Here is a 142,780-nt window from a genome sequence, read left to right as displayed (position 1 = left end):
GATCAAGAAAATGAAAGTCAAGGAAATCAAGCTAAGAATTAAATGCACCGTTTGCTATTTTGGCAATTTTCTGAACTCCTTCTTCTATATAAGCAGTAGTCATCAAGTGAAAGGGGAGGAGGAACAAAAACAAAAAACAGGATATTGAGAGAAAAAATCAGAGTAGAGTACAGAAATAGAGTGTTGAGGAAAGGAGCTTTGGTCACAGATCCAGTGGAAAGAAAACAATTGCAAACTGGTTCTATCATCAAGTAATTGTTGTCTTTCTTCATTCTTTTATCTCATCTTTTGCACAAATTAATGTAATTTTGCATATTCATTCATATACCTCTGCAATTCTAATCTCAGCCTCTGTTATGATCAAATTTGGTAATCAAATGGTTGAGTACAAATCAAAAAAATCAGATACAGTTTTGTCACAATCTCAAATCAAAAGAATAGATGTCATAGTACAGAGTAAAGATAGAATAAAGATGTAGCAATTATTCTAATTTTCAATCACTCAGGATCCAACCCTCTTCTTCTTCCTCCTCTTCTCTTATTCTATCGTTTCTGTTTGTATGAGTGCTCCCCTTTTATTAATTCAGATTTCTTTTCTTTATTCTAGATATTGCTATAGGATGTTAACGAGAAAGATATTGCTATAGGATAGCTTCAGTTTTTCTTTTATATTTTTTGATAGCTTTTAGTTGTTATATCTTATTAGAAGAAAAGTAAAAAAAGGGAACAAAGTGAGCCAGGTAAAGTGACTTACACGGAAGTGATTTGTTTCCTAGTCCTAAATTTGTTTTTTTCCCTTATCATGTTTTCAAACAAAAAAGCACTTAATTAGTAAATTAGTAAATTAGTTAATTCGTATATTACTTAAATAATAAAAATGAAAAAAATGTTTGGGGGTGAAACAAATATTTTCAAAGCTATAATATTTTGCACAATTAACTAGAGGTACCGTTTTATAAACGGACGCTGTGGGGTGCTAATACCTTCCCCTCGCGTAATCGACTCCCGGATCTGGATTTGGTTTCAAAGACCATTTCTCTTTCATGGGTTTTCCAATGTTTTCCATGTTAATAAATATTGGTGGCGACTCTTCTGATTTCAAAACTCTTATTCGTCGTCCCGCCGCGACCCCGGTTGCGACAGATGGCGACTCTGCTGGGGATTATTTCAAGAGTCAAGCCTAACTAATTGATTGTGCAAAATTGCTAGCTTTCTCTATATTTGTTTCACCCCTCTCTTTTCGCTTCATATTTATTTACTCTTCTGTATATAGTCACTATTTTACTGTAAATATTTAATGTGGCATGAGGCACTAGGGTAGATGACTAATGAGATGAATTGCCTGTTGTGTATATGTATTTGTTCTTTTTTTATTGCAGATGGGGTAGTTTCTTTTTTTTAGTTTTTAGAATGATTCTTAAAGGTTTGTATGCTCCTTACACACACTTCCACTAATACATGCTTCGCACACACTTTAGGCTCTATACCCGAGTCTTGAAAAACCTTAGGATTAGAGGGGTCTCGATGTTGTCTTGTGGAGTTCCTATATGGGGCTTCCCTGATAGTCATTGATTCTCCACTCAGATTGTTACTGGCATTATGATACTGCTATCTTGTGACCATTTCTCAATGGTTCCTGTGGTGGGTCCTGATGTTAGGCTCTTATCTTCTAAGATAGGGGCAATCTGGGGACCTTTATAGGGAGTCTAGACCTATCCTTTAATTCACTATTGTAGTACAACCTTAGCTTGCCACCTATATTAGGGTTTATGGCCTTAGAAAGTACTCAACCGTAGGGGTATCACCCTGTTTAGGTACAAAAGAAGCATAACTCTATTCCTTGATGTCTCCGATTATCATCTATTCATGCATTTCACTCATATACCATAACCTTTCATCTTTAAACTTTCTATTACTCTTTAAAGAAAATGATCATTACCCCGTGGTTGAATATTTCACACTTGCATCTTATGCAAAAAAAAAAAAAAAACAAAAAACAAAAAAAAGGAGGAAGAAACACGACCAGAATATTGAGAGAAAAAATCAGAACAGAGTGTTGAGATAGATAGTGCTGAGGAGGAGAGCAGCAGTGGAAAGGAAATTAATTGCAACTGGTTCTATCACCAAGTAATTGTTGTCTTTCTTCATTTTCTTATCTCACCTTTGCACAAATTATTGTAACACTGCAAACTCACATGTATCTCTGTGATTTTTAACCTCAATATATGTTCATAGTGATCAAACTTTGTAATCAAATTGTTGAGCATGGATGATAAAATCAAATACAATCCGAATGAAAAACCGAATTTTACAGTACTATAGATAGAGAAAGGAAGAACAAAATGATTAAGTGTGTATGAACCACTCCAATTGAATTCAAATTTTTGTCAAATTAAGTTCGCACCTCTTCCCCTGTTTTCATTGTCTCCGCCGTTGCACTTCGCCACTACTCTTTCAGTCAGTTTCTTTTTTTCTTTCTTAGGATAAGTTTTTTTTTTTTAATTGTTAACTTCGTTAGATGTTGTTATTATTATTATATTATATATTATTAGAAGTAAAACAAAATCCCAATAAGTAGGCATTTTGTTTTTTTTAAGCTACAATCTTCATTTTTCAAAATGATAATAAAATAATTAAAACAATAAAAAAGGTATTCAGTTGGTGAAATAGTTAATTAGAATATTACTTAAATAATAAAAGGAAATTTCATTTTGGGGTGAAACAAATATTTTTAAAGCTAAAATATCTTGCACAATTAATTAGAGGTGCCGTTTTATAAATGGGCGTTGTGGGATGCTAATACCTTCCCCTCACGTAATCGACTCCCGGATCTGGATTTGGTTTCAAAAACCATTTTCTATGGATTTTCCAATGTTTTCCATGTTAATAAATATTGGTGGCGACTCTTCTGATTTCAAAACTGTTATTCGCCGTCTCGCCGCGACCCCGGTTGCGACACACTCTTGTAAAGTCAATGTACCATAGCATATATATATATATATATATATATATATATATACTTAATTGTTCTTGTTACTATTATATTATATTCATTAGCAACTAAAGGTGACTATTACAAAAATATAGCATCATCGGGAATGGGATCGGTCAAGCAAATGCAATTAGATGGTATTGAGATTATAAAGGTCACTTTTGGCATTTTATTATCTGTTGGGAATAAAAGTGCTAATGATTACCTCTTTCTCTCACTGACATATATTCCCTCCAGTATCTTTTCCCCCTTATGTCTCTCTGCCACGTGTGATCATTCATAATAGAATGATAATTGTTCCCCAATCCAAAAAAACCAAAAGTGATTATCATTTGAATTAATTGCTTAATCTGAGAGTGCATGGAAGGGTTTGTGAAATTGAAATTGAGGAAATCATAGGAAACAACCTATGCAGGGAAGAAAATACTCCATCACTGCAATTAATTAATAAAATGTTAAGAATTGAGTCTAGTTATATTCGAAGAAACTTAACTACGGTTAGAAAAGGATAGTGGAAATAAAAATATCTCCAACTCCAATTCCACCGAGTAACAACCTGCATGTGAATGAGAGAGATTGTTAGCATCACATTTCTCATAACCTTCACGCACAAAGCATCGTTTCTTCTCTCATCCTTCTCATAAGCTTCTCCTCCCATCATACTCAGCATAAATGGAGAAGAAGAACCACAAGGAGCAAGAGCAAGAGAAGAAAAACCGCAAGCAGCAAAAGCAAGAGAAGAAGATGATAAACCACAAGTAGAAAGAGCAAGAGAAGAAGAACCAAGATCAAGAGAAGAAGATGATGAATCTGAAGGAGCAAGAGCAAGAGAAGATAAAAGTGTAGATATTGCTTAGTTCATATATCTTCTAAAGTGATTCTTCACTCAAGTCTAAACGATCTTAAATTCAAAAAAAAAAAAATTATCATTCCTACCGTATGTATTCAGAAAATATACGAATACATGACGCTCTCTACGATCCAAATTCGCGTAGGCAAAATACAGAACAAAACACTATAGTGCCATATATAAGATAGTATTTCTTCCTTCTAAACTGTATAAAATTCAACAAAGAAAACCCTCTAGCCAATAGACAAATGGATATAAACCAATTTTATTATATAAAAATGGTAAAATGGAAGAGAAAGCAATACAGAATCTAGAACCACTCTTGTAAAGTCAATGTACCATAGCATATATATATATATACTTAATTGTTCTTGTCACTATTATATTATATTCCTTAGCAACTGAAGGTGACTATTACAAAAATATAGCATCATCGGGAATGGGATCGGTCAAGCAAATGCAATTAGATGGTATTGAGATTATAAAGGTCACTTTTGGCATTTTATTATCTGTTGGGAATAAAAGTGCTAATGATTACCTCTTTCTCTCACTGACAGATATTCCCTCCAGTATCTTTTCCCCCCTATGTCTCTCTACCACGTGTGATCATTCCTTACAGAATGATAATTGTTCTCCAATCCAAAAAAACCAAAAGTGATTATCATTTGAATTAATTGCTTAATCTGAGAGTGCATGGAAGGGTTTATGAATTTGAAATTGAGGAAATCATAGGAAACAACCTATGCAGGGAAGAAAATACTCCATCACTGCAATTAATTAATAAAATGTTAAGAATTGAGTCTAGTTATATTCGAAGAAACTTAACTACGGTTAGAAAAGGATAGTGGAAATAAAAATATCTCCAACTCCAATTCCACCGAGTAACAACCTGCATGTGAATGAGAGAGATTGTTAGCATCACATTTCTCATAACCTTCACGCACAAAGCATCGTTTCTTCTCTCATCCTTCTCATAAGCTTCTCCTCCCATCATACTCAGCAGAAATGGAGAAGAAGAACCACAAGGAGCAAGAGTAAGAGAAGAAAAACCGCAAGTAGCAAAAGCAAGAGAAGAAGATGATAAACCACAAGTAGCAAGAGCAAGAGAAGAAGAACCACAAGGACCAAGATCAAGAGAAGAAGATGATGAATCTGAAGGAGCAAGAGCAAGAGAAGATAAAAGTGTAGATATTGCTTAGTTCATATATCTTCTAAAGTGATTCTTCACTCAAGTCTAAACGATCTTAAATTCAAAAAAAAAAAATTATCATTCCTACCGTATGTATTCAGAAAATATACGAATACATGACGCTCTCTACTATCCAAATTCGCGTAGGCAAAATACATAACAAAACACTATAGTGCCCTATATAAGATAGTATTTCTTCCTTCTAAACTGTATAAAATTCAACAAAGAAAACTCTCTAGCTAATAGACAAATGGATATAAACCAATTTTATTATATAAAAATGGTAAAATGGAAGAGAAAGCAATACAGAATCTAGAACCACTCTTGTAAAGTCAATGTACCATAGCATATATATATATACTTAATTGTTCTTGTCACTATTATATTATATTCCTTAGCAACTGAACGTGACTATTACAAAAATATAGCATCATCGGGAATGGGATCGGTTAAGCAAATGCAATTAGATGGTATTGAGATTATAAAGGTCACTTTTGGCATTTTATTATCTGTTGGGAATAAAAGTGCTAATGATTACCTCTTTCTCTCACTGACATATATTCCCTCCAGTATCTTTTCCCCCTTATGTCTCTCTTCCACGTGTGATCATTCCTAATAGAATGATAATTGTTCCCCAATCCAAAAAAACCAAAAGTGATTATCATTTGAATTAATTGCTTAATCTGAGAGTGCATGGAAGGGTTTGGAAATTGAAATTGAGGAAATCATAGGAAACAACCTATGCAGGGAAGAAAATACTCCATCACTGCAATTAATTAATAAAATGTTAAGAATTGAGTCTAGTTATATTCGAAGAAACTTAACTACGGTTAGAAAAGAATAGTGGAAATAAAAATATCTCTAACTCCAATTCCACCGAGTAACAACCTGCATGTGCATGAGAGAAATTGTTAGCATCACATTTCTCATCACCTTCACGCACAAAGCATCGTTTCTTCTCTCATCATTCTCATAAGCTTCTCCTCCTATCATACTCAGCAAAAATGGAGAAGAAGAACCACAAGGAGCAAGAGCAAGAGAAGAAGAACCGCAAGTAGCAAAAACAAGAGAAGAAGATGATAAACCACAAGGAGCAAGAGCAAGAGAAGAAGAACCACAAGGAGCAAGAGCAAGAGAAGAAGATGATTAACCAGAAGGACCAAGAGCAAGAGAAGATAGAAGTGTAGATATTGCTTAGTTCATATATCATCTAAAGTGATTCTTCACTCTAGTCTAAACGATCTAAAATTGAATTTTTTTTTATTATTTCTACTGTATGCATTCAGAAAATATACGAACACATGGCGCTCTTTAGTATCCAAATTCGCGTAGGCAAAATACAGAACAAAACACTATAGTGCCGTATATAAGATAATATTTCTTCTTACTAAACTGTATAAAATTCAACAAAAAAAACCCTCTAGCCAATAGTCAAATGGATATAAACCAATTTTATTATATAGAAATGGTAAAATGGAAGAGAAAGCAATAGAGAATCCAGAACCACTCTTGTAAAGTCAATGTACCATAGCATATATATATACTTAATTGTTCTTGTCACTAATATATTATAATCCTTAGCAACTAAAGGTGTTATTACAAAAATATAGCATCATCGGGAATGGGATCGGTCAATCAAATGCAATATGGTGGTATTGAGATTATAAAGGTCACTTTTGACATTTTAGGATCTGTTGGGAATAAAAGTGCTAATGATTACCCCTCTCTCTCACAGATATTCCCTCCAGTATCTTTTCCCCCCTATGTCTCTCTACCACGTGTGATCATTCCTTACAAAATGATAATTGTTCCCCAATCCAAAAAAACCAAAAGTGATTATCATTTGAATTAATTGCTTAATCTGAAAGTGCATGAAAGAGTTTGTGAAATTGAAATTGAGGAAATAATAGGAAACACCCTGTGCAGGGAAGAAAATACTCTATCGCTGCAATTAATTAATAAAATGCTAAGAATTGAGTCTAGTTATATTAGAAGAAACTTAACTACGATTAGAAAATGATAGTGGAAATAAAAATATCTCCAATTCCAATTCCACCGAGTAACAACCTGCATGTGCAAGAGAGAGATTGTTAGCATCGCATTTCTCATCACCTTCACGCACAAAGCATCGTTTTTTCTCTCATCATTCTCATCAGCTTCTCCTCTCATCATACTCAGCAGAAATGGAGAAGAAGAACCACAAGGAGCAGATGATGAACCACAAGGAGCAAGAGCAAGTGTAACACCCCGATTTCGGTAGCGTCACTTAGTAACTTGAAAACAAAATAAAGCGGAAAAGCAGGTATTTTTTTTTCGTTTCCTTTTAGAATAAAGAACATTTTAAACTAAAGACTCAACCCCAAAATGCGATAAAAATAAACTAATGTACAATACTATTACAGTCCTGTTGTAACTAAAAGCATCGTCACGGGTATCCTCTAGTGACGGCAAGGTTTACAAGTTTTTAGAAAGCATAATTAGTTCGAAATATTATACAAGTGACAGAAGGGAATAGTCAGCCCCAGATGGCCTCCTCTAGACCTCTACAACCGACTACTCCAAGGGATTCCCAACTACGGAGAACCACACAAAAGTAACGTGTCGGAGACCTACCCTGCCCCAAAATATGAATGACGAATCAGAGCTATTACAGTAACAACCAACTCAAAAGACTCTAACCACCCATATCCCACACTACTATCATCGACCCTCCCTCGATCAGGTATGAAGTCCGGGTCCTCGTCGAAAGCTTTAGTAATAGTCATTTCGCTCCGGGTCTTTCCCGCACAACGAATCATCACGAACCGGCTGACGGACGCCTGACAGCAGCCGACCGCCCAAACACAAACATACAAACAAAGCCAAGGCGCTAGGGTCAACTTACAGAATACAATAGATATACAATCAACATGCGATAAAGGGGGTATATATATGTTGTATATATATTCATATAAGTTATGTATTGCCTACCCTAAGGTATATACATAGCATGTTATCGAATCTCTTACACAATTCAATCATCAAAACACATAACGATGTTTATCAACATCAAATCGTCAAATCTCAACAACTATAGTTAAAGTGCATGATATGTCATGCAACGTTAGTCATAATAAGATGCATGGTGTGCCAATGCAGGATATGCTGACATAAACCCGAATAACGTCACTCTGCTTGGCGACGGAACAAACCAACAACGTCACTCTGCTTGGCGACGAAACAAATCAACGACGTCACTCTGCTTGGCGACGGGACAAAACAACGACGTCACTCTGCTTGGTGACGGGACAAACCAACGGTATTGCCACTTATAGGCTGGGCACCTCGAGACGGTCGTAACACTGGCCTCGTGTTTAACCATTTCTGCTCGGGCGTCGCTTATCACCTTTGGCTATAGTCAAGACGGTACAAACTCTACATGGTTTGACCATTTATGCTTGCTATGCCGAACATCAACAGGCACGATACAACTCTACATGTATGATCGTTACCTCCTGTTGTGCTAGGTATAGTCAGGACCGATTCAACTCTGCATGGCTGATCGTTACTTCCTGCTATACCGAAGTACTCTGCTTGGCACTTCATCGCGTATATGCATGTGTGCAATATGATTATCAAAACCACGACTCGTCCTCACAGGTAAAGATTGGTTCATTGACCAGAGGCATCTACAACGAGAAACCTAGGCTATAGTCAAGTCGGTTGTGACCCCACGGGTTTAACCATCCTGCTTGCTACGCCAGACATCAACAGGCACGATACAATTCTACACGGCTGACCGTCACTACCTGTTGTGCCAAGTGTACTCTACTAGGTACCTTACTAACGCCCAGACCCTTGGCTAAAGCCCGTCTTCAAATTCTTTTCCATAAAAATGAGTTCCCTTAAAACAATATTTCTTTTATTAGGTAAAGTGTTCCATCGTAAGTTAGTGCATTATGTCGTTAATTCCAAAGTTCAGTTTTCATTTCCAACACCTTTCAAAATAAAGTTCCCAAAGCTAGGATCACCGACCCATTCCCGTTTTCCAAAATCACTTTCATTCCTAAGTCTTTTCCGTTGAATCATCGTCATTAATTAAAAGCATTATATCCTTAATAAATATATTATGGATTTATTTACATAAAACAAATTATGATTATTTTTGGTCCAAAACTCTATAAGTTCAAAGTTCCCAATAAACCCAAGTAATTCCCCGGAAAGGTCTCGATTCCTAAAACAATAAAGGCTCGAACCTTGGTTCGACCTATCAAACATTCCCAATACGAACCCGTCATTGCCATGACAAAGATAAGTGTATTCTACACTCCAAAAGTGGCATCAAAATGCACGAATATAGTCAGCACAATTTAATCATAAACTCAAATACATCAAGCTCTAACGAGCGATGAATCAATATGGCAGTGCTGTAAACATAACCTTGTCATATCCACTAGAAAGCGATAAGACAGAAACCAGTAAACGGCCGAAGCCTCTCAGAAAATGGAGACACACGTCTCATATAAGTTCACTCGGCCGAAGCCTCCAGAAAACATTTTCCAGTTCAAAGCGATAAACAATATCCAAGCAATATTCAATATCAAGCAATATTCAAGTCGAATTTATCGACGCCTACAATACAAATAGCTAGTAAGTAAGTTGCCCTAACCTCGAGTTGTTCCAGTCTCGCGGTGTAGGTCTCGCTCACAAGCTTGTTCAGTCAATTCCAAAGTTTCCACAATTGAACCTTTGAGCAAACAAAGCAATAATAAATCAAAACAAGTCGATACAGTCGAAACAATCCTAACTAATGTTCAACAAAGCTCAAGAAGCTTCAGAGTACAACATTTAGGCACGTATGAAAGGGCTTTCCCCGAATGGATGAGTTTTGACTCGATTCAAGTTTTGTACAAAAACACTTTATTCGCTAAAACGTGCATAACTCGAGCTACAGAACTCGGAATGACACGAAACCGGCGCCAAAATTTCGACAATTGAAAGAGCTACGCAATGACTCAGGTCATAGAGACCCCAAAATTATTTTTGGACACGGTACCCAAACAAATAGGTTTCGGCCACTATGGAAAATAGGGTTTTCGAACTTTTTCTTCGATCTAAATCAATTCCTAGGTATTCTTAGGCGATATCTAGGCCAGGGAAACTCTCAGAAAAATTATCGGGTCGAAAATTGTCGCAGGGGTATTTTGGTCAATACTTTTAGCTCGGAAACTCAAAATCAGAATTTCGAAAAACAAATTAGATGGGGTCGATCCTAACGACATTTATAACAACTAATCCTACTAAAGCTAAGCTCAGTCGAGAGTTTTTGATCCAAAAAGCGGAACCTCAGCATAAAAATGGGTTTTTGAGCAGAATTGAAACTCGGCGGCAATTCGGCGAGATTCAACAGAAAACAACCGGATATTCATGCTCTAGAGCACGTAGGCAATAAGTTTAGACACTGAAATCAGGTTATTTGGACATTTTTACAAAAAGCTCAAAACTTTGAGCCCAGAAAGACGAAAAGCGACAGAATTTACGATCAGAGGTAGGGAAAAGCACCAGTACCTCGAGGTCTACGCGTAGCAACGAACGGAACGAGGATCGGTCAAGAATTGGAAAAATCACTTTTCTCCTCCTTTCCTCCAAGAAGCTCTCGGCCGTGTGTGTGGGTTTGTGATTTTTTTGTTTTTTTTTTTCATTTTTCATACTATATATAGGAAATGGAAAATGCGGAAAAATGAGAATTTCGCGATTCCGATTTTTCCTACTGATTCCAACGTATTTTAGACACGATATTCTTCCCGCTGAATCTTCTAATTCTTCAAAGAAATATCAGTATGATTTTTGGTTTTCGAGGCTTGTTTTTAATGTTTACCGGCTTAAAATGCACTTTATGGTCTTGACCTCGGATGCAGAAACTTCCTTCTGAAGAAAGATTTGGAACGTCAATTAGAGTGGGCGTATGCGGATGAAATCTTTATTTGAAGCTCCGAACAAAAAAAGTCTTCATCGTCCGTAGATTTTAGGGTTTCTGAACTATCAGGGTTTCGGTTTCGGCAAACTTCCGAGTATTGGAATTTGACGTTTGTACAACCCAGGGTTTCGTATCGAAACGCTCGTTTATAGACGAATAAGAGAAGTTCTAACATTTCTCTGAAGATTTTTGGAATTAGTTTCCATCATGTCTTAAAATATAAATTAGCTATTTACTAGCGTTTTTGACCTAGGTTTAAGCGAATACTAATCGTGCTATAACTTTTATCGACTTTGTTACAATCCTTATCTTTTCCTGAACTTTCTCCTTCACAAATTTATTCCATTCAATAAACACTTGTTCAGGTTTTCCTTCACGTTACATCAAATTAATCGTGAAAAGGAAGGTTATTCGGTTTATTCTAAACTTAAAAACTTGGGTCTGACAGCAAGAAAAGAAGATGATGAACCACAAGGAACAGGAGCAAGAGAAGAAGAACCACAAGGAGCAAGAGCCAGAGAAGAAGATGATGAACCACAAGGACCAAGAGGAAGAGAAGAAGATGATGAACCACAAGGAGCAAGAGCAAGAGAAGATAGAAGTGTAGATATTGCTTAGTTCATATATCATCTAAAGTGATTCTTCACTCTAGTCTAAACGATCCAAAATCCAAAAAAAAAAATTATCATTCCTACTGTATGCATTCAGAAAATATACGAACACATGGCGCTCTTTACTATCCAAATTCGCGTAGGCAAAATACAGAACAAAACACTATAGTGCCTTATATAAGATAGTATTTCTTCCTACTAAACTGTATAAAATTCAACAAAAAAAAAACCCTCTAGCCAATAGACAAATGGATATAAACCAATTTTATTATATAGAAATGGTAGAATGGAAGAGAAAGCAATAGAGAATCTAGAACCACTCTTGTAAAGTCAATGTACCATAACATATATATATACTTAATTGTTCTTGTCACTATTATATTATAATCCTTAGCCACTAAAGGTGTTATTACAAAAATATAGCATCATCGGGAATGGGATCGGTCAATCAAATGCAATATGGTGGTATTGAGATTATAAAAGTCACTTTTGGCATTTTAGGATCTGTTAGGGAATAAAAGTGCTAATGATTACCCCTCTCTCACTGACAGATATTCCCTACAGTATCTTTTCCCCCCTATGTCTCTCTGCCACGCGTGATCATTCCTAACAGAATGATAATTGTTCCCCAATCCAAAAAAATCAAAAGTGATTATTATTTGAATTAATTGCTTAATCTGAGAGTGCATGGAAGGGTTTGTGAAATTGAAATTGAGGAAATCATAGGAAACAACCTATGCAGGGAAGAAAATACTCTATCACTGCAATTAATTAATAAAATGTTAAGAATTGAGTCTAGTTATATTAGAAGAAACTTAACTACGGTTAGAAAAGGATAGTGGAAATAAAAATATCTCCAATTCCAATTCCACCGTGTAACAACCTGCATGTGCAAGAGAGATTGTTAGCATCACATTTCTCATCACCTTCACGCACAAAGCATCGTTTCTTCTCTCATCATTCTCATCGACTTCTCCTCTCATCATACTCAGCAGAAATGGAGAAGAAGAACCACAAGGAGCAAGAGCAAGAGAAGCAAGAGAAGAAGAACCAGAAGGTTCAAGTGAAGAAGATGAACCTAGGTGAGAAATGAACAATTTCATGCATCAGATTAATTGTGTTTACATGTATGGATAGTCTGATCTATATTATCATCATGTATTAAATTCACAATTAGAAACTGAAAAGAAAATGTGAATAATCATCATTAACTTATCTGTAATTGAAAACAAAATGCAGATAATGCAGCTGATGGTCTACTGCTCTTGGGAGATCTGAAGCAGCAGCAGAAGAAGATTGGGAATGAGAAGACACTGAACAAGAAACTGGAGAAATGGAAGAAAACTGCTCTGGAGAAGGGAGGGAATGAGAAGACACTGGACAAGAAACTGGAGAAAGGAAAACAACCTGCCCTGGATAAGGAGAAGAAAACTGCTCTGGAGAAGGGAAAAGGAATGTAGAACATGGAGAAAAAGAATGTTGTGGTGAAGACAAGTATAATTATTAATTTCATATATAATAACTGGTCAGTGTAAGTGTATGCTATTTCATGTATGCAATTGTCTTGAAGAAATCCAGTTCAATGTGGTTGATTGAATGTTTGAATTGCATTGTAATACTCTGCATTATAATAACTGGTCAGTGTTTACCAGTTCATGTATGCTGCTATTTGTCTTGAAGAAATCCATTTCAATGTGGTTGATTGAATGTTTGAATTGCATTGTAATACTCTGCATTATAATAACTGGTCAGTGTAAGTGTATGCTATTTACTTACCAGTTCATGTATGCTGCTATTTGTCTTGGTGTGGTTGATTGAATGTTTGAATTGCATTGTAATACTCTGCATTATAATAGGGAAAAGAGGGGAAACCTTAGAGGTAAATTTTTTTTGAGATGAATTTCATATAATAGGGAAAAGATATGGAATACTCATGTTTGAACTGATTGATACTCTAAATTTGATTTATGCAAGGGGAGGAAGATAGCAATTGTAGTTGATCTTGATGATGTAGAGATATGGATGTTCATGTATACATATGTCTTGGTTGCTTGCAGGAGAAGGCTCCAACAGCAAGAATGGAGATGGAGTTCTAGCTGGAGTACTGAAGGGGAATGGTGGTGCAGAGAAGGAGCAAGGTGCAGACAAGCCTCTGAAGAAGAGGGGAAACCTTAGAGGTAAATTTTTTTTTGAGATTAATTTCATATAATAGGGAAAAGATCTGGAATACTCATGTTTGAACTGATTGATACTCTAATTTTGATTTATGCAAGGGGGGGGGGGAGATAGCAATTGTAGTTGATCTTGATGATGTAGAGATATGGATGTTCATGTATACATATGTCTTGGTTGCTTGTAGGAGAAGGCTCCAACAGCTAGAATGGAGATGGAGCTCTAGCTGGAGTACTGAAGGGGAATGGTGGTGCAGAGAAGGAGCAAGGTGCAGACAAGCCTCTGAAGAAGAGGGGAAACCTTAGAGGTAAATTTTTTTTTGAGATGAATTTCATATAATAGGGAAAAGATATGGAATACTCATGTTTGAACTGATTGATACTCTAAATTTGATTTATGCAAGGGGAGGAAGATAGCAATTGTAGTTGATCTTGATGATGTAGAGATATGGATGTTCATGTATACATATGTCAAATTTTCAATTGGTTGCTTGCAGGAGAAGGTTCCAACGACAAGAATGGAGATGGAGGTGGAGTACTGAAGGGGAATGGTGGTGCAGAGAAGGAGCAAGGTGCAGAGGATGTTGCTTTACAACTTCTGAAGAAGGCCTTGACGGCAAAAGGACTTGCCCTGAACAACACTGAGAAACCTCTGAAGAAGAGGGCAAACCTTGGAGGTATAATTATTTAAGATGAATTTCATATAATAGGGAAAGGATTTGGAATTCTAGTGGCTGATAATACTCTAGTAATGTTTGAACTGACTCTTAATAATGTTTCTGCAGTGATATTGAGGGAGAAAGGAGAAGATGTGCAGAAGAAACTACCTGCACCTGCACCTAAACTGAAGAAGATGAACAAGGAGAAGCTTGAATCTAAGGGAAAACTTGCAGGAGAAGGCTCCAACAGCAAGAATGGAGATGTAGGTGGAGTACTGTGCTCCAAAAAAAGTAAAGGGTGGCAGTGTCCAGGGAAAGCTGCTGCTAATTCAACCCTTTGTGAAAATCACATTAAAATGGGTAGAAGGAGCCGGATCAGAGCCAGAATCAAGAACTCAACCATTGATGACATAGTAAAGTATTTGATTGATGTGGCTGTTCAGGAAAAAGCAAATGACAAATTAGCACAGGCCTATGAGAAGATTGCAGAAGGAGTAAAGGAAGCCAAAGAGGTGGAAGTGAGAATAATGGCAGGTGAGAATGCTGAAGATGGTGAGGAAGGGGAAGAAGGTGGTGGTGAGCCAGGGGAAGAAGACCTAGACTAGGGTTCTGTATTTGATGTTTTGATACAATGTTAAAGTTGGTCCTTATAATTAGGATGTTAATGAAATCCCTCTCCATAACCCCTAACAACTTCACCTTCCCCTTCCTCTTATATAGGTTCTGCTTTGATTAGTATGTATGGTAAATGTGGTGACTTGGTTTCGGCTAGAAGGATCAATGAATTGTCAAATTAGTTCTTTAGGATTGTAGCGTAAATCATTCTAGTCTCAAGTGCCTGAAAGTATATTTATTTGGTCAAAGCAGTTTTAATGTCATGAACTAGTTTGTCAGATGAAGACTATGTTTGACATGCCTAGCTGAAAGTTGAAAAGCTAGCTGATAGCTGAAAAGCTACGTAATTGGAACAAAAGTGTTTGGTAAAACTAGCTGTTGAACAAGCTGAAATTGGAAAATAACATAAAAGGACATACTTGTATAATTATTTTTATATTTAACATTACTTTATTTTCACAACAATACCTATATGATATTAATATTAAAATTATTATAAATATTTTAATTTCACTCAAGTTATTTATCATCTTAAAAATATAATATTACTTTTTACTTATTTAATTTTTTATACTTTTATTAAATTAAATAGAATAAAACAAATTTATAGTAATTTGTAATATAAAATTATTTGTTTTATTCAAAAGTAGTAATTATTTGTGTGCGGGAACGGTGTGCATATGAGTCAAGTGTGATAACTCATAAGTAAATATGTTTAATAAAAAACATATAAGACTAAGGGTGGAATTTTAATAAAATAATAAGGATAAAAATGAGAGTATATTTAATAAGCTATAAGCTTTAAGCTACCTGACATAGCTTATAGCTTAAAGCTTTAAGCTACTGAAATAAGCTCCTTGACCAAACACTTTTATAGAGCTTTTAAGCTAGTCAAATAAGTTTTAAGCTAGTCAAATAAGCTTTAAACTAGCTGAAATGACATGCTAAACATAGCCGAAATCTAGATTTAATGACCTGTATTACTACTGGATCATAGACACAATTTCCATCAAAGAAGTCCAGGGCTTAATATATTCACAATGTAATTTCAGGACTTGCATGTCATGGGCATCATCGTACATGGTATTTATGAGTTAGACAGTAGATTTTAAAATGCTTTCTTCATGTCTTAATCACGTTTTCTAATTGTCAGTTCATCTTAAATTAGTTTTCCAACGGTCTAAGTTTTTTACTCTCTTTATTTTTTTAAGTGTATAAACAAAAGTCTATGAAACCATAAATCAATAAACTAGAGTCTACTAGACGCATTTAAATTGAAAGATTAAATGACGACACCATGTGGCTTGCTTGCATTCTTGATATGCAATACAACACTACCACAGTGAATCTTACATAAGCCAAAGATTGCAAGTTGATTAATTATTTGAAATAATTTATATAAATATTGCTAGAGAACTTGAGGATGACGTACAAAGAAGAGAATGGGAAGATAAAAAAGTATTGACGTTGAGACAAAAAGTGGAAGGCTAAATAAGAAATGTGATTATCCTTCAATTATTGAAGTAACATATGGTTAAAGTTTAGCTGAAGCCATTGATTAAATATTATTTAGTGGATATCTGATCTAATCCTTGTGCTTTTGTCATCACAGTGTGCTCATTTTTTTCTTTGCACGAAAGCAGGGAAAAAAGAATTGCTTATCTCTATTGAGCTGTTGTTGAACAGAATGACTAATTGGAAGTGAAACTACAAGAATTTGGCAATGGAGAAATAAAACATTTAAATGCTATTTAATTACTAATGACCATCTCATTTTTAATGTATTTAGTGACTAATCTAAAATTAAAGTTAATTGTATGAGGAAAAACTTCTTTGAGTAACTTCTAAGCGTGAGAATGACTAATCTAAACATGCTACTAGTTCTGTCTCTGCTGACCAAGTAGCAACTTTTAATTTCCCACCATTTCCTGTTTTTGTGTAGCTACTTGTAATTAAATTAAAGTATGATGCGTGTTTGGATTTTTTAGGTATCAAAATTGATGTCATGCTATCACTATGGTTAAAACAATGGTTACGTGACCTGAAGTTAGTGGCTGCCTGAACTTTGTTCCTTTATATGTTGTACTATTGCTGAATACTCTAAGCAATGAATCATTTGCTTTATTCAACAAAAGCAGGGGAAAAAAGAATTACATATCTCTATTGAGCTAGGGGAACAAATTCATACATCTAAAGTTTATCAGTCACAAAACTAATTTTAGCTGAGATAGTAGGATAGTCACTTTTTTTTGGTCTTTACCTAAAAACAATAGTAAGGAAAGTATGGTTTAATAATCAAAGTTAAAGGCAATTAAGAAAAAAGTAAAAGTTAAGATTTAAGAACATTAACAAGGATTTGAGGTTAAATGATTTATCAACAATAGATTTTGGTTGCTATCGAAATTGGTATGATTATAATGCATGTTTGGAAATTCTTCTAGAATTAATTATGAAGATAAAATCAATTTAGAAAAGAAGCGTTCGTAGCCACTAGATGTTAGAATTGATTTCGAGAGAAGCTAACCAAACATGCTAATAAATCATGAGTTAACTGATCCTACCGCAATAGACAAAGCTGAAACAAGTTGAATTGTAATGAATTGAGGAAAGGGAGGAGAAATGATGGCCCTTATTCTTTTTACAGTACTCATATAATCATAAATTCAATCATGGAATATATTAGAAGCAATAAGTTAAATGTGAAATTTATATGTACAAACACACAGACTCCTAGCTAGCTAATTTGTTTGGTGGTATCTAACTTATTATCTTGCTGCAGCACCCAACAAGGCAAGAGGATTTCAACTCAGATAATATTTGTGATGATGATCACAGTGAAAACTCAACAAATAATGAATTCCCTAATCTATCTTTGCATAGTTTATAATTTCATAAACAAATCATCAGCATGTTTAGATCCGCTTCCCTTTCCTAGAATCGACTCTGACACACGCCGGAAGCTGCTCACAGAAGCTTCTCTGCGGAACACGCGCGACTAGCTAACATGGAAGCAGATCATCCCCAAAGAGATAGAGAAGTCTCTCCACAGCCCAGCTAGGTTGAGGAGGAGGCACACAGCTTGAGCTCTCTGATGAAAGACAACAAGAACTCAGTAGAGGGGCTCTGCAGAGAGGGCAAGTGGCGTTGTGGTTTTCACTCTCATGGTCATGCTCCAACCATCTATCTATGCATTCCTTGTGGAAAACATGGTAGCAATTCATGAGCTCCCTAACCTCATCTTCAATTTTCAGCTGGTTCAAGCACACAGCACATGTGTCCTCAGTTTCTGGCAGCCTCTCCATGATCTCACCAAAAGTGGTCAAAGGTAGAGGGTTGAAACTGGAAGATTCCCATGATGAAGAAGAAGAAGAAGGTTCAGGTGGGGCGTTAAGAGATTGTGTCCTAGATTTCATAACTCTGAAAGCCAAGCACAGAACCCATCTCAGAACTGCTATGAGTAGAGCTGCTTCATATATAGCTTGCCCTATTGTGAAACCAGAGATAGAGTCTTCAATATTGTAGAAGCTCATTGTGGAGATGTATTATCAGCAATGGAGTAATTGAGAGAGAAGAAAGAGGAAAGGGGGAAGTTCAAAGAAGCTCCATGCCTTCTTTATAAAGCCATGTGTGGGTGGGGTGGTGGTGGCTACTCTGCTTTTTTCTCCTTTTTTTTTCCTCTTTCTCTTTTGGCTTCTTTCCTTTTACTTTCACACTATTCTACGTTCTTTCTTTGTTTTCCTTTTTCAAATGAACAATGTTATTTATACACATTCAATTCAATTTAGTATATGAAAATGTAAGTGTAAGGAATAAAGGGTAGCCGACTAGTCTTTGAGACTCTTCCGCGTGTGATTAGCCAGACAATATCACAGGCCAATGTATTCAAAGTTTAATCAAATGGCTCTTCACAACTAATACAATTGGAGCACCAGATTTTATATTCAAAGGATCTGTAGATTCTATTCTTGAGGTCATTTTTTTTTCTCTCCCTCTCTCTAAATAATTAAGAGAACTATTATATAGCACCATAGACTTTTGTATTAAAAGTAAGGAGAGAATATTCAGCCAATAAGAGTGAGAATACATGAATGATTTAGCAGAAAATATGATGGGAAAATATTAGTTATACTAGAAAGCTTCCTGCGCGAGGTTCAGAGAGGAGTTAGATTTATTTTGTGGTCACATGCTAAGCTATTTTACCATCGCATCGATATACAAGGTAAAATTTATATTGCAATGTATCTTTTAATTTTTATATTAGTTGAATGCAACGTGAACAAACTTTTATCCCTAATTTTTTGGTTTTCACAGTACCCCATCCGACAATTGTGATACCAATTCATCGCCAATGAGTTTTTCCATTTACAACAGTTCAGAATCAAACTCATAACTTCTTGCCTAACGGATAATGTGCTGAATCATTACGTCAACTCTCTTAGTTACTTTCATCCCAATTCATAAAAAAAATTCAATATCTTTCTCAAAGTGAGTACTAAATTTGTGGATCGGTATCCAAACATGAAAAAAATAAATAACATGGAGCATTTGTGAATTAATTATGATGAACACATCAGTTTTTTAACAAGACATGGACATGTTCATGCAGTACCAACTATCAAGTGGAGTGCAGGAGAAAATTAACTAAAGAAAGCATGTATTTAAATATTTTATTGTAGCAAATAAACGCTAGGCTACTTGCAAGGCATTTGAAACATTTTGTGCACTCTAACGCAATTGAGCTGTATGATTGACCAATTTAGCTTTAATAAAACTCCTGCTCCATAAAATATTGGGTGACATCAATAACAACAGGCTTTATTATGATACAGTTGTTAGAGTGATGAGATTTGTTAGGTGAAAAATAAAAGGCTCATTCTTTCTTGGTTTCATAATGTATCTCACGACTAACAATTATTAGACTAATTCTCTCAAGACTTGGAGATCACATTAAGTAGGTATGACTCTCCCAACAAATATTTCTCCATGCATACCGCCTATGAATTAAACCTTAAACTAAATGCTTAAAAAACTAAATTATTTGTCAGTTGTGCTAGACCTTATTAGTATAAAGGATCATTCTAGTCATGCTACCGGATCAGTTCTGCTTTTTCACAGTATCAAGAAACGACCCCATTGCATGTGTTGATTTCAAACATCCTAGTCAGATCCAACCTATGCATTGCATACTACCATATCATCAACACAATTTGGGTAAGATGTACGTTGAACATGACAGAGGAATGGGAGTGTATGAGTGGTGGGGCGTATGAGTGACGGAAAACAACACAAAGAAAAGGATCACAGTCAACTATGACTCATTCCTTGCAACAGAAGAAAAAAAGTGACCCTCCCATGAAACAGGACTTTTGCATGATATCATTCAAAAGTCCATTTTACTTAAAAAAAATTACTGGTGTAAGTTTGAAATTCCTTCTACAACTAATTTAAAACTAGAATTAATGAGGTGAAACTTCTGTGAGTAGTTAGTTTTTGAATTTCAGAATTGATTCTAAGTAAAGAGAAGTTGATCCGATCATGTTACTAGTAAAGAGAAGTTTGTAGTTGAAAAAAGTAAGATAGGTCAGGGCAACAACAGAGATGCATGCTAAAAAAAAAGCTCTTATGTCATACACCAAATAAATGTACATTATGGATAAGGCCTAACTTGTGTAGCTGAAAAGTGACAAAGATGTGTCTTACATAGGTCAGCATGCTAAGTCTAAAGTTTCATACAAAGTGATGAATTTAAACCTAGTTCTTCAACATAATGTAGTAGTACTAGTGTATCAGAAAGTTTAATTCTGCTAAGAGAGACCTTCCAGAAATTAGACTCTGGTAATGTTTGAAGCTCTCTTTGGGGCACCTCAATTCCAGATTATTCAAATGGTTTGGTCCATTGCTCCACATTCTTCCACCTTCTTTCACATTTTGTATTGCAACAGTAGCAGGAGCACAATCTAAAGGTGTTTCTCCTGAATAAAAATGATAGAACTCAACCAAGAACTGATATTATTTCAATGATGTAAATCCTAATTCCCAATTTGGGACAATACAAGAGACCAAACACTCTCTAAACCAAGAGAGAGACCCAACACTCTTTCTAGACCCCAAACCCAAATGATATCCAATATGATTAATGATCTCTAACCCCCTCCTATAATATTAACACTATAATCTGCACCCTCAAAATCATTGCTTCTATAGCTGCTATACCAAATGAATTTCCAGAAGCATTCATGTCACGTAATCAAGCTTGGTCTCAGCTTCTATACATAGTCTCCACCCTCAAAATCATTGCTTCTATAGCTACTATGTAAAATTTGCAGTTGATGATGGTTCCATCAATGTCTTAACTCTTAATCATAACAAAATCACCCACTTTCAAATCTATCAAGTATTGTACGTGTAACTCTTCTAATTTGTGTTTCTGCTTTGCTCTCATAGTAACTTTGTTGGTTTATGAGTATAAATGCTTCATTTGATTAAAAGCATTGTTAAATGTTTAAGATTAACACATGTTTATCAATATATATTTCTTTTGCTTATCACCGCCTGGATACAATTTAAATCTAGGATTTTTTTGGATCTAATCCTGGATACAATTTAAATTAAGAGAAAATAAAATAAGTTTAGAAATTTAAAAAGCTTATAGAAGTATTTTTTTTGAAAGGATATAAAAGCATAATTTGAGTCTTTACTTTTATGGTATAATTTTAAGCATAAAATTTTAAAGTCCAAATAATTTTATTTTTATTTTAAACTTTCATTATATTAGTCTAAAATTCATATATTTTAGATTAAGCGGCAAATGTTGTATTAATTACTTTTGCTTTAATTTTCCAGCTTTTGATTTACTTAAGATAATGATTTAATTTTGGATATTTAATAAATGGTTTTGTTCTTTACTAAATTCTACTTTTTGACTTCCTCATTTATAAAAATATTGCAGTGGAAGAAAATAAGATAGCTCAGGGCAACAACAGAGATGTATGCTCAAAAATGCTCTCTTATGTCATACACCAAATAAATTTACATTATGGATAGTGCCTCACTTTTGTAGCTGACAAGTCACAAAGATGTGTCTTACATAGTTCTTTCACCTTTTAGAATTTAGCCTATGGAAGTGTTTGAAGCTCTCTTTGGGGCACCCCAGTTCTAGATTATTCAAGTGTTTTTGTCCATTACTCCACCTTCTTCCATCTTCTTTCGCATTTTGTATTGCAGTGTAGCTGGAGCACAATCTAAAGGTGTTTCTCCTGAATAAGAAGCAGTAAGTTAGGAACTGAACACACAAATTTTGCATCTTATTTTTATTTTTTGGGTCTCTACTGCACTTAAGAACAGGAATAATAATATTGTAACTGGCTGAATTCTAGGAAGGAAAAGGATTAATTGCCTTGTGCATTTTTGTACTTCAGGCTTGCCCCTGAATCCATGAGGATGAAAACTATATCAGTTTGATTGAACACTGCAGCCTGCAGAGAATACTAAAATCAGTGTCCACTGTATAATTAAGAAAAACTGAATTAGATTCATGATTGAGCGCGCCTGAGCACAAACAGCCACAGGTGTGAGAAAGGTACCAAATGCAATAAAGACAGTCCTTGCTTGTCCCTGTAATTTGCATCCACACCCTGCACATTTAGAATCCATGAACAGTGAACACTACTTGCGGAAAAATAAACTACGAAGGTAAATGTCTTGTTTCAAATAAACAAACCTCATTAAGAAGTTTCTTGACAGCAGCAATGTCACCATTTTTTATTGCTTCTCGTAGACCCTGAGAACATCACAACCAATTCAATATGACTTTCAACACCCAAGATCTTTTCGCAAAATGCCATATCAGAAACGGTAAAAATCTCAACAATGAAAAACATCTACCTCTCCACTAACTTCATAATCAGTCTGGGGTCTGGCTGAGGCAACATTAGTTACATGACCAAGGTTAAATGGAGAACTGCAAATTTTGCATTTTAAACAATCAAATAATCATGTCATAAAGCAATCAAGAGAAAAACTAAGCAATGAATTATCAATGATCAGTTTATAACCTTCCGTATAATGGTACTCTTAGTTGCTTTATAAATGTTCAATATTATAAAGAAATTTCAGTATATTAAATAAACTAAACTCCATGGTGAAGATCCAGCATCAATTCACTTCTCTTGCACACAAGGGATATAAATAAATATAATACAATAAACCATCAAGTTATTTTTGGCTGTAGCACAATTACAGAAAATTTATATAGAAAATCCCCTCCTGATTTTTGCGGGAAATGCTTGTTTTCTCAAATTACAGGTTTCAGCAGATGGGGGCAGGGAAATGCTAAACCTTCCCCATTAGCATCTCAGCCAAGGAATGCATAACACACAACGACAAATACTTCTAGTCAATTTCACTTCAAAGAAAGGACTCTTATGCTGTGGTTCTAAGACCAATGAGCTTCTAAAACTTTCTGCCAGCATAGGAACTTAACAATCAAGGAAAAAAGAATGTGATTTCATGCTTGCCACACCATTTTTCTTTTACTTTATGTGATCAGTTTTTAATCCATATAAGGTGGGGAATGATCATTAATCTCTAGATAGAAACAACTATACACTGAAACTATGTACCAGAACTGGTTCTAAACAAACAAACATATTTACACCAAGATAGATATTTGTTAATCAGTCCCAACCTGAACTTGTTAGTGGAGCTGGAGCTTCTATTTTTTGAAACAGTATCTGTCTTCCTAGGTTTAGGATTTGATGAAGCTGTCATGGCTGGAGAGATTTTCTTCTGTCATGAAGTATCAAAAAGACAAAAGTCATGAGTTTGCAGGTAGCACCAAAAAAGGTACCTGAAAAAAAAATCAAATAATTACCTGCTGAGGGAGTGCATCAGAAGAAGGGGCAGGAGCTTCACAAATGCAAAGAGGCATTCCACACTTACACTCTTTAATGCCTGACACAGGGTTATTATCTGCACTTGGTAGTGTTTTTGAATCAACATTGCCATCAATGTCTAATTTAGAAATTGTGTCTGTTATGTTGTTTACTCCATCCGAAGAAGCATGTGGTACCTCCTGAGATCTGTGTCAACAATGTACGGTATAAATTATTTCAATATAATATTGATCTGAAGTATTCATGTAGAAAATAATGATATTATTACAAGAAGAAAGGGAAAAAAACACTAGCATATCATTTATTTTTCTAAAAAAAGATAATGCTGGTAAATGAGTTATGCTTTGCGTTGCAAAAAAAAGGGGGACTTATTTGAAAGTTTTTCAAGAAACGCGTATTTATGCTAAATTATTAATAAATATAGTATCAACCATATAACTTTTGTATGATAAGCGTGTGGCTTCTACTTGGTATAAAGCTCAGGCTCGATTTAAAGGACTAACCATTTTCCACAATAAATATGTTGAGAGATTGAGTAGCTTTGCTTATTTGATATGGTCTTTGTCCTGTCTTGGTTTTATTTTATTACTTTCTTTTATTTTAAGGACAGCCTCTTTTCATCCTAACTCATTGTAATCCTCTTTCATTTGTCAGGAATTTCTTATTTTATGATAACATGATCAGAACAGAATATATTATAGAGATAATGATACAACTCTGGTTTTTCGAGAGCTAGCCTCTCCTAATTCTGGAATTCGAGAGTCCAGTCTCTCCCCATAAAACACACAACTTCTGAATAATCTTAACGAAGATACAACTCCTATTTATAACCTACCCCTGATCAGTTCTAATTCAAACTTACTGCATAACTGATAAATTTAAATATAAATAACTAATCCAAACTGACCCTTCTACTAACTACCCATAACTGATCCAACTACTAACTGTCCACAACTGCTACAGCAGTTAGGCGCCCTTCCTGCCTGAATTGCCTTGGCTGGCGGCTCTTTCAGTGGCAGGAGTAGGTGTCGCACCGCTTGTGGTGATGGCTGGCCATGTTTTCTTCCTTTTTTGGCGGTAGACATGAACCAGTGCAGGTTTCTCCCTATCATAACACTTGCACTGAACATTTTTCCATATAACTTAAAATATTAATATTTTTATACTATCAAGAAAGTAACTTACCATGTTCTAGGAAATCTTTAAATGAGTAGAGTACATTGAAACTACATCTTAAAATAATCACTATAAAAGGCTTTACCTCACAATTCCTCACTATTTTTTCCTCCTCTAAGCGGAGTTCGAAATTTCTTTTATAGGAAAATTTGTTAAACACTGAGAAATAGTAATTTGAATTGAATAATAAAAATTCCAGCCTTTTATGTTACTGATATACCATGTATCATCATAGTTTAACATGATCTTCTTCATGAGGTTATTTTTTATCTCAGCCAGTGTTGTTAATTGCGGATGGCGGGTCATGGTGGAAAGCCAAAATCCCACCATACGTGACAAATAATGGCAGAGTATGGCAGCCATATGGCGGGATATCGGCCATGATGGAAATCATGAGGTTATTCTTTATCTTAGCTAGGACTTTTGTCTAATGTTCTTAGCAAGATGAAGTTGGTCCAGTAAGTAAATCAATTTTACATTGACTACTATTTCATAATCATTAGATCAAGCATTCATAACAAGTATGTACTGATTCCTATACAATGTAGCCTAGAAAGAATCTTCACAACATAGTTTTTACATTTATGCTCAAATACACAAGTCACAAGTTCCACCAAACAAGGTGGAGAAACAAAATTAAATTTTCAGGTAATCATAAGATGTTAAGCAGGTATAAAGAATTCTGAACACATCTTAGCTTAATTAGCATGCTTTTAGCACAAGCAGAAAAAATCTAGTTTTATAATCAAATGATAACTGAAAATTCATAACATGATATGAAGTTTATGAGGAAGTAATTTACCGTGAATTGTTGAAACAATCAGCACACACTCGGACATTTGAGTACAGGCCAAATTGTGGTAAAGCCTACATAGAAAAAGACCACTCAGTGAAGCTCATGACACCTCCACAAATATTCTACACCAATGCAAGAAAAAACATACCATCTGATCAGATGAATGTTCATTGCACAATGTTCTCCCACAGGATCGACAATGATGCTGCACACACATCAAACAGAAGTTCATGGTATAGTTAGTTCCCAGAACTGGATAAGATATTCATTATAATCTGAAATTCATGTATATTGTGCTACTACTTATGAATAAAAATTCATGTAACACTAGCAAAATTAGCAATTTGTCAGCATCAAAAACATTTCGATCAAACGATAGGCATCATGACCATTATAATACTTAACCTAACATGCTCATTATTATGTATTCAAAAATGAAAATTGAATAAGCATAAAGTAGCAAAAACTGTAAATTTGTGACAACCAAAATACTAATGATTAACAAGCATTTAATCAGAAACATCATTTACTTTTGGGGTAGATAACATCATTGCTACAATCTTAACTGATAAATTTAGAATTTTTAACCGATCAGGCCAATTTCAATGCAAAGTATTGAACTTTATGCATCAAAAGAGGGTGAAAAACATGACATGCAACAAATCAATTGGAAAATCAAAACCCCAATTCCCAAATTGGGAAATCAGCAAGATCTGATTGGAGGGTACCCGTCTCCTGAAGGTGTTGAAGCTGCAACTGCAAACAACACATCGCGCTGCTTCTTGAAAAGGAGGAGGTTCTGTTGACATGATGATAACTCTGATTCTCAAAATGGGTTGTCTTGTTTGCCTTTAAAACACACAAAGTTTCAATCTTTCTTGTGTTTGATGATCGAATCAGGAACTGGAACGAATTGATTCATTTCTCCATTGGAAGGGAGGTGACATTGTTTTTTTTTTTTTTTGGCTTGGCCCATGGAGATTGGATCCAGTTTGACTGCACCACTGCACTCAATGGATCTCTGCTGTTGGATAAATGGACGGCTCTGATCATGTATGATATATGCTTTTGAGTGAATGGTTAAATTGGTCATGAAACTGTAGGTGACGGTCAAGTTTGTCCCTGAAAGAAGAAAATACCAAATTAGTTTTCACTGTCATAAAATGTTGGTCGAGTAAGTCGTTACGGTCACATAAAACGTCGATCAGACTGATTTTTCATGTGATCATACGAACTAATTTGACCGACATTTTATAACATTGGAGATTAATTGAGTATTTCTTTCTTTTATGGACAAACTTGTTAGTTGTTGTCGACATGTTTAAGAACTAATTCGGTCATTTACTCTATGTTTTGAAAATTTGACTCCTCTTAAATTTTCATATGACGACTGAGATTTCTTTAAGAGACTTACTTCCATTTTTATGAATTATGATTTTTCTCTCGGGTGAAAATGATTTCATATTCTTAAATATAAAAGTGATGTGTCTATATTTACCTTGGTACACATTTAAATTTGAAGATTTCATATTTATTTATGGATAGAGAAATAAATATAAAATTTTCACATGAGAAAAGATTTTCATGAGATGATCCTGATCTCAATTCCATATATCTAGTGTTGATGTTTAATCGCAACAAAACACACGGGTTAACAAAATGCTAGCATTTTACAGGCATAGGCATTGATCGAATTTGAACCCCAACCAAATAGTTAAGAGACAAAGTGAGCTAACCATTACTTCACACCTCTATTTTATTTGTTTAAGCCTTAATAAAAATAATAATTTGAAAAGGTCAAAGTGGAGATTTCCCCTAGATGTAACCTGCCAGAAACCGACAATTTGTCTATATTCTATAAAATAAAATGGATATAAGAGTAAATGAATTGAAGCACAATAAACTCATGCTTCTCGTGAAGAATTGACAATGGTTGCATGCTTATAGAGGAGAGGGACCACCACAGTGAATGAAACCAATGAGAGCCTCTTCCCCTTGAAAGAGTTCAACTACATGTCTCACTCTCAAATTCCAGGTAGCGCCTAAACCATACATTAAAAGCAGTGTCTCTCTTTGATCCATTGGGTTATCTTCAATATTCTCAAACATGGCTTGTGTGAACCACGAGGCAGAGATTTTTGCAGCTTCTCCTCAATCTCTTGCTGATAGTAATGGAAGGAATGACAGCATGGAGGTTCAGAACAACCTCAGTGATGAAGGGTCGGTGAAGCATTTCTCTAACAACAACAGGTGAGAGTGTGTGTGTGTGTGTGTGTGTGTGTGTGTGTGTGTGTGTCTAGCTACTTCCATATTCCTGTCACCGACAAACCCCATGTTCTGTCTCTAACAAACCCCAGGTGAGAGTGTGTGTGTGTGTGTGTGTTTCTGCATTTTTCCTCAATTAGCAAGAGGAATGAACTTGAAGTTAATTAAACACTAGTTTCTGAGATTAAAACGTTCATGGCTTTGATAACTTTTTAGTTAGAACAAAGATTATTAGCATGTTTGGATTAGCTTCTCATCGATTTCTGAGATGAAACTTCTCTTCAGAATTGACTCTAGCTTTAAAATTAATTCTAGAAGAATTTCGAAACATGTACTATATCTATTATGAACATGAAAAAAAAAAACCATTAGTTATGTGAAGGAAATTAGTTCAGAAAAGGAGGCACTTTGGGACTACACTTGTGCTTGGTTCTCATTTTGAAGTCAGTGGCTTTATGAATTTATATAGATAAAGGCTTTTGTGTATTTATTAACCGGGAGGGTGCAGAGTTTTTCTGAGTTTTGAGCCTTTGACTTAGCACTTCTTAGTAGTTTACCAAGTTATTGAAGATCTGAGAGGGTCTGTCTAGGCAGATATGGTATGTGCTCTACCTTATCTAGCCCAACAAAAAAAGTAAAATTGTGCAACCATAATCATGATTCAAGGAGAAAACACTAGAAACTTCTGGTTTAACTATAAAGAGTGAGACAAGCAATCTGGATTCAATTCCTGTTAACGCAATTTATCCTAAGCGGACTATTTAGTTCGTGTTTGGTTGGGAGCCTCATAATCACTTTCAGGAAGAAGCTGCATATAAAAAATATATTATGAAGTTACTGAACTTTGAATTGTGTGTCCACCGTCAATCCAAATACGCTATATAGTCATAGAATTTTTACACTCTACCTTAAAAACATAAGTAGTGATTTTATGGGGTCTTTCCACTTACAAAGTCCTCATTCAATTCATTCCTTACTAATTTGGGGCTTATTGACCTACATATTCACTTGGAACACAGCCCTGAATTCCCAACTGAGGCTCACTTGAGGGTAAGGACTAAACCCTATAATTAAGTGCTTTCTGTCCATCTAGCTACAAATTGACTTTATGGATCACGTTTAGGTTCCATTTTTTCATCCATGTTTGTGGGTATGATTTTTGGAAGTACTCTTAATTAGCATTTTTGTGTAACATTATTCATGGGTTTCCACTTTTGTCCAAGGATTCTGTCAGTGCTGGATTCATGTTATTTAACTCCATTTTGATACATATTTTGTCCTCACAGATCACAGCACAAAGAGCCTACTAACTGATCTGTTGAGACTTGAGACTTCATAATCAATTCTTGACACACATCTCATTAGACTAAGTTTACCAATCTAGAAAATAAAGGAAAACCATTAATTCTAAAGCATGTATTAATTCTCGAAAACTCAAGTTACAATCTCCACCAATATCAACCTCATTAATATGTTTTATACCCTGTGTGTTTTTCTCTCCCTTCCCCTTCAGGCCAATGCCAGCATCTGGGCTGAATGTAGTAACCCCTGGTAGGACTCAGTTCGCCATCTACTATAATGGGAGTATGCATGTCTATGATGGAATCCCTGCTGAAAAGGTGATGATAGTATAAATGACTATTACAGAAGTTATGCTTTCATTTAAGGGCTTCACCAGTTCACTTTATATGTTATGGTTATGATACATGTCTTGTTTATTCTTTTACTAACAGGTGCATGAAATAATGTTGATTGCTGCTGCTGCCAAGTCTGCTGAAATGAAGAGTGGGATCCCCTTCATGTCACTCATTCCCACAAGCCCTTCTTCTCCACAAGGAACCTCTAACAGTTTGGCTTCTCCACCATCAGTCAGCTTTCCTGCAGAGAAGAGTTCCATTTGCAGGCTGCAAGGTAGTCACTCTACAACTATTGTACTAGACTAAGATAATCTGTCAAATATCTTTTAGAAAGTTTAGATCAACTTCTCTTTTCTCATAATCAATTCTGAAAACCCAAAAGCTGCACAGAGAAGATTCTTCTCAGACTTGATTATGGCTTCAGAATCAATTGTATAAGGATTTCCAAACATGTGCAAATTCGTTGTGGGGCCTTGTGTGCTTCTTTATTATTTACTATTCATATCAAGTTTGGATCGGTGGTGCAAAAATCTAGAGGACGGTAACTTTAGAAGCTACAAATTTGTAGTTTCTCTACATAAGTGATTATGGAGCTTCAGCTTCCCATTTATTTAATGTGATAATAGTTTACATTTTTGTGCCCTTTGCTTTTGCTACCTCTCTTCAGAATTTCCAATAGCTCGCAGACAGTCACTTCAAAGGTTTCTTGAGAAGCGAAGAATGAGGTACTAGCAACCTATGATGTTCAATCAATGGTGTCTATAATCAGTTTAGAATTTCCACAGAAAAAAATGTATCTGATTATTATGCACTGGTTTTTCTTATGGACTTTTTTTATGTTTCTTTAATGAAGGTTGGGTAGCAAAAATCCTTATACCACCACCACAGGTAGAGGAGCTGATAACAAAGAGAACAACTTATGTGCTGAGATGACCCCAGTTAACGAACAAGGGTGGGATTTCAGCTCAGTATTGCTGCCTCTTAAGGGCAACTAGTATTGGCGTCTGGAACTGCATGTGCACTCATGTAGAAGCAAATAAACTACAGTAATATTACTATGTTTATGTTCTGGGGCCATATGTTATGTATAATTATTGAACCTGAATGTGTCACTCAGGTATGACTTGAAAGTTGGGTTAGTCTATTAATGTCCATAGAATACCCATTATGCTTAGAACAATTAATTATTGCTAAACTGGTATTGCTGTACCTTAATGTGTCTGGACAATTGATTATTGATTGTGATGACACATCTACTTTCATGATGTCTCTATACAAATTGTTTGTTTGTTTGTTTCAATTTCTTCTTAAATTTCTAGAAAACTATTGCTACTAGAAAAAAATTGTCATATTTTCGATTAAATTTTCATGTAAGATTTGTTATTCAATGTATTAATTTAGTATTTTTTGTAGCTTTTTTTTAAAAAAAAGAACAAACTTTTTATACGGAAAAAGCAGGAAATATTTCAAAATGATCCTAATTAATTAGATTACTTATTTATTGATAGTATATACACAAAAAATTAAGGCTTGGCAAAATGAATACTCTTTTTTCGTTTTTGTTAATTGAAAAAGTTTTATACGACTAAACAATGGTGATGGTAAGTTTCAAAAACAATGGTGATGGTAGGTAATGTAAATAGATATTTCTTATTGTGATACTGATTAATGTTACGAGATAATTTTAGAGTAAAGTTAAGAAATATACTAGTATCTTCTTATTGATATTACCAGATGCCTAGGCAGATATTTCTTTCTTTCTTCTATAAAAATCTAGTTTGAGAAATTTGACATTTGAACCATTAAAATGGAGAACTAAAAACACGTTTTTTGCAAGTACGATTTGCTCAAACATACGTATCCTGGTTTTGTAACCACACATCCCACCGATAGCAGAGAAATCACGACCACTCACCACACCCCAACCAAGAAAATCTTATGCAAACTACTACTTGTCGGTTGGAACGTGAATTCATGCTGAAAACTTATGTCCACAATGATGGTATTTTTTTTTAATAAGCCAAAGAATTATATTCAAAATTAGCACATGGGGTGCTAAACCCAAATACAAAGGGATAAAGAAAGAAAGAAAAAATTACAAAACAGTTCACAAGAAAACCCAACTACATGGTTCCAAACCCACCAGTCCACAATAATGGTATCTAAGGGTACAATGTACCATTCTCAAAATAAGATACAAAGCATGTTCCACGCGGGGCATAGTTAAATTGACAAGTCTTATCTTAAGAAGATAGAACGTTTAAGAGTGGAAAGCATTATCTCCATCTATAATTGAATCATTGATAGAGATTTAACTTAAAATTGCATTACTTTTTTGAAAAAACTGACAAGGACTATACTAGTTGACAATTGTATTGACAATACACACGTGTGAAAATTGGTTGAACACACTTAAACTGTTGAAAATTCAGAACAACTAGAACAGCATATGGATAGGTTCAAAGACAACTGGGACATGTGCATATTATATCAGAAAAGAGAAGAAAATAACAATAATGCAAGTAAACAATGGCCAAACACTCATTCATACTTGACATGCTTATTTCACAAAGAAGGTCTCTATAAGTAAGACTAAACATTGAAACTATGGGTCTGCAGGACAACACACAAGTATCACAGTAACAGGAGCAACGTTTACAAGATATCGCATGTTCGTTATCTACATTCTAGTGTGCACTGCGCATAATTCCATGCAAGTAACCGCCGGTCATTATGAGTGACACAAGTGACACAACACCTGCTGGAAAGACTTTCCCTGATTTCTTAAAACGAGAACCCATCACCGCAAGAAGTGCAGCAGATATACCTAGATATCAGAAATAAAGCAAACAAAATCAGACATGAGAGTTCACCCCGAAAAATATCAACTGCAGGAGAGTAAACTCAACTAATAATGAATAAACACAACACTGAAAACTTATGTTCAAAGATAATATTTCAAAAACAAATTATAGTGCCCATCTAAAGGAACTCCACACTAGATTCCATTGTTAGAATAATCAGTGCTATCGAACATAGTTTATGACAGCAATAAACTTCATGTGAGAAACCACAATGTGTGACCAGACCACAAATCAACACAACTCTTTGTCACTTCCATGACCAGTTTGAACTACTTTCAACAATATTTAGTTTTTGATTTTTTAGCAGGTTCTATACGATCTTACAGGCTTGAATAAGGAAAACTTCAGTTTTCAATTAATAAAAGGAAGTTCAGAATTCAGGATCGCCAAATAATGCTTTAAAATGCACGTTCGAAAAAATCCCAAATACAATGATTGTTTTTCAAAAGCACAATGCATCCTTGTCATAGATATTTCATTTTTCATTTTTTGAAACAAAGAAATCCCCTCTGTATCATATGAAAATAAAGAACAGAAAAGAATGCATCCTATCTACAAGCAGACAAGTTAGATTATTGAGGTAATGGGGAAAAAGGACAGTTTGACAAACTAGTCACTTACCAAGGCCCAGAGATGATGCAAAGACAGGCCTTAAAGGTAGCTCAGTATGAACATAATACAGCAGCAAGGCAGACAAGCCCCCAGCCAAAAGTGACTTCTGGCTACCACTCTTGAGATAGCCCATTAAACCACCCACTGCCAAAATGAAAACCATAAAAAATGTTGTTATACAGATGTCACGAATGGAGAAAGAATATACAACAAGTCAAGAAGACAACAACCAAGTTTTTTCCTCTTAAATGAGGTAAGCTAAATCATACAATGTCACACACCCATCAACAACAAAAGCTTTATCCCACTAAGTATGCTTTATCCATATTAACGATATCAACAAGTTTAACGTTGGCTGCCGAGGCCTAACCCAACCCTCCTCCTTTACCCGGGCTTGGGACCAGCTACGCAAGCATAAGCAGAGGAGTTAATGTCACACACGCAATGCATGACTATAGACTTACAGTCCAATCCTTCAGACATATAATTCTGGGGAGAAAACCTAAGGCTAAATAGGTGTCTAAGACCCCCCAAAAATTGCATTTTACCCTAATGCAATAGCTGTATAGAACTCTATTATTTGTGAAAATTAACTGAAAGAGATGAAATTCAAAAGACATGAGATAGTGTGATTGGAGTAAGTTAATTAACACCCAAAATTCCAAAGAATCAAACACTATGATGACCATGGAAGTTTTCATTCATCCAGAACCATCCACAATGTTCGTCGTTGAGTTCAAGTAGTAAACAAGCCACAGATCCAAGTTGACTAAGGCCCTGCTAGGAAGAGCTTATTTGAGTTTATCTTATAGCATAACTGCTATGCAAGTGTTTGGGAGAGCTTATGTAGACTGCTTATGGTCTACCGATAAGTTGTTCAAACTAGCTTATGAAAAAAAGCTTATACTTATCTATAACCTATTTTCGGCTCATTTCAATAACTCTCAAATTAGCTTATGAATAAGCGATAAGCCAGGGCTTAATTAAGCTACGCAAACACACCCTAAATCAACCGGGAAATCATACACTCCAAAAAAATTAACCAACCTAACTAAGACTGAGCTTCAGAAGCATGAAAACATGAAAATGCAGGTAGGTTGAGCAAAATGAAACAGAAGCACAAGACATTGCCCTAAACAACAGAACTACATATGAGCAATGCTTGAATCCAAAACAAATCAACACAAGTAAGGGATCAGTCTCTACTCTCTAGGGTTTAGTGACAATGATTTAGTGTTGACATGGATGAATCAGACTCTATAATAAGAGAAATGGAGACATAGAGAGAGAGGTTACCTCCGACGAGGGCAGCATAACCTAGAGTCAATTTCTGCGACATTGACAAACCCATCTTCCTCTCGTCACCGTCCGATCCTTCTCCTTCCTCGTCTTTGTTATCACCACCACCTCCACCGTCACCTCCGCCGCCTCCTCCGCCAAAACCCTTTCCGTCTCCGACGCTACCACCGCCAGGACCAGTAGTATCCAACTCAGGAGTAATAACTGGAGCAGTTATGGAATCGGAAGAGACTACAGCGGCGTACACGTGGCGGTCGGAACGAGCTGAGTAACCGAACGCGGGAAAACGAGAGGGAAGGAAGCGAAGAGTGGAAGATTGAGATCGGTAACTGTAAATCGGTGTGCGGCGGAGAGGGAGTGAAGTTGAACTGGAAATGGCGAAAGTAGCAACTGCTTCTGCCATTTTGACGACGACAACGACGACGTTCTGGCTTCTTTACGCTTCGTTTTGTTTGGAGTAAACAGCCATTTTGGTCCTTGAATGTGTTCACTTATGACGGACTGGTCCTTATATTTTGGAAATGGTTGTTTTTCATCCCTGAATGTGTTGCCGTCGGTCAAGTTCATCCTTGGTTGAGTTTTCCGTTAGTCCCTGAGACGGAAAAGTCCAACTGGCACATTTTTTTCCATGCTAGCATCCTACTTGGCACATTTTCTTTTTTCCTCCTAAAAACACGGTCAAACTCGTCCCTCACTTATGCTTCTTCTTCCTCTTCTTCATCTTCTTTATCTTCCTCCTCTTCATCATCTTCACCACACCATCACCATGCTTTTTTCTTCCTCTATGAAGTACCACCACTATCACCATGCTTCTTTCTTCTTTCGTTTGGCCATACAAATCAAATAGGAGCTTGCACTTGAACCGGAGCTTGGTTAGGGTTTCCATTTTGCGGATTAGGAACCCCTGAGTCCGAGGGTTCCACTGGTTTTGATTGTTCCATCGATTGGGACTCGGGGGTGGCTGAAAGTTGGGTTTTGAGAACTGGGTCGTTGGAAGTTGGGGTTTTGAGAAATGGGTGATGGAAAATTGGGGTTTTGAGGAATGTGTTGTTGAAAATTGGGGTTTTGAGGAGTGTTTGGTGGTGGTTGTTGTTGATTCCACGCTTGTTGAGGAAATCGATTGGGAAGTGCATAGGTACTGGTTTTCTGTTCCCCTAATTTTCTGTTCCATTTCTTGCTCTATCGTTTCTTATTCTTCATTTCCATAATTTTAACTTCAAAATGGGTCTTTGGTTTTTGAGTCCTTTTTCGGTTTCAATTATTTTCTGCATTCCTGTGTTGTTCACCTTGTGTGCTTATTCTTCCTGTGTTTTTCATATTAATTTGTTTGAATTGCTTGAATACCACCTCCTCACTTTGATCTGCCACCTAGTGATACTTGCACTGACTAGTGACTACTCTATTGTTCTTATGGTCTAATGGATCCTCTTTGATCAACAAGTGTCGTTACTATTGTAATTGAATTCAGCATGTTGTTTTATCTCAGTATGTTGTTTTCTTTCAGTCATTATTACATTTCTCAATTTGCTTAGAAATTGGTAGTGATCAAATGGGGCAGGCGGGTTTACTGGTTCGATCTCATGTTGTCAGCACTGCAATTAAAACCTTTGTTTGTTGCACATGTATCTTGACCAGTTGGGTTTTTTTAAGATTTGGGGTTTTGTTTGGAAAAGAGATTAACATGAAAAAGATGATGTTTGGGATATGAATATGTTTTCTTTTTTCTGGGTAAGATGATGAAGAAGATGAAGATTGATGAACATGATGGATATGTTGAGTTTCTTTTTTTATATTTATTTTTTATGAACTCAGAGTTTTTGTTTTTTCTTAGGGGGACTAAATTGACTAAAGTGACGTAACAAGATCTGAGTTGTCAAGCCAAAGTGGCAAAAATTGTGACACTTGGACTTTTCCGTCTCAGGGACTAACGGAAAACTCAACCAAGGATGAACTTGACCGACGGCAACACATTCAGGGATGAAAAACAACCATTTCCAAAATATAAGGACCAGTCCGTCATAAGTGAACACATTCAGGGACCAAAATGGCTGTTTACTCTTTTGTTTGTTGTTGACTTGTTGATGGATCATGGATGCCACCTTTGCCCTTACACCAAAATTCTGGCCCAACTAAAAATATTGGATGGTAGTAGGCCAAGCCCATATTCATATAGTATGGATGTGGTGAATTCGCTTTACGGTAAGTATCAAGTGTAGAATCACTAGTTGCGGAATGTTATTGTGCGTATCAGAGATATCTTGAGTCGGGATTTGATTATTTATTTCATGCATATTTATCGAGAACACAATATTGTTGTGGATGTTTTGACTCGACAAGCTTAAAGGGACGAATCACACTTGCATTTATGGAAGTTTCCCTTCCTTTGTTATTTTTAGTTCTTTGTCAACACTTGCTTGAGTAATTCCCTCCTTTGTGTCGACAAACTTCAAGGGATGAATCATCCTTGCGTTTTTGGAAGTTTCCTCTTCCTTTGTTTTCTCTAGTGTGTCAAGACTTGCTTGAGTAATTCTCTTATTTAACACGACAAGCTTCTTGGGTTGCATTTTTTAAAGTTCCCTTTCTTTGTTATTTATACTCTATGTCAAGACTTCTTTGAGTAATTCCCTTTTTTCATTTAATTTTTTAAATGTAACAAAACAAAATTGCTTATATTTACTCTTAGTTTTGAATGATTTTTGGTTCATACTTTAGTCGGGAATTTTGTAGTATTGCTACTATTCACTCTTTATTCTTGAATGAATCATATTCCAGACAATTTTTCAGTACAAAACTGCAAATTCTCAGTTGAGACGTGAACATAGCATCAATAATTTGAATTTCCCATTTGATATCACAAGTATGCCTATGTAAATTTTCCCTTGAAAACAAGACTCATTCACCTTGATTTATTTTAACACTATCTTTACGTTCATGATTCACCTTACATTTATCACCATCTCTCTTTCAGATCTGTAACAGATGCATATAGCGAATGTAACCTCAAATAGCATCAAACTCTATTCATCCTAGTTTTTATGCATATAAGTTTAAATATCCAAACCTTAATTTAAACAATCAACTCAAAAATCAATCATGCACTAACTAATTTCAATGCTATAAAATAGGATAAAACTGATGTTTCTTTCATCTGTTTGTTTCAACTCAATTCAATGTTTTGACCTTGTCTAATTTCAATGAATTTGATCCACACATTAATAATGCCTTGGTGTGTCAGGCACTTCTGGGATATCAGATTCCTCCATCACCAGTGGATGAATATCGGTTGTGGGGTTATACTGCTGAATAACCAAAACTGAAGCAGTAGTGGAGAAATCACAAGAAGCCATGTAGCTTCCCACAGGTCCAAGCTCAGGACAATCACTTCTGTTAGTCAAAGGTGCTACTGGTGGCATTCTACCAACAACAATCAGATTGCTCCTGCTCATTTCCTTCAATGCTGTCTCAATATCCCCTTTGCTTTCCACAAGCCTCTCCTCATACTTAATTGACTCATTGTTGTTGCTGCTTGCACTCAACAACTCATTCCACAATTGTTCATCCTGTTGTTGTTTATTACCATCATGGCTACTTCCATCAAGCTCCTCTATTGCTACCTTTTGGTTCTTGTCTGATGTTACCCCAACCAATTTAGCACCAAAAGCCAATGTCTTCCCAGGCACAGCCACAAACTTCACCACAGTGAGAATAATCCCAGGATGCTCAGCCATTCTCATCGCGTAAGAAAGCGCTTCATTGTCATCGCGTCCTCCGAAGAAAGGCACAACAACCTGCAAGGAAAGTTCACTAGCTTGGACTTGGCTTGTACCTCCGAGACCGCGATCAACCAGAATTCCGACCGAGCAAGGAGCGTGGCTCAGGACAAGCTCATTGATCACATGGAATGAGTGTCCTAGTGACTCCATTGTTCCATCCATACGCTGGTGCTTGTGGAATGGGAGGAGAATCATAGCAGCGCGCTTCTGGTGAGCGCTAGTGCAGATATCCTCATGGATGGTGTTGAGAGCTGATATGGCTGTCATGGGGCGAACATTGACACTGCTCAATTTTCCATAAGTCTGGAAAGCAATCACCATTTGATCCTCATCATTCTGCTTCTTGTTCCAGAAGGGCATGCCGTTGTTGCGCGCCTTGTGAACCATTGTGATGGCTGAAGGTCGCTCTGAGAGTTCCATCAAGTGCATTGCATATATGCAGAGCCTACCGCGCTTTCTGGTTCCACGGGAAGATTCGATGAGGTTGATCAATGTGGGGATGTTGCGGGTGCTGTGGAAGCATGCTAGCACTCTGAGCTCGGACTCAGGATCCTTGCGCTGAATTGTCTTGTGCTTGTAAGGTGCTCCTTTGCGTGCAGGTTTATACACAGCTACCACAATTGGGGTGGTGATGAAGGTGGTAAACAATGCCATGAGAACACAAATTGCAAATGCTTGGTCATTCAGTACCTGCATTGCAAGAACAAAGATTGATAACCAGTTAGAATGAATGGAGAAAACTTTTATAAGAAATGCTTGCTTCTATTAATAGACATATATGTGTAAACCACATGTATCATCAAGTTGAGTAGTATCAGCAAAACTCTTCCTAACAAATATTTAATAGCTGCATTCACAAAGACTCGAACCTTCACCTCTCTGCTAAAGCTAGAAAAATCACACTGTATATGTATGTGAGCAAAAGAAAACAAGTTTTTATTATCAAGAGAAGATATATGTACCTTGCGATCCTTTCCAATGTTGAGAACAATAAGTTCAACCAACCCCTTGGTGTTCATGAGAAATCCAAGTGCAAGGGATTCTCTAACAGGAACCTTGCATAACAATGAAACAACAACTGTGCCAATGATCTTTCCAAAGCAAGCATTGAAGATAACAAGTGCTAGTAGTGCCCAGGAAAGTCCTCCACTGATGGTGGCCACATTGGTCTTCAATCCACTAGATGCAAAATAGAGTGGCAAAAAGAGACCAGAAACCAAGTCTTCAATCTTCTCAATCAACACACCAGCAAAGGGACCATCTTTAGGCATGATTATACCAACCACAAAAGCTCCAAAGAGGGCATGGATTCCAATAGTATCAGTGACAAAACTACAAGCCAAAACTAGTGTCAATGTGATGCAAATGTAGAGCTCCTTCACCGGTTCACCCTCAGGGGAACGCCGCGCCATAGCTCCAAGCACAGGTCTAATGACGAAGACCGCGAAAACGATGAAAGCAGCACCAGATAGCAACACCCAGAGAGAAACCAAAGGTGATGAGTTGGAGCCAGACAGGGCTATTGCCAGTGCAAGGAGGATCCAGGCGGCAACATCGTTGACAGCAGCGGCTGACATCGCCATGCGGCCGACATCTGTAGTGAGGAGTTTGAGCTCAGCTAGGATCCTAGCCAGGACAGGGAAGGCAGTGATGGAGAGCGCGACTCCCATGAAGACGAGGAAGGCGATAGGCTCAACGCCTTTGCATATGGTTTTTCGGAGGACAACCGATGTGCCTATGCCTAAAACAAAAGGGACAGAGATCCCACACAAGGCAATGCACAAGGCCTTGCGACCAGTGCGCTTGATGGAACGCATGTCAAGCTCAAGACCCACCAGAAACAAGAAGAACAAGAGGCCAATGTTGGCTAGTGTGTCAAGGACAGTTAAGCTCTTCTTTGGGAAAACTGTGTCCAAGAATTTCTCACTTCGTCCAATTGCAGATGGCCCCAGTAGTATTCCTCCCTGCATTCAATTTCAATTTAATATCATCATGGAAGAAGAATCAAAGTATCAAACACATGAATTCACCCCCAAAGTTAAATATTCAAAAGTAAATACAGGACCATGTCCATGGCAGTTATTTTCATTTTTGTTCTAAGATATCTTGGTTTATTATGTGCTACAATTGATTCTAAAATCAAAATCAATTCTGAGAAAAAACTTGGTGAGTAACTTTTATAAGGTGATAATTGATTATGAGGAAAAAAAAGATCCAGGGATGCTATGAATATGCAAACACCTAATATATGATATCGATTTTAAACCCTCTAGTGAATTCGCCTGATTATTCTTTCTATTTCTCTTCCTGCCATATTAAATTATCTATGACATATTTCACTTTTCTCTCTTCTCTTATCTTCCTGCCTCTCTCAATTTACATGCAATTCATACAAATGAAATCATACAAAAGTATATGATGTACATACATATCATTGCTTGCATGGGGCAAAACATTCAAAAATCACGGTAAGTCAAAATATTACCGTAGATAGGAGCAATTTCATTTAGGTTTTGTTGCTGTCCACCGTGATTTTCCGGTGCATGGCATAGACAAACATGGGCTTAAATAAAATTTTCAAAGAAGGAGAAGAAAACAAACTTACAATGATCTCTGCAATGACTCTGGGTTGCCTGAGGGGTTTGCAAATGAATGCAATGCATCTGGTGAACGTGACCACCAAGCATATCTGGAGGATCAACAAAGGAAGCGCATAGTCTAGGGGGTTTTCATGTTGGAAGGCCCCGTTGGACACGGCCTTCATTGGTGCCGGACATGCGGAAAAGTTGGTCGTCGCCATTGCGAGCGACGCCAGAGACACCGTACCACCCAATATACGTGAGGGCACTGCAATGCCAAAGGACGAAGGTGATGAATTGAATTGAGATGATTGAATGAAAAAATTGCTTTTCAATGGATCACAAAGTTTATATTATATAGGTGAGTACAGGTAAGCAAAACAAATTGTTGTCAGGTGTCACACCACAACACAAGATTCAAGCGGAATATGTAAACGCAAACTAAGGCATATACTGCTATTGCTATGTGGTGCAGAATAAAAGGTTATGAGTTTTGAGTTTGCGTTTTACTATATACAGGAATTTAATTAACCACTTAACTATATGGTAGCCTGAGTCCAGCTGAAACCAGGATGTTGATTTTCAAAAAAAGAGATTAATTTTAAGACTTTTGATATTAATTTCAAATTATATCATCTATCTTATCTCTAAATATTTTATCTTCTCTTCATATATATTTCTCAAAAGATGTAGGTGGAATTGGTTTGAAAAGAATATTTTTACTGTAATTTTGATGATAAAATCACTTAAATATTGTTTTTAAATAAATTAAAATTTTATTTTCATGATAAAGACTTTTAAAGAATTGGTAAATCACTTTATCAATATTTTTTAAATTTTTCTTTTGTTTATCAATTGCTAAATTACAAAAAGTTTATCACCTAAATTAAAGAATCGATGACTCTTATCTTTTCTAGCTGGATCAGCTAGATCACATGACGAGATATTAGTTTTAGTTCGGTTTAAATTATCTGACTCACATAAATACGATAATATTAATTACTTATGATTTTTTATCATAAAATATCTAGATTTATTTTATTCTTTTTAATGATTAGTTAAAAAATCATTTATCTCTAAAACATATTTTATATATAATTAAATTTATACCAAAAACATTCAAATATTTATTAATTAAATTGCCTCTTTTACTAACTCAGGAATGTTAAGTCAGTTAAGTCTATCCTCATCTTACTTTGACCCATTGTGCAATTAAAGAATTTCATTTAATTTAAAATTTACTCAATGTACAATTATAGAATTTCATTTATTATAATTTAAGTTGACCCATATAAGAAAACAAAAAATACCCACAAGTACACCGCGTATTAAGGTCGACTCCAATTTCGATATCCTAGAATATCTCTTCATTGAATTCTCGTTTTACGAGAAGTAGATGAATTAATTGAATGGAGACAAAGTTCTGACTTTCACAGCTTCTCTGAACGTTTTTTCAGGGGAAACTGGAAAACGAATTTACTGTTACTTAATGTAGCAATTAATTCGTTCAAAAAAAAAGTGTAGCAAATAATTCAAATATTTTTTTTTGCTTCCGAAAATAAGTCAAATGTATGTGTTATAATTCTAGAAAGTAAGAAAAAAAAAATTTGGTCACAGGAGAAGAAAGGAAGAAATATGGAATGCAATTAAATTTATTAACTTCAAAAAATATTAAGAAAAAAAGTACTCATTTATTCTTATCACAAAAGTATTATTTTGAAAAAATCAATTACTGTTCTCCTAAAATTTTAGATGCATTACAGCCATTACTCTCTTTGACAATCTCTTTTTTCTAAGGGTTAAAATTCATGTAGATCACATCAATTAATAAAAAAAAATGAGTTGCAAGATTTTTCTCAATAAATTAATAATGTCAAAAAAATATTAGTGAAGAAAACTTTACTTAAAAGTATAAGTATAGTCTAGTAGTATATTGAATTAAAGGTATGAAAACATGGTTGGTTCACGTGATATGAAAAAATTATTGATACCCGGTGGTGTAGGGAATTTAATGGCTATAAGTCTATAACTAATGTGATTTTAATTGGTATCTCGTGAATTGGATCCAACTTTGGATGAAAAGTTGACCTTGTATATATAGTTGTATTAATTTATGTGGATGATGAACCTGATCAGGTTTAGAAATCGTGAAATCTAAATGCATGAATTGAAAACTCGATGAAATTGAAATTGTAAGGTGACGAAGTGAATGCTTAATTACCTGATTCAAAGCTTTGATTCCCCGGAAGAAGAAGAAGGAGAAGAAGCAATGAACACTTCGATTTCGATCTCTGATTTGCCTCTGATCGCTCTCTGTGTGTGTATTGCTTTCAGTTTTCGCATAACGATTTTCTGTTCTATTCTCTTGTGGTTGTGTATTTATAATAAAATTGACCAAAGATGACTTTGGAGTGACCGCTTTTACTGCTCCGATTGAGTTGCCATTTTTGCGCCTGCCGTCTCAACACTTCTATGCATCTACGCATTCCAAAATCATAAAATATCTCCTATTATTCTTATTAACAATCAAATTTGTTATTTATTATATATTTTTATTGTAACAGACAGATGTCCTTCTTCGAAAACAATTATGTTCGAGCCGGGAAAATTCACATCACATTAGGGCTAATTCTCTCCGTGAGGGTTTTTTCATCCACACAAGACTTGAACTCAAAACATTACTTAATGGGAATTAAACATGTACCACTTGAACCAACCACTCATTGGTATAATAATGTTATATTGTATTATGCGAAACAATTCTGTTTCTATATTATTTTATTTTATGTAGTAAGAATTTATTATGGTGATGAGTCATTAAGATAGGTGCCCACTAGGGTGGGCAACTTTCATTTTGGTCCACCGGTGCACCATGCTTAATACACCATTAGATCCAAGAATCTTGGAATATTCTTTATTTGAACGGTTAGGATTTGATGATGATTAAAAGGGTAAAAATGGAAATTTACAACCCTCTTCTTTCTCCCTGCTCCTGGCTTGCTCGCCGGCAACACCCTCCACGGCTCCAAGCACCCAGCACAACATAGCTCTCTCTTCACTTGATTCGCTCTTACATTCATTCCTCACCAATACTCTTCATTTTCGACCTCAATCAATGGCTTCATATCTAGCCGTCAAGCGCTTCCTCTCCTCCGGCCACCTCTTCAGGTCTTTGTTTCGCCCCGCTGCTTCTGCTTCCCTCTCCTTCAACACCAACGCCATGCACCGTTTTGCTTCAACGCTTGAGTTTTGGGTTTCAGGGTGAAGTGTTTGGTATTGGCTAGGGTTTTGGGTTGGGGTGTGCGACTTCAATTTGGGGTTTTGATTCAGAGCCTGATTCATGATGTGGGGTCTGGTACGCCGTCGATGCTCAGGCGAGGAGAGTGACGATTCGGACGGAGAGAGAGGTGAAGGGGTCGTTGTTGATGTCTTTGGTTTCGACGCCATCGGTGAAGGAAGGATTGGCGGCGACGGATTCTTCGGGTCGTCCACAAATCTAGGGTTTCGACCCACCCCTGAATTGGGGCTTCTCTCTCACATGTTCGTTCTCCAGCCAAGGCCACCGCGCCGCGCTCCGGAACCACCAGGCCGCGCCTCCATCACCACGATCTTCCCCTGTTTCTTCTTCCGTTTTTTTTTTCCTCTTACCTAGTGCGTGTTTGTTTCTTTTTATAAAAAAGGGGTGAGATTTCTTTAATTAAAAAACAATGTAATCAAATGTAAGGTATTTCATATATGTGAATTTTGATGGAGAAATTATCACTGTGTTTTTCTGCAACATTTTCAGTTCAGATCAAGAAAAATGGAAATCAATGGTAATTTGGGAGCAGGTAGGGAGGGGAGAGGGGAAGGAAGAAGAAGAAAGAGGGAAAAAAGTCTAAAATAACCCCTGGTACACTGGTGGACCAAAAAGAAAGTTGTCCACCCTAGTGGACACCATTAAGATAGACACAATGTGTTTTAAAGATTTTTCATTCACCCTTTGAATCCCCCTACATAATAATAATAATAAGTGAAAAATGAGTTTTTTCATGCTTAAATAAGTCGTACACTTTTTTTTTCCTTTCTAAGCCCCAACCTAGTTGAAGTATCCGCCGTCCTATTAAACCCTCTAAGACATGATGGAATACAACCTCCCAATCTTGGTGGATTAAACTTCTACCTCCAGCCAAATAAGCATCACAAAAGCTATTAATCACATTCAAGCAATCAAGTTCACAAATTCGCACACACATATTTCAAGCTAGGATGAGGCCACGAATAATAGCTAAAAATCCTACCAAGTAAACGTCCACTTTTTAAGCTAGAAAGCCCCGTGACCCAAGTTCCCTTCAAGTTCAAGTTGAGACCGATTAGTTGAACAATGAACTTGTCATTTTACCAATTTAATGATTAATCCGATGATTTTTAAAAGATTGGATACAACCTTGCAACACATTTATTTTTTTCACCCTTATTTCAATTTTTTCTTCTTTTTTCATCACATATATGTCTAGTTAATACATGATTTTTTTGTCCATTTGAGTTGGCCACAATTAGACACAAATTTTGGGTTTAACGATCTCACCTCACTGAGATTGAAAGTTTCAAATCTCTCTACCTCCAGTATAATTTCAGTTTGTTGACAACCCTCTTCGGCACTATTATTTATAATAGTGTGTCTCTGCTTGTCTCCGCAATATATTACTAAGTGCTTTGTCCGTTAGTCTGAAGGTACTTTTTATGTTTTTCCATTTTTATTATGAAAAATATATATGCTCTTTAGTTTTTTCCCTTTCCATATTTTTTTTTTGACGAGCACTAATACACTATAGCATTTTCATATTATGTGGCTGAAGTGTAGTTGTTGTGATACAAAGAATAATAAATGTGAATTATTACTCTTTAATAAACAAATTAGGAGGGTGAGGATCAAGTGCCAGGTGATGGGGAAGGTATAGCCGTAAAGAATGAGCGAGAGAATAAGAAAAAGAATGGAAGAGGCTCAAAGAAGGTGAAAAGGAAGGAGCAAAGCAAATACTTGCCAAAAAAATTGTATTATTATATGTTAATCTTTTAAATCATGGTTGTTATGAGGTTTTCCACAATTAAAGGTCATGAAACTAATGTGATCAAGTCTCCCGTATCAGATTTAGTGTATCAGATTAAGTCTAAGGTTTTTATTTGTTGAGAATTCAAGTGCGGAGTTGAAGTCTCACATTGATTAAGTTTGAGTGAGGAGAAGACTTTATAAGAGATGTGACTCATAAACCTAATGCCTTGGGTTAAGAGGTGGCGTTGATATCTCTTAATGTCTTGCTCATCAGCCCATAAGCTCTCATATCTCCCCCACAATTATTGATAAATCATTCTTGATACCCAGCTACTGCTGAGAGATTGAATCATTATCGACTAAATGTTTAAACACTTAAGCTATCTATCAATTGTGTTGAATTTTGTTGGTATCTTATAAATGATGGTGTTTAATTTATAGCTAGCTAACAACTAATAGGATGGGGGCACATTGCGACCATTTTCCTGCTAGCTATATATAGTACTACACTACTACAGTACTACTATGTTAAGTTGTGTCTGCCGTGGATCGCTGTGTGCATAATTTGTCTTTTCGGAAAAAATTCTATAGGAACTTTAAAATTGAACACTTACTTTAAAAGTGAACGGTTATCTAACTAACAGAATATTTCATAGAATCAGTTAGCGTCACACGCACATCGTGTAGCTATTTTTAGGAACTTATATACAAAATAAAATGGCAGTGTTATTGGTGATGTCCCATTTCTATTCATGTCATATTTAAATTCATAAAATTTAAAAATATATTTAATGTTTTTTATCCCACACTTCTAAAATGCATTATGTTTCCACTTTAAAGTGCAGATGCACTTTAAAATGCGTTTACTCACATAACAGAAATGGTGGTAAACGACGATGAACTTACCTGCGAGTGAAACAACGTAACAACATTGATGGAGCGAGTTGGGCGAGGGAGATGGCTCGTGAAGATGAGTATGTTTATGGGTGGTACGAGTGAGGGTAGAATGAGAAAGGAGAACGGAGAGAATGGCAAGTGGTGATGGTAGATTGTGGGAAATTGAGGTAAGTATTTTTTTCATGGAGGTATTTTAGTATTTTCATCATGTTAAGGGAGACATGAATAGATGTGGGGTATGAGGTGACACCGTGACACCAATAGGGCAATAACAACTCCCAAAATAAAATTAAGAAACGTTACATTTAAGTATCATTTTTTTAAATTACTCTATAGGTAAAAATAATAACTTAATTATTATTTATATATATATATATTATTATCTGACTTGATATTAATTAATTGATTGAAGAAAATGACTTCCTCTTGTAAAAAAATTTGATTGAAGAAAATTAAACATAAATTGAAGAAACTAGTTAAAAGAATAATGTCATTACTCATTAACATGCATGTATGATCATGTATGGTTTACAAAAATATAATGAATACCATAAGATAAATTCTAAAAGTTTTTATCCTATATTCCCATGGCAGGTGCTCGGCAGAAACAATGTCAAACCTTGTCACATAGTAAAATAGGACAATTAATATTTGTTTCTCTCTGTTTCAAGTGTTCATATTTTGGATTTAAAAAGCAGACCCCCAAATTGAAGCACACACGGGGGAAATTAGTTTAGCTAAAACAACACATCTCATGACGACCATGGTGGTGTTGGTACTAGGATTATTGTTGTGCACCTTTGCTGTTACTGTTGCAGGTAGCAAACATGTAAGCATCAAGAACAAACTAGGATCTGGGAAAGATAATGATATGGGCAAGCAAAACATTGAAGATGGGAATGAATTTGGGTGGGACTTCTCTGACAATGTTTTTGGGACTACCATATTTTTCTGTGATTTGGCATGGGAGAGAGTCCAGCAGTATTATATTGATGCTTATTCCTTTGGAAGAGACTTGGTGCGATGCAAGAGTGGATGTTCATGAAGGAATTTATGGCTTAAATGGACAAACAGGGTTATGGGAATTCATGTACAATTGGCCAAACTGAGCCATTTAATTTTCCAGAAATTGATTCAAAGTTGCATATCAGTAAGAGCTAGACTATTGTACTCTATTCTATGAACATCAATAACTTAGGGCATCCTCCAATAGTATAGTTTGTTTTCAACAATATAGTAATAGTGGTATTGAAATTGAAAGTTACAAAAATGAAGAGTAAAAACGCCGACAAGAAGAACCGCTTCAGATCCTTGTTCTGAGAAAACGGTGTTGAATCGTTAATTGATTGAATTAATCGATGAATTACCTTAGGTGTGGATTGAACCATAGTTGGTCGATTGGGGGAATGAAGGGTTCTAGGAAAGAGGGACGGAGGTGGATGAGGGTGTTGGCGGCGATGAGTGCGGCGGTGACTCGGCGAACGTGTGAAGAGCGAGGAGTGGGAGCATTCCTCTGGAAACCGTTCTTCCGATTCTCACTTTCCATGACTGTGATTGAAGGTTTTCGATTTTCTTTCTTCTCAATTTCAATCGTGATTCTCAGAAACAAACACTACACAACTTGGTCTCTAAGAAAGAAAAAGCCCAATAAAATATTGAAAACCATCAATTCCATATATAAGAAAACTACATCATGATAACAAACAATTAAGAAGAAAGTTCACACTAACTAACTAATCAACATTGAGCATCTTGTAAAAAAAATTCAACTCGTGATCCCATCTACAATACTCGCATGAGCTGAAATCGTCATCGTCGTCCTCGAGTATTGCCCATCTGTCGTTCTTCACTCTCCACCCTTGGCATGTGTTCTTGAAATTGCAAAGAGGGATTTGATTGCGCGCCACCGTTTCCCTTTTCCATAGAGAATTGAGAAAGAATTTTACTTTCTTTCTGCAGCTTACGACGCTCTTGGAGTTTCTGAGAAAGCGCATGTGCTCGAGGCCTTGTTTTCTTGACTCGTCGTCTTGGGAGCATAAAGAAATCATGCCGCAAACGTATTTTGCTTCCTTGTGACCCTTCTGAGCGGCAGTCTTCAAGGTATCGAGACCATCGATCTTTCTGTGGTTGAAGTATTCTTGCAACCCTTCTCTATACAGGCTCTCGATGTTTTCGCTTTTCCTGCAGTTTTCCAAGAAAGATTGCTTCTTGTCGTTCGGATGCCATTGGATCAAAGGAAAAGTTTCTAAAGAAACTCGTTGCCAAACATAGTTATCCTCCGTGGCATCAAGAAGATCTTTGGAACACTTTTTCAGGTTGTGAAGATCAATGAAAGAATGAGAAGCTACACTTGCAATCACCTCTACTAACAAATCTCTTGGAAGTGATTTAATGGCAACAATAGAAGAGTGATGTTCTTTATTTCTGGTGTGTCTTCTCTTGTTTCTTGCCTTCTTTGATATTCTTTAACTAGCCATGGTTGGTGACATGTTCAGTTTGAGAGAGATTCAATAAACTTTGAATCGTGTGTTTTAGAAAAGGGTAGGATGTTTATACAGATAATTATATGCTTGTAAACCTTATGCTTTATTTAAGAAGTGTACTTATTGTTTAGAGAAGGTTGATCATTTAATTAATGTAATAGTTCTAGATATCCTAAATATATCGAGAAAGAATCAAAATAAATCTTCTTCTTCATTTTTATATTTTATTTTATTTATCTTTATCTAATACTAAAAGATCTAAATTAAAATTAAGTAATTTATTTTTCTTCGGTCAAAATTTATCTTTTATTTGAAAAAAAAAAATTTTTGGTACATAAAAATGTTTCATTTATTTGATATAATATTTATTCTTCTGATTTTTAAATTCAAAAAAAAAATATCTTTTAATTGATAGCATAAATTTTGGAGCAGCATAAATCTAAATCAAGGAAATCTTCTTCTTATCTTTACTGAGATTTTAAAATCAAATGTATGTATAGTAATGCTTAGCTTACACCGTCTTAATTTTTCGATGAATGCTCTAATTGTCTTAACTAATGATCTAAAGAATGAACTTTTTTTAAGTTTTAATTTTAATAGTACTAACTTTTAATTAATTTCAAGATGGAGGGGATTTTTTTAGATACAATTTTAGCATATGGCAAATGTTATGTGTATTTTTACATGAGAGATCTCACTATTTAGGTAGCGTTTGTAGACAGGTGGGAAGGGAACGGAACAAGACACATGGGTTCCGTTCTGTGTTTGTCGTGTTTTTAAGATAGAACAGAACGGGACAAAAGGCTCCAGGAACGGGACACTTTGGTTCCCTGAAAAAGGGTGGAATGGAAGGGAACGGAACGGAACACTCTCTTAAAACTTTTGCAAGTTCAAAAATACCCCTAATTTATATTTGAAATTTTATTTATCTAAACAGTTTAAAATCACTTATAAAATTGAAAGCACTTATTATATTTGTAGACAAAGTTAAATAAAAATCTACTTTTTCAAAAAAATCACTTAAAATAAAATCAATTATTTTTTTCAAAAGTAAAATCACTTTTTGTAAGCAATGATAAACGAGCCAATTAGAGTGCGTTTGATTCAACTTATTTTGGAAAAATCACTTTTTAATCAAAAAATCACTTTTAAAATCAAAAAATCACTTTTTAATAAAAAATCACTTTTAAAATCAAAAAAATCACTTTTAAAATCAAAAAAATCACTTTTTTAATCAAATATCACTTTTTGTGTTTGTTTCAGCTGAAGCTGAAAACAGATTATTTGAAAAGTTACTTTAGCTTATCATGAAAACCTATGATGATAGATGAGAGGAGATAAAAAAAGTGATTTTAATTAGAGTAATCAAACACAAATCAACTTAATTAAAATAAAATCAATTATTTTTTCAAAAGTAAAATCAGTTTTTGTAAGCAATGATAAACGAGTCAATTAGAATGCGTTTAATTCAACTTATTTTAGAAAAATCACTTTTTGTGTTTGTTTCAGCTGAAGCTGAAAACAAATTATTTGAAACAATTACTTTAGCTTATAATGAAAATCTATGATGATAGATGAGGGGAGTAAAAAAAAGTGATTTTAATTAGAGTAGTCGAACACGAATCAACTTATGCTTTTCTCAAAATCTCTTAAAAAAATTATAGTTAAAAATCAATATTTTTAATCTAAATAAACGCACTTAAAATAGCTTAAATAGATAATTAGGTTTATGCTTTTTTCAATAGCATATTGAAACAACTTAAACAATATATAAGTGATTATTTTAAAGAAATAAGTGATTATTTCATGAAGTAAGCAATAACAAACGGTTCCTATGCAAAATGTTCAATTGAGTTCAATTTGTTTTCCTCAATCAAATATTAAACATGCAGGGTTATATATGTAATTAAAATCATGGTTCTGTTCTATTGACTTGGAGTTACCAAACACAACACATAAAACATTATTGTCATGTTCCATCATGTTCTGTCCCGTTCCGTTCTGTTCTGTCCCGTTCCGTTCCGTCACCAAACGCTACCTTAGTATCACAATGTTGTGTGAAAATCACTTTATATATGAGACAAGACGCATGCCATGTATGTGTTTCATTCCATTCCCACCGTACAACATAATTATTTAATTAATACGTGTCCTTTAAAAAAATAATTATTTTTAACTTGAGAAAATAAAAAATTTAATATCAATCCTCAAGATTTTTTTGGAAACTAATATCAATCCTCAAGATTGAAAAGTGGAATAAGTGCTTTATTAATTTTAAAGGAATATATGTTTGTTAATTGAATTGTCTTCAAAATTCATTTATCTTATCTTATTTCAGTTTATAAAAAATGTGAACCGTAAAAAAAGTTTATAAAAAATATTTAAGATGATGATGAAACTGAAAGTAAAGAAAAAAGTTTGGTTTATCTCTCATTTTTCTTGCTTGATTCTTTCAATCTAAAGAGGAGGGTGGACTGGATTGTGGCAGCTTGGTTGCTTTATTTTCTACTTCTTTCTTGTTATCTCTTTTTACTTTCCCTGTCTCATTTGTGAATTTAGACCAAGTGTACTGTGGATCGGATCTCATCCCAAAACAAGCCAAAATATGTCAAATTTATTTTCAGATGTGATTTGCCCATTCCTTGATTGGTAGCAATGGTGTTGTGATTTCCCTTTCAATTTTTAGTATATGTGTCTTAAAACATTACCAAAATGATGTATTAGCTAGGAATATTAAATTTACAGTAAGAATTAGAGATATCATATATCATAATCTAATGCTTCACATTGAGTTCTTTGTCTTATTTCAAGTCCAAGATCATGCAGGCACATCACAAGGATTTCACCATGGAGACCAGTACTTTTGATTCCTTGGTGATTGCGGGTTCAGAAAAATTAGCAGCTTTTGGGTGGAAAAATAAAGAAAACTTGACTTCTTTTACTCCTTTTGAAATTTGTGGTGATGAAAGCTTTGATTCTTTTGGAATAGAAGAATGCAAGTGTTTTGCAATACTAGCATGGCTTTAAGCTTGTGATTGTAATTGAATCAGATTCTCCCAATTTTATATTCTAGTTAATGATTCAAACTATTATCAAACTAGGATTGTACCCGTGCGATGCACGGAGCAGCAATTCTACAATTTGTTAAAATATTAATTTATATATTTTTACAGAAAAATATGTATTTATTAAAATATGAGTTAATTATTTTTCCAATATGTACTACTATTTATTAAATTAAATTAAATTAAGTAATTTAGATATTGGACTCATTTTAATTGTTCTATTCATCACTAAATAAATAATCATTATATATATATATATATAAATAAAGTATGTACGTATGAAAAAAAATGTTTTTATCTGAAAATTGTAGGAATAAATATTATCATTAGATCTAATCATGAATGATGATGAATAAAAGAACTTAATGATAACATAACAACTTGAAAATATAATATAACTTTTTTAAAAGGTCATGACTTACTTTTTTAATCATGATTATTCATAATTAAATATAATGGGCATAATACTTTGATGATTAGTTCATGGCTGTTGGGCTGTGAGGATACTTTAGGGAAAAAATATTCCATGTGTAGATAATAAAGTATAACTGTGATAAATTACTCATTAAATGGTTATTAAGAGGAAGAGGAATAGTTCCACCATTATAGATAATAAAGTATAACTATGATTGGTTTGGGATTGGGGCTTCAGAGATGTCATATGCAATGTTGATTGTGCTGACTTATTGAAGTCTTTGGAGGATGAAGAGAGTAGGATGTGCCTACCTATCCTGGATGACATTCATGAGCTTATTAGCAGGCAGTGGTCAGTCTCCCTGATTCGAGTCTCGCGTGATTGTAATAAGCCGGCAGATTGGTTAGCAAAGAAAGGAGCCTCTTCCCCTACGGTGCCCCTTTGTGTGCTTGATTCTCCGCCATTGGACTTAGAGATCCTCATTATGGGTGATCGTTTTGCGGCTTTGTAGTTGTTTGTGTTTGTTTATTTTCCGATGTAGAAAAAAAAATAAATATAGAATCAATAAAGAATGAAATCTTTTTACAGCAGTAGAAAGTGAGACGATTCCATGCTTGGACATAACCCTTGCACTTGCTAACATTGCTAAAAATTAGTTGAGGCATAACCCTTCTAACCATTTTTGAGATATCTTCCATGAATCTTCTTCAGCATGTTGCCATTTTATCTCTGGAAATATTCATCAGCTTATTCACAAAGGTCATAAGGGGGTTGCGACTTGTATATGTTGTCTAAAATCATAGCAGCAACAACTTCTACAGCCTTCTTCAGATCGATCAAATTGCACACTGAACTGATCAATCCTGCTTGTACCACTTCCAACAGCCCAGCCAACCTCTGTGCCGTTTGGTTACTCCTTGCTGCCTTCATCACAATCCCAATTATAATTCACCACCACGTGTCAACCTCTTAATGATTTCCAACTTCAGCATCATTTCATTCATTTGTGTTTCCATTATTAAAATGTTTCTAACACGTTCCCATTAATTAAGGATCTGCAAATGTCAGTTGTATTATATTTAAAGAAGTCACAATTTATAATTATACTACAATACTTTATGCAAAAATAAACTGCAAATTCTGCCTAATCAGCCTATAGAATAGATAAAGGAAGTCAAGTGCAAGTTCTAGCAAAAAGCTGCTGCTTAATTTCAACCACATCATGTGAGGTTGATTCCAAGAAGTATAATTACTTAGCTTTTTATCAAGAGATGGCTTATAGAATGAGTAAAATTCATGTCCTTAATGTTCAATGTTAGAAGCAAGATAGAATGACCACGCCTTTATATGTCAATAAGAAAAATCAATTCACACACAGATACACACACACACACATCTAGTATTTGTGTTAAAGTGTAGTAGATATGAATGATTTATTCACAAGACCAAATTAAATCCAAGAAATATTTCCATGAAAGCTGAACTAATCAAGGAATGACTCATTTTACCTAGCATTCATGGTTGCCTTTGAAACTTAAGCCTTCAAAAATGGAGGTGGACAACTATAGAAAGGAGTCACTACTGGTTCAATTTCTCAAATTGAAATTCTACTTGGGCGTTCACCAATAGTTGATTCATCCCATCGAACCTATTAATAATTCAAAAAATGACTACCTCAATAAGACAATAAAGAGATTATTGTTACTATTGTAAGACACACATAGATTGGGTCATCAGGTGCATCAATAAAACCATAAACACAATGTGTATTTTGAATGTTGACTATAAATGAATTTGCAGGAAAGATGCTGCTGTCTTTTTTCTGAAATGAAGAAGGCCAAACGAAAAACACAAAGGCATAAGAGCCTTGGCTTCTACATCATCCCTCAACAACAGCCTTTACTATTCCACCATTTCACATTTCATCTTCCAATTGTTCCCCTTAGTCAAGACTTTTAGAAAACTAAAATACTACTCAGTATCTTCCTCTTGTGCAGACCTTCGCAATGGTTGAGAAACAACAACTTATACAAATCCCATGAAGCAATTGCAGCCATTCCTGAAAGGATTTGGAAGAATTCCCAAGAAACAGGGTAAATCGTGTGAAAAAGCATGAAGAAAATAAAGTAGTGGAAGAAAATTGGACGGCCCAATATCTGCTTTGCACGGTCTAAAGAATTAATGGAATTTGCACTACTCCATGGTAATTAAAGCCAAATACAAGACAGCAAGTGAAACACCCAATTTCCATCCATATAAAATCAAAGAGCAGGATCTTTGATGAGAAAGATTTATAAAAGAAAAAAAAAAAGAATAGCTACCTATAAAAGCATATGCTGCAAGGGGAAAACTAAAACTCATAACAACGCCTTTCATGTTCACCAAAAGAACCATTTACAATCAAATTATAAACTTCAATCATCATCAAAACAATATATAAAGATCTAATTACTTGTTCTGCTGCAAATATCTTGAAGCCAAGTAAAGCAAGGAAACAAAAAATAGGAAGGGATTGAAACATTATAGTCAGTTTTAGCTTTAACAATAACCACACCAAAAGCTTTTCAAGAGCATGACTAACAATTTATAGGATTAAAAATCCGCACACATCTTCTTGGTTTACTGGCTTTGAATACACACCATACCTTTCCTTCATGCCATCATTCAATCAGACATCAATAAAAAAATAGCATAAAAAACTTGGCATCACATTGCAATTATTTAGATGCTATAAAAACTCATTCACTGCGATACACTCCCAAATTCATTCACTGACAAATTTCCCAAATCAAATCAGAAAAGCTGTAAAGGAATTAGATGGGAAGGTAGGGTGTAGGCGAACAACCTGTAAAGGAGAAGCCACAGCTGTTTCCGAAAAGGGAAAATAGAGGATAGAGGACAGATGAGGGTTGCAGCATCAAACCTAGCAAGAGGAAGTACGGGAGTAGCCAATACAACTGTGAATGAGGCAACTGGAACACACAAAATGGGTGTAGGAACAGTAGGGTAATCTAAATACCACCAACACACTACGGTTGATCATATCACAATATATAAAAAGCATAGAGAGAAAATACTAGTTGAATATGGAAGCTAAATTATAGAACATCATCAATTATATTGTAACATTGAGAGATGACGTTTAGTTGCTCATCCGAAACATGAAACACAAATAAATCATAACCATGACTAACATCATGAAAACAAGAGAGAAAATAAATAAATCATCCCCGATGTAGTCTCTGCCATAGCACCTCATTTATCTTTGGCCGCAAAACACGCATTGGGCTTCCTTTCTACCCCACTTTCTCTACTTGGCTTGATACTCACGATTCACTCTTTATTGGATCTATACCGTTTTTAAAATAAAATCTCTATTTGAGCTTCAAAACAATGAGCTGCGATAACGAAAATGACTTTGATTAGGAAATATATCACAACCGTGCACTATAACACATGCAAGGTTGTGTTGTAGTCATGTATTGGGAGTGCTCTGTGAAAGCATTTACAACCGTGCTAAACTTCAACACAAACATGCTCATGTAAAGCAACCATGGTCGTGCTAACCTTCAAAACATTCATCTTTTCACTCAATTTTTCATGTTTTCTTCATATTTTTACTTTTTCACATGTGACCTGACTATTACACAATTATCGTGAAAACCATGAGGTTTTGTAAATATAATGCGACAATTGGGCACAATGTCAATTGAGAAAACATAGGAAAAATATTACTACAAAATATACTTTTATCAATAATCTTAAAATGATCCCTTAAGCCAAGCACCACTCCCAATAGAGACCCTGACCGAAGTTTTAATCATCACTCATTACATTAACTAGGTCAAAGAAGGTAAAATCGACAGAACATAGGTCTGTTAAAACGACGTCGTTGGATGAAACTCCGGTGAAGCAAGAGCTCTGAGATGGTCACACGGCGGAGGAACGGCGGAAAGTGGCAGTACATATGGCCAATGTGGACGACGCTACTGCTTCACCTCATCGCCATTCTTCTCTTCACCACCAGCTTCCTCCTCACCCGAACCGAGCTTCCTTATCACAACCACTGCTCCGACGTTTCACACTCCCCTTGCTTCTCTCCTCCTTCTTCCTCTCACAACAATGGATCTTGCTGGACCAAACCTTCCATCAACCGTCTCGTCGTTATCGTTCTCGATGCTATCAGGTACCAACACCTGCACTGCACTCTACATCATGCATGTGCTGTTCACAATCATTGCGATTGATCAAACTAAACCTTTCCAATTGTGGGTAAATTTGAAAGCTATTCACAATTCTAACCTAGATAAGTGTCCAAAAATGTCAAGGAAATTAATTAAATTTGACACTTATCAACTACTAACAGAATACACTAACCATTGGATACAATGTGATTAAAATAGCAAAAATAGAAACAAATAACTTCTATTACCCCTCAAGTTGTAGGCTGTAGAACGTATATCTTATAATTCAAAATTGGATACAATGTGATTAAAATGAGATGGGGCAGGTGTGTAGCGAACAAATCAGCAAGCAAGTGATGAATTTTTTTTACTATGCTACTTTTATATAGGCTAAAAAGCATTTTTGGCCCCTGATGTTTCAAGTTTGTGCAAATTCTGCCCCTATCTATTTTTGTAGATGTTTCTACCCCTTATGTTTTCAAACAGTGCACCGTCTACCCCTCACGGAGGGGTAGACGGTGCACTGTTTGAAAACATGAGGGGTAGACGCTGCACTGTTTGAAAACATGAGGGGTAGAAACGTCGACAAAAATAGAGTAGGGGAAGAATTTGCACAAACTTGAAACATTAGGGGCCAAAAGTGCTTTTTAGCCTTTTATATATCTCAAGATTCAATTATAGTATAGTAAATAATTATATTGTATCAGCGAAGAATTAGAAACACACGATGTCGTTCTTAAATAAAACCACTTAAGCAATGAGTTCAACAAAGTCTTGATTGATTGTTTGGTGATTCAATGCACAATTAAAAGAAAACGATAGTAAAATTGAATTGAAAATCAAGTCGAGAAGTCAATTGGAACTGTGTCAAATGATTGACTCGAATGCACTTCATGATTGCACTACAGATCATGTTTTATGGTTAGTTTTATCACACCATTTCTTATACGGTCTCCTGATTTGAAGATTATCAACTCACTATAGTAACTTTCATCTCTTGATTAATTAACAACAACATGAAGCATTAAAGATAAATATTGTTTTGACTAATGATTTAATCCTATCTCTAGATCTTAACTTCATTAGATGATATTTACATAGAACAAATTTAAATGGCTAGTACTCACTATACTTTCAAATCTAAATTCATGTTCTATGTGATCAACTCAAAACAAGCATTAAACATATGGTAAAATCACTTAAATCTTCATAGTATTAGAAGTCCCATATTGGTTAGAGATATGACATATATAAATAATCTTCATAATCAGTAAAGCAACCCTTAACTCTTGAACTAATTTTTGGGTTGAGTTAGACCTCTCAAATTCTTTTTGCTTATGTGATGTTATGATTCTTGAACTGCAGATTTAAAGGGTCCAAAGTCATTAGTTTTAAAAATTGGACAAAGAAAGAGAAATTTTGAAGGGCCCATTAACATTTTAGCTCTTGTTTTAACTGTGGAACTAAACTTCAAGATGTAAGTAATCAAATAATAGATAGTCAGCTCCCGCCAAAGCACAAATTATCTCTAATCTTTTGGGCCAAAGTATGATAAGGATGATTTTGTATTTGAGCATATTCCAAATCAAATCGACAATTACAATTGTACCCCTTTTTCCATTTTCACCAGTGTCATAACTTAATTACCAAGATGTATTCAAGAGGTCATATAACCATTAAGTTTTTTTTTATACTAAAATTTGTTTCAAAAAAAGCTTTATGCTTCTTAATCAATATATGACGTATTGACCCTAAAAAAAATTAGATCAACAATTACAATTGTACCTTTTTTTTCCATTTACACCAGAGTGTCATAACTTAAAAAACATTACCAAGAGGTCATATAACCATTAAGTTTTTTTTTATAATAAAATTTGTTTCAAAAAACCTTTATTAATAAATATTGTATTTTTTAACTATAATATAATATTTTGCTAATAGTTATATATCACAATAAAGGCCAAAGTATTAGACAAGGTATAAGTAGACATGATAACGGTGTTTTTGTATTTGTGCATCCAAGTCAACTTAACAATTATAATTGGTTCTTTTGTTCCATATACATCAATGGTGTTAGAACTTACCAAGCTTTATCAAAGAGGTCATGTAACGATTATGTTTAAATTTAAATATTGTCCTTTTTCAAATTGTTTAAATAAAATAATTTATTTTATCAAGAGTCAACATGGTAACAATGCTTTTATATTTACACCTTTTCGAAATAGATTTAACAATTATAACAATTATAATTGTTTCTTTTGTTCTATTTACATTAAGGGTGTTATAACGTGTTATAACTTACCAAGTTGTATTTTTTTTTTTTTTTTTTGAAACATACCAAGTTGTATTCAAGTGTTCATGTAATGATTATGTTAACTTTTTTAATAAATACCATCCTTATTTAGAATTAATGATTTGTTTAACTAAGATACTAAGTTTTGCCTGAGTCATGGGTCATAAAATATAAAACAAAAGTCAAAATTATTGCACACAAGCAGTGGCGGAGCCACGTTGAGACAGGGAGAGCTGTAGCCCCCCCAAACGTCATATTTTATTTGTTATATATATATATATACCACGATGTATGTTTTGGCAAATGATGTGTGTTGTCTCAATGGTTGGTACTTGTGATTTATGACTATTAGGTAGTGTCTTCAAATCCTCCCAAGTCATTTTTTGATCAATATTCCATTTTGACAAACTTATTTTTTCTGCTATTATGTTAATTCACTTATTTATTTATTTTTGAAAGATAATTCACTTATTAATACTTAATAACTTTTATACAATTAATTAGTTCAAGAATTAAAATATTTCTTGGTGGTTCAAAACTCTCTTAGAAGGATTTTTTAATAATACTTCCATTTTGACAAATTTATATGTTTTTTTCAAGAGAAACATTTGTAAAAAATGAACTAGCAAATTTCCAACATTATTAATATAATTATAATAAATTTTTAATGAGTATATAATTCAGTTTAGTCATTAATTTTTGTGTATATTTGAGTTCATTCCAAATAAAAACTTTATATTTCTGTTTCATATTTTATTTTAGCCCCATCATATTATTTTTCCTAGTTCCGCCACTGCACACAAGGTGTAAGATATGGAAACCATGTTATTGTGTTTGCGCATATTCCAAATTATTTATAAAAATTATAATCGTCCATTTTGTTCCATATATCAATGGAGTTATAACTTACCAAGATATATCCAAAAGGCCATGTAATGATTATGTGCCAAATTATTGATAAATATTGTCCTACTTTAGAATAATTTGCTTATCTAAAATATTATATTTTGTCAAGAATCATGTATTTTAAAATATATAAAAAGGACAAAGTATTACACAAGTTGAATAACACGATCGTGCACTATAACACATGTGAGGTCATGTTGCAGTTATGTATTGGGAGTGCTATGTGAAAGCATTTACAACTGTGCTAAACTTCAACACAAACATGATCATGTAAAGCAACCATGGTCGTGCTAACCTTCAAAACATTCATCTTTTCACTCGATTTTTCATATTTTTACTTTTTCAAATATGACCTGACTATTACACAATTATCATGAAAACCATGAGGTTTTGTAAATGTAATGCAACAATTGAGCACAATGTCAATTGAGAAAACATAGGAAAAATATTACTACAAAATATACTTTTATCAATAATCTTAAAATGATCCCTTAAGCAGTTAAGCCAAGCACCATTTCCAATAGAAACCCTGACCGAAGTGTTAATCATCACTCACTCATTACATTAACAAGGTCAAACAAGGTAAAATTGACAGAAAACGGGTCTGTTAAAACGACGTCGTTTTCAAAATTCCGGCAAAGCAAGAGCTCCGGGATGGAAACACGGCGGAGAAACGGCGGAAAGTGGCAATACATATGGCCGATGTGGACGACGCTACTGCTTCACCTCATCGCCATTCTTCTCTTCACCACCGGCTTCCTCCTCACCCGAACCGAGCTTCCTTATCACAGCCACTGCTCCGACGTTGCACACTCCCCTTGCTTCTCTCCTCCTTCTTCCTCTCACAGCAATGGATCTTGCTGGACCAAACCTTCCATCAACCGTCTCGTCGTCATCGTTCTCGATGCTATCAGGTACACACACCTGCACTCTGCATCATGCATGTGCTGTTCACAAATTCACAATCATTGCGATTAATTCACCATTTTGTGATGCTGTGTTATGCTTTGTGCATTTCAGATTTGATTTCGTTGCTCCTAGTACCTTCTTCCCAGGTTGAGTTTGCTATCTCTGTTATACCAACGATTTTTCAAATTTTTGTTATATTGTGAACTTCATTGTGTGCGTGTTATGTTGCAGAATCAAAAGCGTGGATGGATAAATTGCCGGTTCTGAAGAATGCGGCGGCTTCGCGACCTTTGTCAGCTAGGATTTTCAAAGCCATTGCTGATCCACCTACCACAAGTTTGCAGCGCTTGAAGGTTGGTCAAATCATTTTCTATCTTATTAATTACATGATAGCATCACGTATCGCGATCGCAATTGAAGTTGTAATGTTTTATGCCCTGTTAATTAGATTTTATGAATGAATAGGGTATTTGATGTTTCATGGTTTAAGCTGAGATTTGTGCTTGCTTTACTTTTGATAGGGCTTGACAACGGGTGGACTTCCGACTTTTGTAGATGTTGGTAATAGCTTTGGTGCACCCGCGATAGTTGAAGATAACTTCATAAATCAGGCAGGGCTTCGTTCTTCTTGCTTGTGATATATTTTATTATTTGAAATATTGGTTTAATTCAAGATTGAAAACAATGTCTTATTTTTAAATTTCTGAGTTTGAATTGCTGAGGCAATGCGGTTTGATCTAACTCTGATTCTAAATATGAATGTTCATTTACAGTTGGTTCAGAATGGGAAGAAAGTTGTCATGATGGGGGATGATACATGGACTCAGTTATTTCCACACCATTTTGAAAGATCATATCCGTACCCCTCTTTTAACGTCAAAGATCTTGATACAGTAGGCTTTATATTGTGTTGAGCTTGGTTTTGGAATCGACTTCTAATCCTTGCAGTACATGTTAATTTTTCATCTTTTTGTTTGGTTCGTCATTTAAATGATTGTAATATAACACTTAATTTTCTAGGTTGACAATGGATGCATTGACCACTTATTTCCATCTCTATATGAAGAAGATTGGGATGTCCTTATTGCACATTTTCTTGGAGTGGTATGATTGATATTATTTCAAATTATAGACCTAATAATCCTACTATTCATATTATATACCCTTTTAATTCCCATTCTCATTCTGCATCATTAGGATTAGTAGTTTACTAATTTCACATTGTCTTCTACAATATTTGCTTGGTTTAGGATCATGCTGGGCATATATTTGGGGTCGACTCCACTCCGATGATAGAAAAGTTGGAACAGTACAATAACCTTTTAGAGGTATGGTTGATTCTAGAATTTTTTTCCATAAGTTTGTGGTCAATCCTACATGGTTGTAACTTAACAAGTGCGCTTCGGTTATCCAATAATTTTTTTTACTTACGTGCTGACAATATTCCTGAGTTTTTGGCAACTCTCCCTTACTGTTTGTTGTATGGTTGTATATGGTTTACTCTTTCTTGATTCCTGTGACTGGTTAACAAACAAACTAATCTAAGTTTGCTTTAGAGAGTTATTGAAGTGCTGGATAATCAGTCTGGAGCTGGGAACTTACATGAAAATACTTTGCTTGTGGTATTGGGTGACCATGGACAAACCCTTAATGGTGATCATGGCGGCGGGAGTGCTGAAGAGGTGTGTACCAACATTTCGTTTATATACTTTTATTGAATAGTATATATTTTCCCTCCAAATTTACTTGGGATATTTGGTATGACACCTCGCAGGTGGAAACTGCCTTGTTTGCTATGAGTTTTAAGGAGCCTCTTTCCTCTGTGCCACCAGAATTTGTTTCTGCTTCTTGTCAACCAGATTTGGTATTATTTACTCTCTCTTTAAAGTTCAAAAATGCTTGAACATGCATGGAATTCCGGTAGCTGTTAGATTTTTTCTGATCGCTTTGGCAGCAATATTTTGTCTCCTTGCACATGCACTTCCCCACGTGTTATGCTTGAAAGATCAAGAAACAGAAATCATAAAAATATTAGAGTACCGGGAGTGACAGAATAATGTATAGTTACGTATATAAGTGATCGAGGGGCCACTGAAAAGACACAACATTAAATTACGTAATATATCAAACTTAATGGATATGCTTGGATAAATGATCATTCTACTGATCTACTCATAGGAAGTGTGACCCTGTTCCTACTCTGGTTCCGAAGATGATAAACCCGAGTTAGATCTTTACAATTTCATTATTGTATTTAACATTTTTAAAGTGTAACTACCCATCATCTCTTATATACCAGGATGGAAAGAATGTTTGTATCAGCACCATGCAACAGGTTAGAAAACCTATTTTGTTGTAATGGCGTTTTGAACATTCTACATATACCGCATTCATCTGTATTTAACCCTATCATCCGTTACAGCTTGACTTTGCAGTAACGATGTCAGCACTGCTTGGCGTACCTTTCCCTTATGGAAGGTGCAGTGTAAGCATCCTGTCTATGTTACTATTGTCTACTTTTTTTGTTATATTTGTATATCAATATAGTTAATCGTAATGTATTCACTATTCACTCAACTGATTTTCTATGTTTTTCACTTGATTTTTGTTTTCCAGTGTGGGTAAAAGGGAATTCTGTTTTGGTCTTATAAGTTCTGATTTACACATCCATATTTGGTGTTTTGAGATGATTTGCTAGGGCACTGGGTAGTTACTGTTTGAAAATATTGATTTTAAGTTTTATTTGATGTTGATAGAGAATCATTGAGTTGAAGGGGGATTTAACTTTGCAAAAAGATTTTATTTTTTTTAAGATTTATAATTCTCAAGCAACTGTGTCTGGGAAGATGTTTATCTCGTCACCTACAGTTTAGAGTTACCAGAGAATCTCAGAAAGTTTAGCTACTTAGTAAGTCTAGATAGAAGTGCTGGACATAAATATGATAAATTAAATGATTTCACTATTGCAATTCTGCAGTCATGTCAAATAAATATACAGTGCAGCAGAAAATTTAATTTCATGCTTTTATTAACCTACAGATTTCCGGTGTTAAGCGAACTTTATCAGTCATATTGTTGTCTCTAATCTGTTTGACCTGAATCCTATTTTTCAATTATTTCCTCAATCTGGAAGCTTCTATTTTGATGTCTGGTTTTATATTTTCTTATGGCATGGCATCATGTTGTATCACATTGTTTTAGAAATTTCTTCATTGGAGCTATGTTAAGAACTAACAAGCTAATTTTTTATTTTTTTCATATCTCAGTATTGGTCGCATCAATCCTGAACTATATGCTTTAGGTAGTTGGAATTTAGATGCCTCTCAAAAGCTGTCAAAATCAGATCTTTGGATGCAGAATTATGCTCATGCACTGTGCATAAATTCTTGGCAGGTACAAATTTTAGATTCTCAATTACAAATTACCATTTTTAAATTTTGCTACTAGATACTACTAGGATTCCCAGATGAAAATATAATGCACTTTGTTTTCTATGAAAAAATTACTTGGACATTTTTTAGGTAGCTTACACTCTGTTACATTGTAGTTTTTTTTTTGCTTCCAAAATGGCTTCATTATTTTTTATACCATCACTTTTAGGGTGTTTTATTATGACAGTTCCAAAAAGGATATAATCAGTCGGGACGGGAGAGTGTGTGAGAGAGAGATCATTCAGTCATTTCAATGGCGCATTTCTCCTTTTCTAGGTGAAGAGATATGTGGATGCTTACTCAGTTTCATCAGCTGTTGGGTTCTCCCATGATGACTTATCCCAAATTGCAAGTGCTTATGCTCAAGCAGAGAATTGGTTGCACTCTACCAAAAAGCTGCTGCTTGATAGACACAATGGCAGTGATAAATTAGTACCTGCACTTATGAAGCAAATGGATGCATACTTCAATTTTCTTACAACAGTCGCTGAGTTAGCTCGGTCTAAATGGACTGAGTTTGACTTGAACTTGATGGGTGCGGGCATTGGAATCATGTTCGTGTCGCTTATATTTCAAGTATTTTCCATTTTAAGGGTGAACAAGCAGCATGGTGTAACTTCGCCATCTCCTGGAAGTTCTTTGATTACCAGTGCCTCGACTTTTACATTCTTTTTACTGGGAATACGTGCTTGTAGTTTCCTTTCAAACAGTTATATTTGTAAGTGATAAGTTTTTCATCGTCCAGAATGCTTAAAATTCAGTCATTATATTCTCACTTGAACTTTGTTTTCAGTGGAGGAAGGGAAAGTAGCAAATTTTCTTTTGAGCACATCTGGGATTGTGGCATTACGCCAATCAATCATCAAGGAGAAATTGCTAATAGAAGTATGAATTTTGTTTAGTTTCATTCTCTCTTGTTTAAAAACTTGTATTATATCTGAAGTCTGAACGTGCATGCTAAGGTGTGTGTGCCGATAGAAGTTTTATGGAATTCTAATTAAATGGATCTTAAACATATCTTTTCTGCAGAGTGTTGGATTTCTTATTTTGAGCACCTTTTGTCGATTTGCCGTTGAAGTTGGACTGTCCAAGCAAGCTGCCACATCTGCTTTCATGAAAGATTACACTTCATGGATTGTCAATACCTTAGATTTACCTGTTTGGGACTATGCAGCTAAATTTGTACCAATGCTAGTGCTGATTCTGTTGGCATTGTGGCTTTACAAGGCCACCAAGGGCAACTTCTTTGATTGGCCATGGATGTATGCGATACTGGTTACTATCTTGAGTTATATGCTAATCATTCTGCATTGGATCACAGAGAGTAATGAATATGTTGCAGCTCTGATACCTCAAAGCATTGGAAGAAATTATATCCCTAGAATCATTTATATTCTTGCTTTGGGACAGTTGTTATTACTGGCATTTGGTCGAATATTTAAGCACACCAGTTTAGATTGCAAGAAAAACATAGTTGCAAAAACAACGGCCATGTTATCTGCTTTGAGTTCAACTGTCATTCTTCTTTCAGGAAAACAGGGTCCTGTGATTGCTTTGGCATCCATAGTTGGAGGTGCTCTTTCTTTTTGTGCTCATATGTTGTTTAAACTTTGCTATATCTTGCTGCATAGTTCGTCAAACACATCTGTGGCATGGCCTTGTTTATACTCTTAATATTTGTACATTAGCAATACTGCAATAGTAGTGTCATTTATTAGTCATTTCATTCGCACCCAGCTACATTCTCTTTTGTGAATAAATTGTTTGTCTATGAATTATCTTCCAGGTTATTGTATTATGAGGTTGGATAATATAGTAGAATCTCGTAAGCATGGATCTCATAGAAGTTTTGCTGTCATGCAATGGAGTCTCCTTGCCACATGTCTCTTCTTCTGCAGCGGTCACTGGTATGATGCAACTTTAATTGTTTAACTTTTGCAGTTAAAATTATCATTTCTTTTCATTGATTGTGTATGACTTTACAACTTTCTTGGTCTTGCATTATCTTTGTCTTATAATAAATTTTGCAAATTTGTTTTCAGGTGTGCTTTTGATGGTCTCCGCTATGGTGCTGCATTTATAGGGTAAGTAAGTTACATCTTATTACTGTTGAAGAGTGTATATACTATATATTGAACATTTGAGATACTAGTGGGGTCTGAAACTGATGTTGGAGCTCAAATCAGCTCTTTTTTAAAGTTGTTTCTCTTTGAAATGATCAGTTATTTGCTTTTAAAGGGTTTTTTTTTATCTCTTTCTATTATTATTACTACTTCTCAATTGGTATATCAATCATCGAAGTACTAATCATTTTCAGGTTTGAAGAATTTAAGCTCGTTCGCCAAGCAATCCTCCTTACAATAGATACCTTTGGTTTTTCTATCATCCTTCCAGTATTTGGCCTCCCGTTTCTCGTAACGAAGTATCAACCTAATCTAGGAAAGCATTTTCTTTTCACTCAATTATCTCAAGTGAGTTTTCTTCCCTCATTAATAAATCAACCAGATGATAATTTTGAATGCATCGCTTGTTTAATGCAATGACCATTCAATGTTTTATATAGATGTATACAACATATGGGCTCATAACAGCAACTATGACCACTTTTACGATAGTATGTGTCACAATTCAAAGGCGGCACCTGATGGTAAATAAGATGTCTTTCTTATTTCAATGATTTTCCTCTTTCAATTTTTGATACATACTCAATGCATATTAATTTTGCAGGTTTGGGGTTTATTTGCTCCAAAGTTTGTCTTCGATGTGTTTAATCTCATACTTACAGATGTGTTGATTTGTTTGGCCTCAATTTACTATTTCAATGAAGCGAAGGATGACCCCCAACTGAAATCGTAAGGTTGCTGAAGAATAGACAGAAACACACACACACTAGAATGATAGCTTATAAACGGTTGATTTACTTTCGAATGATATTTATTTGAGTTTTGTTATTTTACTTAGCTAAACTATGGCATATGGACTTCAATTTTCACTTTGCACTCCCCTCTGCAGCAAATTTTGTTCCCTAATTTTGTGATATCCACTCTTATAAACCGGTGTTTCAATTCTTGACAGCCAGGTAATCATGATGTGTAGTTTTCTTTTTGAGGTCACATCATACTTTTTTTTCTCACGATTTGTATACTAACAAAATATAATTTTTCTCCTTAGTTTATTATTTAACGAAGGGTGTTTTTTTTTTCCTTTTTTCAATTTCTTTAATCAATATCTATTTTGTTTTTCAATCAACACTGGACACAACGTGACATTTACAAATTATCAATACAACAAATTTAGGTAGATAAACTTCTAATGTTTTTAAAAAATCGGAAGCTTTAAGTATTTGAAGTTTAAACTGTGAACTGGAATTAATGTAAGTCGGTTGGCAATTAGAGGCGTGACTGGTGAGAGCTTAATTTTGACAAGGAAGTAAATAAACCATTGCTTGTGACGATAACGCATTTAAGTATCAAGTATATCCTTCCATAAAAAAAGTATCAAGTATCTATATATATATGTAAAGCACACTTGTGTTTTTGCATGCAATTAATGTATTAAACCATAAAAGCTCACATACCTTTATATTAAATACATTAAAAAATAAAAAATTTAATAAATTAAAAACTGAAAAAAAATTTATTATTAAAAACTATTCAACTACTTATATTAAACAACAACATTCATAGACTAAAAATTGACTTGAGCTTTGCATTTGACAAATTAAAAAAATCAAAATAAAAAAAGAAAATAATATTTATTAATAAATAATTTAGATAAAATACTTTTAAAATAAAAAGTTTTCTATCAATATGTATCTATCTATATTGTACTTGGGGCTCTTATTTCCCAAAGTAATTATATATATATATATATATATTTGGTTTTTCCAAAACAAATATCTATCTTCTATATACATATGTAAAGCACACTTGAAAAAATAGCATCAAACAAATAAAAAAATAGTAAATTTCTTTTGAATTAAAAATATTAAATAAAAAAATTGAAAACTAAAATAAAAACTACATCCACTTTATTATTCATTATATTAATTATTAATTTTTAAACTTTTCATTTTCACATATTTAAAAGTAAATATTAAAATTTAAAAAATTTCAATTTATCTTATTTAAATTGAAATATTTAAATTTTAATTATTCATTACAAATTGAGGTGAATTTTTAAAAAATAATAATAATTGAAATTGACTATCTAGATTGTTCATAATAATTAGTTTATGTTCTTTACTAATTGCTGATAATAATTATAAATCTTATTATTTATTAATCATAAGTTGATAAATTTAAAACAAAAATAACAAATAAAATTTATTACTATTAAAAAATATTTATTGATAAATAATGTTGAAGAAATAGTTGAAAATTAAAAAAAATGTCTCTATAAGATATAATTATTACTATTTCGAATGTATATATTATTTGAAAAAAATTCTTTAAATACAATTTTTGATCTATTATATAGAAGTAAAAATAACTTGAGGAAGCATGACAGAGAACAATAATGACAATACTAAAATTAAACTTATTATAATTTTTAAGTTAAAATTATTTCATGGTTGATAAAAGTGTATAAAAATATATGTTATTATAACTTATATTAAAACCATATTGCTTGATTTGAAGATTAGTTATGATTGAAAAAATACATTCGTTTTTAAAAATTAGTTATGATTGAAAAATAGAATAAAACCTGGGGACAATATTTCCCCTAATTGAGTATCAATGTTTACAACCAGATATATATGATAAATCAGCCCCTCTACAGTTGAAACCACAATAATAAACCTAGAAACACAGAACCCAAATCAATAGAATAGGTTAAAACCAAAGTTTTTAAAATTAATTCAATGCTAATACAAAAAAATTTAATTACACTATAATAATTTTTATATTATATCAAAAAATAGTGTAAATAAACCCGTGCAACGCACGGGTATTATTTCTAGTATCCATTTAAAGAATAATCACATGTTACAATGCATATTATGATATCTTATTATTTTATATTTATAAATTATGTAACGTAAAAAAATATTCAAGTCGAATGTGTGTTTGGAACAATATTACTATTGAACACGAATTTCTAATAACGTTTTCAAAGTAGAATCACTTTAAAATAGATCCTAAGTTCCTAACACACCTTGAATCAATACAATATGAGTAAAGTACACACACCCCCCTCAAGGTTTGTTAGAATTACACTCCACCCCATTCTTATCTAAAATCTACACCCCACTCCATTTTATATAGAGGCAAATTTAGTGACGAAAAATATTCTTCATTAATAATTAGTTAATATTTAAATTGTTAATCAATAATTTAAAAAAATATTTTCAATATAATCCAATAAATTTAAAAATGAAAACATCACAGTCCTCCTCATTCTCTCAATCGCGTTCTTACTCCGTAAATTCATAATGCAAATTCTGCAATAGCACACCTGATCGGTTTACAAACCATATCTCGAACATAGTGAAACATGCTTGTGTTTTCATATTTGTTAATAAATCAATTTTAATCAAAATAATCTCTTTATACCTCCAATTTTCAAAATTGGATTGTAGACTCAAAAAGTAACACAAATGGGTGAAGAAAATAGAGATACAAAACTAAGAAATATGAAGTGGATCGGAGGTTATTAGAACCCAATAATGCAACAAAATCTAACAACATCTTAAACCAACAGAGCGATCGCTCACAACTTAAAGGGGTGAAGTTCACAAGAAGTAGTTGAACAAGTTTTTTTTTTAGATAAGCCAGACATTGCATTAAAATAGAAGTACAAGGGGTACTTCAAACCCAATACAAAAGCACCACAACAAGGAAAAAACTAAAATACTAGAAGTACAAAAAACCCAACAGCAAAAGAAGACTGAAGCGAGACTAAAATACCAGCCACGAAATACAGCATGCAAACCAGAACAAGTGACTTTGGGGATGTGCGATTCACGTTCTGAGGTTCAGGTCGCAACAAAACTTTGAGGCATGGTGGTGCCATGGGGTTTCACATTCTGGGACGGTGGCTGCCGTGTTAAAGGGAGCAAAGGCTTGGTGGTGACCGTTTGTGGTGAGAAATATGATTTGTAGATAGATGGGACGTGGACTTAACAAACAGAGTTGGTGGTTTTTTTAAATTTAATTCAGTAAAATTATTTTCATAAATTAATGTATGATAGTGTATATGCATTAAATTTATTTAAATTTTAACTAATTAGTAATTATTTTTTATTAGTGACGAATTTGTTTTCGTCACTAAATTTTGCCTTTATAAAAAATCGGGTGGAGTGTAGATTTTAAAAAAGAATGGGGTGGAGTGTCATTCTTGTAAACCTTGAGGGGGGTGAGTGTATTTTACTCATACAATATCTATACTGTTCCATGTGAAATAAATAAAAAAACATTATCCCACACATTCTTTTTCCAATTTACTAAAGAGCAAATCAATGTAACCTTAAATTGAGGTGCTTCCCAATTTAAAATGAAGAATGACATTGATTGAGGTGAGTTGTTGATTCCTTTTCATCATAGATTCCATTTTCATCACATGTTAGGGTGGGAGCCATATGGCATATGGGGTTTTCAGAGCTCATAGTCCCAAACAATAAACAATAAATGCAATATAGATATTATGATAATGGTACCACTGCATTAAATGAACAAGACAAGTTGAAATTTTCATTAGGTGGGTCACCTCTAACCTTGAGGTGTGACTTATTTGGTCACATCATCTCTTAATTATAAGGTCAAATTCGATCATTTCATTGTCCATGAGAATAAAACACATTTCATGATCGACCGTTTATTGTTTAGTGCAAGTATCAATGACGAGCAGATTAGTTGCTGTAATTCTTTGTGAATCACTGAATACCATAAGTTTAGAAAAGGTGGGTCACCTTTTGGTATGGAAACAGATTTTGGAAAACAGAGTGAGAGAGGGCTCCACACTGAGTGAGAGTGATGGGAGTGAGGTACAGCTCTGCCCTGGGTTCCTTCCTCTCATGCCAATGTCTATGTCGGTGAGATTTTTAGTATCACAATCACCAACTTTCTAGTTCATCATCATCCATCCATTTATTCATCTTCATTTGATGCTATTTACTCTCAAAAATCGATTCTCACATTGCACACTGTTTGGTCATCTGCATTTAACTTCATCCTGAAAAAAGTTCCCTCCTTTTTTCATTTGGCGCTATTATTGCTGCATTGAATGCCATTTTTCTTCACAAAGTCAAAAACTTGGTCATTTATTGTTGCCATTTTTAGGACTGTGCTTTGATAATTCCACAGTTTGACCCTCTTCTAAAGAATATACTTGTTCTTCAACAACACTGTCTCTTTTCTTGCTTTAAGTTGTCACTGTCTTTTTTGTTTTTTGTTGTTGTTGTTGCATTTGGCAATGTCTCAAACAAACAAGTGTGGAGGCATGAAGAAGCTGTGGATGTTTGTGTTTGTGGGTTTGGTGATTGGGAAATGGGTGGAAGGGTTTGAGAATGCTACTTTGGAAGAAGTGCAATATGTCACTGGAAGAGGTTTCTATAGACCTTTGATGGTTGGACTTACTCTTATTAATGGTGCTGCTGCTAAAGGAGCTGGTATGTGCCTCTTTGCATGAAGTCATAAACTCTGTTTTGCTCCATAGTGTGTAATTTTTTTTTATTTTAGTGCCTCTTTTATAGTAGTTTGCTTGATCAAATAATGTAGTTGCCAATAGTTGTTTTGTGCATATGGGGTATTGTTTTCAAGGCATGTTATTTAGATAATAATTTACTGCATTTTGTTTGTGCCTCCTTCCTGCTTGATGAATGACCTTGAAGAAGAATATTGAAGGTGTTCTTGATTTCTAAAATGCAGCTATTAGTTAGGTTTCCTGGCTTTAGTTGAGATCTGAGATATGATATCTAATCAAACTTTTGTAGATTACATGGTTGACTTTGTTTGCTATTTGGGCCCTTTCATTTTTTAGAATCATTTGGCAGATGACAGCTGCAAAACACACAAAAAGTTACCAGATAATTGCTTTTTATCATATGTCATGATTTGTGTTCTTTTATGCAGTATGCCTGGATGGGTCTTTACCGGGTTACCACTTGCACCGTGGATATGGTTCAGGATCAAACAGTTGGCTCATACAATTGGAGGTATGTTAGACACTTGAAATTTGAACTAAGTTCACCTGAGAGAGGACACTCTGGTTGTTTTATTCTGGCAAACTAAAATCATCCCTATCAATTTCTTTGCTTTCTGTAAAATTTGCCAATTGCCATGTTGACTGATTGGCTAGAATGACTATGCTCATGCAATCTGAAATCATTCAATCAACACCTTGGCACACTTAACTCATAATAATAATATATATTCAAGATTTCTTGCTTTCTGGTGTTGGTCTTAATTTAGAAGGAAGCTTTGTTTGCCTTATACCTCACATGCAGAAAATATGATACCAGTTCATCTATTAATACAAGACTGCTCTGGCCAGATTTTAATATTGTTAACTTATAGGTGAATTTGCATGGATGTATGATATATCCCTTGATAGAACCAGAGACACCCCAAGCCAAGTAATATTGGACAGCAGTTTAATATAATGAATGAAATGTTTGGACTCCAATCACTGCATTATTTTTCGGTTTCTCCAGTTCTTTGTGTGTAACTTAATTAAATAACTTTCTATTAGCATTATATTGTTGATGGACCATTAAACTGGTTATGGTTCAATTTAGTAATTTGGTAGAAGTTACGCGTTGTCGATAAGGTATAGGGAAATTAAAATGTACATAACATCCCCATATTGATTGGATGGGGATGCAGTATCAGATTCACCTCCGAAATATGAAGAGAAGAATATAGCCATGGGTGTTGATTTCAGAGATCTCCATATATCCTGCTGATTTGTTTGGCCATAATAACTTCAACAAACCTTTTGGTGACAGGGCGGAGGCTGGTGTGGAACTATCAGAAATTGTGTTTATAGTAAGAAAACACGTCATGGTTCATCAGCATTTATGGAAAAATATATACCATTTATTGGGATACTAAGCAACAAGGCTGAGGAAAATCCAGGTTATAACTCTCAGACTCAAATGCACCACTATTTATTTTTGCCCCATTAAACACCCGAGAGGCCAAGACATGTTTGCAAACCTGTGTATGCTTGTTTTTCATTTTTAGATAGAAATTAACTCCACCTTTCTTTTGGATGATTATATCTGCAGATTTTTTCAATTGGAATAGAGTGAAAATTCGCTATTGTGATGGTGCATCATTTAGTGGGGACAGTCAAAATGAGGTAAAGCGGGGATGCAACTATGCAAGCTCTTTTTCAACACTAGCTTCCTCCAGGAGGCATACGTTCTGTTCAGTATGATTTGCAACATAAAATAAATAAATATAAAATTAGTTACTTGAACTTGGATTTGCAGCAAAAAAGAAATTAACTACTTCAGCTTGTCACTGAGTGAACCCTTTCGTTTTCCTTTTCTCTTATTATATTTATTTCACTAGTTATCCCTTATGATATGCTATTTTCCCCCTTATAATTTTAACCTGCTTTCCAATATATTAATTCAAGTTATTCCTTTTTCCAATCTCTTTATCAGTTTGTTTAATGTGAATTTTACCTTTGTTAAATCAGGACTACCCCATTCAAGTGCTCATAAGTTTACTCTGGTAGCATTGTTGGATTGGGTTGATGGTGAATGTGATTGAATTAATATTGAATTTATCTTTGCTCAGGCAGCAGGGTTGTATTTCAGAGGGCAACGCATCTGGCAAGCTGCTATGGAAGATTTAAAGTCAAAAGGGATGCGCTATGCTAAACAGGTTTACCTTTGAAAATTTTCAGGAACAAAAACTTCGGCTGTCTGGATTCTGTTTGACATCATTTATGTGTTTCCGTTTTAGGCTCTTCTATCTGGATGTTCTGCTGGAGGTTTATCATCTATACTACACTGTGATGAATTTAGCGGATTGTTTCCTAGAACCACAAGAGTGAAGTGCTTAAGTGATGCTGGATTATTCCTTGATTCGTAAACATCATCCGATAAACTTTCAATTCTTATCTATTATTCATAGGATCTGGTTATAGATTTCTGATTAGTTCATATACTTTTAGTGAGAAAATAATTGTCTGAAATTGCAAAATTGCAGTGTTGACGTATCTGGCCATCGCAATTTAAGGAATATGTTCAGAGCTGTGGTCACCTTACATGTATGTTCTAAATTGAAAATTTCTTATTGCTGTCTTCTGTTTCTATTTCATAGTAGATAGTAAAACGAGAGGAATCTATGAACTTAGTTTCTGTCTTCTATTTCAATTTTATGGTTGGATGCTGTCAGTAACTTCTAATTTTACTTGAATATTAGCAAGACATATATTATGGCTGGAACATTAATTAATATATGTATCTTTGCATGGCAGGGAGTGCAAAGGAACCTTCCAAGGAGTTGTGCCAGTCACCTCAATCCAATTCTGGTAACTACTACTCTGGTTCATTATTGTAAAATTACACAACTATTATAATTGAATTCTATTTTTGTCAATTGAGAGGAGATATATTTTGTGAAAATGGGTATAATATGTAGATGGAATTCTAATATTTGTAAAAAAAAATTCAATGTAGAGAGACATCTCATTTCCTTTTTGTGGTATTTTATTTTCAGTGCTTTTTCCCTCAGCACTTAATTGCCAGTGTTAGGACACCACTATTTCTTCTGAATGCAGCATATGATTCTTGGCAGGTAATTTCCTTCCACCATTTCCTTCACAGTTGGTTCCAACATGAAGTCAAATAATAGTCTCTTTAAAATTAAGAACCCCTCTAATTTTACCTGTGTCAGGTTAAGAGAACATGAATAGGAGTAAAAACTATGCAATTGTTCCACATCCTAATAATAAAAGAAAAGAAATGATATTGTTCCTTTGAATCAGTAATCTTAAACTTACAGCTTTCACATTATTAAATTCATCCCATGAAAAAATCCATGCTTATTTGGGAGCAAGCTCTTGTCACTGGTCAGCGAGTTTCTTATCTGTGATTGGTTTCACTTTTCTCAGGTTCAAGAGAGTGTTGCTCCACCATCTGCTGATTATCACTGGAATTGGATGGAATGCAGAAAAAATTATGCACGTTGCAGTTCACCACAGATACAGTATCTCCAAGGTAACTAATTAAAATTTTCAAGAGTAGTTTTTAGCTTTTACCATTTTGAGTTTCATGATCCCAGTTATTCTCAGTATGGTTACTGCTTAGTGGCAATATCATCAACCTTGAATGAAACAGGTTTCCGTAGTCAAATGCTTAGAGTTACAAGAGGCTTCTCAAGGGCTCGTAAAAATGGGTTGTTCATAAATTCATGTTTCTCGCATTGCCAGTCTGAAAGACAAGATACATGGTTTGCTCGCAATTCTCCTCGTATTGGAAATAAAGTACGTCTATTCTTCTAACTCATTCATTACAGATAACTCATTATGTTACTTTTGTCAACCTGGTGGAAGACATAAACTAGAGTTGGTTCCTAGGAACACTTGTTAGTGCGCGTGTCTGGACTTTGGATCAGCATTGTCCACAATTGATTTTTGCAAAATTGATTATAGTGAAAGGGAGTTGAAAGTGAAGTGAAGTAATTTATATCTGGATACGTTTATGAAAAAAATGGTTGTCGTAGGGTTATGTTGTGAAATCTAGTTGTCAAATCTCTAAATTGATTATGTTCAATGCAGAAGCTACTCTCTCTAGCTTTTACCAAAATTAATTTTAGGACTCAAATCAATTCTCCAAAATGAATATAAAAAATCTATATTATCATTTAGAATTGATTTTGCACTATCAGAATTGATTCTGAGGTCCCTAATGAGGAACCAAACACATACTTATATGCCTTGCTACATGAATACTTATAGCATATTCTCTTTCCTCATATAATTAATTATGACACCCAGAAGCTACTCACATAAGCTTTTTCCTAAATTTATTTTTCTTTTAGAATCAAGTTGAGATGAATTTGCACTAAACTGTTTAAAATGAAACTAGGCCATTAGAGGATAAATTTCATTCATTGTATAACTTGTCTGTTTATTCTTCAGTTCACTTTTAGTTTGCTTGTAGTTATTATTGTTCCATCACCCTTCTAATGGTTGTCTAAAAAATACAAGCAGGGGATTGCAGAGTCTGTTGGGAATTGGTTTTTTGACAGAAGTAGTGTCCAGGCTATCGGTTGTGCTTACCCTTGTGACAAGACTTGCCATAATTTGGTTTTCAAGTGATAGACCACCAAAGTATTATTCTTTTTATAACTTTTCTTCTTCCCTTGTATTGCAAATGCATCATTAGAATCTCAGAAAAAAGAAAGAAAAGTCATTGCCAGGGAATACAAGCTCTGATATATTGTCAATTTGTCACAAAAATCTTAATATTCATTCATACAAGCATAAACCGTGGATTGAGCTTATTCAATTCTCTCATTGAATCATTTTTTTCGTGAGTGCATTCCGGTTCCTGTCTGTGGAATTTCAATTACATGGACTGTGTTCCCAGTGAGTGAGGAGTTTAGCTTTTGTATCTTTCCTCATCATTATCCTCTTGTGTTATTATTTACATATTGTTATCCTCTTTGTATTTAATTTTACTTGTTGAATTGATGAAATAGCATTTTGTTATCTGTCTCAACTCTCAACCCTCATCAACGTTGTTGGTATAAGCTTTGTGAAATCTTACAATATCATGACAAAGAAGGCAATGTTACTTCACAGATTGGACATGTATGCAGCAGGGTTCATTGCTATAATTGTAAAACCACTTGAATGACTATGTGCAAATCTATTCTAGTTAGAAGTTGCAAATTTTGATTATAATAGACAACTTGTGGGCTTGGGCCCATATACCACCAATTACATGCTTAAAGCATATGGTAACTGTCAACCCGGTCCGTTTGGGCCAACCTATTTAGGCCCGTGATTAAACAAAATGAGCCTGAAAAGACCGCTTCATAAACAAGGCTGCATTTCACCTGGATGCAGGGCCGGCCCAACACAAAATGAGGCCTAAAGCGAACTTTAAACTGATGCCTTTTTATTTAAAAAAAAAAAAACTACGTTAAATTTTTGTTATTTAAAATTGATTTTTCGAGTTTTTTAGTTGCAAAATCATTTATTAAATTTTCATAATCAATTTGATCTAACATGTCTTTTTCAATTGATAATAAAGCTAATTCATTTAATCTTTGTTGAGACATAGTTGATCTAAGATAAGATTTTATTAATTTTAATTTTGAAAAACTTCTTTCCGCTGACGAATGGTTACAGGAATTGTCAACATTATTCTATAAACAATAAAAGCATTTGGAAAAGAATCAAGTTTAATAATATAATTAAATATGTCAATTGGAGTATCATTTTCAACTAGTATGATTTCTCTTAAAATTTTCAATTCTGAAAATAAGTCTAATCCATCAATATCAGAATTTTCATTGTGTTTTAATGAATGTTCAAGGTTAAGACAAGATTCTTTTAAACTATCAATTTCTAAAGACTTTAACTTCTTAATACTAAATAGAAAACCAAAAATATCTTGATATATTTTAAATTGTTCAAATTTACTTTGAAATGAACTAATTGCTTGATCTACTATGTACAAAAAGTAGTCAGATTTAAATGATTCTTCAGGAGATTTTAGAACTTCATTATCAGCAATTTCATCAAATTGTTTTTTTCTACGAATAATACGTTTTTCACGAAATTTGGGTTCTATATCCATTTCAATAGCAATTTCTTTAGCAGAAATTATGGCAGTTTCAAATTCATCTTCCCTTTATTATCAATTATGTTTTTTGAGAAAAATTAGGGAAGAAACAACTAACATATAACAATAAGTAACAAAAGTATTTTTTATTTTTTTTAAGGCCTTGTTTACAAAAATATGAGGCATTTTTTTACTTTAAAAAAAAAAATTTTTTAGAGGCTTAAAGCCCTTTCTTAGGTCGCTTGACCCTTGGGCCAGCCCTGCCTGGATGTGGTTGAGATTAATGTGTGTTTAGGCCAACGAAAAAGTGACTCATGATTTGGGTTGAGATGAATGTGTGTTTAGGCATGTAACTGAGTTTGGTGAATGTACTTTTAAAATTGCCAAATATGATGACACAACTTTATATGGCCCTCCCTATCAGAAAACTAAACATAGCCTTATTTGAGAAACTTTTCTTTTTATTTTGGTAGGCAAGTCTCCACTTGATTCGTTTTTGAGTGAACTTGTTTTGGATTATGTGCAAATCACGAAACTAAATAAACACTACTTAAGGTGGGATTGAAATCTTTTGTCTCATTTCATTTCCCATTTTCCCGCCCCACTAGTAAAATAATGATTTCACTTTCACATAAAAACATGATTGTGTTGATCACAAACTTATAAGGATAGTTTCTTATTGACATGACAAAATCATATTAGTGAATCAATGAGACAAGAAATTGGGACAGATGATTTTGATCCATTTAAGTGATCCTTGATTTAAGAACATGGTGGGAAAAGAACTTATCACATGACAAAATAATTTTGAGGGTTGATATTCTCTGCAGTTTGTAACCTTAAGCCCACATCAATCTATCTAGTGGGGGATTCCTTTTGCCTACCCTTCTTACTGTTTACACCCCCCAATCATTAAAACAAAATTTAAAAATAGTGAATGAGGTTTGGGTATATAAATAGCAAAAAGGAATAATTTCTGATTTACCAAAAAAAAAATAGCAAAAAGGAATGTGCAAAAAAAAAATTCCCCTAAATCAGAATCCATAAGTTATAATATATTCTTTTTGAACCAATATTGCTACTCCAAAATTATTTGAGATTTTTTATTTATTTGAAGGCATGTATTACAACGTGATATATAAAGATAAGATAACAATTGATTAGGTCTAGATAATGCACTAAGGTATCTTTTTCTATTTAAGAAAAAGACCTATATCCAATCTCAAACCTACATCGATAGTAACTTCAATGCCCAATATATGTACCTAATAAACATGTATGCACTGAGATCTAGAGTGGTTGACCAGAAATAAAATTGGATTCATTACATGTGCAGTTAAATAAATTATTTATCTTTAGTATATCTTTTTCTTGTACAATAATAAACTTAAAAATATTAATTTAATACTAAAGCTAACTATGAAAAAAAACTATAAATTAAAAATTATTTAAATCTTAATTATAAAATTAATATATATGTTATTATGTAAGTGTGAGTAAGGCCAACAATCATAAAAATCATGTTTTCAATCTTTTATGAATAATTGTTGGAAACTCTATACCTTGACCCATTTGATGAATAAAATTAATTTTATTGATACTTATAGATTTGAATCAGAACCTAATTGTCATAGTAGGAGTTACAATTCCACTTCAGCTAGTTGAAATCTTTGTCACCAACAAAATGTTGACGTTAAGTCTCCAATCTCCATAAAATCACTCCATTGACTGAACTTAGGCAGAGACAAGCTAACATGGGCGTTATGAAATGAAATTCTTATCCCACAAGACACATAGAATATTAGAGGAAACAACTAAAGTTCCATATTCAAGTCAAACGAGGAACAAATCTTAGCATAATTGTCATTTGACATAAAATTGGGTTTCTTAAACATCATATCAAAGGAAAATCTTGCTCGCATCTATGAAAAAATAATTTGTTAGAGCGCTGAAGTAACCCATGTCATACTCCCGAAAAAAGCTCGAACGACCTCGATCTATATCATGAAAAAAATTAATCTCTTAATTAGAGACACTCTCCAAATGATGGAATAGTCAAAGTCATTGCCAATCAATATGGGTGCAAAATTAAGTGCACAAAAGGAGAGAAAATGAGTTTTTTTTTTGGTCAAAGAGAGAAAAGGAGTTAAACAAGTGACCTTTATTGGGTTTCATAAAATCACAAGGTGAGGTATGGAAAGAAGACCATGTATGTGATTAAGGGGAACAGTTTAGTTAGATGTTATGTAGGTTTATCTTTAGGGCCAACACAAAGGTGCAACTATTGGGGCTCAACGCACGAGGCCCACCTCTTCCTTTGACACGCCCACCTCTTATGTCTTCTTGTATGTGACTTTTGAAATTAAAAGGGAACAAGCCAAGAGATGAAATCTATATGCTTCAGCTACACACAAAGTGCAATGTGACAAAACAATTTGATCATGAAATAAATAATATATAAAGAAAAAGGGGGGAAATGTCCAACTAAAGCAACATTGGGGGAACAACCTTTTCTTTTACCCTTGTTTTTAACAAACCGAATCTTAAATCTCTCTATTTCCCTTTCTTGAGCAATAATTCTGTTCCCTGTAGCTTCTAACTACCACCCTCTCCTTGCTGTTTCAAATGTAATTGTATAGAAAATTATTCCAAGTTCATGTAACATAAATACACAATCGGAAGCACCAAGAAAGTTAGGCCACGACTTCATATCATAGTGGCAATGGCATCTTCACAGAGGTGTAATGGAAAAGGACCAAAAGAGAAAAGTTAAAAATAAAAAAGGAAAATGTCTAACTGTCCATCCGTATGTTACATTCTCTCTAGGTATAGATATAGCTAGGTACTATTACATTTGCATGCTAGCATATGGGTTTGTCAGATCTCAGAATAGCTAGAGCCTAGAGACAGATTCAAGAACACCAACAACGCAATTAACATAGGAAATCTAATTGCTTAGTTAGAAAATAGATGAGTTAAATAACTCTAACCAGTTAACAAACTTCTACTCAAGTTGAGGGTACTTGATTGGTGATTCATTCTTCTTAATTAAAATTTCAGGTGAAATTTCGTGTATGGAAAAAAAACTTTAACCGAGAAAGAAAACTCTACTAGAATATGAATACTTTCAATTCAAATATGATTGTCATATGTGCAAGTATAAATAAAATGCGGAATTGTAACTATATATATAGTCGCATAATTTAGAAAGCTCTTGATCTCAAAATAATCTCATCATCCACAATGTGTAAACATACACTATATTTGTTCTTCTAAAGTCTGAGTTAGTGGATGCTGCACGATCATAGACGTATCTTCCGACACAACGGTGTGATGTTGACACGACAGAAGGTGTATCTGCAAAGACACTTGCGACACTCAAATAAGTATGAGACCATAGTTCAAAGTAATAGAAGAACAGTGAATTAGCAAAATGAGTGATACTTATGTAAATGAACAATCAAACTTGTGTTTATACACAATATGAGAGTCATACTTGAGACATTATGCCTTGGTGAAGTTTTTTTGAATGACTTCCCAAATGATAGTCAACCTTGCAATTGTCTTATAAATGCGTCAGCTTATATAGGTAGACTAACGGTTGAACGAGATCAAACTTGTGGTATGGAACTTTCGGGCTGCCTCAGACAATATTAGATCTAATTAATAGTCTTTTGGGCAGACTAGATCAACATTGTTAGCATGTTTGAATTAATTTTTATTTTCTCGTTATCAATTGGAACATACTAAAAGGAATTAATTTTGAGTTTAAAGTTAATAGTTGAAGAACTTACAAACATGCACTTCAATTCTAATGGAAACACTTTTCTTTTTCATTATAACAGTTGATGGTGGATCGTAAATTGGAGGCTGGCAACAATTGATCATATTTATCTCAATTTCCAATGGAGGGAATTGATCGAAAGTGCTATCGTTTAGCACATGCCTATGCACATGCAGATATGTGTTTTGTCTATAGAGAGAAAGAGAGTTAAGTAGATGATTGCATGTATCGTAAAGTTGGGCTCGTGTCCTCGCTTTCGAGATATTTAAGTATTGTTTAGTTCAATTCTGAAAAAAGTGGTGTCAAGAATCAAACATGCCAAATTGTCCAGATAAGAATAAGATTGCAAACAATTTCTTACTTGCGAGCTTCAAACTGTACGTGTCCATTAAGTGTTTTGTTCCCTTCATCTTCCACTTCACTTTCTTTTCCTCTTTTTCCCATCATGCCTGCTTCATTTTTTAAGCTTAAATGATCATTATATTACCAAACAAGTTCATCACGCCTACACATAACTTAATTGGTTCAATGTATAATTTGTTCTGATTTTCCAAATCCAATTACGTAGAAAATAAGTGACGACATCCGTCAAAATAAGAAAAACAAATATAAAATGACAGTCCAGATAAAGTTAATATAATTACCATGAATTGATTAGGTAATAGTAAACATCCCTCTTAATTCCGTGCACGGGGTCACGGATGGATTCTTGTTTGTTTTAAAAACCAACAAAAGATTTCTCTTTGACTTTAACATTTTCTATTGATTTAGATTTATATACACATGCACTAAAATATTCTTAACTTCGTAAGTTATTACAGTAGTTTTTTAATTTAACTGTCTATGTTATGCTCCCCTTTTATTAGAGAATATAATAGATGTTTGATGGGATGACTCATACCTTAAGATAGTCAATTTTTGTCGGATTAGTTGGTTGAATTGTGTATGTTGTGGGCTTGTTTGATTGAATCATATTTAGCCTACCATAACCACGAGGTACGTTCAATAGTAATAGGTCAGATGTTTGATCATTATCTAAAAAATGAATGATATTTTGTGATTGGTGATTTGGTGTCTACCGTTTAGTATAAGCTTACCCATAGCGAAACATTACTGTAAACAAAAAAAAAAATTAGCCTATGTATCATAATTCTGTTTAGATTAATGTAATTAAGATGCAACTGCATGCATTCATGAATATATATCTGCGTGGTCCAATTTCTATGGTTAATATTAATATATATGTGTCTTAGAAAGGAAAAAAAGAAGGTAAAAGTGTTCAGCTAGATATGGGAAGATGATAAGTAAAGGTGGCAAGCTAGAAATATGTAGCACCAGACAGAAAGAAGGAATATTGTACGCTGTAAATTTCAAAGAGACTGTAATACTTTAAATCATCATGCATATTTGTTTAATTTGTCTCTGCTGCTTTTCTTTTTCTCTTTATATATTCAATTTTTTATCCTTGCAGCCCCACCCGCACACGTTGTAAGAAAATAATATATATCCATTTAGACACAATAATAATTATAAAATCCACTTCGGACACTTAAACATACTTAAGCCTAACGTTGTTGTCCCTACCCCTATCAAGTGCGAGGATCAATCATCTCGTCTCGTGGTTATTTTAACTTGAGCAGTGATCTCAAATTTGAGTATTTATAATTACACCTATATATATGTTAGATATTTTTTGGTAACTAACGGAAAAAATATATGTTAGATATTTGATAAAAAAAGGTTGGGCCAAAAAGGTTTTGTCACCTACAATAATCGACACCAATTTAATCGACAAGCCTAAGTGGAGAATAGTTGTAGTTTTTTAAAAAAAAAAACCCAAAAAAATTATTTATATTACCATTAAACATTTCTCGTTTTGCTTGCATATTGTTTTGTAAGAATTTTAGATTTTGCTCTCTAATACTCCCTCCGGTCTTATTTATAAGCCATAAAAAAAAAAATTCGCATAGTTTAAGAAATGTAGTTAAACTAGATAAAATGCATTAAATTTGTCTTAAATTAAAATGAACTTCTAAAATTACCCTTTGTTATTAGTGTTGAAAAGTGGAAAAGAGAGAGAATAATTAATGAGACACATTTTACAAGTTAGAATTAATAAGGGCATCATTGGAAAAAATTAATTAATATAGCTCAAACTTTCATTTGGTTCTTATAAAAAGGACCAAGATTTTTCTTCTCTTTCATGCTTATAAATAGGACCGGAGGGAGTATTGAGTTAACTTGAGCGTTAGAGTACATGCAGGTACAACTCCCCTCATAGTTCCACACCGCATCGCTGCCTTTCCATCTCAATCACCACTGTACACCACCATTCTCAATTTCTCGAAGAACACATGATCTCTGTCAAAATTATAGTGTTGTTTAGCAAATGTTTCAACAAATTTATTTTATCCATAAAAAATCTATGATGTCGAGTAATTAGGTCAATGTACATAAATTGTATATTAGGATTTAGGTTACATGGTCTTATAATTGACTGTTTTTGACTTATTCCTATTTCTAATCGGAAAATACCCACTCAAATTTTGTTTGGTTAACATACCTTTCTGACTTGCCCTCTTAAGATCTAACTAATTCAGATTTTGTTTGGCTAAAAATTTATTGATCACTACTTTTCCCTTTCCAAGCTACCGTCTATAAGATTGAAGTACAAATTAACCAAATCCAACAAATTGGTAAAAAGCTCAATGTACTCCAGTGTAACGCCTCTCATGAACTTTTGCACTTTTATAAAAGTTACACCCTTAATTTTTTAAATAGAGTATTTGATTTGGAAAATCTAGCTACTGATTGACTTGTTTATGATCGAAATTTGTGCTATTTTTGTTTTTAATTAGCCCAACACCATTATAATCAAAATTTGTATAGATATTCTACATAAGCATGGCAGCAGTTTTAACTGTTGCTAACTTTTACGACAGTTTTTTTCAATTAAATGTTGGTCAAAACTGTATATTCATGTAAAATTTCCAGTAGCATAACTTCATCTCTTTCTACTTGGATTGTCTCTTTCAAAAAAAACTTGGGTGGTCATCCCAGCCATTTCTATTCTTCCGTTAAGTTTCTTTTCAACTTTTCTTTTAATAATCTTAACCATTAACTTGCACTCATTATCTGTAATTATTCTTTCTGAATTGTCCAACAATTTCATCTTTTTAAATCTCTACTCAACTTCTAGTCATTTCTCTCCATTTAATTAGTTGATGGTGATTTCCATCAATTTGAGTGGGGCACCTCCTATTAATGAATGGTTTTCTAGGCAAATTATAGAACCTCTTAAAAAATGAACAAAAGAGAAAAAGGAAAAGGAGCCAAGAGATCTTATTTGAAATGCATCAGAATTTAGCTGGAGCACATTCACATCTTACTTCATAAGGCTAAGCATCATAGTTACTCCAATTTGCCAAACTGGGGTTGGTGATGGTGTACCAAGTTGTCAATTTCATTCTTTTCTTTATATATTGGCTTGGAGAGTTGAGTATCCAAGACTGAATTCAATGCTACTCATATATACTCTCAGTCACTCTTCTAATGCTGGCATGAGTTTGGTTTAACTTTAGTTAAATTTGGTTGAACCTTGTGGAGCCATCTCATTTTCTCCAATAACAAAATAAGGATATAGACCAAAAGGGGCCAACAAATAAGTGTAACTAGATGCTCGTTTCTTTCTATTCAGTGTCCTTATGTAATGTAAGATATTAATTGACATAATGATTGTTATGGCTAGAAAGCTTTTCAAAGTGGGTTGTTTTCCCACCAAAAAATGGTACATAAATTGCAATACTTTTCTCCGCCCATGGTTTGTTTAATTAATGGTAATGTGTAATATTGGCTAGAGAATATGATCAAATATATTTTTATAGGAGATAGAGCAACCCTCACATCTGAATTAGTTTTTGAAGTAGAGCTAAACCTTACTCAAATTCTAAAAATTCATATGAAAAAAAAGAAAGAACGTGTTCATTTTTGCGGTGTGAAGTCTCATAATCACTTTTACAAGTAGTGTAGCTTATGGAGTTATTATCATTTTTTGAAACCAAACACGCTAACAACAATCTGATATTTTAATCAAAGTGAATAGTCACTTTAATTAGTCCGTGATAGATATAAGATTGATTATTTTTCGTCTCCCTATTAAGAGAACAGCTAAAAAAAAATCAAATTAGTCATTAAAAGATGGAAATCACCATGAATTTAATCATTGAAAGATTAAAAAGGACTTCATGTTTCTATTCCTTAAAAACCAAATTGAAATTTGAGTTCATCTTTAAGAAACTATTTTACCTATTTCCATATTTGGTTTTAAAAGTAATCAAACACTATATCTTTTAAGAATTAAGTTGACTATAATTTCACTTTAAAGACTCCTCAAACAAACATGAAAATCCAATAAATTATACAATGGATTATTAGTATACTAATAATGTTGAAAAGAGACGATAATCTATACATAGATCACTTTTTCATTCTTTCTGATTTGATTAATTATTAAACATGGTGAGCATGTCTAATGGCCAGGGCTATTGAGCCAAATCCTCTGCTTCTTTTTTCTGATTTAATTTTTCAAAACATGATGTCCTCCCATCATCATGTGTAGACATCTGCCATGGAAGACAGAGTTGATTAAAATTAAAATAATCACATCTCCAAGATTAAAATATGCAAGAAAGAAAGGGTGGAAGATCATTAAGAACTTGATTAAAATAATGAGATTTCAAGGTTCCAACCAACCAAAACTTGAAAATAAGTAATTAATTGAAGACCGTGTAACTTAGGCCTTGTGGACATGTCGCCCACCCTCATGGCAAATCAAAAACCAACGAGACTCTCAGAATGTTTCTCACTTGGCTTTGCTTTTGCTTCATCATTCTCTCTCTCTCTCTCTCTCTCTCTCTCTCTCTCTCTCTCTCTCTCTCTCTATATATATATATATATATCTACTTTTATATCTCTCTATATAAGGTGCCCATCAGTTCAAGGTGGCGGCTTTTTCTTGTGATCAGTTTCATTGATTGGAAGATATGAGAGCCTTAGAACAATTTGATGCTTCTCAAACCCAGTCATCATCTTCTTCATCTTCTTCCATTGATAGCAACAACCACCCTTCTGTGACACCACCACCACCACCCTCTCCCTCTTCATCTCTCTGCCTCTCTAGTGTCTGCAGAAGAAACAGAACAGATTTGAGCACTGACTTGAAACTTGGTCTCAGTATCTCTCATTCTTCTCAATCAGAGTCAGCATTCAATTCAACACCACCAAGGTGCACCATTGCTACCTCCCTCCCTCCCTCTCTCTCAATTGTACTTTTCTTAAGCTAAGATGTTTGTGTCAGTTTTTCTTTGCTCATAGCCAATTCTAGAACTCAAAAGCAAATGACATAAGTTTCTTCCCAAAATTGATTATAACTTTAAAATCAATTGTAGAAGGATTTTCAAACTCTATATTTTGATGGAATTGTGTCCCTTATTTTACAATTGATTTCAAGGACATAATTAATTATCGTGAGTAGTTTCTGAGTTTCAGAATTGATTTTAGGAAAGAAAAACTGATCCAAACATGCTATAATGGAATTGTTTGTGTCCCTTGATCTTGATACTATTATTTGCTTAGAACATGTTTATGCATGTGTGATTAGTTGCATTAACTTTGTTAATTCTATCTTTCAGGGAGGAAACATTTGACTGGCCACCAATTAAGTCCACATTGAGGAGCACCCTGGTTGAGAAACAAAACCATCGGAGCCAGACACCTTCTTTGTTTGTCAAAGTCTACATGGAAGGAATCCCCATTGGTAGAAAACTAAACCTGTTGGAACATCATAGCTATGATGGGCTTGTAAAATCCCTTGGCCACATGTTTAGGACCATCATTCTCTGTAAGCAATGAAATTGAAACCCTTTATAACATCATTAATTTCCTTTAGTAACTTCTTTCTTTTAGACCACCATATTTTAATATCAAATTTGTTTTTTCAGGTCCTAACTCTCAACCAAACAACTCTGGGAATTTTCATGTGCTGACTTATGAGGATCAAGAAGGGGATTGGATGATGGTTGGAGATGTGCCTTGGGAGTAAGTGATAAATCCCTCAAATTGAACTCTTAAATTAAGTGTTGTTAACTTAACTCTTCAATCAGCTACATTTTTTTTAGTATTTTGATCATTTTGTATTCTATACAGGATGTTCTTGACCAGTGTGAAGAGGCTGAAGATCACAAGAGCTGATAGATGCTAATTTTTCAATAATGCATTCAATCTCTGACTACACAAGCTCCACCTCAATTTTCAATGTTCATAAATTTTTACTAGTTATTAGTTAGAGGCTGAGAGGTTGGGCAAAACCAGTAGAAATTCCACAGAAAAAACAATGGCTTCCATGATTATCATTTATCATAGCTACATACACACAACAATATAGACATGAGTTTAGAGTCTCATATTGTTTAAGAATGAGTCAATTGATAACAATGTAAGAAATGAGACACACGTATGCGGTGTTTTAAAGTCTTAAAATTTTGAGTAAAGATGAAGTGTATGATTCTCTTACTATAATCTCTTTTTTGTCAAATTAGTGCAAGCTCTCCTGCTGTAAATTCTCAATTCAGTCCATAGCATAGCTACAGTGTTTATTCTCTGAGTTTTTTTTGGTGGGAATGGGATCTAACAAATTTCCACCTTGTTTTGGAACTATGCCAATTATATTGTAGTCATTTGGTATTTTGCTTTACCCTTTTAGCAATCTTACCTACAATGCATAGCTGTGGTGTTTTTTTTTTTGTGTCTTTCTTTTATGACAGTGTACTCAAAAAGTTGGAAGCTTGGTTTGGATCCAGCTCAATTATTTTGGTGGAAATTTTGTCTATTACATCTTCCTTTAATGAGCCATACCTACTAGTTGAAATACCAAATACTCAATCCCTTATGTTAGCTCAAAATTTATCTAAGCAAATAATAGTTAAACAATGAAAAGCAGGTATCATTTCCCTAATTTCCCTAGATGCGTCTTTTTGTGCTGTTTCTGCTTTGATGTGCCTTACTTTGTGGGTACAACATAATGCTTATGGTGTCCACACCCCTCGTGTCAACAACAGTGGTTTTGCTTTCATTGTCATCATGATAGTGAGGAAGATTCTAACTATGTGTCCAACAGAGAATAGATATGAACTATTAGAGCATCTCCAACGCTGGTTTCTTAGACCAGGTGGAGATGCTAAGAAACCGTTTCTTATTTTTTGCAGCATTGGAGCATGCCTTGTTGGCACTTTTAATATCTTAGCAACAGTGCAGAGTTCCTTACACAAGGAACTCTGCTTTTTGGTTTCTTAGATTAAAAAATGATATTTTATCTCACTTGCTTCAACAGATTGCTTCAGATTTCAGAGGGAAAGAAACAGAATGAAGGAAGATGAAAGAAGATGAACAACAGAACACCAAAACAACAAACAAAATTCAAACTTTAAAATAAAAATTATTACTTTACAATAAAAATTAAAACTTTACACTCAATCTCCTGATATTTACATGAAAAAAAAAAATAAAGGAGAGGGAGCAAAGTGAGCAGCAAAAATTAAAGCTTAGACCACCGATCAAGCACCTTGCATGTCTGATCCAGAAGCTTGAGGGGCGATCTGGGTCTTGATTGAAGCTTTGGTGGCGGCTGGGGTAGGTTTATGTTGCGGTGGTGGGTGTTTGGTGGTGGTGAGGTGGGTTTCGATGGTTGTGAGGTGGGTTTTGGTGGCGGTGGATGTTGCATCGTGGCCGGTGGTGAGTGTTTGTTGGCGGTGGAGGTTGTTTGTTGGCGGTGGTGGGTGTTTGTTGGCGGTGGAGGTTGTATGTTGCGGTGGTGGGTGTTTGTTGGCGGTGGAGGTTGTTTGGAGGGGCTTTAGAGGCGTGGAAGGGGGCTGCGGCTAGGGTTGGAGGCGTGGAAGGGAGAGAGCTTGAGGAAGAAGAAGGTGAAGGAGAGAGCTTGAGGGTTAGGAGGAAGGAGAAGGGTGAGGAGCGGCTAGGGTTAGTTTCTGAAGAATGGGAGGAAAATAATGTATTTATAGCGGGTGACCGGCTGAGCCGGTCATCCCACCGTTGTGGACCGGTCCAGACCGGCTGGAGCCGGTTTTCTGCCCGTTTGGGCTTTTTTTTTTGAATTTTTTTAAATTGTTTTAAATATTAAGTAAAATTAAATTAAAATTAAATTAATATTAATTTTAATTAAATTATTTTTAAGTTGAAGTATTGATTTAGTATTAAATGTTAAATCTAAATTGGGTGAAAATAAATATTATTAATTTATGTTGTATGGTGGGACACGGGTGGGACCCTTCAAATAGTAACTTAAGAAATCATGGGTTGGAGCAAAATCTGCTCCAGTTTCTTAGGAGTTTCTTAAGTCTGATGTGGCAGTACGGGCCCACAAGAATAGTGCTGAATAGTGTGTTAAGAAACCAAATAAGAATTTTGGGGTTGGAGTTGCTCTAACTCATTTGATTGTAAATCAAACATGTTCACCAGCTAACAGTGATATCTAACCTTGACAATCATTGATGATAGCACTTCAATTTCAAGTATGAACTCTTGTCTCTTACAAAACGCTGATTAAAAAATGGAACTTCTACAAGGCATTTAGGAACCAGACCACAATTATATTATATATATACTTAGTAAAATGAAATGATGGACAAAGATCCACATAGTGCAGACATTCAACAGACAACTCAGAATGAGAAAAGAAGAGAAGTTAGAAGTAATGGATTTGATATATGAAAGAATAGAGAGACATAGAGAAAAATAGGTGTTTGTTGAGTGTCTATAATTTTATATATTTGAATATCATTATTAATGTAATCATGAATGTAACCGTTAAAATATTATAATTTTTCAAAGAGGTCGTTGCAATACATTTAGGAACGACTTCTTTTAGCAAAGTTAAAAAAAAGTGAAAGCACATTCACTCAATTCATCTCTTTGGCTCCATTGACCTTTTTATCTCGTAATTCGTGTAAATGTACATTGAAAACGTTCTCGGCGGAAGAACGAACGGAACCGAACCTAAGCCACAGACAATTGTATTGGGCTTTCTCTTACCCATGAGGTGGTGCAGCGGGCTTTCTCTTACCCAAATCATATGTTGGGCCAAAATCCTTCATAGATAATGGGCCTAAACGGAAGAGAGAAACTGCGGTTGGAAGAAGAAGAAGAAGAAGAGTGTTGATTTCTTCACCAACAAGAAGAAGAAGAAGAGTTTGTTGATTTTCCTTCAATTTCAACACAGCATGAAAGCCCCAGCTTCAATTTTCTACAGAAACCCTGTGAAATTCAGAATGTAAGTTCAAACTCCGAACCTTCTTCTCTTCCGTTTTCTTCTTGTTTCGCAATGCAAAACCCTAACCAACCAATCGCACAGGCCAACGGCGGAGAATCTGGTACCAATTCGATTGGACATTGAAATCGACGCTCAGAGGTACAAAGATGCCTTCACATGGAACCCTTCCGGTAGGTTCAATTTCACTCACTCTTGTTGTTCAATCATTCTATCACAACTACATTGATTGATTGATTGATTGATTGATTGATTGATTGATTGATTGATTGAATTGCAGATCCTGATAGCGAGGTTGGTGTCTTTGCAAAACGGACTGTTAAAGACCTAAAGCTTCCTCCTCCTTTTGTTACTCAGATTGCTCAGTCAATTCAGGTAACCACAATCACCAAATCTTCTGTTGTTGCATGCAGTAATCTAGTGTTGAGTTCATGTTTACCAAATGTATGATGGGTTTGTGTTATATCAGTCACAGCTAGCTGAATTTCGATCGTATGAAGGCCAGGATATGTATGCTGGAGAGAAAATTGTTCCCATCAAGGTCTTTTCTCTTTCTTACTCTGATGCTGTGTAAATGCTTATGTTCATTTGAACTAAATGTTTGCAATTTTGAATTTTAAGAAATTTGTTTTGTTCTCTTTTGGCAGCTTGATCTTCGTGTAAATCATACGCTGGTAAAGGACCAGTTTCTATGGGTAAGGTTGGCATACTGGTGTTAAATCATGAGATTGAAACTGTTATCTGCTGATTTACTGCACTTTTTGTTTGTTGGTTTGGCTTATGTGTGTCTGAAATCATTGTATTCTAGGACTTGAACAACTTTGAGAGTGATCCTGAAGAGTTTGCGAGAATCTTCTGCAAAGACATGGGTATTGAGGATCCTGAGGTTGGGGTAAGTATATCTAACTATCATCACTAATAATAAATTATAATGTGTTATACTTCCACACACAGTACCTGCTATTTTGGACATGTTGGAGTAGTGTTAAAAGTTAAAACTTCATGCTCCCTGAGAAATGCCAAGAAAGAATGAGAAGTGAAAATTTAACTTGTACCTACTTAGTTTTAGTTTCCATTATCTTTCTTCTTTGGAACATCATAGGATTTTGGTAGCAAAACTTTTGTTGTTAATACCTTTTTGTTTGTGTTATATAGCAAGAAAACGTTATGTTGGGTTAGGAATCAGAATCTTGGTTTCATCCATGATATTCTTTCTCTCTACTTCTGTCATGCATAATCACATAAACACTCTTGAAAAATGAAATATGTACTAAACAGTGAAATGCTTCTGCTTTGCAGCCAGCGATTGCATTTGCTATCAGAGAGCAACTTTATGAGGTCAGTCATTCTATTTGATTAATTGATATATTATGCTCATAAGTAATATATAATTCAGCTGGCATAATGTTAACTTTTTTTCTCATATTTAGATTGCTATTCAAAGTGTGGTTTCAGCAAGAGAAAGCAGATTAAGCAAGAAGGGTCGTCGAGGGGGTGACTATACTCCAATCAGGTTTTCAATATAGTTTTTCCTAGTTCAGTTGATGTGATACTGATAAATACATTTTTATTATAATTTCAAGTGAGTACACGTCCCTAATCCTCTATTCCATTGCTGTCTTGTTAATGATCTATTAACAGTAAAGGAGGTGCTGTGGCAGTGGACTTGGTCAAGTTATTTGGTCAGAAATCTAGTGTAATTCGGTGAGTCTGTTTTCATAAGATAGAACACTCTTGTCTGCTGAAATTCAGTAAACTGAACATTTCTGTCATCATCTAATCATCTTGGGCTGCACTTAGCCATGGTGCTTATGTAGTTAAAATTCTTCTTCAATAGGGCATCATGAGACAGTTTCCTTCTTATTGGAGCTTGTAAGATTAATTCATAAGCCTCGCAGAACTCACGTTAGAAAAAGTAGATAAGAATTGTCATAATGTGACATTTACATTTGTGGCATAATGGTGCAGATGTCAATTAAGAGAAATGCAGTGGAAATTGTGGTGGAATAGAATAAAAGAATTGTACATAGAAAGATATCTAGACAATGAAGTTAAATTACTTTGAAATATTAATGTATTTTCCTTTAATTTGATATTTACATTTATAAAACCTACTTTTTGGTAGTTTATTCTTTGGTTAACAAAATTTCTGACTCAGGTAAGGAGTAAGGACAGTTTTGTCTTGTTATAGCTTTAGTTGTGATATTCAAAATTAGAACTTAAGCCACGCGTTGCCTGTTTTCGTTGAATGCATCAGGAAAAGAAAGGAGTGGGACGTATACGAACCCATTGTGGACCTACTATCAAATGAGGAAGTTGATGCCCTTGAAGCAAAGGAAGAGAGGATTTTCAGGTAAACTGTCCCATGGTCTGCCACGCCTGAAGGGTTTTGAAGTTATTGTAGAAATTGGTTTTAAAAAGCTAAGAATCAATGGTTCAGCATGTTGTTCATTGTTTGTTCAGTGTCTGATGCAACATGAAATTCAATGTATATTTTAAAGTTAAATATAGAAGAGTGTTTCTCCAAACAATGATGGCTAATGATAGCTTACACTGTGAGATGTGGCATGGTGGTTGTTCACCTCGTCCCTAAACTACGAGAGGTTTGATTCTTGCTCATGTGTAGATATTCACATTTCATGGCGGCAATGTTATTCCTAGCAGGTATTTAACATATTCACATGAATGTGAACCTAATACCTCTGCTTAAGCTAAACAACTCTGCTTAAGCTAAACAACCTTGTGCTGGTTGACCTATGTGTTTGGTTGTCAAAATGAAGAGCTTTTTACTTAGTTGATTGAATTTGACATTTTTCCATTATCTAGCTGTTGAATTAGTTGATAAATCGTGTGTTGCAACGCATGAGCATCATCTACTAGTTGATTTTCCAGTCACACCCTACAACGTCTCTCTTTGTCTCCCCCCTTCACGGTTCACAGAGGTGCCACGAGCTATCCCTTTTTTTCTCGCAACTAGAGTTGATGGAGGAGTGTCAAGATATACTTGTGGGTTTGTTTGTGTTGCTTCTCATTCAACCCAAAGTTTATTCAATGTGCAAAACCATAATTATCATGTTCTAACAATTTCTAACAATTGACATCAAAAGATTAACCATTCTCATGATACCCATTTACTCTGAAATGCAAAACATATTGATAAACCCATCAAAATGTTCAAATGAACGACCATTTGTGTACATGTCAATTTGCCTACTCATTTGACATTACACTAAACCCTAAAATTCACTTTAGGTAAATGGTAGAGAATGAGGAGATTGAAAATTTCAAGGTTTTAATTCAATGTCCTCAAATGATAAATGTAACGGTTAAACATTCATCAAAGTATTCCCACGCATGATCACGTTAAGTAAGTAAAACTCTTCTAACAAATCATTCTTCATAAATGCTTAAGAAACTCAGTTAACTATCGGCGCTGCCTTCTAAGTAACAAATCATTCTTCATAAATGCCTAAGAAACTCAGTTAACTATCGGTGCTACCTTGTAAGTAACTTGAAAGAAATTTGAATTTAATATGAGCACCACAGCTTAATCAGCATCTCTACGAAAATGTTGCAAATCTGGACAACGAGGAGGAGGAGGGGGAGGATTCCTTGCAAATCTGTTGGGCTCAAATTGAGGAGCAAGGCGAGGAGGAGGAGGAGGAGGAGGAGGAGGAGGGTTCCTTGCAAATTTGTTGGGCTCAAAACCAGGCACGCTAGGCGCAAGGCGAGGGGGACGAGGAGGAGGAACAACCGGCAACCCTCCACGAAAACCACCACCGCCACCAAACCAACGGGGATCCTTAGGGTCCACATGCATGCTCCCACCACCCCTCGGATACGGAGGAGGAGGAGAATGGGGAATCGAACAAGGAGGAGGAGGAGGAGGTGGGGGAATTTGAAGAGGAAATATGATTTCGGGAGGAGGAGGGGGAATCGGAGGAGGAGGCCAACCAAGTAATTTTGACAAGATCACAGAATCAATTCTCTTCAGCAGCTTCTCCAAATCCTTGAAATGCTGCTCAACATAATTTCTTCCGCCACCACCATCTTCTCCGGCGGCGTAGTCGCCAACATTGATCTGGAGATACAGAGGCTCCGAATCCCCTAAACGCAGAGCATGAACCACCAATTTGTCGTTCATCGCGAGACACTTGACGAGCACATTCTTCTTCTCCTTTATTTCCGGATCCACGGCGGCGTAAACGAACGCATACTCGCCGTCGTTGAGGTCGTTCCAGTGTTCGACGGAGACCTCGTCGTTGGAGGGGTCGGAAAGCGCGGCGTCGGAGAGGGCATCGGAACCCGTGGCGGTGAGGACGTAGCCGGAGGCGAGGAGGGAAGAGTGAACGGCGAAGGCGATTTTGTCGTTTTGGTTGCGGAATGTTGGCCTCGCCGCTCTGATCAACAGCGTCACCGTTTTGACACTCGTCATCGTCGTTTAGGATTTGAGAAAGCTGTTATTTGTTCAACAAGGTACACTCCAAAACTCAAATAACATTTTGATTTATTTTTTGAATGGTTTATTATCATTACTCATGAATGGAGTATGGTAACCTTAATAGAATGCACAAATCTGTTTTGTTCTAGAGTTTGATTTTGGTCCAGATTTTAAAATTATTCAAAGGCATATTGGTAGCATATTTTTAGCTGATAGTCCAAGACCAATTTTGTCTCTTCAAAGAATTCTTTTCCATACATGTGGTTAAGGATGGTTATAGATCCACTTTCTTAGAGAAAAAATTGAATTGATTTAATTTTTTCTCACTTATTTAATTGTTAAATACACATGAATTAATAGTTAGATGGAACAACTTGACACTCAAATTTATATAGGGGTATATATAAACCCCATATATATAAGGTTGAGAGAGAGGACACGAGGAAGAAGGTGACTTCAAACTTGCTTCCAATGAGTTTATGGGTGTCTTAGGGAGGATTTCGGGTTATTTTTCGTGAACTTGACACCAAGTCGAGGAGAGGAAGACCGGAAGAAGATTGAAGGAGCTTTGTCGCACTGTCCAATTTTTTACGACTCTGTCGCCCCTCTGTAACTCGAGTTTCCAACCACTGTTCACCACTAAACTACGCTCTTCAACTCGAATTTCCAATCCTATTTTCTGAACAGTGCTCTCCAAGGTGAACAAGACCCATGTTCCTTTTATCTTAGGTGAGTCGTGTCATCATGCTACACCGTGAATTTGTAAAGATCCTTTTCTGTTAACTTTGGGCCCTTTAAATTCATTTTTAAGCTTTTTTAAGCCATTTGATACATGAAAAATGTATTTTCGAGACTTTTAACTTTGGCACAAAGATGGTGGAGGAGGAGTGCATGAGGAAAATTTCATATCCGCACCCCGCCACTAATACCCTCTAGATCACAAGTTCAACAACCACCTTCACCAAAACCCCCTTCAACACCATGATCTCATCTTTCCACTGAGCTTCCAGTCCTCATCCACCGCAAGATCTTGGATTAGTTACTACCCACACATCGATTTTCTTTCTCATGTGTTGAAGACAATAAAAGAAACTCATTTTGATTTTTTCCCGTGTACCTTAGGTGGAGTCACAATGGAGATCGCCAGGGGGTCGAGATACGACAAAGTGAAGTTTGGTGTGGAGTAGTTCAGAGGGACAAGTTTGATTGAGGTACGAAGAGAAGGGTAGGATTGGAGTAATTTGATATTTTTACCAATGGTAAATTACCAAATAGGCCTTGGTTCCATTGGTGAACCGAATGCATCAAGTCATCAACACTAGTCTTTTATTTTTTTTTATAGGCAAATGTTAGTTGTTAGTAATATTGCCTATAAAAAAATCATAAATTAGTCTCTCCTCAAGGTTTGAACCTTACAACTTTCACCCTTCATTTACCCAACTTTTATGTCCACAACCTCTTACTACTTGAACTAATCCTTAGGGACAACACTAGTCTTTTACCTTAATTATGCATCACTTTTAAACGAGCTCTTGAATATTTAGATGAGAGTTATTCACTTTGCACACAATTACTAATATCTACACAAAATTATTCAAGGTGTGAGAGAGAAAGACAAACACGAAAAGAATCTAAGCTTTTAACAAAATCTCGCCATGATATACTTTTCATCAATCACGGGGATTCGCAACATTTTGACTTAGGAAAAATCACAATCTCAAACTGCCACCGTCCTCATCTAAGAAAAAGGGGCAATCATTCAAACACCTAAATATCTTCTCCTCCTACAAACATAATTACAATCATAATTGCCGCCAGCCATGATTGACTCTAACAACATTAGCATCCAAAAACTTTCGCTAATTGCCGCACCGGTTTTGCTTGAAATCTGGAATCAAAGGTTCAGCTTGAAGAAGCCATGTTGCACCTGGTGGATTTTGACCTGTCCAGGATAGACCACATAACTTGTACATCTTCATAGCCACATGCCATCACTTCACCCTGAAGATCCATCACACCCCTCTCTTGCTCTGCATGATCATATCATATCAACAATTAGAATTACATATTAGGAAACCCTTCTACAATTGGCCGAAAAAAAATGGCTGATGTGAGTAGCTTCTGTGTTTCAGAATTGATTCTGCGAAAACAGCTCATATGCTATAAATAATCCATGATATCTAGCAAGCATAGCTACCATGTACCACTCATTAAATGAAAGAAATCACATTTTATATTAGTTAACAAAATACTTTCATTACATCAACAATTAAAGTATTTTGATTTGTAATTATGCAAAGATTTACAAAATAAATAAAGTTGTAATTAGGAAGATCCTAAGTACTTGTTAAGTATATAAAGGGTTTCCATGCTTCTTATAACTCTGGATTAGACAGTAGTGATGAAGAAATTAAGATTATGCCATGTACACACCTGTTTGTGACTTCTTCTGATCCCTTGTTTTTGGCTGGTTAATTAAAGTGCAAGCTTTCTTGAATGGTGTTGTGATGGTCTTCTTCCAATTAGAGGCCATTTGAGGTAATAACTGAAACCTTTGTACTGAATATGCTGCAACAAAGTCTCTGAATTTGCAAAAAATAACAAAAGTGGGCTGAGAGAACACACAAAGACAGAAACTCAGAGACAGAGAGGGAGAAGAGAGGGGCAAGATCCGTGAGATGAGGCTGTTGATGGAAGGAAGATCACTCCTTTTTATTGAGGTCCCTTATCTCTCATTCAAGCCAAAAGGTAAGCACATGGTGCACGCTGCCTTATAGACATAGACACTTCCTTACACGTGAATCCTTCTCCACTGGATTGTGCTATTATTTAATGAGGGTGGACCTTCTCTTCCAAATAAGTTAAACTATAGCCTTTACATTCAAGGCCCTACACAACTTTTTTTTCCACCTTCAATGCGCACAACACAAGACACAACAGCAAAAGCATTAAGCCATTAACCTTCACTTGTCCTTCTTTAACCTTTCTAGTGTTCTATCTCATAGTAGGTTTGTGTAATATGGTATTATATGCTAGAAATTAAGAATGTGCCATAGCAGGTTAAAATCTAACATTTTTTTTCTCATAATCAATTTTAGGACCTAAAATTTACTCAAAAACTTCTCCTGGTAATTGATTTTAGCTTCATAATTAATTGTAAAAAGATTTTCAAATAGTTGATTATAATAGAAATATAAAGCTATATTATATTCATCATGTTGAAGTTTTGATTAATTATGAAACTCTATGATTTGTCCTTTAGGTCACTGATAGAATTTTTACCTCTTTTGGACTACTTTTAGGCTATGTTTGGCACGTTTAGCTGATAAGCTAGCTGAAAGCTGAAAAGCTAGTTGATAGCTGAAAAGCTAGCTGAAAGCTGAAAGCTGATAAGCTAGCTGAAAGCTGATAGCTGATAGCTGAAAAGCTACGTAATTTGAACAAAAGTGTTTGGTAAAACTAGTTGTTGAAATTGTAAAATGACATAAAAGGACATACTTGTATAATTTTTTTTTATATTTAACATTACTTTATTTTCACATTAATACCTATATGATATTAATATTAAAATTATTATAAATTTTTTAATTTCACTCAAATTATTTAAAATTTTAAAAATATAATATTAATTTTTACTTATTTACTTTTCTATATTTTTATTAAATTAAATAGAATAAAAAAAATAATTTGTAATATAAAATTATTTATTTTATTCTGAAGTAGTAATTATTTCTGTGCGGGAACGATGTACATATGAGACAAGTGTGATAACTGATAAATAAATAAGTTTTTTTTGGTACATCGGAAAATGAGTAGGTAAATAGGTTTAGTAGAAAACATGTAAGGCTAAAGGTGAAATTTTGATAAAATAGTAAGGATAAAAATGAGAATATATTTAATAAGCTATAAGCTTTAAGCTTTAAGCTACCTGAGATAGCTTATAGCTTAAAGCTTTAAGCTACTGAAATAAGCTCCTTCACCAAACATTTTTATAGAGCTTTTAAGCTAGTCAAATAAGCTTTAAGCTAGTCAAATAAGCTATAAGCTAGCTGAAATGGCATGCCAAACATAGCCTTAATATTGTTTTCATTCTTCTATTGTGTAAAACTACAATAGTAAAGAGCTAAAATATTTAGATATGTTTTTCATTGAAGGCCCTACACATCCTTTTTTCCACCTTCAATGCATACAATATTCAACTTAACTTTTGTCCCTCTTTAACCTTTCTAGTTTTCTATATCTCACATTAGGTTTGTGTAATTACTTATGGCATCATATGCTAGAAATTAAGAATGAGTTTATAGCATGTTTTCATCAACTTCTTTTTTCTCAAAATCAATTTTATTACTCAGAATCTTCTCCTCATAATTGATTGTTAAAAATTTTCTAACATGCACTTAATTGATGATAAGATAAATATCTAAACATATTACAATCGCCATCTTTAAGTTTTGGATTAAGATGTAGTATGAAACTCTATATGATTTGTTAAGTACATGTTTGGAAATTCATTTACAATTATTTCTAAATTTATAATCAACTATGAGGAGAAGCTTCTGTGAATAACTTCTCAGTTTTAGAATTGATTATGATGAAACAAGCTGATTGAAATATGCTATTAATAGAGTTCTATTTTACCACTTTTGGACTAGTTTTAACATTATTTACATGTTTCTCTCGTGTAAAACTACAGTAATTGGTAAGATTAAAATATCTAAAGCTGTCTTTTAAGATATTTTTTATCAAAGGGGAAAGTTACTGTGATTCTGTAAGGGGAGGGACCCCAATTCAGGTCGGTAAATTCTGACTTCTGAGGCCTTTGCATTTGCAATGAAAGGCTTAGTTCCCCACTTCATGGCATGTGAGAATGATGTGATATGGGCAATGTAAATGTGGAAGATGGAACACCACAAAACCAATAAACCAACCCTTGTGGGGTCTTGATGATGGAGGAGTCACTTCATTTTCAGCCCCATCTAGCACCCAATTTTGACATAAATGTCTGTAGTTTAGGCTATGGGGGTATATAGTCTTAGGATTCATTGTTTTGTTTCATTTAAACCTGCATAAACAAATTAAAGTGTCAAAACTTTATAGTGAAATTTTCAAAAGTAAATGTGAACACTAGAATGACGGTGCCGGTGATTCTAATCATGGGTTTGACAAAGACATTGCCATTTAAATAATAATGCTCGACATTGTTAGCTTAAATATCTCCATTACCACAATTGCAAAGTGTTTTTGGTCAATGGTTTCAACTTACAACAACAACATAAATCAATAGATTAAAGAATAACTAGGTGGAATCGAAAGTAACAGAAATTGAGAGGCAGAGTATTCCAAAGAAATCTTTCGGTATCTGAAATCGCATAAAAAATGTAATCTTATAACAGTGACATGTCCACAATTGCATTAATTAGATTCTTTAATGTTTTAAGCTTTCTCTGATGTATTCTCTGAGATGTAGTACTAGAATTTTTAATGGACATAGTGCAGAGAAACCAAATCATATATCAATGCAACAGTTTATGCAGTACTACCATTTGATCTAATTGCAGTTAGTTATTCTTTTCCTTTTCAATTTAGTAATTGGATTTTGCTTTGTTTATACCCTTTCACATGCAATGGATCATGTGACTGACAAGTCAGAAGTAAATTAAAAAAAAAATGTTGGGATGATCATTGTTTTATAAACAAAATTGGTTACTTGTTTTCACATTTAGACATGCTTATTGCATATTTTGGTCACTGAATTGTCGGTCTTACTTTCCGCTTTGTAATCCTGCTCATATGCACTTGATTTTATTGCTACTTCTTTATCCATTTCATATTTTATTTCTCTTTTTTCATTTGCCCTTTATCATTATTATTTCTGTTGAGGTAGCTAATGGAGTGCTTTGACCAATGGTTTCAATTTTAGCTTTGAAACTTGTTTGACAGAACAATTACGTACTTGGTCATAAACTTGGTTTGTTAAACATCGCAAAAGAGTGGATTTTCAGTTGAAGTGTCTCGGAAAGAAGGATCGTTAAAAACAAATGTGCTGTAAGGCTAGCCTTGACTAGTTCTAACTCACCTCTATTGAAATTCTTGGTTGAACAAAACTCTTTCATTAAAATACTAATTATCAGTAAACAAAATTGGTCCATATAATAATTTAAAAATCTTCTGTGAGGCATGGATTTTGGGTCAAGTTAACCTTTTGGGCCATTGTTAAATCATCCTAAAGGTGGACCCAAACATGTTCTTAACTGGGTCAAAGAAGGCGGAGTTAAAGGGCCCAAAGGGTGTGGGCAAAGCCGCAAAGTGCATGATTATGTTCTGTACAGTCTTTTTTTTACTCCGTGTTAAACGACTCATTCAGAAAATGTGACAGCTCCGAATGACTTTTCTGAGATTAACTTGTATCGTCGCTTTTATGAGAATTTAGCTTGTCTAACTAGATCAACACGTTGCTGGTATGTAGTGTACAATCTGCTCTACTATTTATCATTTCAAGAGACAAACAATCAAAATGCTTCCAATCACAGAGACTCAAGCAAGCTAGGATTCAACAACTCAAAATCAAAATCTGCATATTCAGTCCCTTATTTATTTCATTTTTGGTGCTTCCCTTATTTATTTCATGCATCAACTATTCTAATTTATTTCATGCGTTAGTATCACCTTTTCTAATATTTTCAGGGTCACAAGACATAAGTGTCTATATTGTGTCTCCTAAATGGTAGGATTGAATCCCCACATCCACGTTTTGATAAGACCCTTGCATCAGGTATGTTTATTATTTCTCATCATGAATAGTTCTATTTTATTCTTTTCATAGGAATGAATAAATATTTTTCTGTCAATGAGGGATGAGAAAAAGACTTACCACACGAATGAGTTAGTGGACAACCAATTCATAGGAATGAGTTAGTGGACAACCAATTCATAGATGATAGTGAACATGCTATAGAAGTGAAATTAGTACACTGTTTTATTATTTTTACAATGTTGGAAAAGAATATTAAAAAATAAATGTCATTTCTCATGTTTTGAATTTAAACAAATAATTTATCCTCTGATTTTATCAAATATTCAGCTAAAGATATGTTACTTTTACTTTTTGTCAAGAATATTCGTTTACGAAAAATATTGATAGACATATACTTTATTGTGACATCCTTCAGACATATATACCACTTTGTGTGAAGATTTTAAAGAGTCACAGTATTGTAGGGGTTAAAAACTGACACAATGTGGAATGTCTAACACAAGGTGCATGTATATGTATTATCATCACCCTCTTGTTTGAAGTAACTCATCCTATGAAAGTAGGTTTAAATTTAAAACATGAAACATCCCACATATATACTATTGATCCAATACCAGTATCAGAGTCAGATTATTAAATTGTCGTATAGCTTTCTACCGACAAAAACGGGTCATGTTGAAACAACAAACATCAATATTTTCACCTTTTAAGCTAATATGCATGAAACTTTCTCTGACCAAGTGGGTCTATGGTGTTTTTTGTTTTAAAGAAAATTGCAGAGGCCACTTTACTACAATCAACCTATGATGTAGTTGTATATGTAAATTAAGCTTATGTGTATATGGTTATCATGATAATGATGATCATGGAAGAATGGGAGTAGAACAATTGAGGAAGACTAAGTTTAACTAATGGACTTTTGCTGATGGGATCTGGTGGTTTAGATATGAGAGCGACTCCTGTTTTTTTTTTCATGGGGAAAAAAATTATAGGAACAAGAAATTAGGCAAAGCCCGTCAAACACTCTAACTCTACCACATGAACATATTGTATCCAAAGGGAAAAACTGAAAACTACTGAAGATCAAGCTACGCATTAGTTCTTTATAAGACCAGAACTTCTTCAAAACAACATCAACAACAGAAGTAGTCTATATGAATCACAATACGATATTAAGCTCGATTAAAAATCAAATTTTGTGGAGAGGGGAATTTGATTGCTCCTGCTAGAGCTTTTATGCTACGTCTATTGGACATAACAGTGTCTGTAGTGGTAGTTTTTTGTGCATCCTGTCATAGTACTTTCAATTTTATTATTCTTAAGTTAAGTAATATTGAATTGAATATTAAATATTTCAATTTTTTCAGGGTAAGTTCGTGCAGCTGCAACGGTAGTCGGATATATCTGTGAACGTGACTCATTTTGGAGCTCCATAGAGCAGAATGTGCATGAAAACTATGTATACTAGAAGAAAAAGTTAAATGGCAGTGCATGGCATGGCACGTAGAGTTCTAGATGAATTTTGTATCCAAATTATATTTATATAGATAATGATTTGTTTCTGCCTCATGGATGGATAATGCGTTTGGACGGATGGTTATTTATTTATTTATGACAATTGTTGTTTGAATTGTGGATGCATATTATCTATGTTTTGTGTTTCATGCAATGAATGAAACAGGGAAAAACACAAACCGTAGTTTAATTTGTTGAGTTTAAAATCATGTGTAACGCAATTTAATCTGCAGAGTGTAAATTATGTGTACAACAATTTAATTTGTGAAATGTAACTTGTATTCCACATTTTACATTAAACATGATTCATGTGCCGCTTGCATACCGCAAATTGTAAAATACAGTATGTATTATAAATGGGAGCAAAACTTTTAGTACTCGTGTAATGCTGAAACATCCCTCTCATAATATTACAATTATGTCCTATTTTTTAAAATTTTAAAACAATTTCAAAATTGGTAATAATTTACCATAATATTACAATTATCATCGCAGAGATTTAGATTTTCCTTTGAACTTTCTTTTGAAACTTTCACGCAGAGGCTGTTCTTGCGTCTCTTGGAGCACTTCTGTAAGCATCTTTAACCATAAAACTTTGAAGTCCTTGTGATAACTCTTCTGAAACCAATCCAAAATTTCTGAAAATAGCTCCCCTGGATCCTCCTTCCAAACCATTCTCAACATTGCAGAGCTATCAATTAGCCTGCTTTTCAACTTGCTTATAAGATTTCCCACCCTTTTATGACCAGATGCTTCTCTCTTCATAATACTTTCAGGAGAGGCTGACATGAAATTTCGAACCGATTTTAAACATGGACATACTTGGCCATCAAGCAAAGCATAGGCAAACACTTGTACCCGATGATCGTCAACGCGAATTGGCAATGAATGCATTGGAAGCTCCCAACAGAAACGCCCAAAGGTTGGGATGACCCAACATTTTACTTGATCAGTCTGTGCATCATAAAAAGGTTTGGGATCCGTCAGCGGTGCAGAGAAGGTGCATGAAGACTTGGCATGCTCAACTAGCCAAGCTGGCTTCACACTTGTTACTCCATGCATGTAAGCTCTTTGCGTTGTGACACCTTCTTTGTTTGGTCTTTTTGTCTCCAACAGTTCATTGTAAACCAGAAACTCAGGGCCAGAAACTGATGAGTGGAAGTGGAGGAAAATACTTTCATCAACAATGCATGACTGATACCGAAGACCACGAGGGATGTTCTCTCCATCGTTGGCCCTAGAAGAAGTTGTAATACGTTTAGCAACCCTATCTACCCAGCCAGCACATATTGCTTGACAGATGAGCTCTTCTTCAACCAGAGTTAGAGGATATTTTGCAGAAGAAACCCACCAAGCATGTTCAACATCCTCTAGTGTTCCATGAATCCATGAGTACTCTTCAAAACCACCTTTATCACTCTGAAAAAATACCAGTTTAAGTAGCTGTTGTCTAAGTTTGGACATTTCCTCCATGGTTTTGAAATGCAATGCATTGTCATCACAGAAATCTACCGACTTTTGTGATTGTTCAAAACATTGCAAAGCATAAGCAATGGTTAGAGCATCACTGGTGTCAACTCGAAATTTTCTGCGTGCAACTTTAGCAGCTTCTTTTTGTTTCTTTCTTCTCAACTTTTCTTTTTTATCCATGTCCTTCTCACTGTCTTCCATGCTAGGTTTCTCAGACATCACTGAAACTTTACTGCAATCATTTCCTTCATATTGCACCGCAAACGGATTTGGCAAACTCATTGCTGCAGCAGCTGCAACAGCATAAGCCAAAATCAGACTTGGATTATATTCATGCCCGTGCCTTGTATTCTTTATAACAGTGAGGATCATTCTAGAGTGACGGGGACTCAAGGGATAAAGTGCCATGGTTTTCCCCAAAAGCGTAAGGTCATCCTTGCTATCAAGTGCTTCAAGAGCTTTCAAGCAATTCTCAGCTTCAAGCAGGGAGGCAGCCTTAAGAGAAGTAGGAAATGGGAAGTTTGCAACCTGGATTAACAGTAATACAATAAGTACAAAAAGATCTCAAAAATAAATATCCAGTTTGACCAGGAATTGAGTAAATCAAACTACCAAACAGAAAAGCTCAGTAAATCAAGTAAGATAGAACAAAAATTGACAACTCAGTAGAAATCTAAAGATACAAATGCCTTAGAAATTAGAACCAAATAGCAATAATCTAAATGAATACAATCCTGCCAGTAATATATGTAGTGGAAGACCTTTTTGCTTGAAAAGGATCTCATACCTTCACTCAGCCCATGATAAATAGCTACTAACTTATCAGGATGATAAAGTACATAATGACCTACTTCCTTCCCAGCCAATATAAAAAGCAAGTCGATTGAAAACAGAGGTAAAAAGAAAATATATAACCTACCTTCTTAATATGCATGGATTTCAAGAGAAGGACAACACCATGAACAGGTACTTTCTCAACTTCAGCAGGAGAGTAATCAGGAAACTCGTTATTAAAGGCTGCAGAAGAATAGAGACGATAACAATGCCCAGGTCCAGTCCTTCCAGATCTGCCTGCACGTTGAGCAGCAGATGCCTTACTTATCCATTGTACTTCATATGTCTCCATGCCATTAGATGAGTCATATTTCTTCACCTTTTCTCTTCCAGTATCAACCACATACTTTATCCCTGGGATCGTCAAAGAAGTTTCAGCAACATTTGTAGCAACAACAACAAGCCGCTCTTCCTCCTTGACTCCTTCAAATACACGAAGTTGAGCTGCAGCAGGCAGCATGGCATAAAGTGGTAGAACAAAGAGAGGACCTGGAGAAGGACTGCAGTTTTCTTTAGCCATTTTCTCACTGACAACTTTTGGTTGGTCTAGTTCATTACCTGTATTAACAGAAATTGCCCGCTCCCCATTCGAGGAGCTTAACGGAGCTTGCCCATACAAATTTTCAAAAGCAGCCTTCAGTGAAGCAAGACTTCCTTCTTGTCCTAAGACATCCACAATATTATTCTTGTTCTTTGAATGATCAAGATTATCATCATCATTATTGAACTCCAGTTCACTCTCTTCTTCTGAATTATAAGAAAAATCATCCGATTCATTCTCATCTATACCATCTTCATCTTCATCATGACCATTAAACCTATCAGTTTGCTGGATGGATGAGCTTCCACGAATCTCTAACGCTTCATTGATCTCACTGATATCTATTCCCTCAACAGAATTTGTTTCAGGGACCACAGTGCTATCATTTATGACAGACCCTTTAAGTTTTTTCGTGACAAACTCCTTCGAAGCTTTGCGTAGCTTCCTGCACAAGTCCTCTACTTCCCTTTGTCCAGTGACAAAGACAAGTATGCCCCCAGGTGGCAACCTCTTGTGAATTGTCAAAACCTTCTTATATGCTGCCCCAATATAATCTGTTTTTTCGGTTTTCCTTGCAAAATATACTGTTACCGGAAATTGCCTTGTAGGAACTTCTATCACAGGTGGGGGAGTATGGAATAACCTTCCAGAAGTAAAGTCTTGAACTCGCAAAGTGGCACTCATGAGCACAAGTTTTAGCGGAAAAACCATTTTTTCAGGACTTATACTTCCCCCTGAAAGGATCACCTTCTGTTGTTCATCATAAAACTGTCATGATAGTAAGATAAAGAGCACCCAGATTAGAACATCATTGGCATGAGTAATATGTACACAGAAATTATGAAAGATCTAATCTAAAATTAAATTTCATTTGTAAAATATTAGTAAAATAAATCACTCATTCACCTTTTGGCGAGTTTTAATTATACGCGAGAGCATCCCGATCAGAATGTCTGTGTTCAAGCTCCTCTCATGAGCTTCATCAAGAATTATGACAGAATACCGGCTCAATAAAATATCATTCTGCACCCATAGGTAATAAAAAAAAAAGTAAATAGGATTCAGCTACCCATCTTGTTTTGGTCTAACTAATATAAGTTAGAGCAATTACTTCAAAGCACCATAATAGACAACAGCAACACTGCTACATTGATAGCAGTGATGCTTGCAGTTAGTACTGATAATCAACATGCTATGAATAAATGAAAGGAAAATTCATAATCAATTGATAGTCAGTTTCCAATCTAATATGTGAAATATAGAGAATCCTGAAATGCACTCACATTTACCTACAGATAAAATGTTCTCAAGGATTTCACCAAAAAATTCCAGGTTCTTACATAAGGGAGTTTCTAATTTCCCGCAAATACAACAGTAACAACAAACGGAACAAATGTTTCTTCATCTTAAACATTTTTTACTCAGCTACAAACTTGACAGAGAACTTCTCAAAATGAACAAATAGAAAAGAAAAGAAAAAAGATAGGTAAAACATAACAACCTGAAGCTCACGTAGCAAAATGCCATCAGTCATAAACTTGATAGAACAACTTTCTCCAATTTTCTTGTCATATCTAACTTGAAAACCAACCTCCTTTCCTAGACGAAGACCAAGCTCATATGCAACACGCTTTGCTGTGGCAAGAACAGCCACCCGACGTGGTTGCGTAACACCAATAATACCATTGTGAACATGAGACTTACTTGAACCGTAGCCAGCTTCGTAAAGAAACTAATAAATTTTGAAAATAATAATGATATTAATCAAAAGGTAACCTAGTTTTGATTGACAGATATACCGTCATAAGCATCAGACATACTAACCTGGGGAACTTGAGTTGTTTTACCACATCCAGTTTCTCCACATATGATAACATGGGAATGGTCAGTTATAGCTTCCATTATCTCTTGCTCCATCATGACTATTGGCAGATCCTTCCTTTTGTCTTCAACCTCATGTGGTCTGTAGACATGCACAACAGTAGCAGCAGTCGAAAGTTTCTGTGCAGAAACATCTGGAAGGTTGCTCAATTCATTGAAATTGGTGGCAGGGCTCACATCTGTCCTATCCTGTCCCAGATTAAAAAGTGACAAAAAGCATTGAAGTAAGATGTCTCACAAATCAGGGCCACAGTTGATAAAGAAAAATATGACAAGTTAAGTAAGTACATATATAGGCACAGTGGGAAAAACCGAAAAGGATTAGGTCTTGTTGTTGTATGGAATATGGATATATAGGCATATATAGTTTGTATGTAAAATGATTTGTTTCAAAATTAAGAAAATAGTACATGAAAGGATAAAAGGCAAGGTCATTTCAATATACATCCACAAAATGAAGACAAACAGATATAATAACTAAGGCTTAGTATCCAATGTTCTTAAGGACTCAGTTGCACTGTATATTGATTACACAGTACACACCCACCATCAATCTGAGCAGGACCTATACCTTTAAGTTTGTGTTTTTTATCTCATCATTGGAACAAGATGTGGAAGGAGAACTTCTGATTTCACCAGGCTTCTTGTCAATGGAAATGACAGGCAGAGGTTGAGCGTCAGATTTACAATTCATAACTTCATTTCCATGAACTAGTTCTCGAGAGGGCTCCAATGGAACAGATGTCATATCCAAGACTTCTATTTCTGTTGCAATTGGGTGAATGGTCTCATTTTCTTCAAGTTCCTGAGTCTGCGGCGAATGGATCTCTTCTGTCTCAGGTTCATCTCTACCGAAGAAATCCTGTTTCTTGGACAGCTCATCTCCACAAATACCCTCCAATCCTTCTTTTAATAAATGTACAGCCCTCCTACGCTTTTCCTTCACAGTCTCATCCTACAATATACAACGACATCCATAAACAAAAAAGTCTCAAAACCTATAATCTTTTCATAAAAAATAAAACCATCACCGTTTCTGACAATACAAACCCGATTGATATTGCATGACGACTGCAAAAGAGGATATGCATACTCCGGAAGTGAGTTTTCGCTGAAATAAAAAAAAGATCCAAATTTTGATCAACAACTTAGTGCCTTCCCACAGAAACAGCATTCAACCAGAAACTAAACTATAGCTTACTAATAAGTCATTCACATACTTTAATGTCTTGAGTGCTTTTTCCAGCAGAAGCTTCTTCTGCTCATCATCCTGCACAAACAAAGGTAACCAAATAAACTAAGACCCAAATCAAAGCCGAAGCGAACGAAAACCGTTCCCTTTTCGTCGCACACCCCACAAACCTACCTCTAACTTGTTCACCTTCCTTTTCTGAGGTTTGCTCAACTTCTGTTTCTTATTCGATTTAACCGGTCCGTGTTCCTAATACAACACAACTTTAATCACACAAAATGTGTAAACATGCAAATTGAATGCACACATAACATAAACCATGTTCAACTTTCCCTACCTGTTTCACCCCTTTCCTTTTCTTCATTCCCCCCTTAACTGGTAAAAGTAGTGCATTACAATCACCATCTCCCAAACTACTCCACAGAAACAAAAAATGTAAAGATCATTCAGAGGATTCATCAAACATGATTAATACAATTTTTTTTTTTTGAAGTTTTCACAAAAGGGGTGATTTACCTTTGAGAATTGAACTCAATATGAGCTCCAAAACTTTGAGGACAGAGAATCAAACTCTGCGACGACGACGGTTCTTGTTCTGTCATAACTGTTGAACAGAGGTGCCGCCGGCGCCACTGGGAGGAAGAGGGGGCGGTGAATGGGAACTGGGAAGTGCGGCAACAGCAAGTTGTTGTATTTATTTATATTTATATTTATATTTCAATTTTTTATCTTTAAATAAAATTATAATAATGAAATTTCACTTTAGGCTTACTTACATATGGATTAGTGACTGATAAATAATGGATAGTATTCTTCTTTTCTTTCCATTTCCCCTTTTTGTTTGTTTAGGGTTTGTGCCACTTTAGTGGTGCTTACATTGTTTAGACTTTAGACAAGTTTAAGCATTTGGTTCCTCTACCACAAATTGTTTAGACTGATTGGATGACAGAAGATTTTTATGCCCATTACATCTTTGGTCAATTACAATTCAGTTATAGTAGTGATTAGAGAAAACACCATTCAATTGCATAATGCTTTTCAAAAGGTCTATGTTCAAAATCCAGCTTAAGAAAATAATCATGTTCAAAAGGACAATCAAAAGTATCCTAATTGTTGCTTGCAGCTAATGTTATAAAGTTTAGAGTACTTTCTTCTTTCAAATATGCATGTCATGTAAGTTGAAAAATGTGAGGACTAAGGACATATTAAAACACACAAGCGACAAGCCAAACTACTTTTAGTGTGGCCAATACAATTTGTTATCATTTCAGCTTCTTATTCCTTTGTCCAGATGTCATAGAATTTGACTCTTTCAAGTACCATCACTCCTCCTAGAGTAACAAGCAAATAAATAAAAGATACTAACTGCATACAAACAACTTAATTAGAACATGTATTAGCCATATAACTAATTGTTGTCAATCTATGCACAAAAGAAAATAACCTCAAAATCAGATTCAAGCAGGGTGCAAAAGGGCAGGATTTTTCTAGTTTCAAACCAATTGTTATGGGTCGAGGTCCAAAGACTCAAGGCTCAAAGGAACTGATTATTGGGTCGAGGTCTGACTTGACGGACAAAGGACCAAGCCCATACAGGCCTCTTATGCCAGCAAGGTAAAATCACTTGGTGCATGTTTGGTGTCAAAGTGTCCATTTTTTCAAAAACAACTATTTATTACTTCTACTTGAATTACACATAGATGTAGATTCATTTGGATTTTCCAAACACACACTTAAGGCGTTTGATCAATGATTAAGTGGTTATGTCATGTGGGCAAACAGTTATGGCGCGCCACAAAGCGATTAGTACTCAATAGGTAAATAGAGACGAGGAAGATCGATGTATGAACCAGGTATAAATACTATATATTAAAGAAGAGAAAGAAATGTAGATTTCATATTCTCTATTGATATTCCTTATGCATCTCTCTAGTCGGACTTGAGCATCAGAGTGCCTTTTGCAGGTACCCCACTTCACCCATACATACAGCCGAGGACACTGTGCATCCTTGAAGTACAAATTGCCAACTAAGATCAAGAATTTGAGGAAGAACACCGACTGGCCAGGATAGGTTAGAATCTTAAGGCTAGAAGTTTCAAGCAAAAGTTGTAAGATTCCATGCTATATGGGGAAAAAGTGAAACACTTGTGGTTTGATGCTTGATATTTATCTGTACATAGTGTAAAAGCATATAGTACATAATTTGGACTTAAATTGTAAGTAGTAAGAAGTAAGAACTAAGAAGTGAACATATAATTTTGTACTTAGTGCTTAATAGTGTTCTTGACATTGAAAGTAGCTTTTGTACTTTGAAGCCGTAACTAGAACCTTACGATTCAAAGAAAGACATTGGTTGATGAACAAGATGCTGGAATGATATTCCAATGTTGTACAGATCATGTACCTTGTCATTCTGGTATGCATTTACTGATGATTCCCTTCAACCTTTGCCAATGGTTTGCAAAGTGAACCCCAGAATAAGCTCAAAAGTACAAGCTTCCTTTAGGCAAGTAATATTTAGAGACTCATGCTGCATCACTCTTTCTCCTTCCATTATTAAGATATGTAACTCTCCCTATCAAGATCCCAGTGCTAAGTTGTCTTTTGAGCTTGCAATAGTCCAGGCTTGAAAAATGAAAAGTATTCTAGGCTATCTTTCCAGTATATGTTTGGATCAGCGTTATTAAAATTGATTATGGTAATAGTGAGTTGAAAGTGAAGATAATATTGTGTAATTCATTTATAAAATCTCACAATTGATTGTGCTCACGAAATTGATTCTAAGGCTCCTAAACGTTGAACCATACACACATGAAGCTATCCAAATTGTATATGTACATAATTATCATGTTTCTGTCACAAACTCCAGATCTTTTGTTATTTGTTGCAAGAATATTTCCCCATGTATAATTATAGCCAAAACCCAAATTTATTCTTCTTATATTGAATTCAGTTTCTTTTCTCTGTTCCCTGAACAGCATTAGCAGCATATTACTGTTTGGACTATGTTATTGGAGTTCAACTTAGATGAAAAGCAGAACATCACTTGAATAATTACAAGTCATGCAGTTGAATTGGCCAATTGTGGGGTATTAATGTGAGTAACTAGTACAATGTGTTAGAAATAATTTGAAAATTGAAGGGTTGTGAGAGTTACTAATTTGATAGGTTGTGAATTACTATAATATAATTTTGTTACACTACATGTAATTTGAAAGGGATAAAGGAAGATTAAAAGATGTGAAAACAAATATATTAAACTTGTAACAAATAGAACCAATGAGTTTTTACATTATTAATGACCTCACACATGCTTGCATCTATAGCAAGTTTGGATCCAACCCTCAAGTAAAAAATACTACAATACAACTAAACAAAGGAAGCATCATCACATTTCATTTAGAAGAGTTGAGAGAGGATAGAGGTTGGAAGCAAGTCTAACTGGTCAGAGTTATTGAAGAAGCACTACTTGGAAGAATGGAAAATGTTCCGGTACCCGGCAAACGGTCATCTCCCGAGTGATTTGGTCGGGTTCGCTCGATCAGAAAGCAATGAAGAAACTTCAAGATGCAATTTGTTGCTCAGAGTCAGTGCCTCTGGTGGCATAGAATCTAGCAATGAAAGCAGAGGCTTTCTTGTCAATACCAGGCTCACCAACCCAATTCCTTCCTCTGTCTTCATCACTAGCAAAAATCCTTCTGCTACTGTCATCATAGTAGTAGTAATCATCCCTGCTTCCACTTGAGAAACAGGCCTTAAACATGCCACAAAAGGAGAAGGAGGATGACTTCTTAGCCCCCATAAATCTCTCTTCTGATGATGATGACTGATGATGATGAAAGAAAGGTTCTTACAAGAGTAACTCTGAGTCTCTGAAGAATAACACTCACAATCACAAACACCCTTTTCCAAGGATACTTGACCTCTAAGCTAACTTGTACTCTCTCTGTGATTGTTGGTAGTAGCATGGAATAGCAGTGGTTGTATTTATAGTATTTAGGAAAGCCACATGCACCAGCTCCTCATGACCATATCACTTACTGCCAAAAGGGATGGTGAGGATTCCCTGAAATGACTAATAAAAATGACCATGTGCATGTTTATCACCGCTTTCAGAATTGATTTTGGTAAAATTAATTTATAATAAAAGTGAGTTGTAAGTGAAGTGATTAGTCCTTAATACATTTATGGAAAAAATGATTTATATAGCGTAATGTTGTAAAATTCAATTATAAAATCTTACAATCGATTTTGTCTACAGTAGAAGCTGCTTTCTCTACCTTCTCTTCAAAATTAATTTTGGGACTAATGTCAATTTTCTAACTCAGTTATGGAACATTTATATAATCACCTAAATGTAATTATAGTGAATGAAAATTGATTCTAAGACTTCAAAGCGTGTAAACTATCATGGTTGTAGAACTTGAAAAAGAGCAGAAACATTCTTGTCCTCTCATTTTAAATTGACCTTCAGCAGTTCTCCCTTGTTTTGCTTTTCTTACTATGAAATGGTGATAACTTAGTTTCCCCCACACAAAAGATGCTTTCTTGTTTCTTATATAAATAATGCCTACGGAATTAGATTAATGCTTCTAGTCCTAACTTTGTTGAATGTGTGTGTTACTTTTCCTCTGTCACCTCCATTTATTTCTGTGGGTTTTTCTTCTTTTCTGATTTCCTCTTTCTTGGAAACCGGGGAGTAAGTACTTCAACAAGAAGGTAAGTACAGATCTTTGACAACAGGAACTCAGGAAGTGTGAACAAGAATTGTAAGGAAAAATCCACTAATTAATTTGAATTGAAGATCCATCACTACTTTCAAAAAAAAAAATGCATCACTAATTTACAAAACGGTAATGTTTAGAAGATATATAAGTGTCAGCGACATCTTTTTTTTTAAATGGCATCCATCTTATATACATATGTAGATTATGACGATTTTTAATACTTACAAACTGCGATGTATTTTAAAAAAAAAAATGTCCTAGCGCCTTAGAAAAGCTACTAGAACGTTACATAAAATTTACCTGAATGGCGGAAGTGAAAACTCTCACTAAATGCATTTATTTGCTCTTGTCTAGCACACATATGTCAAATATATGTTGCTTGCCTCGACAATCCTCACATAAGGATTTATTTTACCTCCAATAAAAAAAACATGATAGGTTGTGACTTATGATAATTTTATGTGAATTATGTTAAAAATTGGTCATCTACGAACCATATTTTTACTACTACTCCATATTTAATACATGTTATCTTCAGTATATTATCTTATATGCTAGAATTAATTTGCATAAAATATTTGTCAGGAAACATATGACTAATGATATAATTTTAGAATTTGAAATGCAGGCTATAACTCTACCAAAACTAGTGATTTAGTCTCAACATTTTTTGTTTTGGTATAAGTACTTTTCGTGAGAAACAATCTTGTTCGAGTTGGAAATACTCATAATGGTAGAGCTAACTCTTTAAAGCAATGTTTATCCGTATCTACAAAATTCAAACATAAAACCTTACTTAAATTAAAAGAGAACTAGCATAACCCGAGCAAACAACGTATTGGTGTTTTACCATCTTACCAAAAACCTATTCAGGATTTTTTTTATACATAATAAAAAAAAATTATATAAAAGTATATATAGTTGATTTTTTTTTCGATGGTTGTATATATAGTTGATAAAGAAATTAAAATTAATTCTTCGGGGCAGTGAACTCTGTCATCCTCCAATTAGAGATATAAAAAAAATGTCTGTAAAGAGTACATGTCCTCACCTTTAAACTCATTTTAGGGTACAGTATATCTTTTGCTTAAATTTTTAGAACTGCCTATTCAATAAAACTCATAATGTCCATTAATGCATGTAAGGCTGAAAAATGTGATTAATATGGTTGGTTGTCATTTCAGTCCAACATGAGTTGTATACAACCCTCCACAAACTCTGCCATTATTCTGTTCACACACATTAGGAATAGGGTAAATTTTAGATGTCTTTATCCTTAATTAGCTAGTAATGCAACTATGCCTAAGTAGCATTAAAAAATTGCTTAAAATAATACTTAAACCACTTGTTTAATACATGTAAAGATGGACCGCGTACTTTGTACCGTATAGATTTATCAAAAGGGAGAAATGGAAGATTTGTTAGAAGTAAAGAAAAATTCCAAAGCAAGCTTTGTAGGGTTACTTTTCAGCTTTAGGTAGGATAGTATAGGATATGTATTTTTAGTTAGTATATGTGCATTTTTGTTGATCTTTATGCAGAGGCAGCTAGCCATAACCGTGAGTGGTGAAGGCTGAGATTTTCCAAGCTTGTTCTCCCAACAGAGTGCCATCAAGCTGTCTTACCTTTATGAGATCTTAATTCTTAAGGGATCTAAAAGTGAAGGTACGGTTGGTATACGTAGATCTTGTACAATTGAACTTGATCAAATACAAGGCACAATATCTTCACTAACTCTTTTGATTATTGTGTCAATCATTGCTAAACTTCATTCTTAGATTTTTTTTTATATATATTTAATACATGTATTTTCTACCGAAGATAATCTTGTCTAAATCTTGAATATAATTTTTTTTTCCGGCTTCTATATACTTACAATACTCAATTTCAATACCACCTTACTTAAGAAGAATCAAATATGTATCACTTGAACTAACCGCTTCGTGGTTTAATTACTTTTTTAGTTTTAATCACTAACTAGTGTTTTTTACCCGCACGTTACACGAGAAATATGTCTATTGTATTTGATACATTAATTAATACTTTGATTATTAAAAATATATTAAACAACGAATGAAATAGAAAAATCAGAATTGATGAGTAAAGTGGACATAAAGACTTCTCTTCTAAGCCCGATTGAGACCAAGAGGAACTCATTTCACATTCTTTGTAAATATGAAGACGATAACACAAATCATAGATATAAGGAATTATCAACATATTAATCTTAAACAAAAATTAATGTGATAATAGCACAAATCAGGATTGTGTAAGATATATCATAAAGTATAACATTATTGTGTTTATTCCAACTAAGTAGGGATGACAATGGGTAGGTACTATAGTACCATCTCCATACCAGCGTTTTTAAAAATTACATGTACTTGTCTCCATACTCACGTGGGTAGCAACTCGAAGCTCTCCACCTTTAGACAATTCAATGTCATTATAGGAAGCTATCCATCTTTGCCAAAATCTAAATCTATGGATGACAATGAGTCTCAAAATCATAGGGTACCCGCAAAAAATATCCACTATGGGTAGGGTAAAAAACCGCTAAATGGATATGAGGTTGAATATAGATAATTACCCGCAAAAAATAGAGGGTATGGGTGCGGGTATGGGTACTATAGTACCCAACCGGCCCAGGCCCATATCCGCACACACATGTTATCATTATTATTATTATTATTATTATTATTATTATTATTATTATTATTATTATTATTATTATTATTTGGGAATATATTGACAAATTAACTTAAGCTATAGCTTTCAAACTCACTCTTTTTTTAAAAAAAAGTTTGGAATATATTAATTAATACTCTAAAAATAAATAATAAATAAATTAAGATAAAATCAAGAAATAAACCACCTAAATCCTAATCAAATCTAAAATTTAAAAATGTATTTTTTTACTCTAAAAATAAATCAAAAATAAATTAAGATAAAATCAAGAAATAAACAACATAAATCCTAATCAAATCTAAAATTTTAAAATGTATTTTTTTATGAGAATTAATCTGAGAATGACACGTGTTATTTTTTTTTCCAATTAGTGAATATTCTGCACCCTAGAAGATTTTCTTTTCCTCAATACTTTTGCTTTTGATTAAGAAGATAAAAGCAGAAATCCTTAAAGCATATGACATCTTACAATTAGTTGAAAAACAAAATCAATTCATGAAGAAGATTGAAACAGAAACCCAAAATGAAGTCTTGAAGAACAAAATACCCTCTTTCACCAATTTGAAAGGACTGTGGTGAAAGAATTGTATTTAGTGTATTTGTGAATCTTGGGGTAGAGCCCTTGTGAAACAAAAAATCAAAGGAACATTTCAGTCAAGAGAAACAAAAAATGATGTATTGCCCCATATGTGCGCACCCCAGCAAATTATCTATATATGTAAGAAAAAAACAAAATAATTCTCTCACCCAAAATAATTGTGGTTACTTCACCAATAAACTTATACTTTTACAATCAATTTAAATTGAACTTAAGGAAATATATAGAGTAAAGTAAGATAAGTCACCCAATTGACATACTAAAACATGAGTATATGCAAAACTAATGAGTTTGAGGAAAACATGAACCAACCTTAAGAATGAGCTAACCATACTCATGAAGATTAAATGTGAGTTCTTCATATGCTTTCATCAATTTGACTGACTTGTGCATCATTAAAAAAAAATTAGTAAGTTGTGCATAAAAATCTGAAAATTTAAGAAAATTTAATTAATATACTCTAAAAGTGAATCTAAAATAAAATAAAGTATTTTCTGGATTTAAAATAAATGATAAGATAAATTAAAATAAAATTAAGAAATTAACAACCTAAATCTCAATCAAATCTAATATTAAAAATGGTATTAAATAAAGATAGATAAAAACTAACAAAATCTAGCAAATCACAATAAAAACTCATAAAATCCCGAATTAATAAAAAATTTGAAAATTCAATAAAAATTCATCAATTTATTCTAAAAATAAATTTAAAATAAATTAAAAGACCAAATCTTATCTTTTAAAATAATATCAATCAATTATTTTAGAATATATAAAATTAAAACATATATCAATTGAAAATTATATCTTCTAAAATAATATCAATTAATTAGGTTAGAATATATAAAATTAAAATATATATCAATTGAAAATTATATCCTCTAACAAATTGACACGTGGAATAATTTTTATGAGAATTAATATGGGAGCGACACGTCACTAACTTGGCTTGTGAGAGCGACACGTCATGCTAGAAGTTGTTCTTTTCTAATATATATAGATTAACTATATTATTTGTTATGATATTTTTCACTTTGTACTTTGTTATAATTTTTTTCTGGTACTTGGGAAGATTACTTTGTTATAATCTATAGGTAAAGGGTGTAGAACTATATACAATATGATGCTTCAAAAGACCACTTGCAATTTGGTAATGTACATGTTCTGCTAATAATTGATGGGTGAGGATTATGATTATTATTGAAGATATATCGTATTAGGAAGTTTGTTTATGGGTAAAAAAAATATTTGTAGCGCTATATATATAACAGAAGAATCATATTTCTTTAAGATATATTTTATATAAAATAAAGCTATTTTACAATTATAAAAAAATTGGTTACATATAGGAAAATATTTTTTCTTTAATACTTTATATCTATCACCTATTATAATATTTGAAAAAATAAAATTAAAAAAATATTTTTTTTTGTTACAAGAGGAAATCAAATTAAAAAAATATTTAACTCTTTTCAACGTGCGCCACAATTATATTTTTATTCGATTAGTTTATAATATAATGTGTTTTTTTGTCAGTATAATATAATGTGTTATGATGGGCTTTTATTTTGGTGAGCTTTTGTTTTTCTAATTAGAAGAGGCTCTGGGTCCCTCTTTATGTTAGGTTCACTCCCATTCTTTTCTCTCCAGTGAGTTTTTCTCATTTTCACGATATATAATCATTTTGCCTTAGAAAAATATATTATGTGTTATGAATTTATCCGTTGGTTTTTCCTATTATATGAAAGTTATGAATAATCTTAATAATATATAAAGCTCATCCACCAAAGTAGGCCATGATGCTTTATAATTTCCACATGTCATGTTTTTATTGGTTGTTTTACTTGATTTTCCACATGTCCATTTTTCATTAGTCCAAATCCTTAATTTTTTATTGGTCGACATTAATTACAACATTAATCATTAAATAAGTAAATTCATAATTTTTTTATGTATGCATTAATGAAAATCACAAATATTGAATTTTTCAGAATGGTCCACAATTTAACCGTTAATCATGGTATATTACATTTAATTTTTCATAGTCAAAAACAAAAATTTATTAACCGTTACATTTTCAGATTTTTTTTTTTACGAAATCAGTGTTATGTCGATCCCCCTTAATTTCAGAATTTGAATCAATGCAAGATTTACGTGATTGTGGAAATTTCTTTCAAGGCCTCATTGTTTACAAAATAATTATTAATATTGGTTTAAAATTTGAATCAATTGCATATGTGATTACAATAATCTTTAATGGCACATTAATAACATTGAATAAAATTGAAAATATAACACAGTGGTCCATTTTTTTTCCACGCGTTTACAAGTTTTACCTGTTTAACTTTTTTTTTTATGTAAAGAAAATGGTTTTATTACTAAAAGTCAACAACAATAATATGTAGCATTGTTAAATATGGAAAATAGCTAACGAAATCAGTGTGTTTTTGATTGAAAAAATTTAAATTTTTTTGTTTCAATTAATCCCGCCTTTACGTAATCAAAGTAGTATAAATTGACATTATCATAACAATTCAACCACCAACACAATACCCATTACCTTTGAGAAAACCTCTTATTTCGTGTTTTAGTTTTTATGGTTTCAGAAACCATAAGGATTTCATGGTTTAGTTTATCATATTGAGATGTATTACTAAAATGTATTTGGTTCATTTCTTTATATTGAATTGCTAAGTTTAAAGGAGTTATTTTTTGCGGTGTAGATATATTTACTGCTTATTTGTTATTCATCATATATTTTATGTGCTCTTTCTTTCATTTTTTATTTCCCAAAAACTTTTTGTTAGATCTATTTATAATCTCTCTTTCTTTCTTGCAGGGAATTGCAGGAAGGTCAAGTCGTTGTACCAATATTGGTGTAAAGAGAATGGGGCAATTGGACAATGGGTCATTTCTTAAAGCTTTGCGTGCGAAGCAAAGATATTCCACGCAGAAAGCTGCAACAATATGTTTTGTGTGGGAAATGAATCTGAAGGACCCCATTGGTATCCGTTTAAAATAATCACAATTGGTGAGGAATTAAAGGTGGACCTTTTCTAGACTAACACATTTCTTAAACTTTGTTTGATGCAACTTAAATGCCACATGTTTTTCTTCTATTGGTTGTTAAAACGATTTTTCAAATGTATGTTTTTGATTGGTCCATATTGATGACTTTTCATTGATCCAATTTGATGACTCAATAAATTAAAAAATTAAATCATTGACTCAAAATTCTCAATCCCCATTCAAATCCCTAAATTTCAAAATTATGCCTTATTATCCTATTCATTTTGGTTCACTTACACACTATATATTGAATTATTCTCAACTATATTGGCATACACCACGAGTGTTTTTTCTTCTAGGTACCTTTGTATTCAACTACTTTTTTGTTTCATGCATTTTAACCTTTCTTTTCGAATTTCGTTGAGTGTTGCAGTCTTATTCTCCTCTATGATTTCTTTGTCCCGCGGCAATCAGACTTGCTTTTACTTCGGGTGCCTCTATTCTTCATTTCTTAATTTATGTTTTGAAATCCCACTCTTCATATTTGACTTACCTCATTTTCTAGAAATTTATGCTCATGTCACTTTCTAAGTCATTCATTTTTCCTCTAAAACAAAAAAAACTCATTCCTTCAAAAGAAAAATTCTAACCTATTAATTTTGAGGTTTTTTTTTACAAGAGGAAAACATAAATTTTGACCATATTCAATTAATTAATCTAATTTCTTCGAATTCTTTCTAGCCCATTAATTTTGAGGTTTATACTATTTATAATCGCATTGAATACATTAATATTTTTGTTTACTCCAAAATTTTCCAAAAAAATGTAAAATATTATTAACTCAAAAAAAAAGTTTTTATTTTAAAGCTAGGAATTTTTTTTAGTTTTTTTTAACACTTCAAGCGTAAAACATAGTAATACTTTTAAAAACTAAAAAAGTAATGATTGATTTAACTAAGTATTATTTTCAACCACTCCAAATTTTTCAAAAGCATTAAAATATTATTAACTCATTAAGTGGATTTCGAATTTGAATAATTAATAGGTCATAAATAGCAGTTTTTTAATTAATAGGTTATAAATAGCATGTTTTAATATGTTATAATTATATGAAAAGTTATTCACGTTATTTTTAGTTTGAAATTTAATTGATTAAGAATCTCATTATTTCAAAAAAAAATTCAATTTAATAATACTTAATGCAAAATTAGTCAACTAGACAGGTTTGGAAGATCATATTAAATAATGTAAAATTATTCAAATTCGAAATTATTTATAAAATTAATCATTAATAATTTTTAAAGAAAAAATTTAAAGAAAAAATAAATTAAAAATTTGAAATCAGTTACCAGGTTCCAATAATTTTGAAATTATACAGTTTTTTTTTTTTAATTCAATACCTTTTGAGAAATTTGAATTTCACATGAAACATAATATTGAATTTCTCTCCACTCATGTATATGAAATTTGAAAATAGTAATTAAAAATAAATAGAAAATAATAGCACATTAATTATTTTTCTAGCCAATCAAGGATTCTTAGTTGAAAATATGCCAAGCTATAGAAGGGGGAGAATATGAATTTTAGATTTTAAAATTTGAATTTTATTAGTATATAATTTTTTTAAAATATAATTAATATTAGATTGGTTTTAAAATGGATATGATGAGCATATAAATTTTTGTGAATTAAATAAATATTAGTTTTTGATTTACAACATCATTATTAGTTAGTACTGTTGATCTTTAGTGAGCCAGGACATGAGTGTTCCTTCTGTTTTGCAACGATGTAGTATGAGGAAACAAGTGAGAAATCTAAAAATACTCCAAATTCGGAGTTTTCATTATGCTACTTAAAATGAAAAGTGCAACTACCTTTCTTGCAAAGACCACCTGATTTATTGTTTAGTCTAATGACTGGAGTCGATCCAATGTCTATACACTTCAAAGAAAATATAAGAGCATACAACAATCTATTTTCTTTTACGTCAATGGGTGGTAAAGTTGAGTCTCCATGAAATGATGGTGGTGGACCTCTGCAATTCATTTTGAGTGGACAAAATTACCACAAGATTGGGAGCTGTATATCTACGATATCTTAACGAGACATTAAACAGATTGCATCATGTTAGGTTCGTTTCGTACCCTACAAAAATTAGATCAAAATTATACAATTTCTTGGTGTTAATACAGTGACTGTTTTGATTGTGAGAGACTTTAATAATTTAGACTGCGAACAAGATGTTGTTGTACAGGACATTACAGGTATATTCACAAGGTTGTACGAGAATCATGTTTCTTACACCCCCCTGCATTATCCTTTGTTATTTCCATATGGAGAATATGACTATCAAGCAGACTCCCGTACAAGGAACCTATCGTGGAGGATCAATATAACAAAAGACACATTGTTACTCTTAAAGGCTTTGTTGTTTTTCGTATTCAGGATAGATGCATTGAATATACCAGTGTAGTCCGCACTGGACGACTCTTTCAACAATTTATCGTTGATGCATATTTCATGACAGAATCTCAACGGTTAAATTAGGTGAGATATAATCAAATTAAGATCAGATCTGAGGTTTATTATAGATTACATGAAGCGTTCTCTAGGGGCTAGACCGAAGCTGCAGCAACTGGAAAGCGCATCATATTGCCAGCTTCATATATGGGAAGCACGCGATACATGTTCAAATATTGTCAAGACACTATGACAGCAATTTGCAAGAGATTTGGATCCCCAAATTTGTTCATAACTATGACATGCAATACCAATTGACCAGAAATCAAATTGTTTGTTGAGTCAAGAGGATCTCGGCCAAATGAGCGTCCATATATTTTAGTTCGCATTTTTAAGATGAAAGTGAATCAGCTGATGAAAGATTTCAAAAATTGTCATCTATTTGGAAAAGTGGATGCAGATGCATTGTACATTCTCATTGCATTACTATGCCTCACTTATGATGTCTAATTTATCGCTCAGTTATCATGTTCCACGTGTCTTCTTCAATTTATCACTCTTGAATTATTCTACTCTTCGTCTTCTTTTGAGAAGAAGAATATGATTGTAATTTGTAATAAGCTAAAGATCATTTGAAGCTGTTAGATAAACTTTTTTAATCATTAATAAGCTAAAGATCAATTGAATTTCATAAAAAAGGACTTCCTCACGCATATTGATTTAATCACTATTCTCATTGATTTAATCACTCTTCTCATTGTTACCTTCTAACTGACTTAAATTGCGTTCTCAATTTTTAAATTTTGCTATGGAAATGCTTGCAATGCAGTTTGACCCACACACATTAATATTTATATCTTGATGACAAGTTATGAGTTAATTTCTAGGATATAGGAATATGAAGAACAAACAAAGAGGGGGACATCAAAATCCATTTAATTTTTAAATTATAGGAATCCATACCAACCTATTAAATCTACACGTTGCACTGTAGAGAGCCAATATCGTGGTCTCCAATGATGCAGAAAGAGTAAATAATAATAACCCGTGAGAGGAGAAGAATTAGAAAAGCTCATAGAATAGGATAAGTGCCTCCTAACTGCACTAGAACAATAACATTTCTTCTGCCAAATAAAAAGCACATGAACAGATACAATGCTTCAAAGAGGATGTAAAAATTAGGACACTAAGCTGAAGGTATGAAAAACGGTAGAAAGGGGGGGGTTTGAATAACGTTTTCAAGATAAAACTTCCACCTTAAAGATTTTATCAAATCTTTTCGATCACTAAGTACTAAAAGATGAGAGATAGAAAAGCACACAAGGATTTTATCCTGGTTCACTTGATAAATCGCTCAAGCTACTTCAGTCCACCCGTTAAGGTGATTTCTTCCTTCTTAGAATGAAGGCAATCCACTAATCAGGTAAAGTGTTACAACTGCACTTGAAACCTACAAGTGACTAACAATTACACTGACTTAGCTCACACTAAGATTCACTCTCTTAGTCTTCTCTAGGATCCGATCAACCTTGATCTCCTAAAGGAACTAAACAAACTGTTTATCAAAGAATTGTTTACAAGAGATTTGCTTCTGAAAAGCTAATAGTAAACACAATGAATTTCAGATGAAAGAAAGCTTAGAATTATTTGAATATGTCTTGCGCGTGTATAATGCTTCTAACCGCTTCTTTCAATCTTCAGTCACTATTTATACTCCAAGGATTAGGGTTGAACGTTGCATGGGAAATGCTACCGTTGGAGGGCAGTTCTGGAAATTCCAGCTTCTGCTGTGGCTGAGACGTTAGGTAGGTCGTCAGGAAGGTACAGCTGCTTTTGTACTTGGATAGTGTCTTGACCTTTAAACCTAGGAGACTTCTGATCAGGAGAAAGCTTCATGTTGGAACTTGTGAAGGCGGTTGATCAGAGTCAGAGGGAAAGCACAGATCCTCTGACCGTTGTATCTTCTGATTCTGAACTCAGAGGGAAGTACATGGTCTTCAGAGTTTCTTGCTTCTGGACATCAGAGTTTTCACTATTCAGCTTCTGGATCTTCAAAGTCTTCTACACCATCAGAACATCTAAACCTTCAGTGTTTCTTGATTATCAGACTTTCTTGATCTTCAGAGCTTCTAGTGACTGAGTCCACATCAGAGTTTGTGTAGCTTCAGAACTTCTGAAGCTTTTCCACTGTTCATATTGAACATGGTGAATGCGAAAGCGTTTCTCGGGTCACTCTCTATGCATAGTGCTTCTGATTTGTGTGGGATTGAATTAAGGTCAGTGCCTGTAAATAGCACACTCAGAAAAACACGTTAGAGTACCACAATTGTTTATATCTGTAACACCCCGATTTCGGTGGCGTCACTTTAGTAACCAAAGAAATAACTTAAGCGGAAAAACGTGAATTATTTTTTTTTCGATAATGTAAGTAAAGACAGAAAGAGATGAAACTCTAAAACGAAGATAACAGAACTAATATACAATATGATTACAGCCCCCACTGTAAGTTGTAAACCACGTCACGAGTAAACCTCCAGTGACGGAAAGTAAAAGAGAGTAACGCCCGTAGGCAAAAGTACAAACCAAGGTAAAAATACTGTGTCCGCAACACTAAACCTCAAAATCTGAGAACAAGTTGGCCCAGCGGCCTAAGAAAAGACCCCCTAAATCCAACCAGCTCTCTGTGATCTCCATAGGAAACCACACAAAAAGCTACCGGTAGGAAACTACCCTGTCCCCAAAACTGAAGCATGACGGTCAGAGCATCGACACTACTCCTACACTAATCCCATCTCGAGTAAGTCGCTCGGTGGCCAGCGGGGTCGACCACCCCTGAACCGTAGTCCTCCTGATCAAGCTTCTTCAACCTAGTTTCCCCTGAAGGGTGAACCATCGTGAACCGGTCCGCCATACTCAACTGACAATGGCGTAGTCCGCCCAAACACACACAGAAGACGCGAGGGTCAACTCCAAAGAATTATATAAATAATAAAACCAGATATATAGGGTAATAATTATTTAGCCTCTCAGGCTTATACGTTTAGGGATAACATCCTAGGGTTGCATATATCACAATGAATATAAAGATAATAACAACAATTAGCATGCCTCAAGTAGGATAAACAGGTACCAATCACACTCAGCAACTAAGTCAGCATGTATGTTGCATGAAATGCAATGCTGGGTAACAAAATGCATTCCGGAAGAAGGATGGACACCATCGAGTCAGCCCTAACACCGGCCAAAGTGGGACCATTCCGCTCGGGCGTCTCTTACACCACACAAAAGTAGTCAGATCAGCAGTGAACCCGTAGGTCTGCCATTCCGTCTGCTACTGAGGACCACCGTAGTGTCCTAAATATGGAAATCCGGGTCTTATGACCATTTTGGAATCCACCGAGGTCCGGTAATCCGCCGTGTATTAACCTCAAAATGAGTGCATGAATGCAAGTGATTAGCCAAACAACGTCTCCGACCTCACTCGACACGTCGTCACGTGTTCTAGCTAACTTATTGTCTCTAAAAAAACCTACCCTAAGGCAAACGTCGATTCTGCGACAAAATGAATTAATCAAAAGAAGAAGAAGATACTTTGGAACTCATGGTTCCCGGCTAAACTTTAGATAGCCAATCAATAAACTGCTCATCGAGCGAAAAGGTACCGAAGTACTTGGAAACTTATAGTCTCCGGCTAAACTTTAGATAGCCAAACATTAAACTGCTCATCGAGCGAAAAAGTATAAGCATACTCGGAAACTTGTAAGTTTCCTCAAGACTTGGACTCGACGACACTTCTCATATTTCCCAAACTAATATTCAGGCTCTAAGCTCTTATCTAAGGGTATCATTATTGTTCAAAGGATTTAGAAATTGATTAATGTCTTATGAGTTTTCCGTGATAAAATAGTTTTCATTTTAATCTTATAATACTTCCTAAGAGTTTTTAGAGATCCCATAATCTCAAATAATTCCCTGAGAAGGTCTCGATCCATTAAAACATAACAAGGTCCGAACTCCGTTCGTCCTTTAAAACTCTCTCAAAATCTCATAAAAATTCGGCATGACTTGCCCGTAATCCTCACTTTCCAGAAACATAGGCACGAGTGGAATAGCATCAATGAAACAGCTCAACCAATAGGCATAAACAACATATTCCAACACATCCTAAGTTAACCATGTAGCACATAGCATGTGAATCATTTAGCACACAATATCATGGCATCAAGTACTCAACAAGTTCGGCCGAAGCCTCAGAAATCATTTCAGACATTTAGCAATTAGGTGCATAACACATAAATCAAGTCGAATTTCATCGACACCTAAAGCATTATCTAGTAATTCAGAGAGTAGCCCTCACCTGTAACTCCTCCAGCGTTTTCCTCACAACCTCCTTCACGTTCCTCGCCTTGATCTCCAGGAAACTCCTCAAAAGAACCTTAAGCCAAAATCACAGAAATCAACACATTGAGTCAGAAACTCAGCAAGCAATAAGTCCTAGGGTTACACGTTACATTACAAACTCTGTGGTACGACAATCTAACGCGTTAAGACAAGTTTTCGAAAAAGTCGGATTTCCTTCCCCCTTGGTATAGCTCTCGGCCACTTTCCTTAATTGGGAGGGTCGATTTTTCTTCGATCAAACTTGGTTCCTAGGTTAACATAAGCCGTAACTAAGACGGTTCTAAGCTCGGAAAAATTTTCGGATCGAAAACTGATATAGGGGTAGTTTGGTCATTATTTTTAGCTCAAAATTTCAAAATTGGATTTTTGAAAAACAGATTGGATGGAGACGTCCACAACGACGTTTATGACGACAAATCCTACTAGCACTAAGCCAAGTCGATAGATTAGAGCTTAAAGGTTGCGACTTTACCGAAAAATGGGTATTTAAGGTAGAAATTGATCCCGGCGGCATTTCGTCGACATTTGACAAAATCTAATCCGCAGAACACGCTCAGGAGCATGCAGGGAAGAAGTTTAGACACTGAAATCAAGCTATTTGGACAATTTTACAAAAAGCTCCAAACTTTGAGCTCAGAAAAACATAGAAAAAGTCGACAGATCTGACGATCAGAAGCGAGATATAGTTTACCTACCTCAAGGTCTTCGATTAGCAACGATCGGTGAAGAAAACGGGCAAAGATTCGCAAAAATCCGGATCCTCTCTTTCTCTCTAGCTGCTCACGGTTTTGGGGGAGGGAAAATGGGTATTTTTTTGCAAAAATCTAATTTTCAAGCTATTTATAGGTTTTGGAAAAAGCGGAAAAATGATTTTTTTGCGATTCCGATTTTTCCTGCGCGTTCCTCTGCGCATTCTAAGATAGGTTCTGGCGACAGAATTCCAGAACTCAAAACAGGATTCTTGGAATTAAACCAAAAGATCCAAAATCGGCATAAGTCGGTGTAAGTCGGTTTATCCCGAAAAACTACTTTTTGCAGTGATCGTCGGATGAGAAAACTTCCTTCTGAAGAAAGATTGGGAATGACGAGAGAAATAGGAGAACGCGGGTGGAATCTTCATTTGCAGCTCCGAATAGAAAAAATCTTCATCGTCTGTCGATCTTAGGTTTCTCGAACTATCAGGGATTCCGTTTCGGCAAACTTCCGAGAATTGGAATTTGACGTTCGTACTTTCCAGGATTTCGCATCGAAATAATTGTTTAAGGACGGAAAAGAGAAGTTCTAACATTTCTCTGAGGATTTTTGGAATTAGTTTCCATCGTGTCCTAAAGCGTAAATTAACTATTCACTAATACCTTTGACCTAGGATTAAGCGTATGTTAGTCGTGCTATAACTCTTTCGGTTTTTCGATAAATTCTTGGACTTTTCCTGAACCTTTTTCCTTCCCAAATTTATCTTAATCAAATAACTCTTTTATTTTATTCACTTATCCAAAGCGTTAAAACTTGGGCCTTACATTACTACCCTCCAAAAAGAAAGTTTCGACCTCGAAACTTAAGGGTCAGTAAAAAGTTCTGGGTACTGTTCCTTGATCTTTTCCTTCAGCTCCCACGTCGCATCGCCGGTGTCCTTGTTCCAAATAACCTTCACTAACTCGATCTCTTTTCCCCTCAACTGCTTTATCCTTGTGTCACCAATGCTGATTGGCGGTGTCTCGAAAGACAAGTTATCCTTCAACTCAATGTCATCCAGCTCGATGACGTGCGTCGGATCAGAAATATACTTCCGCAGTTGTGACACATGGAATACATCGTGAATGTTTGATAGAAAAGGCGGTAGTGCGATCTGATAAACTACCGGTCCTACACGACGAGTAATCTGATAAGGTCCAATGAACTTTGGCGTCAGCTTTCTTGACTTGATTGCTCGACCAACTCCTGTAGTCTGGGTAACTCGCAGAAACACATGATCTCCTTCTTCGAATTCCAGGGTTCTGCGCCTTTGATCTGCATAGCTCTTCTGTCTACTCTGAGAAGCCTTCATCTTCTCTCTGATCTGTTTAATCTTCTCAGTTGTCTGTTGCAGAAGTTCCGGTCCTACTAACAAATTCTCTCCATCTTGATACCAACATAAAGGTGTTCTACACTTGCGGCCATACAAAGCCTCATACGGTGCCATGCCTATGGTCGTATGAAAACTGTTGTTGTATGTGAACTCAATCAGTGGCAATAGGGTATCCCAACTGCCCTTGTTGTCTAACACGCAAGCTCGTAGCAAATCCTCCAATGATTGGATAGTTCTCTCAGTTTGCCCATCAGTCTGTGGATGATAAGCAGAACTTAATCTCAGCCTCGTTCCCAAAGCATTATGAAGAGCTCCCCACAAATGTGAAGTAAACTTCGGGTCTCTATCGGAAACGATACTTGTTGGCACTCCATGACGTCGCACAATCTCAGCTATATAAATCTCTGATAGCTTATCCACGTTGTACGTAGTTCTCACAGGTATGAAATGAGCTGACTTAGTCAATCGGTCCACGACTACCCAAATCGAATCATATCCCTTTTGAGTTCTTGGCAACGCCACGACAAAATCCATCGATATGCTATCCCATTTCCATTGAGGTACATCCAAACTTTGTAGCATACCCGAAGATTTCTGATGTTCCACCTTCGCCTTTTGACAGATTAAACATGCAGCTACATATTCTGCCACTTGTCTCTTCATCCCTGGCCACCAAAATTCACCTTCAAGTCCTGATACATCTTTTTCATTCCAGGGTGAATGCTCAACTTGCTTTTGTGACCTTCGTCCATAATCAACCTCCTTAAGTCAGGGTTGTTAGGTACGCACACTCTATCCTTGCATCGCAGGATATTGTCACTCCCTACCTTGAATTCCGGGTCCTTACCCTGAATTACTAAATTCTTATTTTCCGAGTAAAAATTCATCTTGTAACTGTTGGTCTCGGATTTCTTCCATCAATCCATTGGTGATCTTGATCGTCCCAAACTTCAGTTCTCCCTCAGATGCTCTCACATCTAAGCTCAAATCTCAAAATTGTTCCAGCAGTTGCAGCTCCTTAACCATCATTGATGAGATATGCATCTTCCTGCTCAATGCATCAGTAACGACATTAGCCTTTCCAGGATGGTATTGTAAGGTAAAATCGTAATCCTTGAGAAATTCCATCCAGCGTCGTTGTCTCATGTTCAACTCCTTCTGGTCAAACAAGTACTTTAAGCTCTATGTCGTCCTGCTCGACCACTCGTGTCGGTTCTATGTTGGAAATAACATTGGTTGACGCTACGTGCAATTGCACAACCTTAACCACTTGATCCTTTACTTTTGTTCGTCCAAAAATTCTGCTTAAACTCAGTACACCTCTGGCATTCCAGAGTGAATGTTCAACCTGTCCTCGTGATCTCCACTCATGATTCAAAACTTAACTCGGTCGCTCTATAACTCATAGACGAACTATTCCCTTGGAATCTACTAGTCCATTAACGTCGATTCCAACTTCGTAACTATCCTCATTCGCACCATGAAATCAATCTTCTACTTAGTCATCACTCAAAGTAAAACTCGACGTGAGTCTTAATACCTTGTGCATCGCTAGACCCAGTCCCTTTTAACCTCCATTCATCAGCAACTTATAAGCTAATCATCATCTTAATATCTTACAATCCTTCGTTGTCATCTCCCCTTTTTCGAGACTTCCCTTACTCGAACCATAAAACCAACCTTCACTTATTCACAACCCACTTTACAATTACCTAAAATCCTTAACACTTCCCCCAAATCCGAACTTATTCCCTAGAAGATCAAACCAGAGCTGTACTTCAGGAAACTTAACTAGTCATTTTATCATCCGATCCCTCAACATTCGGAGGTTTAACTACAATCATTAATGCCAACACCACTAAATCTCTGATTCGAACATGATTTTCACCTCCCAAGGTCAATCTTAACCCTTAAATCCTCACTTAACTTAGTGAAATTCACTTGCTAACCCCAGCATGCAATATCGGACTCCATAACAAAGTTCCATTCACTCTTAGACTCTAAGAAATTTGTCCACATATAACAACCTCAAGTATTAATCTTAATACTAACTCTTTATTTCCGTAACTAGATCGTCCTCCCATCAATCCGATACTTAGTCTCTCGATCAAAACCTGACAAACCTTGAGTCCTACGCACTTAAGACAAGAATTCATAGACTTAAAACCTAAACTTTCACCACGTTTGGACCTCAAATGTCCTTTAATTCTTCAATACTTCTTAAATGAATATCCATTTCTTAAACTATAACTCCTCCCCAAAGGAAATCAATTACTTAACAAAAACTTTACTTCCCAACTCAACTAATCCTCGATCCAATCAAATTAATCTTACCAATCCATCTATCAAAGTCCATTGCCAGTTCTGATTCCGAATATCACCCCCTCAATATTAAGTTGATCAGGCCTAATACATCGAAGGTGAAGATTTAGAAAAACCCACTGGAACAGTCAATGAGTTCCTAACATCCAGCAGTCACAAAGATCTTGATATTAAATCCTCAATGATGCCGCTACGGAACTACACGCTCTCGACATCATACATATACTATCCATACGGAATCTCCCTGAGATTCATCCTTCAGCTTCTAGCTTCTTGTTAAACGCATCGGTGCAAAACTACTTTCTAGGCTTAACGTGTTATTCTAAACCTCGTGTAACTTCTATAGTTTAAACACGAGCAACGGTCAAATAAAGTATTATTAGGCGTAATAACTATAAAGTCAAAGCTCGACAGTAAGGGCAAGTTAGGTGTGTTGCACGTTCTACGAGAGTAATGAAGCGTATTATACTAGAATGAGAAAGAATAGTTAGAAGGTTACCATCGTTTGTGCGCTCTCCTCTGACTAGTCGACCAGCTCCCTCGCCGCACGAGATATAGACTCCTCCCCGTGCAGCAGGATGTCTTCCTCTTACCGTAGGCACAGATGGCTCAACCCTGGTTACATTGCAATCCTTGGCTTGATGCCCCGGGCGATTGCAGTTGAAACATAGAGGTCTCCCGTCTGGACACTTGTTAGAGTGGTGCCCCACCTTCTTGCACCTGTAACACGTTACTTGCTTCCTCGCCCCTTTAGATATGGCAGGAAGTTTACCCTTCATCTTGTTGTCAGACGGTCCCGCTTGGAACGTCCTACAGTTCACGGCCAAATGTCCACGTTGTTTGCACTTGAAGCATTGTGGTCCAGTCACTGAGCACTGAAAGGCGTAGTGTCCAAGCTTTCCACAACGGAAACATGACACAGCCTCCTGGCCAATAGTTGTGGTCGTCGACTTGCGTGATCCTGGAATAGGGTCTCTTCCCTCAGGATGCTGGTATGGCTTCCACCGTCGGTGCTCCTGAGAACCTGATCTCACTGGTCCTCCAGTTCCAGCTCGGTCCAATCCACTATGCTGGTACTTGGACGCCTGGATTAGCGGTTGAGGTTGCTCACGTGCCGCCTCCTCAGCGCGTCTGTAAGCGTCCTCAGCAGCCTGATTCATCATTGCCTCAATCATGGTAGCTATTGCCTTCGCCATACGGTCAGGGCTTACCATCCTATGTTTAGTCAAACAAACAATTAGTACTCATCATAAGATAGCATCTAACATACTATACAATATGATTAAGCAATAACTTCAATCAATTCTAAGCGACAAATCGCTTGCAGACAATCAATTTTTTACTCTTTACAGAGTCACACAACCTAGCACAGAAGACCTATTCCCCAAAGACTCCCGAAAGACTCGACAAGCTCTGATACCACAATTGTAACACCCCGATTTCGGTGGCGTCACTTTAGTAACCAAAGAAATAACTTAAGCGGAAAAACGTGAATTATTTTTTTTTCGATAATGTAAGTAAAGACAGAAAGAGATGAAACTCTAAAACGAAGATAACAGAACTAATATACAATATGATTACAGCCCCCACTGTAAGTTGTAAACCACGTCACGAGTAAACCTCCAGTGACGGAAAGTAAAAGAGAGTAACGCCCGTAGGCAAAAGTACAAACCAAGGTAAAAATACTGTGTCCGCAACACTAAACCTCAAAATCTGAGAACAAGTTGGCCCAGCGGCCTAAGAAAAGACCCCCTAAATCCAACCAGCTCTCTGTGATCTCCATAGGAAACCACACAAAAAGCTACCGGTAGGAAACTACCCTGTCCCCAAAACTGAAGCATGACGGTCAGAGCATCGACACTACTCCTACACTAATCCCATCTCGAGTAAGTCGCTCGGTGGCCAGCGGGGTCGACCACCCCTGAACCGTAGTCCTCCTGATCAAGCTTCTTCAACCTAGTTTCCCCTGAAGGGTGAACCATCGTGAACCGGTCCGCCATACTCAACTGACAATGGCGTAGTCCGCCCAAACACACACAGAAGACGCGAGGGTCAACTCCAAAGAATTATATAAATAATAAAACCAGATATATAGGGTAATAATTATTTAGCCTCTCAGGCTTATACGTTTAGGGATAACATCCTAGGGTTGCATATATCACAATGAATATAAAGATAATAACAACAATTAGCATGCCTCAAGTAGGATAAACAGGTACCAATCACACTCAGCAACTAAGTCAGCATGTATGTTGCATGAAATGCAATGCTGGGTAACAAAATGCATTCCGGAAGAAGGATGGACACCATCGAGTCAGCCCTAACACCGGCCAAAGTGGGACCATTCCGCTCGGGCGTCTCTTACACCACACAAAAGTAGTCAGATCAGCAGTGAACCCGTAGGTCTGCCATTCCGTCTGCTACTGAGGACCACCGTAGTGTCCTAAATATGGAAATCCGGGTCTTATGACCATTTTGGAATCCACCGAGGTCCGGTAATCCGCCGTGTATTAACCTCAAAATGAGTGCATGAATGCAAGTGATTAGCCAAACAACGTCTCCGACCTCACTCGACACGTCGTCACGTGTTCTAGCTAACTTATTGTCTCTAAAAAAACCTACCCTAAGGCAAACGTCGATTCTGCGACAAAATGAATTAATCAAAAGAAGAAGAAGATACTTTGGAACTCATGGTTCCCGGCTAAACTTTAGATAGCCAATCAATAAACTGCTCATCGAGCGAAAAGGTACCGAAGTACTTGGAAACTTATAGTCTCCGGCTAAACTTTAGATAGCCAAACATTAAACTGCTCATCGAGCGAAAAAGTATAAGCATACTCGGAAACTTGTAAGTTTCCTCAAGACTTGGACTCGACGACACTTCTCATATTTCCCAAACTAATATTCAGGCTCTAAGCTCTTATCTAAGGGTATCATTATTGTTCAAAGGATTTAGAAATTGATTAATGTCTTATGAGTTTTCCGTGATAAAATAGTTTTCATTTTAATCTTATAATACTTCCTAAGAGTTTTTAGAGATCCCATAATCTCAAATAATTCCCTGAGAAGGTCTCGATCCATTAAAACATAACAAGGTCCGAACTCCGTTCGTCCTTTAAAACTCTCTCAAAATCTCATAAAAATTCGGCATGACTTGCCCGTAATCCTCACTTTCCAGAAACATAGGCACGAGTGGAATAGCATCAATGAAACAGCTCAACCAATAGGCATAAACAACATATTCCAACACATCCTAAGTTAACCATGTAGCACATAGCATGTGAATCATTTAGCACACAATATCATGGCATCAAGTACTCAACAAGTTCGGCCGAAGCCTCAGAAATCATTTCAGACATTTAGCAATTAGGTGCATAACACATAAATCAAGTCGAATTTCATCGACACCTAAAGCATTATCTAGTAATTCAGAGAGTAGCCCTCACCTGTAACTCCTCCAGCGTTTTCCTCACAACCTCCTTCACGTTCCTCGCCTTGATCTCCAGGAAACTCCTCAAAAGAACCTTAAGCCAAAATCACAGAAATCAACACATTGAGTCAGAAACTCAGCAAGCAATAAGTCCTAGGGTTACACGTTACATTACAAACTCTGTGGTACGACAATCTAACGCGTTAAGACAAGTTTTCGAAAAAGTCGGATTTCCTTCCCCCTTGGTATAGCTCTCGGCCACTTTCCTTAATTGGGAGGGTCGATTTTTCTTCGATCAAACTTGGTTCCTAGGTTAACATAAGCCGTAACTAAGACGGTTCTAAGCTCGGAAAAATTTTCGGATCGAAAACTGATATAGGGGTAGTTTGGTCATTATTTTTAGCTCAAAATTTCAAAATTGGATTTTTGAAAAACAGATTGGATGGAGACGTCCACAACGACGTTTATGACGACAAATCCTACTAGCACTAAGCCAAGTCGATAGATTAGAGCTTAAAGGTTGCGACTTTACCGAAAAATGGGTATTTAAGGTAGAAATTGATCCCGGCGGCATTTCGTCGACATTTGACAAAATCTAATCCGCAGAACACGCTCAGGAGCATGCAGGGAAGAAGTTTAGACACTGAAATCAAGCTATTTGGACAATTTTACAAAAAGCTCCAAACTTTGAGCTCAGAAAAACATAGAAAAAGTCGACAGATCTGACGATCAGAAGCGAGATATAGTTTACCTACCTCAAGGTCTTCGATTAGCAACGATCGGTGAAGAAAACGGGCAAAGATTCGCAAAAATCCGGATCCTCTCTTTCTCTCTAGCTGCTCACGGTTTTGGGGGAGGGAAAATGGGTATTTTTTTGCAAAAATCTAATTTTCAAGCTATTTATAGGTTTTGGAAAAAGCGGAAAAATGATTTTTTTGCGATTCCGATTTTTCCTGCGCGTTCCTCTGCGCATTCTAAGATAGGTTCTGGCGACAGAATTCCAGAACTCAAAACAGGATTCTTGGAATTAAACCAAAAGATCCAAAATCGGCATAAGTCGGTGTAAGTCGGTTTATCCCGAAAAACTACTTTTTGCAGTGATCGTCGGATGAGAAAACTTCCTTCTGAAGAAAGATTGGGAATGACGAGAGAAATAGGAGAACGCGGGTGGAATCTTCATTTGCAGCTCCGAATAGAAAAAATCTTCATCGTCTGTCGATCTTAGGTTTCTCGAACTATCAGGGATTCCGTTTCGGCAAACTTCCGAGAATTGGAATTTGACGTTCGTACTTTCCAGGATTTCGCATCGAAATAATTGTTTAAGGACGGAAAAGAGAAGTTCTAACATTTCTCTGAGGATTTTTGGAATTAGTTTCCATCGTGTCCTAAAGCGTAAATTAACTATTCACTAATACCTTTGACCTAGGATTAAGCGTATGTTAGTCGTGCTATAACTCTTTCGGTTTTTCGATAAATTCTTGGACTTTTCCTGAACCTTTTTCCTTCCCAAATTTATCTTAATCAAATAACTCTTTTATTTTATTCACTTATCCAAAGCGTTAAAACTTGGGCCTTACAATATCAAAAGATTAACTTGTAATCATCAAAACATAGAGTTGTACTACTAGATCAAAACTTGATCTTACAATCTCCCCCTTTTTGATGATGACAAAACTAAGATTTTTGATGAACAATTCTTAAACAATAAACTGAATTCACTCAGAGTTTAGGGATATAGAGTAAAACTTATCCTGATGTGAATAGTTTATCTTGCTCATTCTGAATTCAAGTCACTGCTTGATTCTGAGCTTAGCTCCCCCTGAATCTAATACTTGATGAAAACGTTAGTAAAGTCTAGATTCTGAGCTAAATAATATAAGAGTTCAGAGTGGAAAAACTTATGACATGGATAAAATAGAGAAATCAGAGCGCATAAGTATTCAGAGTCAATGGACAAGGTATCAGAGTCTTGGGTATCAGAGTCGAACTAAAATCACTTCAGAAGAAGTGAAATGTATTCCTTGTATTTGCCCAGTGACACATCTATGGTCATAAAAGTGGAACTCTTAAATTCTCCAAAAGAAAAATAAATCACACTAACACATCTTACACATCAAAAGCTGGGTGTACTCCCCCTTTTTGTCATAAGCAAAAAGCTGGGGGTGTGAAAATCTTAGTTTGAAGTACAAGGTACTCCCCCTTAGAGAAGGTCTAAGTTGTAAGAAAATGAAAACGATGCATGAATCAGAGTTAGGCGAATTAAAGAGAAGAGTTAATGCAGGAGAAGAACATTTACCACCGGCCAAGGGAGTAAAGACAAGGGTCAGTTACCAAGAACTTAACCTCGAGAAACTGTAGGAGCATTAACTTTCATAGAGGAAATGAAGCCTATATAAAGCGATGGAGAAAAGGTAAGCTTCACAACTCGAACAATACCATAAAAGGAATATGGCATCATACATGATCATACTCGAAGAGCTGAGAAAGAAGCCCTTTGAAGAGGACTTGTTCCTCAACATTAGGCATCCAGAGGGTACAACAACCATCTCAGAGCTAACACGGACACTGCTGAAGGAAGACCTGCATCCAGAGCTGAGGAAAGACTTGAGGGAATTCCTTGCCTTCGTGGAGGAAGTGCAAGAACTCAGCCAGCTTGAACTAAAGCTGCTGGAAGAAAAAGAGAGCATAGAGGAAAGGCTCAAGACTTCAGAAGAGGTTCTGGAGAGGAATGATCTGATCGTCAATCTTAACAACATCCAGTATTCACTGGATCGTCTGGAGAAAGAGAGGTCAGAGCAGCGCCAAGAGTGCAGAAGAATGAGGAGAGATCCTCCATTCTAGGAAAAAATGTATGATGTAATAAATCAAAGCGTATAAATAAAGAAATCATTTTGCAAATTCAGTGACAAATATATATATATATATATATATATATATATATATATATATATATATATATATATATATATATATGCAAAGGTAAAAGTAAATAAGTCAAAACGAAATAACTGAAGAAACAGAAATTAACCAAATAAAGCAAAGTAAAAGAAAGGCGAAGAGATCCTAAGACTAGGGTTTATCAGAACGACGCAGAAGTTCCAGCATCATTTGCTTCATGTCCAACAGCATAGACTCATGAGTATTAAGACGTTGTTCCATGATGTCGAGTCTGGACGAGCTTGAAGGTGTAGAGCTGGAAGGAGCATTCTGAGCAGCTTGATTAGCAGGAGTGGAAGCAGAAGCAGCCGGAATAAAAACCACTGGTGCTAGCCTACGGGCTTCAGCTTCAGCTTCAAGTCGCTCTGCCTCTAATCGGGCTTGTTCAGCTTGAGTTGCGGCTTGTCGTGCAGCTTTTTCAGCTTCCTCTTGCTTTCTTCTGGCTTCTTCAGCAGCTGCAAGGAGCTTGTGTCTTTGTTCTTGTTCATGAAGAGCCATTCTTCTGGCAAACCTCTGCTTAGCAGCCTCTATCCTCTGACTTCCCTCTGCATGCAGGAGTTGCATCATAACTGGGACTTGAGCCACTAGCCAGGTGCTCAGACTTTCCCACTCTTCAGCCACATATTCAGCATTCTCGCTTAGGTCAGTCTGACCTTGCACATTGCGTAGCATTAATGATGCTTCATGATGGAAAATATTGATGCACTCAGAGAGAGATGTGGGTCGGAGGTGAGTGTAAGGAATTATAGAGAGGTTGGTTTCAGGAGATGCTGGATGATTGCTGCCGTGAGCTTCAGAGACACCTTGGGGAGAGCCAATGTCACAGGTTTGGACATGAGGTTCAGAGGCTCCAAGGTGTGGTTCAGAAGTTGCAACCAGAGGATTGGGTGATCTAACCGAGGAGTGGTTAGACACAGATTGTTCTGGTTCAGGTTCTGGTTGAACTGGCTCTTGTTGATCAGGGGCAGGTTGATCTTGTTGAACCAAAGGGTCTGCCTCATGTAAAGGATTGGCCACAAGAGGTTCATCTGGATCTACTAGACGTTCAGGTCTAGGGCCAGGATATCTCCTAGGGCTTGGACAAGTGAGATAATGTTCTTCTAAGGTAGACACCTTTTCTTTTCTAACCTCCAGGAATTTTCTCATGTTTTCAGAGTTATTGGAGGGAGAGGAGTCAGCAACATTGGTTGGAAATGATACAGGTGTATAGGCTGTGGAAGAGTCTGTATTAGTAGGTCTGGGAGCCAGACGTTCTGATGCTCTTGGGACAGAGTGATCAGAGGTTCTGGGTCCAGGTTCTGTTTGGTTGGGCTCTGGTTGTTCATGGATGATGGGTTCAGAAGTTAATGGATTATACTGGATAGTGATGGGTGAGGTTGGAGAAGAGGGTCCGGTGGGCTGGTTCTGAAGCATATTCCAGAGGGGTGCTTCATTGGGAGAAGGTTGGAAAAATGAAGACCATGGGGAATGTGGAGGAGAGGTGGTTTGTGCAGCTGGTTGGGACTCAGGAATGGGAGGGAGTGGATCTGAAGATTGTTTGAACAGGGCAGAGATGGGGAGTGCATCAAATAAATTCAAATCATCATCATCAGAAGCAACTGCCGACTTACTTGATTGTGCTGATGATCTAGTCACTCTGACAGGAGTTTCAATCCTTCTGATCACTTCAGTAGCAGGTTCCACCAGGGTAGGCTTCTCCACTATTCTGACCTGCTTCTTCTGCTTCTTAGGAGAAGGAGGACCATCATCATTATCACCATCGTCACCATCATCAGGCTTGCTGGTTTCATCATGTTTTCTCTTGGATTGACCAGCCTTCTTTCCTTTGGCTAGAGGGACATCTGATTCCTCAGAGGATTCTTCTAAGATCATCTTCCTCTGGACCTTTTTCTTGAGAGGAGGATCAAACTCTGGTGCAGGAGGCAGCATGCTGAAGAATGCATCAATGTCAATCTCAAAGCCTTGACTCCTCAGATCATCAACAAAACACCTGATTGCTTCAGGGTTGTCTGCCTGGGTCCACAAAGGAAAAACATTCAGAGGGACTCTTCTTTTTCTGATGTCAGAAGATGTGTCTTCATGGGCAGGAGCTATCTTCTTCTTGACTAGACCCATCTTCTTCAGAGAATTTGCAGTGAAGACATCACTGACAATGGTGGTCAAATCCTCTACACAACTAGCGTTGACCAAATCTTGAATCAGGCTGCTCTCAATGAAGAGATCAGACAGCAATCTCCCAAAAGGGATATACTTGATTACGGACTTGATGGAGGCAGTAGTCCTTGATTTCCTGATACATTCCTTCAGGTAAGAGAACAAGAAAAAAGGGAGGCAGAGTTTCCTCTTGTCTTGGATGAAGATCAGCATTGCCTTCTGGTAGAAATTGATGTAGTCTGGGGAACTGCCTTTTGGCCTCTGGTTGATGAAGTTCAGCAGAATCTTGTGCCAGAATCTGAGCTTGGGATGAAGATCCATCACTTTGTAATTAGTCTTGCCCGGTTTGTAGTTGGTGTACAGGGCCTTGTTGGTGTCTTCTCTCGATTGGGGTTTCAGCTTCGATTCAGAGAATTGGAAACGATACCCACGAGCAGATTTTGGACCCAGCAGATTCACAAAAGACTTCTCAGTATTGATGATCTTCCTGCCAAGAATGTAAGAAACCACCTGAGTATCATCGCAGTCGGCATGCTTCCAGAATTCCTTAATCAGTTTGTCGTACACCGGTCCTCGAAGCTTGTTGAAGTAATTTTCCCACCCTTGAGCTTGGACTTCAAGACGAAGATCATACCCATTAGTAGCCAGATTGTCGAAGTCAAATCTCCATTCTGCCAGTACTTGAAGTTCCTCAGGAGCATATACGCAGTGAACGGCACAACCCCGTTCTGCAATCGGAACAACTTGCTCTTGAGCTTGAGCTTGAACAGGAGCTTCAGGGCCCAATTGGCCTGTTGCTTGACCAACTACCATATGAGGGAACTGGGTTGCATCTGCAGTGGCTCTTCTGATTGGTCTCACCATTTTGGAGAGGTTGAAGGTTTTGGGTAGAAGGTGAAGGTTGGGGATGAATAGAGTGCGAGAGAGAAAGATCGAGGGTAAGCGGTTTTGAAAAACTGAAGAGAGAGAATAAAAACCGAAAGTGTAGGAGATCGTGTGTGTATAGTGGGTTTTATCAAATAACCGTTGTTGATTCAAAAAGCATGTTAAAATCAACGGTTGAAAATTAAAGACATTATAGTAACAGTAAATACACGTATCACACACATGAGAGAAGCACATCTACACACATCATGACAGACTATCACAAGGGCACAAGGAACTATGCATCAGAGATACTGACACACGTGTTACTGTCTCTGACTCAGAGTCAGTACCAATGGGTACACACACTTTGATCGAGTTACCTTCTGGACTAGACATCTTCTGATCAAGAAGTATCATAGTCAGAGGTTCTGATCCATCTTCACTCTGGACAAAGGTCCATGTTCAGATTTTTCAGAATAAAATTAAATCTATCCTCTGCTAAGGGCTTTGTAAAGATATCTACCCATTGATGGTCAGTATCAACAAACTTCAGAAGAAGTACGCCCTTCTGTACATAATCTCTAATAAAGTGATACTTTACCTCAATATGTTTCGCTCTTGAATGTAAGATAGGATTCTTACTCAATGAGATTGCAGCAGTGTTATCACAATAAATTGGGATGTTGCTCTCAAGGATCTGATAATCCTCCAGCTGATGTTTCATCCAGAGCATCTGAGTGCTGCATATTGCTGCTGAGATATATTCTGCCTCTGCAGTGGATAGTGCAATGGTTGATTGCCTCTTGCTTGCCCATGAGACTAGATTACTTCCTAGAAATTGACAATTTCCAGAAGTGCTTTTTCTCTCTGTTCTATCTCCAGCATAATCAGCATCACAATAACCTGAAAGCTTATACTCTGATGTTTTCTTATACATCAAGCCAAGGTTGGTGGTACCTTTCAGATACCTTAGGATCCTCTTAACAGCAGTTAAATGGGTTTCCCTTGGATCTGATTGGAAACGAGCACATAAATGAACACTAAATAATATATCAGGCCTAGACGT

General features: G+C 35.2%; 13 protein-coding genes across 15 annotated transcripts; 6 read left to right on the top strand and 7 right to left on the bottom strand.

Annotated features, from left to right (window-relative positions):
* Positions 1–17,695: 17,695 nt before the first annotated feature.
* LOC130715465 (RING-H2 finger protein ATL64-like) lies at positions 17,696–18,785 on the bottom strand. The gene has a single exon (XM_057565570.1). The coding sequence runs from the start codon at positions 18,571–18,573 to the stop codon at positions 18,043–18,045; it is 531 nt and encodes a 176-aa protein (XP_057421553.1). The 5' UTR covers positions 18,574–18,785; the 3' UTR covers positions 17,696–18,042.
* A 3,222-nt stretch (positions 18,786–22,007) lies between these two features.
* LOC130711168 (vacuolar protein sorting-associated protein 27) lies at positions 22,008–26,914 on the bottom strand. 2 transcript variants are annotated; one of them, XR_009010597.1, is made up of 10 exons: positions 26,638–26,914; positions 26,058–26,114; positions 25,916–25,980; positions 23,916–24,123; positions 23,730–23,830; positions 22,928–23,003; positions 22,764–22,823; positions 22,592–22,677; positions 22,440–22,518; positions 22,008–22,299 (listed from the first exon to the last, which is right to left on the bottom strand). XR_009010597.1 is itself a non-coding variant. In XM_057560668.1 (10 exons), the coding sequence occupies exons 1-10, from the start codon at positions 26,716–26,718 to the stop codon at positions 22,208–22,210; spliced, it is 870 nt and encodes a 289-aa protein (XP_057416651.1). In that variant the 5' UTR covers positions 26,719–26,908; the 3' UTR covers positions 22,008–22,207. The 2 variants fall into 2 exon arrangements, 1 of the variants encoding a protein (XP_057416651.1); XM_057560668.1 differs by having other exon boundaries at positions 22,627–22,677; positions 26,638–26,908.
* Positions 26,915–27,805: 891 nt separating this feature from the next.
* Positions 27,806–31,111, top strand: LOC130711169 (protein TIFY 3B-like). Of its 2 annotated transcripts, XM_057560671.1 has the most exons (6): positions 27,806–27,944; positions 28,042–28,159; positions 29,688–29,793; positions 29,908–30,085; positions 30,479–30,536; positions 30,665–31,111. In XM_057560671.1, exons 1-6 carry the CDS (start codon positions 27,923–27,925, stop codon positions 30,804–30,806), a joined length of 624 nt encoding a protein of 207 aa, XP_057416654.1. In that variant the 5' UTR covers positions 27,806–27,922; the 3' UTR covers positions 30,807–31,111. The 2 variants fall into 2 exon arrangements, with proteins under 2 accessions (XP_057416654.1, XP_057416653.1); XM_057560670.1 differs by having other exon boundaries at positions 27,910–28,159.
* Positions 31,112–32,341: 1,230 nt separating this feature from the next.
* On the bottom strand, positions 32,342–35,046 carry LOC130714918 (protein FATTY ACID EXPORT 2, chloroplastic-like). The gene is made up of 3 exons (XM_057564899.1): positions 34,584–35,046; positions 33,297–33,431; positions 32,342–32,638 (listed from the first exon to the last, which is right to left on the bottom strand). Exons 1-3 carry the CDS (start codon positions 34,987–34,989, stop codon positions 32,499–32,501), a joined length of 681 nt encoding a protein of 226 aa, XP_057420882.1. The 5' UTR covers positions 34,990–35,046; the 3' UTR covers positions 32,342–32,498.
* Positions 35,047–37,689: 2,643 nt separating this feature from the next.
* On the bottom strand, positions 37,690–43,302 carry LOC130712355 (cation/H(+) antiporter 19-like). Its single transcript, XM_057562189.1, has 4 exons — positions 43,160–43,302; positions 40,965–41,206; positions 39,322–40,323; positions 37,690–39,049 (listed from the first exon to the last, which is right to left on the bottom strand). Exons 2-4 carry the CDS (start codon positions 41,157–41,159, stop codon positions 37,799–37,801), a joined length of 2,448 nt encoding a protein of 815 aa, XP_057418172.1. The 5' UTR covers positions 41,160–41,206; positions 43,160–43,302; the 3' UTR covers positions 37,690–37,798.
* Positions 43,303–47,630: 4,328 nt separating this feature from the next.
* Positions 47,631–47,912, top strand: LOC130713251 (self-incompatibility protein S1-like). Its single transcript, XM_057563036.1, has one exon. It carries the CDS (start codon positions 47,631–47,633, stop codon positions 47,910–47,912), a length of 282 nt encoding a protein of 93 aa, XP_057419019.1.
* Positions 47,913–60,695: 12,783 nt separating this feature from the next.
* LOC130712066 (GPI ethanolamine phosphate transferase 3-like) lies at positions 60,696–67,545 on the top strand. Its single transcript, XM_057561899.1, has 20 exons — positions 60,696–61,127; positions 61,234–61,268; positions 61,354–61,475; positions 61,644–61,733; positions 61,896–62,015; positions 62,143–62,226; positions 62,373–62,450; positions 62,679–62,804; positions 62,897–62,986; positions 63,422–63,457; positions 63,545–63,600; positions 64,389–64,515; positions 64,830–65,271; positions 65,347–65,438; positions 65,583–66,126; positions 66,340–66,460; positions 66,596–66,637; positions 66,871–67,024; positions 67,117–67,200; positions 67,281–67,545. The coding sequence occupies exons 1-20, from the start codon at positions 60,868–60,870 to the stop codon at positions 67,407–67,409; spliced, it is 2,832 nt and encodes a 943-aa protein (XP_057417882.1). The 5' UTR covers positions 60,696–60,867; the 3' UTR covers positions 67,410–67,545.
* Positions 67,546–71,376: 3,831 nt separating this feature from the next.
* Positions 71,377–77,225, top strand: LOC130714300 (pectin acetylesterase 10-like). Its single transcript, XM_057564203.1, has 13 exons — positions 71,377–71,586; positions 71,985–72,162; positions 72,626–72,708; positions 73,501–73,630; positions 73,783–73,856; positions 74,303–74,389; positions 74,471–74,595; positions 74,717–74,777; positions 74,988–75,041; positions 75,230–75,307; positions 75,624–75,729; positions 75,850–75,995; positions 76,725–77,225. Exons 1-13 carry the CDS (start codon positions 71,392–71,394, stop codon positions 76,830–76,832), a joined length of 1,425 nt encoding a protein of 474 aa, XP_057420186.1. The 5' UTR covers positions 71,377–71,391; the 3' UTR covers positions 76,833–77,225.
* A 9,778-nt stretch (positions 77,226–87,003) lies between these two features.
* Positions 87,004–88,857, top strand: LOC130712085 (auxin-responsive protein IAA31-like). Its single transcript, XM_057561918.1, has 4 exons — positions 87,004–87,374; positions 87,781–87,989; positions 88,090–88,186; positions 88,295–88,857. Exons 1-4 carry the CDS (start codon positions 87,133–87,135, stop codon positions 88,347–88,349), a joined length of 603 nt encoding a protein of 200 aa, XP_057417901.1. The 5' UTR covers positions 87,004–87,132; the 3' UTR covers positions 88,350–88,857.
* A 2,408-nt stretch (positions 88,858–91,265) lies between these two features.
* Positions 91,266–94,230, top strand: LOC130711750 (chromatin structure-remodeling complex protein BSH-like). Its single transcript, XM_057561470.1, has 10 exons — positions 91,266–91,430; positions 91,512–91,600; positions 91,708–91,802; positions 91,897–91,968; positions 92,075–92,122; positions 92,236–92,319; positions 92,727–92,765; positions 92,858–92,940; positions 93,069–93,131; positions 93,685–94,230. Exons 1-10 carry the CDS (start codon positions 91,381–91,383, stop codon positions 93,782–93,784), a joined length of 723 nt encoding a protein of 240 aa, XP_057417453.1. The 5' UTR covers positions 91,266–91,380; the 3' UTR covers positions 93,785–94,230.
* A 200-nt stretch (positions 94,231–94,430) lies between these two features.
* Positions 94,431–96,230, bottom strand: LOC130711749 (probable proteasome inhibitor). Its single transcript, XM_057561469.1, has one exon. The coding sequence runs from the start codon at positions 95,860–95,862 to the stop codon at positions 94,975–94,977; it is 888 nt and encodes a 295-aa protein (XP_057417452.1). The 5' UTR covers positions 95,863–96,230; the 3' UTR covers positions 94,431–94,974.
* A 1,255-nt stretch (positions 96,231–97,485) lies between these two features.
* On the bottom strand, positions 97,486–98,622 carry LOC130711752 (uncharacterized). Its single transcript, XM_057561471.1, has 2 exons — positions 98,302–98,622; positions 97,486–97,898 (listed from the first exon to the last, which is right to left on the bottom strand). Exons 1-2 carry the CDS (start codon positions 98,399–98,401, stop codon positions 97,771–97,773), a joined length of 228 nt encoding a protein of 75 aa, XP_057417454.1. The 5' UTR covers positions 98,402–98,622; the 3' UTR covers positions 97,486–97,770.
* Positions 98,623–104,419: 5,797 nt separating this feature from the next.
* Positions 104,420–110,744, bottom strand: LOC130711748 (ATP-dependent RNA helicase DEAH13-like). Its single transcript, XM_057561468.1, has 11 exons — positions 110,572–110,744; positions 110,393–110,468; positions 110,230–110,304; positions 110,084–110,133; positions 109,914–109,974; positions 109,435–109,818; positions 108,807–109,052; positions 108,484–108,714; positions 107,889–108,005; positions 106,527–107,750; positions 104,420–106,135 (listed from the first exon to the last, which is right to left on the bottom strand). Exons 1-11 carry the CDS (start codon positions 110,655–110,657, stop codon positions 104,624–104,626), a joined length of 4,062 nt encoding a protein of 1,353 aa, XP_057417451.1. The 5' UTR covers positions 110,658–110,744; the 3' UTR covers positions 104,420–104,623.
* Between the last annotated feature and the right edge of the window lie 32,036 nt (positions 110,745–142,780).

This window comes from Lotus japonicus, chromosome 4 (assembly GCF_012489685.1).
Source record: "Lotus japonicus ecotype B-129 chromosome 4, LjGifu_v1.2".
NCBI classification, from domain to species: Eukaryota; Viridiplantae; Streptophyta; class Magnoliopsida; order Fabales; family Fabaceae; genus Lotus; species Lotus japonicus.
The sequence above is the reverse complement of the archived record's forward strand: the minus strand, read 5'-3'. Positions and strand labels throughout refer to the sequence as shown.

What these genes read in the sequence shown, in the direction of transcription:
- LOC130711750 (XM_057561470.1), top strand. Translation starts at nt 91,381, where the DNA reads ATGAAAGCCCCAGCTTCAATTTTCTACAGAAACCCTGTGAAATTCAGA. An exon ending in CTTCACATGGAACCCTTCCG is followed by an intron (nt 91,601 to 91,707) that starts GTAGGTTCAATT and finishes ATTGAATTGCAG; the next exon opens with ATCCTGATAGCGAGGTTGGT. An exon ending in AGATTGCTCAGTCAATTCAG is followed by an intron (nt 91,803 to 91,896) that starts GTAACCACAATC and finishes GTGTTATATCAG; the next exon opens with TCACAGCTAGCTGAATTTCG.
- LOC130714918 (XM_057564899.1), bottom strand. Translation starts at nt 34,989, where the DNA reads ATGGCAGAAGCAGTTGCTACTTTCGCCATTTCCAGTTCAACTTCACTC. An exon ending in TTATGCTGCCCTCGTCGGAG is followed by an intron (nt 33,432 to 34,583) that starts GTAACCTCTCTC and finishes TCATTTTGGCAG; the next exon opens with TGGGTGGTTTAATGGGCTAT. An exon ending in TGCATCATCTCTGGGCCTTG is followed by an intron (nt 32,639 to 33,296) that starts GTAAGTGACTAG and finishes TCTGATATCTAG; the next exon opens with GTATATCTGCTGCACTTCTT.
- LOC130712355 (XM_057562189.1), bottom strand. Translation starts at nt 41,159, where the DNA reads ATGGCGACGACCAACTTTTCCGCATGTCCGGCACCAATGAAGGCCGTG. An exon ending in GAGTCATTGCAGAGATCATT is followed by an intron (nt 40,324 to 40,964) that starts GTAAGTTTGTTT and finishes AATTGAATGCAG; the next exon opens with GGAGGAATACTACTGGGGCC. An exon ending in ACATTGGAAAGGATCGCAAG is followed by an intron (nt 39,050 to 39,321) that starts GTACATATATCT and finishes CTTGCAATGCAG; the next exon opens with GTACTGAATGACCAAGCATT.
- LOC130711752 (XM_057561471.1), bottom strand. Translation starts at nt 98,401, where the DNA reads ATGGCCTCTAATTGGAAGAAGACCATCACAACACCATTCAAGAAAGCT. An exon ending in TCAGAAGAAGTCACAAACAG is followed by an intron (nt 97,899 to 98,301) that starts GTGTGTACATGG and finishes ATGATCATGCAG; the next exon opens with AGCAAGAGAGGGGTGTGATG.
- LOC130713251 (XM_057563036.1), top strand. Translation starts at nt 47,631, where the DNA reads ATGGTGGTGTTGGTACTAGGATTATTGTTGTGCACCTTTGCTGTTACT.
- LOC130714300 (XM_057564203.1), top strand. Translation starts at nt 71,392, where the DNA reads ATGACGAGCAGATTAGTTGCTGTAATTCTTTGTGAATCACTGAATACC. An exon ending in CAAGGCTGAGGAAAATCCAG is followed by an intron (nt 73,631 to 73,782) that starts GTTATAACTCTC and finishes TTATATCTGCAG; the next exon opens with ATTTTTTCAATTGGAATAGA. An exon ending in CAGCATATGATTCTTGGCAG is followed by an intron (nt 75,308 to 75,623) that starts GTAATTTCCTTC and finishes CACTTTTCTCAG; the next exon opens with GTTCAAGAGAGTGTTGCTCC.
- LOC130711168 (XM_057560668.1), bottom strand. Translation starts at nt 26,718, where the DNA reads ATGTCAACAGAACCTCCTCCTTTTCAAGAAGCAGCGCGATGTGTTGTT. An exon ending in TCAAGAAACTTCTTAATGAG is followed by an intron (nt 22,678 to 22,763) that starts GTTTGTTTATTT and finishes CTAAATGTGCAG; the next exon opens with GGTGTGGATGCAAATTACAG. An exon ending in GAAGTACAAAAATGCACAAG is followed by an intron (nt 22,300 to 22,439) that starts GCAATTAATCCT and finishes CTTCTTATTCAG; the next exon opens with GAGAAACACCTTTAGATTGT.
- LOC130712066 (XM_057561899.1), top strand. Translation starts at nt 60,868, where the DNA reads ATGGAAACACGGCGGAGAAACGGCGGAAAGTGGCAATACATATGGCCG. An exon ending in GCGGCGGGAGTGCTGAAGAG is followed by an intron (nt 62,805 to 62,896) that starts GTGTGTACCAAC and finishes GACACCTCGCAG; the next exon opens with GTGGAAACTGCCTTGTTTGC. An exon ending in TTCAAAGGCGGCACCTGATG is followed by an intron (nt 67,201 to 67,280) that starts GTAAATAAGATG and finishes TTAATTTTGCAG; the next exon opens with GTTTGGGGTTTATTTGCTCC.
- LOC130711749 (XM_057561469.1), bottom strand. Translation starts at nt 95,862, where the DNA reads ATGACGAGTGTCAAAACGGTGACGCTGTTGATCAGAGCGGCGAGGCCA.
- LOC130715465 (XM_057565570.1), bottom strand. Translation starts at nt 18,573, where the DNA reads ATGAGCTTCTACAATATTGAAGACTCTATCTCTGGTTTCACAATAGGG.
- LOC130711748 (XM_057561468.1), bottom strand. Translation starts at nt 110,657, where the DNA reads ATGACAGAACAAGAACCGTCGTCGTCGCAGAGTTTGATTCTCTGTCCT. An exon ending in GGAAGGTGAACAAGTTAGAG is followed by an intron (nt 110,134 to 110,229) that starts GTAGGTTTGTGG and finishes TTGTTTGTGCAG; the next exon opens with GATGATGAGCAGAAGAAGCT. An exon ending in TAAAAAACACAAACTTAAAG is followed by an intron (nt 109,053 to 109,434) that starts GTATAGGTCCTG and finishes AATCTGGGACAG; the next exon opens with GATAGGACAGATGTGAGCCC.
- LOC130712085 (XM_057561918.1), top strand. Translation starts at nt 87,133, where the DNA reads ATGAGAGCCTTAGAACAATTTGATGCTTCTCAAACCCAGTCATCATCT. An exon ending in TTCAATTCAACACCACCAAG is followed by an intron (nt 87,375 to 87,780) that starts GTGCACCATTGC and finishes TCTATCTTTCAG; the next exon opens with GGAGGAAACATTTGACTGGC. An exon ending in GTTTAGGACCATCATTCTCT is followed by an intron (nt 87,990 to 88,089) that starts GTAAGCAATGAA and finishes TTGTTTTTTCAG; the next exon opens with GTCCTAACTCTCAACCAAAC.
- LOC130711169 (XM_057560670.1), top strand. Translation starts at nt 28,017, where the DNA reads ATGGCTTGTGTGAACCACGAGGCAGAGATTTTTGCAGCTTCTCCTCAA. An exon ending in ATGGAATCCCTGCTGAAAAG is followed by an intron (nt 29,794 to 29,907) that starts GTGATGATAGTA and finishes TTTTACTAACAG; the next exon opens with GTGCATGAAATAATGTTGAT. An exon ending in CTTGAGAAGCGAAGAATGAG is followed by an intron (nt 30,537 to 30,664) that starts GTACTAGCAACC and finishes TCTTTAATGAAG; the next exon opens with GTTGGGTAGCAAAAATCCTT.